The 144,179-nt window shown below is 41.4% G+C and overlaps 3 protein-coding genes and 1 pseudogene across 5 annotated transcripts; 2 read left to right on the forward strand and 2 right to left on the reverse strand.

The window, feature by feature from the left end:
* Positions 1 to 10,296: 10,296 nt before the first annotated feature.
* Positions 10,297 to 24,338, reverse strand: LOC122655160 (protein FAR1-RELATED SEQUENCE 5-like). The gene is made up of 2 exons (XM_043849382.1): positions 24,284 to 24,338; positions 10,297 to 10,871 (listed from the first exon to the last, which is right to left on the reverse strand). The coding sequence occupies exons 1-2, from the start codon at positions 24,336 to 24,338 to the stop codon at positions 10,297 to 10,299; spliced, it is 630 nt and encodes a 209-aa protein (XP_043705317.1).
* Positions 24,339 to 30,365: 6,027 nt separating this feature from the next.
* LOC122655841 lies at positions 30,366 to 52,908 on the forward strand. Its single transcript, XM_043850203.1, has 3 exons — positions 30,366 to 30,545; positions 30,859 to 31,263; positions 52,595 to 52,908. Exons 1-3 carry the CDS (start codon positions 30,367 to 30,369, stop codon positions 52,881 to 52,883), a joined length of 873 nt encoding a protein of 290 aa, XP_043706138.1. The 5' UTR covers position 30,366; the 3' UTR covers positions 52,884 to 52,908.
* Positions 52,909 to 54,715: 1,807 nt separating this feature from the next.
* LOC122655839 (phosphoglucomutase-like) lies at positions 54,716 to 109,268 on the reverse strand. 3 transcript variants are annotated; one of them, XM_043850200.1, is made up of 18 exons: positions 109,232 to 109,268; positions 107,943 to 108,186; positions 107,650 to 107,716; positions 100,460 to 100,643; positions 62,452 to 62,504; positions 62,123 to 62,211; positions 61,623 to 61,859; positions 61,214 to 61,278; positions 58,013 to 58,073; positions 57,801 to 57,918; positions 57,648 to 57,729; positions 57,478 to 57,550; positions 57,335 to 57,396; positions 56,544 to 56,639; positions 56,288 to 56,442; positions 56,114 to 56,210; positions 55,195 to 55,272; positions 54,716 to 55,108 (listed from the first exon to the last, which is right to left on the reverse strand). In XM_043850200.1, exons 2-18 carry the CDS (start codon positions 108,160 to 108,162, stop codon positions 55,001 to 55,003), a joined length of 1,845 nt encoding a protein of 614 aa, XP_043706135.1. In that variant the 5' UTR covers positions 108,163 to 108,186; positions 109,232 to 109,268; the 3' UTR covers positions 54,716 to 55,000. The 3 variants fall into 3 exon arrangements, with proteins under 3 accessions (XP_043706135.1, XP_043706136.1, XP_043706137.1); XM_043850201.1 differs by having other exon boundaries at positions 58,013 to 58,067; positions 61,208 to 61,278; XM_043850202.1 differs by lacking the exon at positions 107,943 to 108,186 and having other exon boundaries at positions 109,232 to 109,253.
* Positions 109,269 to 128,633: 19,365 nt separating this feature from the next.
* On the forward strand, positions 128,634 to 128,868 carry LOC122655161 (annotated as a pseudogene).
* Positions 128,869 to 144,179: the final 15,311 nt, after the last annotated feature.

The following is a 144,179-nucleotide window of genomic DNA, read 5'->3' on the forward strand; positions in this document are numbered from 1 at the left end:
AGATCTGTGCTGAGGAGTTTGAGGGCATCTAGGATTGGTGTGTAGAACCTTGGTAGCACCATTGGAGGTTCAGATCTATTTGCTTGGAGCGCTCATTGGAGGAAGAACCACTGTCTATTGGAGGAGCAACACTTGAGGCTCACCAGATTAGCAGTTCTTTATTAATTCCTTCTATTCATTGATTATTAATATTTATGGGATACGAAAGAAACTCGAATCGATTAATTTCCGCTGCGCATTCGAGTATGGGATGGATCCCTCTGGCCATGTGATGGACTAGAGACGATTTTCTCCGTCCCTATTGTGATAATTAATTTTATGGAATGCAATAGGGAAGGAGAAACCCTAATAGGGATGCACCAGGGTTCCCATGGGTGACCATGGGAAACCCTAAAATTAAAATGGAGCACCCATGGGACACCATGGGCTAACCCAGGGCGTGCAAAACCCTAAAGATAAATATCTTGGTCTCCCTAGGGAACAATGGTTTGATCCCTGGACCGTTGTTTGGCCAACAGTGTGGTATCAGAGCCACCTTTTTCACCCATGAATATTAAATAATTAATGGTTAATATGATTATCATGAGTGGGATGCAAGTTGGCACATGGGTGGTTAGGATATGGTTGTTGTAACAACCTTCCCATGTGCACATGGGTAGTTACAAGGTTGTTAGTGTAACAACCTACCCATGTGATGATGGATTTGGTTTGTTTTGTTTATTCCAATTATTGAAGCATGTATCCAATTAGGTTGTGATTACTAATTTTTATTTTAAAATTTTTTAATCATGTTCTATATGTGGGGGGGGGGGGAGCGCACGCTACCAAGCCTTTGCGCACGCCCTTCCCCATGAACCTACCCTTGTGCGCATCTCCTTGCGGGCTACTGCCTGCGGGCCTGCAGGCTGCTGTCCATGGGCCCTGTGCCTATGGGCTGCGTAGGGAGTGCCTGCAGCCTGCGCAAGTGGGCTGCATGCACCCCCCTTGTTTTCCCTCCAGTTTAACAATAAAAAAAAAAAATAGATTTTTCAAAATAGAATTTTATTATTTTGTTTTGTTTTTGGAGGATGATGATGGGTGAAGAGATTCCCTCTTTACCCACTTGCAATTAAAATGCGATTTTAATTTTATGGGCTCGGATACATGTTATCACATGCGATGTGGTGGTTCAATAATTGAAGGAATCCATGTTTTAATTTTTAGTTCACTGGCTTTAATGCCTATGCATGAAATTATATTATGATGTGATTATGGGAATGGCATTCCAATAAATGGATGGATTGTTTATGTATGTGATACATGGGGTTATGGGTGGATGTGATGCTTCTCTCTCTTTCTCTCTCTCCCCCTTTCTTTTTTATAAACAAATGTACTCCACCCCATGGGTAGCCCAAATGGTGGGTTGGTTTCTCCATGCGGGGTTTCTTTATTATTATGGAAAGGAAAGTGTATAGAATTTTTCTAGGTTTCCATTATAATTTTAGAGGAGTTAGGACTCCCAGGGCATGTAGATGGTGATCCACATGTGGCGCTCAAAGCTTATGGAGATGCAAGTCACCTACTTTGAAGACGTGATCGGGCGGAGAAGATGATCGAGGCGTGGCATCCATGGCATGATAAATGCACCCAAAGTTATTAGTTTTATTTTTATTGGGAGGGTTCTTTAATTGCTTCTGATAAAAATGCCGCCATCCCATAATCACTTTTAATTAATGTTGATTAATTATGTTGTTTAAATTTATCCATGTATGTGAGAGTTAATTAATCCTTCTTTATTCACAATACATGTATGATATGGACTAATCTTAATCGGTAGACATGTCCACGGCCTCCTATTGAAGATAAATGTAGAAAGTGTGTGACATGACCCCGCATAAGCCCACAGGACATTGCCAGGACCTCTGTCACACATTTATCTATATTTACCTCTATCTAGATAAGTTAGGGTATGGATAGTGAGAGGGCGCTACGACAGTGGGCCATCTTTCATGATTCCATGATTCTAACTAATGCAATAGGTAAGTACATGACTTGGGTGTATGTCAGCTGACAGGATCTGGACATGACACCCAGGTGGCCAAAAATATTGGAAGCCCATGAGGCGGACAGCTTAGTCCACACTACCATGGTATGTATAATGACTCCCGACAGGGTAAGTTATGCATGCAAGGGTTGTAGGTATCCAATTCATCTTTTGGGTTATGAGGGAAACCCAAATCATGAAAGACCATTGATGTGTGTGTGCTCAATTTATTATTTTCAATGGTCATTAATTAGCATGTGGTTATTTACTTGTGCATGTGTAAATTAATATACGATGGTTGCTGTTAATTCCAACCTGTTAACACTCATTAGCGAATACAAACTTAATGGTACAAACTATGTCGATTGGTAAGGAACATTAACTTGCTCATCTTGAAGGATCATGACACGATTCTAGATGAACAAGTTCCTCCTTAACCCGACCGAGCAATTTTGAGGCAAATGAAGAGATGCAAGAGTTCCTCATGAGGGATTCCAAGGCATCACTCTATATCCTAGGATCGTTGGAAAAGTCAGTTGTAGACTCAGTCAAGGATATATGCACTACTGGGGTAAAATGGATAAGCTTGCTGAATTGTTCAACAGGCAGTTGACACGCATATTCTGATACGGTGAGTCAAATCCATAACTCCAAGATGTCCCAGGGGACTCCAGTGATGGATCATGTAATGAAAATGATCAATCTATTTGAAAAATTGGAATCCATGGGGACTGATTTCAGCCTACGATACAAGACTGATGTGATCTTAGCGTCACTCACTTTTGCCTACGCACCTTTTAGGATGTCCTACAAGATGTCCGAGAAGGAGATGGAGCTCACCGGGCTTGCTAATGCACTGATAGAGGCTAAAGCGTCCTTGAAAAAGGACAAAGCTGAGGTCAATGCAACTGAGGCAAAGCCTTCTTCAAATGGGAAGAAGAAGAAAAAGGGAAGTAAGGGTAAGACCCTGAAAGCCAAGGGTGGGAAGTCTGGCAATAAAGGCAAAGGCAAGTGCTTCTATTGCAAGAAGGAGGGTCACTAGAAAAGAAACTGTCGTGCTTACCTAACAACTTTGAAAGACAAGAAGCCAGATGAAACAGAGGCTGCTAAAGAAGGTACATGTGATGTTCACGTTCTTTATGAGTCTAATTTATCTTTTGAACCGACCAATTCTTGGTTGGTGGATAGTGGATCCACTGTTCACATTTGCAATGATTTACAGGGGTTCAAGGAGACAAGGAACCTGGAAAGAAATGAAGTGCGTCTTCGGATGGGCACTCGAGCTGAGACCATGGCGTTGGCTATGGGGACTTTTATTTTAAATTTTAGTTTTGCTAGTTTAGTTTTAAAGGATTGCTATTATGTACCCTCTTTCAAGAGGAAGATAATTTCAGTTTCAAAACTTGTTTTGGACGGATATAGTTTTTCCTTTAATTCTAAATTGATTATTCGTTTTAATAATTCCTTTGTGGCATCCGAATTTATGCAAAATGGTTTGTATTTTCTAGATTGCCCTATTAGAACGAATGTTGGTTCAAATGTTGATTTGAAATGGAAAGCAGCTCCAGTGAACTCAACATATCTGTGGCATCTAAGATTGGGTCACATTAATGTAGACCGAATCAGTAGATTGGTGAGGGATGGGCCCTTAGAGAGTCTGAGGGTGGAACCATTCCCCACCTGTGAGTCATGCCTTCAGGGCAAAATGACCAAGAAACCCTTTAGCAATAAAGGTGCTAGAGCCACAGATTTGTTGGAGTTGATACACACTGACGTGTGTGGACCCATAAACATACAAGCAAGATATGGGTATGAGTAATTTATCACGTTCACCGATGATTACTCTAGATATGGATACACATACTTGATGCGTAGGAAATCAGAAGCCTTTGATAAATTCAAAGAATTCCAAGCTGAGGTCGAAAGACAGCTCGATAAACGCGTCAAGTCCTTACGATTAGATCGTGGAGGGGAGTATCTATCGGATGAGTTTAAAGAACATCTCATATCCCAAGGGATAGTTAGTCAGCTAACTAATCTAGGCACACCACAACAAAATGGTGTATCCGAACGACGCAATCGGACCCTATTGGATATGGTCAGGACGATGCTCACTTATAGTGAGCTGCCTCTTTCTTTCTGGGGGTACGCTTTAGAGACAGCGAAATATATCTTAAATAGGGTTCCATCTAAGTCTGTAGCCAAGACACCCTTTGAGTTGTGGAAGGGGTGAAAGCCCAGTATTCAACACCTTAGGGTATGGGGTTGCATAGCACATGTGCGAAAGCAACAGACAGACAAGTTAGAATCCAGGACTTCGAGATGCTATTTCTTAGGCTACCCTAAAGGCACGATAGGCTATTATTTCTATGACCTAGTTGACCAAAAGGTCATTGTAAGTAAACATGTCACATTTTTGGAGGAAGAAATGATGACCCAGAGGTCCGAACCAGTAATCATAAAAGAGCTATCAGATGGCTCAGAAACGTCACTTCCAGAAGTGAGACCAACTGACATACCCGCTGAAATACCAACACCTGAGGAACCTCGATGCAGTGAGAGGACTATTAGACCACCCACCAGGCTAACTCTTCTAACCGAAGAGGAAACAGTGGAAGAGTTCCACATGGTATCGGTTGAATCGGATGATGATCCGATGACATACTCTGAGGCTCTAAAGGATGCTGATGCCACTAGGTGGCTGGAAGCGATGTGCTCTGAAATCGATTTGATGTATTCCAACAAGGTCTGGACTCTAGTCAATCCACCACTTGGCGTCAAGCCAATTGGATGTAAATGGATCTTCAAGAGGAAGAAGGGCGCAGATGGAAAGGTCGAAAGATTCAAAGCGAGACTGGTAGCAAAGGGCTATACCCAGAAAGAGGGTATAGACTATGAGGAAACCTTTTCACCAGTAGCGATGATGAAATCCATCAGGATTTTATTGGCTATCGCAGCACACTTTGATTATGAGATCTGGCAGATGGATGTGCAGATTGCATTTCTAAATGGGTTCCTTCAAGAGAAAATCTACATGGAATAGCCAAAGGGGTTCTCTTCCTTGGAGGAAGAAAGAAAGGTGTGCAAATTGTAGAGGTCCATTTATGGGCTGAAGCAGGCTTCCAGGAGCTGGAACATCAGGTTTGATCAATCAATCAAATCGTTTGGTTTTGATCAAAACATTGATGAACCATGCGTTTACAAGAACATCAGTGGGAGGGCAGTATGTTTTCTTATTTTATACCTAGATGACATATTGTTGATTGGTAACGATGTAGGATTTCTTTCATCAGTAAAACAGTGGTTATCCACAACATTTTTTATGAAAGACCTTGGTGAAGCTAGCTATATCCTTGGGATCAAACTCGTAAGAGATCGCCAGAAAAGGATGCTAGGCTTGTCATAGGCTACCTATATAGACAAAGTCCTGGCCAGATTTAGTATGGAGAACTCCAAGAGGGGAAGTGTTCCCTTCAGACATGGAGTCAGTCTTTCCAGATCTCAATGTTCTCAGTCTCAGATAGACATTGAAGAGATGAAGAGGATTCCCTATGCCTCAGCAGTAGGGAGTCTTATGTACGCCATGTTGTGTACGAGGTCGGATATTTGCTATGCAGTAGGCATGGTAAGTCGTTATCAATCTAACCCTGGACGCGAGCATTGGAGTGCTGTCAAGAATATCCTCAAGTACCTAAGAAGGACTAAGGAATATTTCTTGGTTTTTGGATCTAATCAGTTGTTAGTATTGGGATACACAAATTCAGATTTCCAAACTGACAAGGATGATAGAAAATCCAAGTCCGGGATAGTATATCTAATGGGTGGAGGTGCCATTGTGTGGCGGAGTACGAAACAAAAGTCTACAGCCAATTCTACTATCGAAGGAGATACCTTGCAGCTTGTGATGCAGCAAAAGAAGGTGTTTGGCTGAGGAAATTCCTATCAGATTTGGAGGTAGCCCCTGATCTTGTCAAGGGCCCTATTCCCCTATTATGTGACAACAGAGAGGCCATTGCACAAGCTAAGGAGCCTAGGGCTCATCAGAGGAACAAGCACGTGCAGCGGAAGTATCACCTCATCAGAGAGATTATCCAGCAGGGTCACGTGAGTATCTCCAAAGTGGACACAACTGAAAATGTGTCTGATGCCATGACAAAGGATTTGTCACCAGGAATGTTTGAGAAACACATGGAGGGCATGGGTTTAAAATGTATGAGGAATTGGCTTTGATGTACAAGTGGGAGATTGTTGGACAAGTGTGTGTCCATCAAACCCGGTTCGGTCCGATTCAACCCGGTTCACCTTTGTATTGAACATTTATACATTTTAGTTTAATATTGTCACATGCGATATAAACTTTTTGAGCATTATGTGTCCGTAAGTTATACTTAAAATGGTAGTCACGACTAAGATTTGGGCTGGGCACCCTTATCATATGGTCGTCGCATTGGGTATGCCTAGATATGTGATGTCAGGGTACGAATGCGAGTGGTCACATGCTTGATGTGTGCATTGGCGAAGAATCTACTTTGTCGATTCTCTCATGTATTACTGCCAGATGTAGGAAGGGATAGACATGTGTCATCGACACCCTGTACCTGAGGGAACCCTGTCACTGCAAAGTGTGATCGCATTCTTTGGTTCATCAATGACTGAGACTCAAGCGAGTCAAAGTTAGTGTTCTGGGAATGCGTGAACACTTTGTGAGTGAAGGAGTTATCCAACATGGTCACCACTGCCCGATTGGGGAACACCAAGATAGAGACTGTCTATGCATGGTCGGATCAGAATCTAGATCCAGTACCATTTTGGAAATGGTTTTGCAAATTTTATTTTACATAAAATGATACATTATTTATAGTTATTTCAAATAAAGTGTTTTATCGAGTTTTACGGGACCCGATCGGATGCACAGACACTCTTATATGGACATGTACTATGGATTGGGGTTTGGCAGTACATGTGTACATGCCCTAGATTCCATAATGATGGTGTTGATTAGTGGGGGGGTTGTATATGATAAATTGTTATCATATAGGGAGTTATTTGGAATTTGTTAATTTAATTGGCTCTTTATTTAATTAATGGATTTGGTGCTAATTGTAATTATCCATTAATAATTAAATAAAGAATCTAATTAATATTTTCCCTATTAGATTCTGCTTCTTCACCTATGTAGCACTTTGAGTTTAAACAGAACTGCCAAACTAAGAGAGAGAGAGTCAGACTCTCACTAGGGCTCTATTAAATCTATCTAGGATTTAATTAAACCCTATTATTATAAATAGGGGATCATAAAACGCAGAAGAGGGCAGCTCTCCACGTTTTTGGAGCAGACACTCTCTCTCCTACGTTTTTGGTTTCTCTCTCTCCCTCTTGTGATCTCTCTTCTTCTTCTTGCTTCTCTCACCTGTGTTTGAGAGTTAGGGTTTGTGAAACCCTAGATCTGTGCTGAGGAGTTTGACGGCATCTGGGATTGGCGTGTAGAACCTTGGTAGTACCATTGGAGGTTCAGATCTATTTGCTTGAAGCGCTCATTGGAGGAAGAACCACTGTCTATTGGAGGAGCAACACTTGAGGCTCACCAGGTTAGTAGTTCTTTATTAATTCCTTCTGTTAATTGATTATTAATATTTATGGGATGCGAAAGAAACTCGAATCGATTAATTTTCGCTGCGCATTCGAGTATGGGATGGATCCCTCTAGCCATGTGATGGACTAGAGACGATTTTCTCCGTCCCTATTGTGATAATTAATTTTATGGAATGCAATAGGGAAGGAGAAACCCTAATAGGGATGCACCAGGGTTCCCATGGGTGACCATGGAAAACCCTAAAATTAAAATGGGGCACCCATGAGACACCATGGGTTAACCCAGGGCGTGCAAAACCCTAAAGATAAATATCTTGATCTCCCTAGGGAACCATGGTTTGATCCCTGGACCGTTGTTTGGCCAACATTTTTATCCAGAAGTGATTGAGATGCAAAAGGGGGGGGGCATCACTTGGGCAGCCATGATCCATTAGGTACACTTCTTGGTATAACAGCTTGATTTATACCTGAAGCCATGAATTCTCTAACAACATTGATGGGGTCAGAGTTTTTTAGAGAGAGAGAGAGAATTGATGAATGCTGATCAGAACACTGCTTTGCTTTTACGACTAGATTATCCAGAGTCTTAAGATGATTTATGCATGCAGATTCTTGAATCCAAATGCTTCCCTACCTCTTCTTTTCTTGAGGTTAAAAAACATAGAATTTCATCACGGGTTTGGCGAAGCCTGGAAAGAATCATATCTCTCCTTCCTAATTGGGTTTACTATTAGCTCTAAAATGAGAACTGGTGATTTGCTAGATCATTGGCATAATTTTTGCCAAATTAAAACCATGGGGACATGTGATTTGCTGGATCATTGATTTGTTGATTAAAAGACTCTGATTTATAGAAATTTAATTGAAATGAGAGCTGGTTCAATATCATTTTTTTTTTCTTTTCTTCTCCTGAAATGTACCCTTTGTTCTTGGGAAATTAGTATATGCTTTAGCTTGTATAGACTAAAGGCTGGAAATCTTATATATTCTAATGTTTCTTTAAATAAATCAGATGGCTGGAACTAGTGATCTGGTCCCTACCGTTGTGTGTGATTGTTCAGCCCATTGTTTCATAGCAACGGCAAGAAGCACCAAGAACAATGGGCGGAAGTATTACTAGTGTTCCAATCATGGATTTGTTATGTGGGCGGAACATCTGTGCATTTGTAGTTGTGGTCAAGGACAACTAGACGTGGGAAGTTCATTTCAAAGTGGGGCGGCTGCACACTCAAAGACCGATGCAACGTCCAAGAATTACATCGAAAGATACTTGAGAGCAGCCATTAAAGGTTTGGTAGATAAACAAACTGCATTGACGGAGGTCCTTGAACTAGTAAAAGGGCTCGACATAAAGGAATAGGCTGTTTCTACCCAACAAGTTTTAATTTGTTATTTGGACCTTAATATGTAATTGTTAATATTTAATTTGGTATTTGGTTAAGGGTACAATATTTTAATTTGTTATTTGAACCTTAATATGTAATTGTTAATCTTTAAGGATCATTGTTCTTGAGCCTCAGCTTTGATTTTGTGCTGTGTGCACATGCTATTGAAATGCTCACAAGCATGTAGCACCTAGCTAAAGAAGCTGTTTTTTTGGTGGGTCACTCTTTTTCATTTATGTTTTTTAAATTTGGTTGCTTCAAGAAGTAACAAACCAATTTGGTCCAGTCTGTTTACTCATCTGGAATTTCATATTGTTTCTCTCCATGTTCTGAGCTAAGGGTATGGCTCAGCTTTGTCATTTTTAGTGGCTTTGACTTCTATTTGGAGGGGGGGGGGGATATCATTAGAAAGGCTAGGGCCTTGTCTATTCAAGTCCAATTCTCTTTCTCATGGCGGTTGAGATCTGCTAACTCTACTGTAGATTAGTTGGGTGGGGTAGTAGTGGGTAGATAGGCATTGCACGTGCGCCCTCTTCCTTCACTAAATCCCTTCTGGGTTTTGGCTTCTACCTTTCTTTGATGTTGATGTACTCTAATCCATGTTTCTTAGCAAATTTATCATTAAAGTTTGTTTTGTATAAAACAAATTTGTTTACCTTCAAGTTATTGGAACAGGAACTGCAAACTTCAAATAAATGAAAGGCCATACAGGAACAAAACTCAGGCTGATTGTAAGCAGCTAAGTGCTCAAAAATAAGAACCAGGGACAGAAGAAGTGCAACAATTACAACTACTCATGCACAGAAAATTGGCCAGTCGAGGGAGAAGTTTGACTCAAGCCCTAGGTCAACTGACCCCATTTTCCACAATTGACTTGAGGACTCTACCATCGTGATGAACAAAAACAATGAGCAAAGAATTGTTTTTTCCATGTCATGGGTAAAACATGTTTATTCCACAGATTCCGAACTTCACTTCAGTCAGCAAGTCATGAATCATGAACCATGTAGGATGATTCTCATATGCTTCCTTCTTGAGCATCGGTCACATTGCATTCAATTTGTCTTGAAAATCATCCTTCCCTAAGAAGCTTAAGAACTTCAATCTAACAACACTTGAATCATGAACCCTGAAATATGATCTAACTATGCCCTTTCAACTCCTGATTAAGAATTGCTTGCATTGCCTTCAATATATCTTGCAGCACCAAAATAAGTCATGTACCAAATGAAATTTCAGTTTCCACCAAATGCTAGAAAGTTTGATTCATCCTTGATTAAGTTAACATAAGTCACGTTAACGTTTACTTCGGAAATAATTGTAATGATCTACTGGTATATAACCAAGGTTCTCTCTCCCACCTGTCTGTCTACTCATGTACTCAAATGCGGTCTTAGGTCTAATTCCAGAATCATCAACCAAGTTAATTTCATGCTCATGTATTGCCGAAACTTTCCATTGTGACAGCAGCACGTGAGTGGTAGATGGTCTATGGAGATCATGATTATGATTTTCAACAAAATCATAGCATTGGTATGAACCATTTTCCAAAATCTTTATTCCCATGCGAGCGGGACAATTGGATCTCGTCTCCGCTTGAGGATTCTTTATACCAATATTACGCGTGTCTTCCTTCCGAGCACCTTCTTTATTACATACGAATCTCCTCGAAGTTATTATTGTCTTATCTTTTCTGCTCTTATTTGCAAATTCCTTCCTGACACTAAAACCTAATCTTGCTCCGTAACTATTATAAGAATCAAATGCATCCTTCTCGGAATTAAACTGCATGCCAATCTTAGGCTTATTCTCATCATCTAGACCTATATTAAGAGCACTTGGTGTAGCTATTGAATTATCCGGAAACCCACCTGAACAATAGCAAAAAGTAGAGGCCTAAGTACAAATTACCAATTTTAGATTCAAAATGTAGCACTAACCAACCAAATACACTCAAATTTATAAATGTTTTTGGACATAAAACTTTGCAAGTCAATAACAATAATCAACCAATTAGTTTGTTGATAGAGACATTCAAGATGATTAAAAGGAATATTCAAAAAGCAGCCTTAAACATACAAAGTTCATAGAGTGGGAAGGCTCCTATCTTGAGTGGAAACCAACAAGATTTGCAACTATAATTGCTTCTTTGTGATTAAAAAACAAAGAATCTTTTCATGTATTCTTAAGCAAGGTAAAAATTCCGGCAATAACTCATCTAAATTGAGAATGGTTGTTCTCCCCTGTCTTGAATGATACCTCTAGTATTTCCTCTTGAAGCAACATGGAGAGATAGGTGACTACACTCAAATCACAATGATACCATGAGAGATTCCAAGTTGATGTTGCAGTGTACTGCTAAGAATTCTGTTGCGTCAAGAAATCGTCGAGCGGTCCTGCGAGTGCCGTCACCTGCAAGTGGACCAAAGGGGTCAACAGAGAGAACCGGTGTGGTCCCGGCCTAGGGCTCTCCGATACCAAAGTTAGATCTCCTGGCGCAAATAGATGAATAGTGATTATTCAGTATGAGTTTAGATGTCCCCCATGGGGTTGTGTACCTTGCCTTTTATAGTAGCGTATGGCGGTGTGGAGAGTCCCAGTTTGATGGCGATTGTACCGTTGAGTGGATAGAGGCCCTGGGTAACGGGGCTCTATCCTGATTGGCCATCTCCCAGTGGGAGGGAGTGTCCTGGTGGCATCAGGATCCTTGGTGGATAGATACCCGTGTGTGGTGATAACGTCCTTGGGGCTTGAATCCGTCTGGGTAACGTGACCTCTAAGCGGCGGTCTAGAGTCTTGGTAGTGACATGAGTCTTAGCGATACGATCGGATCGTAGATGGGTAGCCCCCACCTCACGTGCCCACGATGTCGTGCACTGGGTGCAGGCCGCGCCTCGGGTGAGGCCGCGCCGGATGTGTGGCCGCGCCGAGTGGTGGCCGCCTCGGGTGAGGCCGCCCGGATGTGTGGTCGCGCTCGGGTGGCCGTGCCTCGGGTGAGGCCGCGCCCCGGATGTGTGGCCGCGCCCGAGGGGTGGCGTGCCTGGGTGAGGCCGCGCCCGATGTGTGGCCGCGCCTAGGTGAGCCCGCGCCCGAGTGGTGGCCGCGCCTGGGTGAGGCGGCGCCTGGGTGAGGCTGCGCCCAGGTACTGGGACCCCGGTTTGTTCCCCTTGGCTATGGAGTGGGTCGTCTGTGACACGTGGCGGTCGTTGATTGGCCCCGTGAATATTGGATGTATCATTTGCCCCCCACTCTCTTGGGATAGGATGTCCAAGAGAGTAGGTGCCTTTGTATAGTGAGGGGTCCGCTACAAATAGACTTTCCTTGTGGGGTTTGTCTGTAAATCCACTAATGAGGTAGGAGAGGTTGGGGGTTCAAACCTTTCCTCCTACACTTTTTCTTTTTTTTTCTTTTTTGTTTTTTGTAGGTATATGTTCCTTCCTCTCCCTTTCTCTTCTTTCACTTCTCATTTTTCTTTCTTACTTTTTGTCTCCCCTTTTGCTCTTCTTTAATTCCCCCTTTGCATTCCCCTTTTTGTCTTTTGTCCTCTCTTTGGTGCCCACCATGTGCTTGTTTTTGGGTCACCTCCACTAGTATCCACTTTGCTTGATTTTGGGTCCTTGTGTTTGGGTTGTGTTCTCTTGGTGCCTTGGTTTGCTTGGAAGGCTTGAGTGGTGCTTGGCTTGAGTGCCTTGCCTCTTGTGACCTCTATCACTTGATTGTGCCTCGTGGTGTGGCTACGTCATCGCCGTGTGCCTGTCCTTCCACGCGGTCGCCTTTTTTCTGAGGTAAATCGATCCCCTTTCTTTCTTTTTCTCTTTTTTTTTTTATAGGGTGGCTCCTCGGTGAGGCCGCGCCTGCGGGTGTGGCGGCGCCTCGGTGAGGCCATGCCTGCAGGTGTGGCCGCGCCTGCAGGTGTGGCCGCCCCACTTGGCCGTGCTGGGGTGGCCACGCCTAGGGTGGCAGCGCTAGGGCGGTCGTACTTGGGGTGGCCACGCCTGGGTGTGGCCGCACCTTGCCAGTGTGGCTGCCTGGGTGGCCGCGCCTGGGTGTGGCCGCGCCTTGCGGGTATGGCTCGTGCCTTGTCGGTGATGCCACGCCTATAGTGGCCGTGGCGTGGGTGTGATGGACCCTCGCTCTTCTTCCCTGTTCTTCCTCTTGTATGTGATGGATCTGCTGTTTATATTTTGCAGGTGACATTCCTTTCATTTTTCTTGCCAGCTTCGGGGAGATTGCTTTCTCGAGTAAGTAGTTCGTTCCCCTCTTGTCCTTCATGTCATTCCCGGGTGACCTTGGCCCTGCTTCAGTCGGGGTTGGATCTTCAGAGGAGCGTTCCCTCGGATCGCCTTCTTTTGTGGGTACTCCTCCTCTATACCCTCCCCTAGTGATCGATGGAGGAGTGGGACCTTCTAGTGTCTCCGGTCCCGTAGGGATCGTGCACCCTGGGCGGCATCCTCAACCGTCGATCCGCGATAGGTTAGGCCCTGTTGCTAGCATCTTGTCACCTTCGACTTGGTCTCCCTTCGTGAGGAGTTCCATATTCCCGCCGAGGTCATGTTGCATGCTCCGAGCCGGCGAGTATGCCTTCTCTCACCGTGCGGGTGAGATCTGTCTCTACGTTCATTTTTTCTCCAGGGCCTTCGCCTTCCTATCCCTCGCCCGTCGAGTTAGTGTTAGAGCATTGGCACCTCACCCTTGGGGTGTTGCCCAACTCTTGGAGGGCAATCTTGGGTTTCTATGTCTTCTTCGCGCTTGGCGCGCCACTGTTCCCTTTTCTCCCACTTTTATCGTTGAAGGGGAACCATGGATGCTATCACTTTGCTCGCCGCGTGCTCAAGGGGCCCTATGCTCTCGTGGAGCTTCTCACGGGGATCACTAGTCACGTGAAGTATTGGAGGATCGCTTCTTTTGCCACGGTCCCCGATGCCCATTACGGACCATTAGGAAGTTATTGACCTTAAGAGGGTCAATCGGGGCTTGAGGAGTGATTTTGAGGGTGACTCCCTTAGGTGCGGGTCGCGAGAGTTGGACTCGAGGCCTTCTGTCTCTCGAAGCGAGTCTGGTAAGAGCATTGTCTTTTGTACTTGATTGGCATGTTGGTATTTGAATGTATATGTCATCGATTGGTTGGGCGGTCTATGCAGTGGATACGCGTCCGGACTTCAGTTTGCTCCGTGGTAATCTGCGGAGGAAGGCCGCTTCTCAGGGTGGTCCGTCTGCTAGAGGGACCGATGTTAGTGGCGCTTCTGCGCCTATGGTTGTTGGAGCGAAGCGGAAGGGGGGACCAGGACATGCCCGCGTGACGAGCTCTGGTGTGTGTGTCCTCCTTCCCCATACTTCTCCTGATGATGGTGGCATTTCTGGCTCTGTGCCTCTGCCTCCCTCTGTCGTTCCTTTCGGATCTTCTGTATTGCCCCTTTCCAAGGGGAAAGGTGTGAGTTCCTCTGGCGGTACTGCCACTGATCTTCCCACACTGGGTGAGTCCCTGGTGATCACCCTGGGCGTGCCGGAGGGCTCGACCTTGGCCAAAGCCGACGTGTCGCGGGAGTGGGTGGATAGGGGCAGGCTCCCTACCGCGAGGATGGCCTTGCAGAGGCTTAGCGATGCTTGTCTGGCTCAAACCCTCTACCATGATATGGCCTCGGTGAGTTATCCCTTTTTTTTGTCTCATCATGTTCATTGCTCCCTTTATTTTTAGACTGTTTTACCTCCTGCCATGTTGATTGTAGGTCCATCACCGTATTGCTGAGGCGGTGCTTCGATTGGAGGGTCATGCTTCTCGCGAGGTGCAGATACAGAGCACCTTGTGTAACGTGGAGAGGGAGCTCCAAGGACAGATTGATGCCCGTGAGAGAGCCGAGGCCGACGCACAGAGGGTGTCGGGGGAGCTTGCGGTGGCATCCGGGAAGCTCCTGGAGGTGTCTGAGGAGCTGCGTGCGACCTCTGCTGGTGCGGCCGAGAGCTCAGCTAGGGTTCTTGCCTTGGAGGAGGAGCTTCATTCATTGAGGGGAAGGCATGAGGCGGAGCTGGCATCTGCAGGTGAGCGAGCTGTGGCTGAGTTCCTGGCATCCCCTGCGTTCTCGACGCTGTATCAGGCGCAGCTTCAGCCCGCCTATGAGGGAGGGGTCCGGGACTTAGCCGCTTGTGTCCTGGAGGTGACCCCCGATTATGACTTCTCTGTTTTGGGGTTCTCTGAGTTTGCTGTGGCACTTCCGGGTGTAGCTGTGGTGGAGAGCGTCCCGGTATCAGAGGTGGAGGCTGCCTGCCTAAGGGGGTGCTGCTGCGCGTCCTCTTGAGGTGGACATGTTGTCCCCTGCTGGGTCGGAGGTGACCCATCCCTCTGTGATCCCTTGACCCCACGGCTGTACTGATCCTGTAGACGTCTCAACCTTTTTCCTTTTTGGAACTTGAGTTTGTAACTACTATGACTTTTCTATGTGATCACTTTTGATTTTCTTTGACTGCATTGTCTCCTGGTGATTGTTTGCGCGTTGATACTCTCTGACCCTTGGTAGTCATAGGATTTTGTTAGTGGCGTCGTGCCTTGGTGATCCTCGGACCTTGGTTGGTTATCGCCTTAGGCGTAGAACCTCAGTGTTGGCATCTCACCTTAGGCATGAAGCCTTGATGTTGGCATGTTGCCTTAGGCATAAAGCCTTGATGTTGGCATATCGCCTTAGGCATGAAGCCTCAGTGTTGGCATATCGCCTTAGGCATAAAGCCTCGATGTTGGCATGTCGCCTTAGGCATGAAGCCTCAGTGTTGGCATGTCGCCTTAGGCATGAAGCCTCAATGTTGGCATATCGCCTTAGGCATGAAGCCTCAGTGTTGGCATGCCGCCTTAGGCATGAAGCCTCAGTGTTGGCATATCGCCTTAGGCATGAAGCCTCGATGTTGGCATATCGCCTTAGGCATGAAGCCTCGATGTTGGCATGTCGCCTTAGGCATGAAGCCTCAATGTTGGCATGTCGCCTTAGGCATGAAGCCTCAGTGTTGACATATCGCCTTAGGCATGAAGCCTCGATGTTAGTGTATCGCCTTAGGCATGAAGCCTCAGTGTTGGCATCTCGCCTTAGGCATGAAGCCTCGATGTTGGCATGTTGCCTTAGGCATAAAGCCTCAGTGTTGGCATATCGCCTTAGGCATGAAGCCTCAGTGTTGGCATGTCGCCTTAATGTAGTGACCGTGATTCGATTGAGTGGTAGAAGAAGACAAGTATTCTTGCGACATTTATTTATTTTGAATGAAATTCACATTGTCCTTGATGTCGTCTACTGCTACTCCTACTGCTACTGCTTCTGTTATCACTACCACTACTGCTATGCTTCTACTGGTAGTACTTCTTCAAATGTTCTGAGTTCCAGGTACGGTCTACCTTCTTGTCCCCTGGAGTCTTCAAGCGGTAAGTCCCTGGGTGTATCTGCTTGGAGACTATGTAGGGTCCTTCCCAGTTGGGTGACAGCTTCCCCGCCTTCTGTGGCTGTGATGCACTTGCCCTCCGTAGTACTAAATCTCCCTGGTGGAATAGTCTTTCCTTGACCCTGGCGTTATAGTACCTGGCAGTACGTTGCTGGTAGGTGACGTTCCTTAGTAGTGCTCTCTCGCGGACCTCATCTATAAAGTCTAGGTTTGCCCGCAGTCCGTCGACATAGGTACGTTCATTGAAGTGCAGAACCCTATGGGACATGGCACAGACCTCTACCGACGCCAATGCTTCAGTGCCATATGCTAGGTGGAATGGGCTCTCTCCTGTGGGCGTCCGTACTATAGTTTGGTATGCCCACAGGACGCTTGGTAGCTCTTCTACCCACTTGCCTTTGGCTCCTTCTAGCCTTTTCTTGACTCCTTCTAGTAGCGTTCTGTTGGTGACCTCCACCTGACCATTGGCCTATGGGTATGCTACCGACACAGGCCGATAGTCGATGTTGTAGCTGTGACAGAATGCTTGGAATTTAGGGTTGTTGAATTATTTTCCATTGTCTGAGACGAGGATCCGTGGTACCCCAAACTTGTAGATGACGTCGCCGCGGAGGAACTTCTCCATCTCTGTCTCTGTTATCTTGGCCAAGGGTTTAACTTCAACCCACTTGGTGAAATAGTCGATCGCGACGACCAGGTACTTTCTGTTTCCCGGTGCTGCGGTGAAGTTGTCTAAGATGTCTAATCCCCACATGGCAAAAGGTATGGGATTGAGGATTGATGTTAGCTTGGTGGCGGGTAGATGGGGTACTGGGGCGAACAACTGACATTGCTCGCACTTCTTGGCATATTGGATGGCCTCCTCTTGCATTCGTGGCCAGTATAGTCCCTGGCGGAGGATTTTGTAGGCTAGGCCTCGTCCCCCCATGTAGCTTCCACATATCCCCTCATGGACTTCGGCTAGGGCGTACTCTGCCCCCTTGGGTCCTAGGCACCGGAGTAGTGGTGCTGTTGCCCCCCGCTTGTACAGTACCCCATCTAGGACGGTGTACTTTGTAGCTCTCATCCTGATCTTCCTTGCTTCGGCCTTGTCTTCTGGTAAGACATCGTTCTGGAGGTAGTTGAGTAGAGGGTTTATCCAGCTAGGTCCCTCCATGATCTCGTTAACCTGCTTTTCCTTATACGTTGGCTCATGCAGGATCTCAACATAGACTGCGCTGGCCAAATTTTGGAGTTCCTCATTGGCTAGCCTAGATAGGGCATCAGCGGCGGTGTTCTCCTCCTTGGGAACTCGAACCATCTCAAACTTCACGAAACCCTCGATCAATGCTTGAGCACGTGCTAGGTATGATGCTATCCTTTCATCTTTCACCTCATACTCTCCATTCACCTGATTCACCACAAGCTGGGAGTCACTCCGGGTGGATAGGTGTGTGACTTGGATGGCTTTGGCCACCCGGAGTCCAGCTAGCAATGCCTCGTACTTTGCTTCATTATTGGATGCTTGGAAGGTGAATCGGAGAGCATATTGGATACGAAATCCCTCGGGGCTGGTTAATACGAGACCCGTGCCGCTTCCTGCCGCATTGCTCGACCCGTCCACGAACATGTCCCATGATCCGTGATCCTTCTCTTCCGGTTCCCCTGTTTCTGACTCGATCTCAGACAAGGTACACTCTGCAATGAAGTCTGCAAGAGCCTGGCCTTTGATGGTTGTCCTTGGTTGGAACCTGATGTCATGCTCACTTAGCTCCACCGCCCATGCTTTCAATCGCCCGGAGACGTCCAGCTTGTGCAGTATCTTCTTCAGGGGTAGGTCTGTGAGGACTATGACGGTATGGACTTGGAAGTATGGTCATAGCTTCCTAGCTGCCGTTACCAATGCATAGGCTACCTTCTCGATCCTAGTGTACCTGGTCTCTGCATCGATCAGGACATGGCTGACATAATAGATGGGCCTCTGGACTTTGTCTTCTTCCTTCAGCAGTACTGCGCTGACCGCGACAGGGGTAGCGGTCAGGTAAAGCTGCAACTCTTCGTTAGGTTCTGGTCGCCCAAGCAGTGGTGGGCTCTCTAGGTATTCCTTCAATTCTCCGAACGTCTTCTGGCACTCTTCCGTCCATGTGAAATCTTTAGGGCTTCGGAGGTTCTTCAATGTTTTGAAGAATGGTAAGCACTTATCACCTGATCGTGACATGAACCTGGAAAGGGCGGCGACCCTTCCATTCAACCTCTGCACTTCCCTGACCGTTCGAGGAGGTGCCATCTCTTGGATGGCCTTAATCTTGGATGGGTTGGCTTCTATTCCACGGACTGAGACCATGAACCCCAGGAATTTTCCGAACGTTACGCCGAAGGCGCACTTTGCAAGGTTTAGCTTCATTTGGTTCCTCCTCAGTACTGCGAATGCCTCCTCTAGGTCGGTCAGGTGTTGGTTGGCGTGTATGCTTTTCACGAGCATGTCATCCACGTATACCTCCATGTTGCACCCAATCTGCTCCTCGAACATCTTATTGACCATCCTCTGATAGGTGGCCCCTGCATTCTTTAACCCGAACGGCATGACATGCTAGCAGTAGTTCTCTTTGTCCGTCCGGAATGCGGTGTAAGACTCATCATCCTCATACATGAGGATCTGGTTGTATCCGGAGTAGGCATCCATGAAACTCAGCATCTCATGGCCGGCGGTGGCGTCGATCAGTAGGTCGATCCTGGGCAGTGGGTACTCATCTTTTGGGCATGCCTTGTTCAGGTCGGTATAGTCGACACACATCCTCCACTTCCCATTTGGCTTTGGTACCATGACCACGTTGGCGAGCCAGGTTGGGAACTTCTCCTTTCTGATGAACCCTGATCGGCTTAACTTCTCGACCTCCTCCTTGATTGCTACTTGTCGGTCAAGGGTGAAGTTAAACCGCTTTTGTTGAATAGGCTTCCTGGTTGGGTCGACATGTAGTCGGTGTTCCGCTATGGAACGTGGTATTCCCGGCATGTCGGAGGTCGACCATGCGAAGACATCCATGTTCGCTTGGAGGAGGTGTCCAAGCCCTTCTTTCTGTTCCTTGTTTAGCAGCGAGCCAACCTGAACGACCTTGGAGGGGTCTTCCTGGCTGAGGGGCCAGGGGATGAGGTCTTCCACTGGCCTTCCCCTTCTCTCTGTCAGTTCATCTCTCTGGTCACTGATCATGCTCTCTAGGCAAGTGCCATTCCACGGGTGTTGCCATTGTTCTTTTTCATGAAGGTGGCATAGCACTCCCTTGCTTTCTTCTGATCTCCTCGGACTTCGCCTACCCCATTCTCGGTGGGGAACTTCATCTTTAGGTGAAGTGGCGATATGACTCCTCTAAGGGCTGTCAGTGATGGTCGCCCTAAGAGGCCGTTGAAGGACACCACGGACCTGACTACCATAAAATTCACCATGATGGTGACTTGTTGAGGGTGTACCCCGAAGATGACGGGTAGTTCTATGGTACCTCTGATGGAGGCGGTGGCACTTGAGAATCCATGGAGATAAGTGGGCTCTGGTTTGAGCTGGTCATCCCCGAACCCGAACTGTCAATAGGCGTCTAAGGAGAGTACGTCAACAGACGCCCCTGTGTCTATTAGTACCCTGTGTACAGGTCGATTGGCTACCTCCACCTGTACTACCAGGGCATCTTCATGTGGGAAGTTTAGTCCTTCTAGGTCTTCATCCGAGAAGGAGATCACCGCCTCGGTCCTGGCTATCTTGCTGGGCTTCTCTGCCACTCCCACGAACCTGGCATGAGCTTTAGCTTTTCTAGTGGACTCTTGTCCCGGTCCTCCAAGTATGGTGAGGATAGGAGGTCCCTTGGTGCCACTAGGTTCTGTTGCATCTCTCCGCTCTTCTGGGCGGTCTCTCTCTCGATCTGGTCTTCTTTCTTCTCGTCTCGGTTCCACTCTATCTCCGTCGCAACCTCTATATCCTTGGCCTGAGCGGTTGTCACGTCTCCCCTTCACATACTTGTTCAGGCTTCTTGCTCTTACCAGTTGCTCTATCTCTCTCTTCAATTTATAGCACTCCTCTGTGTCGTGCCCATTCTCTTTGTGGAAGAGGCAGTATTTGTTAGGGTTCCGCTTCTCTGGTCCTGCTAGTATGGGTCGTGGCCAATGGAGTAAGTCACGGTCTTGGATCTGCATGAGTATCTGGGACCTGGTGGTGTTTGGTGGTGTGAACTCGGGGGTGCTTGCCCTCTCACTTCTCTCTGGGCGACGGTCTGTCCTCCTAGATGGGCGGTCGCCCTTCTCTTGTCGGCGCTCTGTCCTCGACCTCTTACCCTCTTTGCGGTCATCAGGTGCTGACCTCTTGTTGTCTTGTGGCTTGGCCTCGATTATTTTTGTTCTAGCTTGTAGTACCTCGGCCATATTTGCAAACTCGTTGCACCGCTCCAAGAGCTCTTTCATAGTCCTGGTCTCATGACGTGCTAGGTCATTGATCAGGTCCAGGTCCCTAATACCTCCTGCTAGGGCTGCATGCTGTGTCTGGTCATCCAAGTCTCAAACCTCCAGGGACTCTTTGGTGAACCTGGTAACGTATTCCCTGAGAGATTCCCCAGGATTTTGTACCACGTTCAGTAGATTGACGGTGGTCTTCTTCTGTTTGACGCTGCTTTGAAAGCGGTTGACGAACTGTTCGCATAGCTCTGCGAACGAGCCTATAGATCTCGATCGTAGCCTGGAGAACCATGATGTGGCTGCTCCCTTGAGGGATGCCGGGAATGCCCGACAGGAGACCACGTCCGACCCCCCATATAGCGTCATCATGCCATTAAAGTAGTTGATGTGGTCATTGGGGTCAGTGGTACCACTGTAGAGTTCAAAGGTGGGTAGTCGAAACCTGGAAGGTAGTGTGGCTGACATGATCTCTGCCGAGAAGGGGTGTTGCCCAGGTATGGAATGCGTCTCGCCTTTGGTCTGCTTCTTTAACCCTTCCAGCTTCTCATCCAGGTCGCGGAGTCTTTGATTGAGCTCCTCGTCCCGTGTCTGCCCCCCACGCCTGGCCAGACGTTCGCTGTGACCCTGTTCACGCTCTCTCCTGGATGTCCCCTCCCGCCTTGAGTGTTGGTGGGATGGGGAATGGTCACGCCGTGATGAATCCTGTCGTGAAGGTGAGGGGCTTTCTTCTCTGTAGGTCCGGCTTCGTCGTGGTATGTGACTTTCTTCCTGTCGTCCGTCGAACACAGACCTCCAGACCGATCTCTGCGGGCTAGACACCCTCGCCCTGGGTGTTGGCGTCCTCCCATGTTCTGACCGTGGCGAGAGGTCCCTTGTTCTCCTGGGATGCTGGGAAGGCTCCCTCCGCTGCGGAGTGGGGGTCGTTCGTTGCGCTAGTCTCTCTGATCTCACGCCCCTGGGAGATGATCTCCTAGGGTTCGGCTCTTGTCGAGGTACGGACTCCACCCTTGCTGATGGTGAAGTCCTTCGACGGTGAGACGTTGCACGCTGCGTCAAGTATTCTCGAAAGAGTCGTTGTTCATCGAGGATTTGTCGTTGCAGGTCGTTGATTTGACCCACAGTGGCTGGAGCATTGGGGTCAAGTGTCACCTCCACCATCGCATCGTCGGCCTCGTCATTGTTGGGCTCGGCGATCACGAACTGGTCATTAAGGGGGATCTCTTCCTCCAGAGGGACATGGTCCTGGTCGTTGGCTCTGCAGCGAGAGCACTCTGGGGGTGGTGATCCATTCCTTGCTCCGTTGTTGGTGGTGGTAGTCTTCTTTCGTGCCATTGAATGAGTATGGAGGCGAGCTAGTAGCTGTAATGGCTAGCGTCGTTCCCACAGACGGCGCCAATCTGTTGCATCAAAAAATCGTCCAGCGGTCCTGCGAGTGCCGTCACCTGCAAGTGGACCAGAGGGGTCAACAGAGAGAACCGGTGTGGTCCCGGCCTAGGGCTCTCCGATGCCAAAGTTAGATCTCCTGGCACAAACAGATGAATAGTGATTATTCAGTATGAGTTTAGATGTCCCCCATGGGGTTGTGTACCTTGCCTTTTATAGTAGCGTATGGCGGTGTGGAGAGTCCCAGTTTGATGGCGATTGTGCCATTGAGTGGATAGAGGCCCTGGGTAACGGGGCTCTATCCTGATTGGCCATCTCCCCGTGGGAGGGAGTGTCCTGGTGGCATCAGGATCCTTGGTGGATAGATACCCGCGTGTGGTGATAACGTCCTTCGTGCTTGAATCTGTCTGGGTGACGTGACCTCTAAGCGACGGTCTAGAGTCCTGGTAGTGACATGAGTCTTAGCGATACGATCGGATCGTAGATGGGTAGCCCCCACCTCACGTGCCCACGATGCGTGAGGGTGAAGGCCGCGCTGGTGAGGCGCGCTGGATGTGTGGCCGCACCTAGGTGAGGCCGCGCCCGGATGTGTGGCCACGCCCGAGGGGTGGCCGTGCCTGGGTGAGGCCACGCCTGGGTGAGGCCGTGCCTCGCTGAGGCCGCGCCTGGGTGAGGCCGCGCCCTGATGTGTGGCCGCGCCTAGGTGAGGCCGCGCCCGAGTGGTGGCCGCGCCTGGGTGAGGCCGCGCCCGGGTGCTGGGACCCCGGTTCGTTCCCCTTGGCTATGGAGCGGGTCGTCTGTGACACGTGGCGGTCGTTGATTGGCCCGGTGAATATTGGATGTATCAAATTCAAATCTAGTATATTTTTAAGTATTAGACCATTGGTTCCTCTCTACTTTACACCTTCATTTCTATGATGAAGAATTCATTTATCATGGATTTGATTGGCTTTGAGGATCACTGCTAATATTAGCATATTTGAACCTTAAGCTCTAGGGTTAGACCTAAAGGACTGACTGACTTGCTTTAAGGTCCTTCCAATAATAGAGAAAAAGTATGGGATTTGACAGAACAAATTAGGGTTACTTTCATGGACACCCCCTGTAAGTATCCAATATACTACGGACATGCCAAACTTTGGCAAAATATCACAGACTACCCTTACTTTATGTTTTTATTTCAACTTAGTCCACCCCGTTAGGTCTGTGCAGTTAAGTTGTTGTTAGTTCTTTTATAATGACGAAATTACCCTTACCATAGGGTGAACTTCCCATAATACTCTTAAGGGTAAAACCCAAATTACAAACCATTCTTTTCATCATCTTCAATTCGTTGGGTCTAAGGTAGAAGAAGCAAGAACTGGGAAATTTCAAGATGAACCAGAAAACAAAAAAAGGAGATACTGTATTTGAGGTTTGAACGAGTAAAGTAAAATCTATTTTCTGCCTGGAGATCGTCATCTATATCATATTGTTTTGCACACAAAACAAAAATCCAGATCTGGGCTTGATGGCCTACAGCCAAGAAGTTGCAGATCCTCCAGCTATGCAAATCCTTTTCCATGTCTGCCTAACCGGCTTGATCTTTCTCAAATCTAGGTTGAAGTCTTCTTTGTATTTAAAAAAAAAAAAATTAGTTTTCAATATGGGTGAAATCATAACATTGCAACAACTTCACAGTTTTGAGTGTGATGAAATCTTTCCCAAATTTGGGTAGAAGTCTTCTTTTATCTTAAAAAAAAAATTTAGTTTTCAACCGGCTTGATCTTTCCCACTAGTCTCTGATCACTAATGGCTTTATTATAAATTGATGCAGAGAGGTTTGGAGTTTGATCAAATTACTGAAGTTATTCACTCCCAATCATAAGCAAATTATTTCATATTCAAGACTTTGCATCACCATGTAATCAGCCCAGATCCAGGCATCCAGCCCTCTAAATATTACGCTAACCTCCGTTGCAACAATGATATGTCTGTAGGAACTAGGAACCCTTGCCGCATGGCTGGCCTCGAGAACCCTTGCCGCCTATGGCTGTTTGGCCGTTTGGTCGGCGGCTGTTTTTTCTCTTACCCCTCGCATACCCCATACCAGCAGCCCAACCCATGGTAGCAGCAGTTAAACCCATCGCAACCTACGGCCGAGAGGGCTGCTAGCCTGCGGTTGCTTGACAATCGGCCAAGTGCGATTCAGTTTTTGCTATTTGCGATCGGCGGTGACCTACAAAATCTGAAGTTGATATTTTAAGAATTCAAAAAAAAAGAAGGAAAGTTGAAGAAGATGGGAGGGTGGGATTCCATTCTTTATTTTATTTATTTAAATAACTACTTGGGGGTTAAAATGGACATTTCAACTTTGGATGCTAACTGTGCTTAACGTCAGGGGGAAGGTTGGTATTTTGACATAGTTTGGCATGTCTGTGATATTTCATATATGTTAACAAAACAGGAATTTCGTGAATGGCTTGAATGATCAATGAGATCAGTCAAGCTCTCTATTTATAATAATAATAATAAAAGAGATTACAAAGGGAAACACTGTTCACGATACTATTTATGGCACTGTTCACGTGAACAGTGTCACAACCCAAATTACAATCCTACCCTTGTTCAAAAGTACATAAATAAAGCATAAATAAAAAACCCAAAATACCCTTATAATAGCGGGTAACACATCTCAACACTCCCCCTCAAGTTGGGGCATAGATATCACACACGCCCAACTTGACTAGACTAGGATAAAACAACTTCCCACTCAACCCTTTGGTGAAGACATCAGCTAGTTGATCTCCAGACTTCACAAAAGGAATACAAATCTGCCCACTCTCTAACTTCTCCTTGATGAAGTGTCTATCAATCTCCACATGTTTGGTATGGTCATACTGCACTGGATTGTGGGCAATGCTAATTGCTGCTTTGTTGTCACAGTACAACATCATTGGAAGATGAACAGAACCACGAATATCAAGGAGTAAACTCTGAAGCCATAGTAACTCACATATGCCCTGGGCCATAGCACGGAATTCAGCTTCAGCACTAGATCTTGCCACAACATTTTGCTTGTGGAAGACAATATCCATGGAGACAAAAGTACGACGAGAAGGTGGATGGTAACACTTGTATCCTTTCTGGGTCGCAGAATAGCCCAGAAAAATACACCGAATGCTCCATGGAGCAAATTTCCCATGAGAATGATGATTGCGGACATAGCCAACACAACCAAAAACTTTGGGGGGAACCACAAAGGAGGAGGAACCCTGGAGGAGATCAATGGGGGAACGACCATCAAGGACACGAGTAGGCACACGGTTGATGAGATAAGCAGCGGTAAGAATGGCATCATCCCAGTAGTGAGAAGGAACCTACCGTGCAAACATAATGGCCCGGGCTACCTCAAGGAGATGTCTATTTTTCCTTTCAGCAACCCCATTCTGGGCAGGTGTGTCAACACAGCTGGTCTGATGGACAATACCATATGCAGCCAAATAAAGTTGGAACTGACCCTCCATGTACTCTCTGCCATTATCACTGCGTAAAATGCGCAAGGTGGCATTGAATTGGGTCTGAACCATATGATGAAATAACTGAAAGACCTCACTTTTATGGCTCATCATGTACACCCAAGTGGCACGAGTATAACAATCAATAAACGAGACAAACAATCGATGACCAGAAAGGGAAGTACAACGGGCAGGGCCCCTCACATCAGAATAAACCAAAGCAAAAGGAAACTCACTTCTTTTATTTAATGAAGAATAACTGGAACGAGTCTGTTTGGCCAAAACACGAGCCTCACATAAAAACTCATTCCTATTACAATGCGTAATCAAGCTCGGAAACAAAAGAGACAAAGTACTAAGGGATGGATGACCAAGTCGGCAGTGCCAGAGATGAAGGTCAAGGGACAGGTGGATTGTAAATGATGAGTCGTAGAGGAAGCCGAATGCAAAGTAGAAGGTGACCGGTCAAGTAAGTAGAGACCACCCTGCATCTTACCACCCCCAATCATACGCCCCGTCTCCAGATCCTGTATGACACAATGAGAAGGGAAAAAAGTCAGTTTGCAGTTCAGATCTCTAGTTAGACTACTAATAGAGAGAAGGTTAGTAGAAAAGGACGGAACATGCAAAACAGATTTTAATGAAAGGGTAGGGGAGCAGCGTATGGAACCCTTCCCATTAATAGGAGAAAGGGAACCATTAGCTACTCGAACACTGTCTTTGCCAGAAGATGGAGAATAAAGATGAAATACATGGGAGGAGCCAGTCATGTGGTCAGTGGCATTGGAATCTATAATCCAAGGACTGGATACAGCCGATACACACAGACTACTGATTGAAGTACCTGAGGTAAAATTAGAACCAGGAGGGGCAGCTGGTGTAGATGCCGTAGTGGAGGCAACGGAAGAGGCCTGTAGCATGCGACGAAAAGCTAGGAGCTCATCCTGAGTAAGCCCAATGTCAGGTGAAGGGGCAGTAGCAATAGGAGTAGGAGAATCAGCCATATGAGCCTTGGGCTTAAACTTCCCACGGGCTTTCTTTTCCTCAAAATCAGCAGGCTTCCCTTGGAGCTTCCAGCATTGAGCCTTAGTATGATAGAGCCTGTTGCAGTGTTCACACTTGACAAGACCTTTAGGAACAGCAGTACCACCATCAGTAGTGGTAAGAGAAGGAGTACTGGAAGCAACTTGCAAGGCGGAGCGATCAACAGTAGAGGAATGCAGCATAGCAGCCTAACGAGATTCCCCATTATGAACCAAGGCAAAGGCTTGTTCTAGGGATGGAAAAGGGGACTACCCAAGTACTTGCACCCGAATAGGATCAAACTCCATATTTAGTCCAGCCAAAAAATCATAGACACGTATTTTGTCAACGTGTTTGCGATAGGCAGCGACGCGAGCAGAGAGGGCTGATAGCCTGAGTAATGATCCAATTGCCGCCACATGTTCTTGAGGGCAGCATAGTATTTGGAGACAGAGAGCTCCTGTTGGGTAGTGGCATTAGCCTTCTTTCTAATCTCATAGACCTGTGCATCATTCCCTGAGCGACCATAAGTCTCTTTGGCACCATTCCAGATAGTATGGGCAGTGTCCAATAGAAGAAAATTGTCTGAGATATCCCCTTGCATAGAATGGATCAAGTAGGACATCACCATTGCATCATTCGATAACCACTTGTTGAGCTGAGAACCCACTTCCACTGGTTTAGTTGTTGTCCCAAGAAGATGGCCAGTGAGGCCACGGCCAGCTACTGTCAAATAGGTAGACTGAGACCACTTCAGGTAGTTGGAGCCATCAAGTTTGATTGGGGCAGCAAGGGGAAGAAAATCGGTCCGAGGCTGGCCATCAATGCCAGAAGAGGCCGAAGAAGAATCTGAACCAGTCATTGCAGCAGGTAACCAATCTTCAATGAAGTAGCAAATAGCCAAAAAATATCAAAAAAAATTCTGGAATCGACCCCCAATAGAAAAGGGTTGTATTGGAGCAAAAATCTCGATATGTAGGCTGGGAATGATGTCGAATGAAGGCAAAGAAGGGTGCCAATCGATGCAAGAGAACAGAACCAGCCCAACCCCAAGATCGATTAATGTCGTGGTTTTGAAAAAAACCCTGAGAAGAGAGATCGATAAGGGGCTGGGGTCTTCAACCAATCTGATGAAGTGAATAGGGGCTGAGAACAATATCAAATAAAGATCCCACAATAGAAGATGCAGCCGAAAACAGATGTAGAGGCCGATCTCCAAAAAAATAGGAATCTTCAAATCGCAGACAGTGCTTCACTCCACTCGATCCAAAAAAGAGGCATAAAAAGGAGGTATATTGGGGCAGCGACTAGATCATTACGATCACCTCAGTAGTGCTGCCCTAATGGGAGAAGAAGAACCAAAAGAAAGGAAGAAAGAAGAAGGGAAGAAGCTCGATGGAGGGAAGGAGAAAAAAATCGAAGGGAGGGAGGTGGGTTTTGAAAACCTAGATCAGAGTGTATTTGGCTCTGATGCCATGTTAACAAAACAGGAATTTCGTGAATGGCTTGAATGATCAATGAGATCAGTCAAGCTCTCTATTTATAATAATAATAATAAAAGAGATTACAAAGGAAAACACTGTTCACGATACTATTCACGACTCTGTTCACAATACTGTTCATGTGAATAGTGTCACAGCCCAAATTACAATCCTACCCTTGTTCAAAAGTACATAAATAAAGCATAAATAAAAAAACCCAAAATACCCTTATAATATCGAGTAACACATCTCAACAATATACTTATAGGGGGTGTCTGTGAAATTTTCCCAAAAAATTATTATAGTAACTAACTGAAAAGTTACAAATTTAAGCAAGAAGAGATATTCTATGACTTAAAGAAATTTGATCAGAAGTCTAAAACCTTGATCAAGTGGACATTTTAGGGAACTCTACTTGCCATAAAAATTATGATGAAAATCAGAGAATAGATCAGGATTCGATAGAGAAGTCCTAGTACCACTAAAATTCTTAATCAACAAGCTAGAACTTCAAGTTTCTGAACTATAGAATTCAGAGAATGCTATCTTTAATTTTAGTTTAGACAGAACAATAATTTATGAGATAATAAATATATCAACCAAGAGAGGAACAATCAACAAACATCATTTTTACATAAGCAAGGTTAAAAGTCTGGCAATAACTCATCTAAATTTAAACTCCATACAAAACCCCTAGTTTAAGAACAAATAAAGGAAGAAGAAAAGCTAATTAGGCTGAAATGTTGTATTCACTCCAAACTCTTATGAGCAATCTTCGACTACAATTGAGGAAAGATGAAAAGCAAAAATGAAAGGGAAAAAATAAACAAGGGAAAGGCTACCTTCAGGCAAACCCTAATACCTGCCCTTGCAAAGCACCGACGTAAGAGTGAAACCAAGTAAATATAAAAACCAAAAAATGAAAGGAAAAAAAAAAAACACTAGGGAAAGAGAACGTTTGCTGCAAACCCTAATACTTGCACTTGCAGAGCGCCGGTGTCACCGTCGCTGTCAAGAGGAGTGATGGAAAAGTTCGCAGCAGGGTTCCTAGGCTATCATCACCGTCGTTGTCCCTGAAAACTTCTCAGGTTCATGGCATAGTTTTTCTTCCATGGCAAGAAGAGGACTGGTGGAGAGAGAGGAGAGAGAAGGCCGGAAAGACGAGAGAGAATGTTAGGATTGAGACGAGTAAAATATTAGCATTCAAAACTTGACCGTTGGATCCAAAGAAGTCACGTGTCGGCATATTAGATATGTAATGGAATGCAATGGTAGATCGTGTAATAGAAACGATAAAAATCCATGGAATTGTTACTACAAGTATGCAACTCTTATTTTTAATAAAATTTTCAAGATATTATTGCATATATATCTCCATTTGCCCTTAAACTTAACATTTTGGATCTAGAAGGTGGAGGCAATGTTTTAAGACTAAAGATTGGAAATCAGTCAGATCAGCCTATTCAGATCGGAAATCAACCCAAGCCGATCCCAATCATTGCCAACCTGAATCGATTGATCCATACAAGATTTTTAAGTTTAGGGCACATTGTAGCTTATTCTTGATTAATTCCAATACAGAATTAGGCTAGATATTTTTTTGGTTTAAGAACTAGGATAGATTTGGATCCAAATATTTTAAATTTGGAAATAGGGGTTGAATCGATCCTTACTGATTCCAATTTGGAATTGGTCTTAAATATGATTTGAGGAATTGATATACAGACAATTGATATCGGTATCGCTAACCATCAATCTCAATATCATACCGATGAAATGGTACACATCAGGGGTAAAACAGTCGATGCACCTAATTTTTTAATCAGGGCAAGCTTATCCGATACGTGCCAATCCATGCCAATCCATGCCAATCCATATCAGTATCATATGGGTTTTGAAGATGACTTAAAAAATGGTGCCAAAAACCCTTGGTCTCTTAACAATTCGATCCGAACCGAATCGACCGATCCAATTTCGACTTTTGAAAAAGTGTCTGGAACTCTCTGTACCGGACAGAGTGGCCTTCCCTGTAAAAAGCTGCAGGGGGAAACTTGTTGAAAAGGCCTGAGGGACGTGGAATCTGTTTATTCTTTTCCTCAGCTCCAGTCTCTCTTTCTCTCTCGACGCCTCGGCCATCAGATTTCTCATCAGAAATGAGAACCGTACCATTGGGTATCTCTGCATCTCCATTTCCCACATTAAGAAACTCCAACATAACCAATCTCACCAAAACAACCTCTCCCCACTTCAGGAAGCTGCTTCCTTTCCCAGGAAGCTCTGCGGATGATGGGCCAACCTCTGGATCATCCTGTCTCTGCATTTCCCCTCAATCCCAAGGTATATCTAAATTCTTCGTACGATTTCTCTCTTCTTCTTTTTTTTTCCTCAAATGATGCCACCAATTTACCCTTCCTCTCACGGATCTCCTCGATCATTTTTTCTTCTTCTTCTTCTTCTTATTATTTGTTTCATTTTTATGCTGAAGTTGGGAACTCCTCGAGGTATATGAATCTAAACAATTCGGTATAAAATTTCTGCAAGATTTGAGGAAGAAAAAAAAAAAGGCAATGTCTTATGTGGTCTACCCTACAGCTGCTGCTGTAATCTATATTCCCTCTTGAATGAGTTGACCAACTTGTCGGTGTAGGAGTTTCCAGAGCCAGTCAAGCCGTTGAATTGTTTCCGACGACGGTCTGTCCCGAGATTGTTGTTCGGGAGGCACGATTGGAGGATTGTTGGGAAGTGGCCGAGACTCACTGTAGCTCCTTCTTCCCCGACTACTCCTTCCCTTTAGATTTGGTTCTCAGAGTTGACCGATTGATGGCCATGGTATCGGGGTTCTCTATTCCCACTGATTGTGAAAGGACATGTCTCGTTGCGGTTATTGGTGGCTCCGTTGATGATGATAACTTCTTCTGCGGTACGGAGGACTTCAAAGCTGGAGATTTCAAAGGAAAATTCAGCTTGAATAAGGGATATGTGGCTGGGATATTAACCGTTGACACTGCCGCTGACTTCCTTCCTCGCAGAGGACCACTCCGCCAGAGAAGGTGAGTTATCTTCTTTCTTTTCTTGACTCTCTTTGGAAACATAAACTCACTGTCGTTTATCTTTGACGGAAATCTTACATGTTTGTCTGATCTTACCTTTCTTTATTGGGGCATTCTTGATTCAAAATTATTTTCCTGCTGGTAATCATTTCTGCTCTGTCTCTGTCTTCGGTATGACATGTTTTGTCCAATTTGTGATTGAGCTTTCATGTCCTTCACTCCATCCATCTCTTTACACTGTTAAGACACAGTCTTAAATGGGGCATGGACACGATATCTTTCTGGTTGAGATCTCAAACAATTTATCTATAGCTGAAACTTGGTTGAGTAGAGGCAGATAATAGCTCTATGGTTAAACTGTCAGGAGATGTGGTTATCCATTCTGCACGCAGGCTTTCCTTTTCTCCTTTCTTCTTTCTTTTAAGCTATACTAACTGATACCAATTAACGGAATGGAAGAAATGTCCCTAGTGGATACAAAAAGGTGTACTAGCTGGCCACTTTAAACGCCATCCCACCTCTGAAATTCTCTTTCCTTCCACAGGCCCCGATAAACTGTATCAGGAACCATTTTCCACTAAACTTCCTTTTTAACTAGTAGAACATAAGGCCAAGAGGAAATACTTCTTATGGCTTTAGTGACACATCAAAGACCATAGGAAAGTAGAAATCTGATGCTCCGGTGATCTGGCAACCAAATCTGTTTCATATATAGTGCATCTGTTTGCTAGATTTACTTTTGTCTTTTGAAGTTTTTCAGTTGCCAACTCCATGTTGAGGTAGAACCGTAGAAGCCCTGGGAAACCCTGAACTCTAGGGAGGAACAAGGGTATGTTAAATAAATGTCAAATCTTATTTATCAGTGATGGGACCTCCCCTCTATAGTTGAGCAGTCGGTAGAGAGTCTTCATCAAAATAATTACTTATTTTCTTTATTTCAAACCCGTAAATTATGCCTGCAACTTTCCAAGGGGGATCCACAAATTAAGAGCTCTTCTAAAGTGAGGGTTCTATTCCATTCTATTCTCTACTGGTTAATGTAGTGACTGATAGGTTAATTATTTTCTTGAACAACATGGTATATGTTTTGATAAAAGGTCACCAAGCCTTAGCTTCCACAATAATCATCTTCCCACACCTTGTTATGACAAGCCACCTTAATGTTTGTTCAGAAAATCACATTGTTACAAGACTTCATGGGGACGGAAACACCGTCCTCGGCTCCCAAGACCAATATAGGGTTCCATGTTTCCATTCTATTACTTTCCTCCATACAGTTTCTCATTAAAGAATCGCGCAGGCCTGGATATGGTTGCCGGAAGCAAAGAATATGTGGGCCTTCGAGTTTTAATTTGCACACCTCATTCCAATCCACTAGGTTATACTTTGTTTATCTTTCTTTTTTTTCCCAAAAAAGAAGTCCCTTTGAAGTTTCTATATCCCACCAACATCCTATATACTCTTGCTCCAAGCTATGTTACTTCCTCTTCCTGAAGAAAGCCTTTCAGTCTCTTCTATCTCCTAAGAGAGCTTGACTGAAAACAGTGACATCCATTTTTACGTTCAACATGCTGTAGGCTGTTTTCCAATTGAATGTTCCCAATCAAGGATTCATAATTCATCGGACCAGGTGTTCAATAATTCATATGGTGGATATAATGGATCTCTATCCTTTGCTGAGACAGAAAACTTAAACTATTTTCATGTAATGTCATCCTTTCATGTTCTTTCAATATATATATCAAAGAGATCTCGAAAATGTTTTGGTCTTGTCAAGTCTCAAGACGGTAGGCGATACAGAATAGCATCAATATCTCGGTCAAGATCTCAGTTCGACTTGGTCGACCCAGACCAAACCCAACTATATAAAAGACACACTCTTGGCGAGATTTCGACCTCATCTCGAAATCTCGCCTCTCTCGGTCTGCTGTGAAGGAAAAACACAGAGAAGAAGGGTTTTGGTGCTTTTATTTTTTGGCAAATCTCACTTCAACTGAAGATTAAAGCTTGTAGATTCAAGATTGAAGCTTCAACATCCAGAGAGGGAGCTGCATTACATCTTAAGAATAGTTTTAGGCAAAAAAATACTTCTCAAAAACCATTTTTTTCATAGAAACATGATCTATGCTTGTTTGTTGACTATGTAGTTTTTATATGTGATACTATGTCCACCGATCTATGGATTGACGGAGGCCGAATTATTTTTCTGTAAATAAAACGATTTTCTTGCAAAAAAAAAAAATTTGAAAAAAACATGGTTTATACTAAGTACTCTCAAATGGTAGGACTTGTTACACACTTACACTTGTATTTGTTTAATCTACATCTCTTTCCAAGTTTCTAACAATTATTAACAAACCGTTGAACCATCACCATGTATGATTATGAATATGATGCCTAATGCTTAAATGGTTTATGGTTTGATGTTTTTTAATTCCTAATGCTTAATTAAGTTGTTTTACACCTCTACTCTAATTATGTGTTTTGAATATTGTGTGGAATAGCCTAAAGTAGAGCTCACGTATGCCATAGACTACCAACCTAGGGTCCGAAGTCAAAGTACCATTTTGGGCTTGAATTTGTAAAAACTAATGTTTCTATTTTGTTTAGAAGGCCTAAAATAGGGTGGATGTCATGTTTCAAGACCTATCTTGGTGATATAGCCACCGAAACCCACAACCGAGTCAAGACAAGAAAAAATACACCATCTCGTCATGATCTTGGCAGAGCTCGGTTTCGTGGCCTGGCGAAACCAGGGGCGAAATCAAATCTTAAAACCTTGGGTGCAATGGTTAAGTTGCGCTTATTGCAACCTGTTGGTTGCAGGTTCGAAACTTGGAAACAGCCTCTCTTGCGAGGCAGAGGGTAAGGTGCATACATTTGCCCCTCCCAGACCTTGCACTAGAGGGAGCCTTGTGTATATATATATATATATGTATGTATATGCTTTTTTCGAAATGGAATGATATTATATCCATTCTTTTGGATTTCCCATGCATATTTGCTTGGGTTTAGAGGAATTGACTGATTGATGTGAGTTGTATTGTTGGCTGTGCTGCTGGCAAGGTTCGAAATGGTCGGTTTCGGTCATGCCTGAAACTGAGATATGGCAGGTTTCGGTTATTTTTTCCAGGCCAACTCGAAACCTTGGTTTCGAGGTCTAGAAAGTGGGTTTTTGCCCTGGTTTTTTCTGTGCTGCCTATGTTTGACATTTAAACCTAATCCATGAAATTAGTTTCAGAAAAAGAACACTCAAATGGTACTTGTGGTTGTTACCCAATTTTGCTAGTGTACTTTGAATGATGTTGTACACTACCCTTATTATAAACACTTAGTTTACATATAATTTAGCAACTGAAAATGTAAATAAACTATTAAAACAATCAAAACATACATTAGAATGGAAAAACAAGCATACATGATACAACACTCACAACTCAATTCCATAGGGAGTTTCTTGGCGGGTCCAATCCACGAGTTGCGTACCACTGAAGATGTCGTAGCCGCTCCTCAAAATGCAACACATATGTATCCTATGACGTGTTTTGGGCCCAATTGTTCTGATAGTCCATTACTACCCACTTATAAGCCCCATCATCAACATGTCCGATGTATCCCAACCTTGGGAATGGCTCACCGAGACTAAAAGACGGTGGAGCTAGCGCACATGGTTGGGCTAGATACTTGAAGATCCAGTCGACAAAAAATGACCCAGCACTTATATCACCCTCTTATCCAAATGAAGCAGAAGATCCACCATGGCCACCCCCATACCCAAATGAACCAGTGCTCTCAAAGGATGGTCCACCAGCATATCCACTATATAGTCCGCCCCAGCATGTGATGCTGATCCGACGCTCTTGAAGCCACTATCACCATGATGTGCTGGACTGGGGCTCTCTTCTATGAAGAATGGCGCAAGCCAATGCTCAGATTCTCTACTCGTCCCCAAATTCATGGCTTCCATTGTGCCAGACAAGCTCGATATAAACATGCCCATCCCAGCTGCCTCCTCCTCAGGTTTGAACCGCCTACGTGGACCTTGAGTGTAGCCTCTCCCGATATGTGCACCGTGATCCCCATCTTGTGTGGCATGAGTGAACTGAGTCTCCCTTGTGAATCTCTGTGGCTCTAGCTCCAGATCCTGAATCATCTGGTCCTCCTTCTCTCGTAATGCTGCTAATCTATCACCATCATCATACGCAACACCACCATCATGGCTCTAAATCGGGGAAGGTCTGTGAGTGAACTTTGCCATCTACCGTCATATATTTCTCGATGTCACCACCCATTTGTTAAGCAATCTAGTTGTTGAGCTGGCCCCTAGCCTCATCTAACATAGGCTCACCTCGATCCCTGACCCACTCTTTTTTATCTTTGGTAAGATCCTTGACTCACTCATATAGGGGATTCTCCTCATCTTCTTCCACCTGGAAGATTTTGGCCAACTCGATTGGGCTTGTATCGTTCTTCATGCCAAGGCGTATGTGCTCCTCTCTCAATCTCGTATTATATTGCACATAGACCAAGTCCCCAAGCCGCTTAGCACTCAATCGGTTTTTCCTCTTGGAGTATATGAAGTTGAATGTACTCCAATTACACTCACACCCAGTGGTGGAACATGTCTGGTAAAGCACTTGAACTGCTATCTTGGTCAGATTGGGTGTCTCTTCCTTATTGCAACCACCATTCACTTGCATAAGAGCATTAAAGATTTTGTTAGGTGATGGTAAACGATGATGCATACTTAAATATGAACGAAAAGGCTAACGTTATTGAAACAATCTACCATGTTACTAGAATATTGTACTAAAAAAATTGGATTTAGGAAAAAAAAATACTATTACCTTTAAGCTTCAAGCAGCAAATCCACTGTCTAGCAAGGTTGATTTTGTAGGAGAGTGCGAGAAAAAAGGTGTTAGATGAAGTATTTTGGCCAAAAAGTAAAAATTTGGGCAAAACTCGAAACTTGCGAAATCAGCACCTTTCTGTCGAAACTTGATGAAACTCGAAACATAAAGTTTCAATCTAAATAGGTAACTTTATATAGGTGGTCCAACCAGGTTTGGGTCAAAACCAAGGTTATGACCGAAACCTGGTTGAAACATGTCGAAACCAACCAAAACTTGTTACATTTTCGTATCGGCCTATGGTTTCATACCAGAAACCTGTGATACCGAGATATCTCAGTCAAAGCTGCCTGTTGCGACCGAGATCTTGAACCATGGCTGTTGGATTCCCAATAAGATCAAGCTTCAATTGACAGCATCAGAGAAATGGTTTTGATTTCTAGCTGTTTTTGAATTTTCAACACTTTGAAATCTGATCAATTTTGCTATACATACAAAATACCAAGTGTCTCGAGACATTCCCAAGAGAATTTCAAATTTTAAGGTTTCTTACTATGTAGCGAAATCAGGATCTATAACCAGTACCTGCAAAGTAGAAGAGAGAGAAAAATGGAAGAAGGAGAGTGCAATTGCTGAATCACGATAGATTTAGTCTTTGTCTATCGTAGTATCGTGGTCTGTACCTGTTTATTTATAATTCCAAAACCAATTAGACTGGAATCCTACTACGAGTCGGTGTTTAATTACAAGAGGACAAAACTAAGAATTAGATTCACAATCAACTACTAACTAAACTAATTAAGCCAACCTATACCATGATAGGGATACTCCCCCTATTGTGACTGATTACTAACACCTAATGTGTCATACATAGGTGTGTACAAACCATTCATAAAAGTAAAGCCAAAATAAGCTCTTTTGAAGTTCTGAAAGTTTGCATTTGGTAACTCTAATAATAATAGTATCCAGTTTTTTCCACATGTTCACTGAGGAGGAGGAAAAAGTGAGATGAACTGAAGTCTCTCGTGTCCGACCTTCCTGGGATGGCACCGCCGCCACCCGAGGCCCTCCCAGTTAGATTCTAGGTTTAGGAAATAAGAAGGGAGAAGGAAGAGATTGGAGGAGGAAGAAGATACCAAGAGGAGAGAGAAGAGAGAAGAAAGTGTTTGGGCTGTAATCGATTGTGTTTGGAGAGACTTCTCCATTCACCATATATTCATTAATCACAAGTAATATGGAATTACATCCACCTCCCTAGGGAGGTAAAAGGGAAATAAAGAAATAAAGAAATAAAGAAGAATTACATAATAAGGCAACTAGTGATAGAACGAGTTCCTAAACTACCCCTATTACATGACTTCTAACACTCCCCCTCAAGCTGGAGAATATATATCATGCATTCCTAGCTTGCTTAGGAAGGAACTAAACTGAGGAGAGCTAAGAGCTTTGGTGAAGATATCTGCCAACTGATCACTAGTCTTCACAAAAGGAGTACAAATACAGCCAGATTCTATCTTCTCCTTGATGAAAGGCCTATCAACCTCAATGTGTTTAGTCCGGTCATGTTGCAAAAGGTTATGGGCAATACTGATGGCAGCCTTGTTGTCACAGTACAGTCTCATGGGCCCTTCAGTGTCAAACCCCAGTTCTTGAACAAGTGTTTTCAGCCAGATGAGCTCACACACTCCATGTGCCATAGCTCTAAATTCTGCCTCGGCACTAGATCTGGCCACAACATGCTGTTTCTTGCTCCTCCATGTGACTAAGTTACCTCCCACAAAGGTACGATAGCCGGAGGTAGATCTCCTGTGTGTAATGGAACCAGCCCAATCGGCATCTGTGAAACCTTCCACTCTCAAGTGGTTGTGCCTGGCATACAACAGTCCTTTCCCAGGAGAGGACTTCAAATACCTTAGAATGCGATACACAGCATCCAAATGGCCACTCTTGGGAGCATGCATGAATTGACTAACAACTCCCACTGCATAAGAGATATCTGGCCGAGTCATAGAGAGATAGATAAGTTTCCCCACTAGCCTTTGATACTTCCCTGCATCAACAAGAGAAGGACCACAATCCTCTCTTAGTTTGTGATTCTGCTCAATAGGAGAGCTAGCTGGTTTGCAGCCTAACATCCCTGTCTCTGTCAACAGGTCAAGAATAAACCTCCTCTGACTTATGTTGATCCCTTTCTTGGTCCTTGATACTTCATTCCTAAGAAGTACTTCAAGGGACCCAGATCTTTGATCTCAAATTGCTGTGCCAGGTAGCTCTTCAATTTACCTATCTCCGCTGTATCATCTCCGGTGACCACGATATCATCAACATAGACAATGAGAGCTGTGATAGTACCATTACTCCGCTTGGTAAAGAGAGTATGATCAGCTTGGCTCTGGAAATATCCATTCTTCAGAATGGCCTGTCGGAAGCGCTCAAACCATGCCTTTGGTGACTGTTTGAGACCATATAGAGCCTTCTTAAGGAGACACACTTTCCCTTCAGCCGAGGGCATCGTGAAGCCTGGTGGAGTTTGCATGTATACTTCCTCTTCCAAATCACCATGAAGGAAGGCATTCTTCACATCCAACTGATATAAAGGCCAATCTTTGTTGGCAACTAAGGATAAAGAACTCTTATGGAGTTTGCTTGGCCACAGGGGCAAATGTCTCCTGGTAATCAATTCCATAGACTTGGCTGTACCCCTTGGCCACCAACCTTGCTTTGTATCTCTCAATACTGCCATCGGATTTATACTTGATTGTGTAGACCCATCTGCATCCAACTGGGACACGTCCCTTGGGAAGGTTAACAAGTTGCCAAGTTCCATTCTTCTCAAGTGCCATCATCTCCTCGGACATGGCTTGGCTCCACTTTGGGTCAGAATTAGCATCAATGACATTCTTGGGAATGGAAGCAGTAGAGAGAGCAGTAATAAAGGCAAGGCTTGTAGGAGAAATTGCATCATAGGAAACAAACTGGGATATAGGATTAGTACAAGTTCTTTTCCCTTTCCTAATAGCAATAGGAAGATCCAAATCAGATGGGGGAGAAGAAATGTCACCTGATTGAGGAGGATGAATCTTAGGATGTGGATCTGGATCTAAAGAGGACTCTTGGTAGATCATCTTTCTCGTATTATGCAAGTTTTCACCTTTTTTGTATGTAAGGTGGTAATCCTTCTCCTTACCAGAGCCACTTTCAACAACCAAATATGTATTCCCCCCTAGTTGATCATTAATCTCAACCACATCCACAGTCCTGTGTTTTCCAATGTCAAGCAGAAAAGGAGATGTAGGTAGAGGAGAAAGGAAGAAATCATCAGTAGCCTGTTCACTCCCACAATTCTCCCCCTGAAGAGGATGCTGAGAAGGAACAAAGAAAGGGACAGATTCAAGGAAGGTAACATCCTTGGAAATGAAACTTCGGCGGGAAGAAGGATGATAACACCTGTACCCCTTGGTAGTAGAAGAATACCCAAGAAAGAGATACTTAAGAGCTTTGGGATCAAGTTTAGTGCGAGCAGATTTATTAACATGCACATAACAAACACAACCAAAGACTCTAGGAGGAAGAGAAAAGACAGAGGCCTTAGGAGATAAGATATCCAAGGGAGATTTGTAGTTAAGAAGCTTGGTAGGCATACGGTTGATGAGAAAGGAGGCGGTTAGAAGAGCCGCAGACCAAAAGGTCTTGGGGACATGCATGCCCAGCAAGAGACTACGGGTGACCTCTAGGAGATGGCGATTTTTCCTCTCAGCAACCCCATTTTGTTGGGGCGTGTCAACACACGCTAGCTGATGGATAATGCCATAAGTAGTAAAGAAGGCTTGAAGGCCACCAAACATGTACTCTCCCCTTTTATCAGAACGCAAAAATTTGATGCGGGTCTCAAATTGGGTAAGAATCACTTGGTAAAAATTCTGAAAGGCATCACAAACATCACTCTTATGCTTCAAAAGTACAATCCATGTGGCACGGGAAAAATCATCAATAAATGACACAAAGTAACGATAGCCAAATAAAGAAGTAGTAGGGGAAGGACCCCACACATCAGTATGCACAATATGAAAAGGAGCAACAGTTCTATTACCATGATAAGGATATGAAGACCTACAATGTTTGGCAAACATACAGGTTTCACATTGAAAAACATGAGAAGAGGCAATAGATGAAAATAAGTGAGGCAACTGTTTCCTCATTACAACAAAAGATGGATGGCCAAGACGGCGATGCCATAACATAACAGAATCCACAGAACTACTATCATTTCGGCTACACACATAGGAATGAGCTGTGGGCAAAAACGGATCAAAAAAGTAGAGGCCTTTCTCCTCACGTCCACTACCAATAATCTTCTTCGTCACCAAATCCTGAAAAAGACAGTGAGAAGGAAAAAATGTGACACAGCAGTTGAGAGATTTAGTCAGGTGACTCAAGATAGAAGATTCAGAGTAAGGTTAGGGACATGAAGAACAGAAGAAAGTGAAATAGATGATGTCATAGGGATATTACCCTTACCAGATATGGTGGAAAGGGAGCCATCAGCTACCCTAACCTTGTCCTTACCAGAACAAATGGTATAGGAATCATAATAATGAGACGTACCAGTCATGTGGTCCGTGGCACCCGAGTCAATGACCCAAGACTGGGCTGGGCGGCAGTGGAAGTTGAGGTGGAGACCTGCAAGGTTGAGGATGATGAGGATCCAGCCATACTAGATGTAGAAGATGTGCTCAACTATGACACAACCCTGCGAACCACTGCATCCATAAAGGTGGAGTCATCCTGTGGGGCATCAGCATCAGTTGCCTCTGCGGAATGAGCCCGAGCTCCCCCTCTACGGCCACCACGACCACGCATACCAGGAGGACGACCATGGAGAGACCAACACCTATCCTTGGTGTGTCCAGTGCGACCACAATGATCACATTTAAATCTGTCTCGCCCAACTCCACTGGCACCAACGGTCTCCACAGTACTAGCTTCCTCACGCTTAGGCCCTAGGCCTCTACCACCTCCACGGGTGTCTCGAACAGAACTAGAATTGAGGGCTGACCTCTCAGATGGTGCTGGTGGTGGTGCCATAGTAAGTCGCCTGGTCTCTTCACTCTGTAAGTAACTACAGAGTTCACTAAAAGAGGGAAAGGGAGACCGGCCCAACAGCTGGAGTCTAATTGGCTCATAGTTAGAGTTCAAACCACTAAGCAAAGAGAAGACAGGCTCTTTTTCAAGAGTCAGATACACCTTGGCTTCATCCTCTGGGTTGGTCAAATGAAGGTCTTTGTAATAATCATACTCTTCCACAAGACTAAGGAACGCACTGTAGTACTCAGAAATAGTGCTGTCACCCTGTTTCAATCAGTGGATTCGTTGATAGAGCTGATAGACCTTGGCAGTGTCACCCACTCTGTCAAAGGCCACAGAGACATTGTCCCAAATAGCTTTGGCGGTTTCTTCCTTATAAATCTTCTCCCAATCTCGGGTTTCATGGAGAAGATCAACCAGGTCATAACAGTAGAATTTTCGGTCTCCCATTTATCAAAGGCCGGTGAACCAGCTGTGGGAGCCTTGATAGCACCTGTTATATATCCAAGCTTTCCCTTACTCCTGAGAGAAAGTCTCACAGAGTGTGACCAATCCAGGTAATTAGTACCATCAAGTTTCACAAAAGAAATCTGTTGATGAGTACTCTCATAAGCCAACTGAGGGACAATAGTGGGAGGCTGAGAATCAGCAGTACCAAGCACAGATGTATCCGAATCACCCATGATGGATACCAACAATAAACAATAGCACCAAAGGCAAGTGGGGAGTACACACTCAACCCAAACAAGCAAGAAGTCCTACAAACAGCCTAGGATAGCACCTGCCGAAGCAGTCCTAGCAGCAAATGTCTAAGAGGACTTAAATCAAACACTTCAAGTGCATTAAAACATCAGGCCTCACACTCTTCAAAGAGTAAGAACAGCTTACACAAGCTCCAAGATGTAGTCATAATCACCTCTCAACTAAACAAGAAGCCCAATATATCCTAAATGTAAGAACAAAAGAGATACAGCAGTATCGGGTTTACCTGGGCAGGAAAGAATCACCACAAAACTGAGTACTGCTAAAAGGAAAGTCTCATCCATCAATGGGAAACACAAAGGCCAGAAATAGGACCCCTATACGATCCTAGTGGGCTGCTCCAACAGCCAAACCCATGCTGAAATGGAGCTGAGACATAGTTTAAACCTGCAACTGGCGGAAATCTGGGCAGAATAGCAGTCCAACGAAACTGAGTTATGCTTCAACAGTGCCTTCATCCATCAAGGAAGCACACTTGGAGCATAGAAAGGACCCTTGTACGATCCTATTGAACTATTCCAAGCTCCAAAAAACTGCCGAGAAAGAGAAGGACATGGCTTGCAAGCAGCAGCTGGCGGAAACCTTCAATACAGCTTCAATGGAGCTTCACAGTGGTTCGAAGACCATCTTCAATCACCTAAATAGATTGTAGAAGACCTATTTCATATCTCTTCAGCAAGAGGTTTGCATAGGAACCTCTTCCTTGAGATCCTTTGAGTTCTAGGATCTCAAAGAGAGGGAAAAGAATAAGGAAAGGAAGATGATAGGACTCTCAAACCTAAAGCTCTGGTACCAAGTTAGATTCTAGGTTTAAGAAATAAGAAGGGAGAAGGAAGAGATTGGAGGAGTAAGAAATAGCAAGAGGAGACAGAAGAGAGAAGAAAGTGTTTGGGCTGTAATCGATTGTGTTTGCAGAGACTTCTCCATTCACCATATATTCATTAATCACAAGTAATATGGAATTACATCCACCTCCCTAGGGAGGTAAAAGGGAAATAAAGAAATAAAGAAGAATTACATAATAAGGCAACTAGTGATAGAACTAGTTCCTAAACTACCCCTATTACATGATTTCTAACACTCCCCTCCCCACTCTCCCATCTTCTCCTACCTCCCCCCACGCCTGTGCTGGTCCCCTAACCCCTGGCCTTTCTTGGTCCTCCCTTTTTGGCAACTCAAAGTCTCCTTCTGGAGATGGCCATCGTTTGCACTTTGTTCCCCCCACCTTTCTTGGTTCCACCAAGATTGCCCAGTATGATTCTATCCTCCTGGTCAATGAAGCTCGCAAATGGGAAACATGCCTTGTTAGGCATTTTATTGGTAGCCGTGCTCCCTTCTCCATAGTCAGAAACTCCCTTTCCAAGCAATGGAAACTACTGGGTTTAGTTGAGACTTAGTTGCTTGATAACGGCTTTTTCATCTTCAAATTTTCAGATGAGCTTGACAAATCTCGTGTTCTTGAAGGGGGTCCTTGGAATGTTGGCAGGAAACCAATTTTCCTCAAACAATGGGATCGATACCTTCAGCTCAACAAGCTCAACCTCAGCTCAATCCTTCTCTGGGTCTCTCTGCCAGGGCTACCGCTCCACTTCTGGTGTGAGGATGGCCTCAGTGTGGTGGGTTCTGTCCTTGGGAAGCTTCTATTCTTAGATGGAAGAACAAAGAAGTAGGCTTGCCTTTGCAAGAATATGTGTCGAAGGGGTTTTCTTTCCAACAATCTGTGAGCTTTGATTGGTCTCCCCCCTATTGTGCTCCCTGCAAAGTATTTGGCCATGTGTTGAGCAAATGTGAGTCCCAATCTTCTCCTCCCTTTTTCCTTACTACTAAAACCAATCCCCAACCCTCTCTCGCTCCTCTTGGCCCTATCGCTCATCCAAATCCTCTCACCCCTGCAAACGCCCCTAGTGACGGAGCCATCGTTACCTCCCTTGGTGACGGAGCCCCCTTTTCTCCCCCTTCTCGTGGCCGCCGCGGGCAGTGGTCTCAAAAGCATACCCACCGCCGTGTCTCCGCCTCCTCTTCCCCCTCCAGTCACCAGCCTGTTGCTAGCTCCTGTCCGATGGTCTCTGCTAGCCTAAGGACCGCTGGTCAAAATCGTTTTCTCCCCTTGGGCTCTTCGCCTGACCTCTCTATCGACCCTGCCATCCCTGCTCTTCCTTCTGGTCAAAATCGTTTTCTCCCCTGGCCCCTTGATCCCTCTGACGATCCTTCCATCAATGTTTCCCCCTCCTCCTGTCTTGTGCTTTTGAATATGGGGATTTCCAATTTCCTCAAAAAGCAAAAGAAAGCCTTATTATCCTCTAAACCTTCTTCCCCTTGAGTTTCTTCTCTTGTAGGACCCTCTGTGGCCCCTGCGCTTCTCCCTCTTCCCTCTATGCCTAGGCCCACCTCCCTCCCTTCCTTGGCTATCTCCGCTGGGCCAAATGGGCCTGTAAATTCGTTCCTTTCGGCCCATCATTTTAATCCTCCTCTCCTTGCCATCCCTAGTGTGGCCCATCCTATTGCTCCGCCTCCCCTTCGAGTCTTTCACCGTCGCAACCCCAGCTCCCGTCCCTACCCTAAGAATCGTCCCTACATAGCCTACTCCCTTCCTTGCCCGGAGAAGGTTTTGCCTCTAAGCTCGGATATTTGTGATCATGTTTTTGGCCGTGTGACTTTGGACCCGGGATAGAGTATGATCGCCGAGGCTACCTTGGGTGTCGCTTGCTGTCCATGAGTTTTCCTTTTCTTTAGCGAGTTGGTTTGTTTGTTGGGGGTCTTTGCCCTTCTTTTGCTAGCTCTTGCCTTTTTTGGAAGAGCTTTGTAATTGGTTCGCGCTTGTTTGTATTCTTTCCCCCCCCCCCCCTTTTCTTTCTTTTGGTAATGAATTTTTTATTCACCCAAAAAGAAAATGTGCGGTACATATCTTAACACTTCTCAAGCTGGAGTATATAAATAAAAAGGCTCCAGCTTGAAACAACATGAATAGACATTAAAAGCAACACGAGTCTTGAACATATATAGCAGTCATTGACACCAGTGAGCATGGAGGTAGCAATATCAACTCAAGCACACCAATCATCATCAGCAATAGTAGAGAAAAATCTGTGTCTAATAAATCCAACCAACAACGAACAAAATATGCAGTAGAGAACAGCAATCCACAATCTAAAATATTATATCAGCAACATCGTGAGCCCTTCACAAAGAAGGCAGGTAGTAAGCTTCACAAAAAAGAGAAATAAAAGTGCAAATATCGATGTACTTATGAACCCCGAATAGAGGTCATAGATAAAGTTGCATCATATGTTGCTGCGAACCAGGTAAAAGTGCAGTATAGGTTACTGTGAACCAAGTAACAACATAAGGCTGTTGGAAACTGTTAATGTGCTTTGGGTACTGTTCATGTGAACAGTGTCTTGAACAGTACCGTACACTGTTCACGTGAACAGTAACTAGAAGATGAGAGTTGTTAGTGAGGGGCTGTTTGGGAATTTCTCTTGTATGTTAGCTCTACCCTATTATTAATAATATTGGTAAAGAGGGGAGAACAATTTATCATTCGATAGTTCTCCCCAAAGGATTACAACCACTTCTCTTCTTCTTCATCTTCTTCCTCTCCATCTTCTCCATTAAATCTGGTTTTATTTACATGGTATCAGAGCTAGGATCTTAGGAGTCGATTCTACATCCTAGGACCTACTCGATTACTCTCAAATTGATCAAGACAGTGTTGCGGTTTTGAAGGCTTCACGTTTGAAGGTTTTCGTGACCACAGTTTGAAGGGGCTGTAGCACCCTATGCTGCGTTTTGGTGGAGTTTGCTGAGACTGGTTCATGATTATATAAAGGAACCTAGTCTCGATTTTGTGGTGATTGCTTGATATCAATTCAGGGTTTTGGAAGGTGATTATTTTTCGATTTCAGTTCATTTTTTTGGTGGTTTGAAGGTTCTTTGTAAGGTTTTCCCTGAATCGATCCTTGTTGGATATTGAGATTGCATCGATTTTTTGTTCTAAAATCGATCTCTGAATTTTTCGTTGGCTATTGGCGATTGTGTTTGCTTGCTGGTTCATCACTTTTTCTCAGTTTTTATTAGTTGTTGGTGAATTTCTGCATCGGTCTGCTTGATCGAGATGGGTGACCCAACTGAAGATTCTAAAGGTGTTATCTCTGAGGTTGTTTCGGGCTCTTCCAAATCTATTACAGAGAAGAGATTGGAAGGGGTAAGTAATTTCCAGCAATGGAAGAGAATTGTGTGGGTTGTTTTGACTGGTTGTGGCCAACAAAAACATCTTACAAAGGCCAAACCAGAGGATGATGAAGCGTGGGAAATTGTAGATGCACGCATTTTGGGACAGATATTGAATAGTATGGATTCACCGATTGTTGACTTAGTGACTCACATAGATACTGTAAAGGGGTTATGGGATTACTTACATGTTTTGTATTCTGAACAGAATAATCTATCCCGTATATATGAGCTGTCATAGGAGTTCTATCGTGCTGATAGGAAGGGACGTCCGTTGAGCCAATATTTTGCCGATTATAAACAAATGTTTGAAGTTAAAAGTTAAATGCATTGCTGCCCATTAGTTCGGATGTGAAACAGATGGTTCTGTTAGTAAAATTACTAAAGCCTACAATTGTTCAGTGACCTTTTATCCTGATTCCTGTGTTTTTCAGGATCTTATAACGAAGAAGATGCTTGGTAGGGGACGTGAGCAAGGGGGGTTGTATCATCTTGAAGACTCTCCTTCAGTTGCTTATTCCAGTGTTTTGTCTCCACACCAAGTTCATTGTCGGCTGGGCCATCCGCCTTTGCAGAGTTTACAGAAGTTGGATCCTCGTTTTAGTTCCCTTTCTAGTTTAGAGTGTGAGTCATGTCAGTTTGGAAAGCTCCACCGTGTGAGTTATCCCCCCAGAGTCAATAAACGGTATGCGTACCCTTTTTCTTTAGTGTATTCTGATGTATGGGGGCCTTGCCCTGTTATTTCTAAGATGGGATTTAAATATTTTGTTACTTTTGTCAATGAATATTCTTGAGTCACTTGGATTTATTTAATGAAAAGTCGTTCTGAGCTATTTGCCATTTTTCGTGCATTTGTTACTGAAATTCAGACTCAGTTTAATAAGAATATTTGTGTTTTAAGTAGTGATAATGCCCTTGAATATTTTTCTGCTCCATTTAATTCTTTTATGGCTGACCGTGGCATGTTGCACCAGTCTTCTTGTTCAAATACACCCCAACAAAATTGTGTAGCTGAACGGAAGAATAGACATTTAATGGAAGTGACCCGTTCAATTCTTTTTTAGATGAAAGTACCAAAAATCTTTTGGGCTGATGCTGTCTTGACTGCCTGTTTCCTTATAAATCGTATGCCATCTTATGTGTTATAAGGTGAGATTCCTCATTCTCTTTTATTTCCTACTGAACCTCTCTTTGTTTTACCACCTAGAATTTTTGGGTGTGTTTGCTTTATCCGTGACCATCGTCCAGGTCTGTCCAAATTAGATCCCCGGGCTATTAAATGTATTTTCTTGGGTTATTCACGCACTCAAAAAGGTTATCGGTGTTATTCACCAGTTCTTCGAAAGTACTTTGTCTCTACTAATGTTAACTTTTTTGAGTCCACTGCTTATGATGATACATCTTTTGTTTCCTCGGAATTGCATGAGGATCTTCCTTTATATGTGGTGCAACGTACTATTTCCCATGGTCAACTGGTTGCTGCTCTGTCTCTGCCACCTCCGCCTCCTCCTGTTCAGCCTGCCCGTCCTCTTGTTCGGTTTACATTTGTTCGGCGTCCTCGAGATGATACAGCACCCCCAATCTCTACTGTTCCTCCAACTTCAACTTCGCCTGCGGATCCTACTCCTCAGTTAAGTATTCCTTCTTCTGATTTTGATATTCCCATTACTTTTCGTAAGGGTGTTCGTGGTTGTACTCAACATCCTTTGTCTCATTTTGTTTCTTATACAGGCTTATTTGTTAACTTTACTGCTTGTCTCTCTACTGTTGAGTCTTCTCCTACCCCTAAGTCTGTTTCAGAGACATTATCCCACTCTGGCTCGAGGACAGCTATAAAGGAGCAATTGGCTGCCTTGGCTGAAAATCACACTTGGGACTTGGTACCGTTACCTACTGGCAAGAAGGCTGTTAGTTGTCGGTGGGTATATGTGGTTAAAGTGAACCCTGATGGTTCTTTGGCTCGTTTGAAGGCACGCTTAGTTGCTAAAGGTTATACATAGGTTTATGGAGTTGATTATCTTGATACCTTTTCCCCTGTTGCCAAGCTTGCATCTATTCGTCTTTTGATCTCTCTTGCCGTATTCCATCATTGGCTTCTTTTTCAGTTGGACGTGAAGAATGCTTATCTTCATGGTGATCTCCATGAGGAGGTTTATATGGAGCAACCTCTTGGTTTTGTTGCTCAGGGGGAGTCTGGTTTAGTGTGCAAACTTAAGAAGTCGTTGTATGGTTTAAAACAATCTCCCAGGGCCTGGTTTGGGAGATTTTCAGATGTTATTCTGGAATTTGGGATGACTCGGTGTGGCAGTGATCATTCGGTGTTCTACCGGCATAGCAAGGATGGCAGGGTATTTTTGGTGGTATATGTAGATGATATAGTCATCACTGGTGATAATGTTGAAGGCATTAAGCAACTTAAGTTACATTTGCGGTGTAAATTTCAGACCAAGGATCTTGGTAAGTTGAAGTACTTTCTTGGAGTTGAGGTAGCTCAGTCTAGTAAAGGTATTTCTCTCTCCCAGAGGAAATATGTTCTTGACTTGCTTTCCGAAACAGGTATGCTTGGGTCTAAACCTTTGGATACTCTAATGGACCCAAATTTGAAGTTGACAACTGATAGTGGTGATGCTCTTGATGATCCGGAAAAATATAGAAGACTTGTTGAAAAATTAAATTGTCTCACTGTGACTCGACCGGATATTGCATTTCCGGTTAGTGTAGTAAGTCAATTTCTGTCCTCTCCTAGGACGTCACATTGGGATGTTGTGATTTGAATTCTGAGATACCTCAAGAAAGCTCTAGGTCATGGTCTACTCTACACTGATCATGGTCATGGACGTGTTGAGGGATTTTGTGATGCTGATTGGGCTGGTTCTCCTGTGGATAGGAGGTCTACCACTGGATATTGTGTCTTTGTGGGGGGGAAATTTGGTGTCCTGGAAGAGCAAGAAACAGCCAGTAGTAGCAAGATCTAGTGCAGAGGCAGAGTATCGGGCTATGACACAAGTTACTTGCGAGCTGATGTGGATGAAGCAGTTGTTGACTGAGTTGAAATTTACGAAGGAGTTACCTATACAGCTGTGGTGTGATAATCAAGCGGCTATCCATATAGCTTCCAATCCTGTGTTTCATGAGAGGACAAAGCATATAGAGGTTGATTGCCATTTTGTTCGAGAGAAACTACAAGAAGGTTTTATTGCTCCACAACATGTTCGTACAGGGGAGCAACTTGCTGATATTTTTACCAAGTCCTTGGGAAGTGTGAGAATTGATTATATTTGTAACAAGTTGGGCATGATTAACATCTATGCTCCAGCTTGAGGGGGAGTGTTAATGTGCTTTGGGTACTGTTCACGTGAACAGTGTCGCGAACAGTAACTAGAAAATGAGATTTGTTAGTGAGGGGCAGTTTGGGAATTTCTCTTGTGTGTTAGCTCTACCCTATTATTAATAATATTGGTGAAGAGAGGAGAACAATTTATCATTCGATAGTTCTCCCCAAAGGATTACAGGCTTACAGCCACTTCTCTTCTTCTTCATCTTCTCCATTAAATCTGGTTTTATTTACAGAAACCAAGTAGCAGCATCGAGTTTCTGTGGACCATCAGTGGGGACCAAGTAGCAGCATCAGGTTGCTGAGGACCAAACAACATAAGGCTGTTGTGAACCAGACAGCATAAGGTTGTTGTGGACCACTGATAAATTGCATTGCTGCTGAACACCATAAAGAACTAATCTTCATAGATAAAATTGTTGCCGAGGACATGAGTAGATGACACAAACAAAAAAATAATAATTTTCAGCTGATGACATGAGCAAATAATATAATAATCTTCATTCTCCTCCTCACGTGTACCATTACACGTGGACAGATAATGTAGAGGATGCAATAAAGGATAATCTACCATCACATGGCGGCAATAACCAGCATCACATAAATCCCATAATTAAAAGCAGCCGCTAATAAGATCCCAGATAGGCCAGATATAAACAAATCTGAGCAAATTTTCTCCAATAACAGCAATAACAAGGGTTGGGGGTGGCAACCAAGGCAGAACGACAGAAAGCACTGTATCTTCCTCTGAGATTACCACTATAGTCGCTATTGAAGATACCTCTCTCGGAAGAGGACCTTGTAACCCTAGTTTTTTTGTTACTCGATGTTCCCTGGTGTAAACAGGGAGAGCAAATAAACCCCTGGCTGTTAGAGGAACAAAAACGAGCTTTAACGCTGGAATACCAACAATGACAAAACAAATATGGTTTTCTCCTACGATCAGCAGAAGAAAAGCAGCACATAGTAGCAAACGATACCCAAAAGTTTAAGCAGAGAAGAAGCAACAAATCATTTACCGAAAGGAAAATCAAAGTATTCGTTCACACACTGTATTGTGGTTTTCAGACTCTAGTTCTTCACCTAAAATCGAAGCAGCATGGGAATCAATTTAGGTATGATCTTCATATAAATACAATCTTCATTGAAACCGTAGTTCTTCTTCTCCTATCAACTATGGTTTCACAAATAGAAATGCACAACATAGGTGATTGTACACCACAAACTAGGGAACCTTGTAAGACTCTCAAACTAGATATCATGGATAAGACAAGTACTGGTTACAGCTCTGCTACCATGTAAGAGAACCAGGATCTGTAACCAGTACCTGCAAAGTAGAAGAGAGAGGAGAGAAGAGAACAATGGAAGAAGGAGAGAGTAATTGCTGAACCACAATAGATTCACTCTGTCTATCATGGTCTGTCCCTATTAATTTATTATTACCAAAATTAGACATTGACTTTTAGTAGGATTGACATGTTTACATGATACTCCATTCCTAATGAAAATATATCAAGTGTCTAATGTGATATATATGTTTAAGACTTCTGTCATTTAATGTTCATGCATGTACACATGTTTGCCTGCACAACCAACCCCCCCCCCCCCCCCCCACCAAAAAAAATAATAATAATAATAAAAAAGAAAAAAAAAGTTAAGGCTCTGTTTGATAATGTTTGGGAAAAACTGTTTTCCTGTTTTGAAAAAGCAGAAGAACATTTGTTACACAATACATGTTTGATAATACCTTTATTTTGAAAAACTGTTTTATTTTTGGGAAACAAAAAGGAGCATGTTTTTTCAAATAAAAATTTGTTTTGATCATACTTTTTTTTGGTACGTGCTTACGCTTTAAGTGTTGCGCCCCCCCCCCCCCCCAAAAAAAAAAAAAAAAAAGTCTTTAAGTGATGCACTTTTGCACATGGAAAAATAAAGGGTAGTTATGTTATTTTACTTTAAAACCATCCAACCTTATCTCCGATTCTCTGTCTCTCTCTCTGCCAAACCTCTTATGCCATACAAATTTCTCTCTCTCTCCTAGGCTTTGTGCCTGGCTAAGCCCACATGGATCAAGTTCGGGCTTTTTGAGATCCTAGCCTAAGTTTGGCCCAAGGTGGGCTTCAACTGAGGTTGAAAAATTTTGTGTTGGGTTGGGTTTTCAAACCTTGGAATCAAATTGAAAATTTTACATTTTTATGAAACACGTATTTTTAATATCAACAAAAACAGGCGCAACTTCTCTCCAATCACTTGAAAGTATTGATGAATATCCTGTGCCAACTTTGGATCCCCAATCCGAGTTGGCACATGATGTTCCAATTGATGATCCTAATGGGGACATGGTGACCACTCCACTTAATGCGGATGATAGTGCTTTTGACGTCAATGGCAGGGGAGTTTTTCGATCTAATGGTGGATTTTTGGATCGGGGGAGTCTTTCTTTATCTTCCAAGAATCAAAGTGGAAGTTGGGTGATTCCCCCCATTCCTCCCTATAATCCTCATGGGAAGAAAGTCAACTTTATATACAGGTGATTGGTTGTTTGGGTCTGATTATGTCCTTTGTTCCTCTTTGTGTGGTTTCCCTTCAGCTTGATTAGGCTGTAGGTTAGTTGTTGTTTTGTTGTGGAGCTTTCTCCTTGTATTCTTCCATGTTTTTTCCTTTTTATTTTTTTTTGGGGAAAACATTCGTTGTGCTTCGTTAATATATTTTTCATTTATCCTAAAAAACCAAGTATTGTTGAAACAAAGGTTTTTTTTTTTTTTCTTTTTCTCAAATGGTTTGTTTCATCAGTACTTCCAAGTGACTGGAGAGGATCCGTGATCAACAAAACAACGAACAGTTTTCTGTTCAGGGGGAGAAAAAAAAATGGAACTAAAAACGTTGTCAAATGGAACATGCTTGTATTCCTATTATTAGAGGATTCCAATATTTGGCAGCTGACATGGCAGGAATCCGCCCCCCCAAAACACAAAAAAAAACCAGAATACTTTTCGATCATACAAGTGGCTAAGTCTGTGTTCTTTAACTGGATATCTTTCTCACCTGGGACATTAAACAATTTTCTCAGGACTGGCATTGCATACATCTCAAATGTTGCAGTTCGGGAGAGGGATCGGCGTAGAGGGATAGCAAAGAGGCTTGTAGCAGCAGCAGAGGGACAAGCAGGGAGCTGGGGTTGCCATGCCATGGCACTCCACTGCGATGTGAATAACCCTGCTGCTACACATTTGTATAAAGGCCAGGGATTCAAATGTATAAAGGTGCCAGAACGAGCAAACTGGCCCGAACCCAAGACCTCACCAAATATCCAGTTCAATTTCATGATGAAGCTACTAACCACCCCAACACCGACTTGACTCAATTTTGCAGGAGTTGAAGTATAAAAACAAAAAGATTCTTATGGGTTCCATATATATATAAAAAAAAGAAGAAGATTATTTTGGGTTAGCTTCTGTATATATGTATGTAAACTATTGTCAACGAACTGCTTCTAATGGCTTTATAAACGAATATTGAAAAGATATACTGTAGGTAGGCCTTTTCAGTGTTTTTCTCAGCTTCTTCAAGCCATGATTAACGCATTGATATGATCATTGATATTTCATCGTACGTGGACAAATCTCCTATTTCATTGCTAAAGAAGGTCACCATTCAACACAATATGTGATATCCAAATTATAAAAAGCAGAGATGGTTTTCTGATCATTTTCTATGGTTCAAGACTACTATGATATGGCCCTTTCCCTAAGAAAAATTACTTACAGAAACTTTCCACTTCCTCGAAAGATGATAGGGAATGAGAAAGGAATGATTGTAAATTCTTATTCTTTATTTCATATTATACTGGCATGGGTGAATGGTTCAGTAATTCAGTTAGACCCCCAAAATATAATTCAAAGGGAAAAGAAAAAGAAAAAGAAAAAACTGGGAATTTAACCCGTCCACTAATACATTAAAACAAATACTATGTATTTAACTCTTGATGCCAGCCCAAACATGAGATTGATCAGTTCTGTTTTCTGAAGAATGAGACCTCTGCAAATGGTAAAAGTGAACCTAGGATACAGAACTACAGAGTTCAAGAAAAGAAGGTTGAAGATGTTATCATTGAAAATACAGATGGTTTGGAACTAGAAAACCTTCTTAAAGTTACGAGACTATGATGGTTGGCCATGGAGATAATTTAATCCCATATTTGATGCCTTCTGGTTTATGCACGAGTTAAAAATGTTGTAATGTGCACTACATTTCTAAGGATCTGAACTTCCGATCCCAAACTATGGCTAGAAAAGCAAGATTAGAGTCCCTTAACTTGGTAAACTCTATTGATGTGAACTTGAACTCCCTTTGATTTAATGGTATACTCTTTTCAGTTTCCCTTGCTTGATTTTGATACTTCACAAAGTTATATCTACTTTGAACTCAAACTTAACGCATTAGTAAGAGATTGGAGACTAATTCTTATCAAAATTTTAACCCCGCCTAAACCACTTGACAGATACAGATTTGGTACAACTCTGCTGGTCTTGCACCTGCTCACCTTTATATAAACTCAACAAAACATTAGCCAAACCCTGCCGGTCTGTACAATCCCTAAGGAACCCAGCTAGTTAGTTGCTGTTTTGATTGCCACCCAGTTTTAGGTTACCTTCCAGTCATGGAGGTGTCTTTTCCAGTTGAAGCCAGTTTAATCACAGGGTCCAGACTGGTTTATAGAGCTGTGGTACATACCACGACAAGCTCATCTTCATAAAATTTTATTACTTTCACCAGTACTAAAATTCATGGGTGCTACATTCTAGTGCTGGCCACGTCCATCTCACACTCCAGGTCCTCATCTCCCAATTCCCTTTCTTATTTTTCATTAGATGTTTGCTCTTTTATTTTCTGTTTACAATTTTACGACACCACACTCAGCCACCAGTATGGACAAAACTGTGCTGATTGAATCAAAGAAATCCTGGTAGAAATTGAGCTCCATTAGTAAGCTCAAATTATAGTTTACAGAAATTTTGCAAGTAGGTGTAAAATAGCAATTCTTCTCATTCTTTTCAGCAGTTCTACAATAGGATTCCTTCCATTCTTCCCTGTTAGTTATTCTTATTCCAGTTATCCCCACTCCCTCTCTCAATAAATAAATATATAAAGCACACATACGAGTGTGGACGATGAAAGTTCAAGTAAAATAGGAAGGTAAAATATCACAACAAAGAAAAGTAGCAATATCTTGTGAATCTTCTGCTGAAAGGATGGGGAATTTGTTATTTTCTAGTTGTCTCTTGAACTCTCAGACAGACTAGCTCAAAGTGAAGGCTACTTTGATGTGATCTCATAAGCAAGAGTATCAAATACTAACTGAAATCTCTGAAGCACTTCGACATCACCAATACTAGTCCAAAGGAAACATCCCAGGGGAAGCATGGGAACACAGTAGGGAGCTCACAGGCAACTACACTATTTAAAGCCCTTGGATTTAAACTTGGACAAACTTATCCAGGGCAGATGTGTCCAAAGCTGAGAACTCTTTTACAGCAGCAAGCACAGCAAGTCCAAGCTTCACAGCATCCTCTTTGCTTGGAGTCTGCAATATTTGTCATTCTGTGGCTCAACAGATGTTCTATCATGTAATAGCTGGCAGTCTTTAGATCCCATAAGAGTAGAATTTACCTCGATGTTGAGTGGCAAAACAGGGTCATGAAGAGAGAGTCTAAGAAGGAACCACCCGCCGTAGCCAGAGACCCGAACCTGTTTACACAAAATGTGAGATATAAGTAAGGATGCAATTATGTGATTCTCTTGACCCATAAACAGAATTCTTATAACTGCCCTATCTTGCTTAATGTTTTCCTGGTAGAAAAGCCTATACCAAGTTTTTTTTTTCCTGTAGAATATAAGAAAATATATAATTGTACTTGTTTCATATGTAGAAGATGGAAGGTACATAAGAGTTTTACAGTAGGATCCACTATTTTGTTCAAAATCTGTATAACAATGTAGGAGAAGAAAATATTCACCTACCTTAATTTACTACCAGGCATTTTACATTAAGGAAAAAGAATTCACAGCAATGAACAGAAATTAAAAAGGCACCCTACTGTCATTTAAAATGGAGTTTGAATTCACACATATGTCACATGCACCAGCACTACCTGAACTACATTTATATACTTTTGACTTCCAATCAACTGAGACAATGAATATGTCCAACCACCTCATGATATGTGAGTGTTCATCATACAACCATGTGAATTCCAAGTTTCCAACTGACGTTCTTGAACACCCCACTTACCGGGAGGGCGGTCTCAAGACTACATTAAACCTTCCAGTCACAACTGTACTGAGTTGAGCTCATTCAGCCCATATATGTGTTCAAGCTTAACTGAACTTAATTTCTTTCTGTTTTTTTTTCATTGTCATTTCAAACAGAGATATAAGTAATTATTTTCCCGACATATAGACTATTCGGGAGTTGATAGCTTAACATAGACTCTCAGATCTAAACCCCCAACTACCCCAACCACCCCCAAAGCTTAAAAACAAAAAAGGATTCACAGAAAATGATATTTTGCTCTATGTTGTTGCTTACTCCCTCATAATTAACAGGTGCCTTATGAAGCTCTGGATTTGAACAGGTTGCGTTCTCCAAGTGTTTCAGAACTGCTTCTCCATATTCCCGGAAAGATCTGAAATGAAAAATTTTAAATGAATCCACAATATAAAAGAGCTATCTAGTGTTAAAGAGGGTGATCATCAAGCATACCCTCCTTTGAGATCTGAATGGTTCTGATCTATCTTTAGTCGAAGTTCAACCGCAAAAGCTGCTTCCTCCAAACCCTCTACCAGATCAGTAAGAACTTTGCTGCCATTACCTGTTCCAGAAACTCTGGCTGAAGCAAGTTTATTTAAGAGTTTGATCTGCAATGAAATCCACAGAGAAAATAAAAAGAAAAATAAGGATAATAAGGTTTATAAAATGGGAAAAAACCTTCATGTAGATTGTAAGGATCAGTTCCTACCATAAGGTATGCACCGTCATCAAGCCAAAAGTTCTCCTTGAGGGCTCCATGGCCACTGGTTTCAATAGCCAGATGTGATTCCTCACCAAGAGAGTTCTGTCAACATTGTTTTAGCTTCAGTAAGGGATGGAGAAAAAAAAGGGGGAACTAGACTTCACTCAAGTTCTGTCAACCTGTTCCTACTTTGCTTTTTTGTAGTACCATCAGGCACACCATGACTTCACTCTAAATAATCCCAGAGCACCATTTTCCACTCTCACATCCTTTGATGTGGAATCCTAGTCATGCTTTTAAGTTGTTAAAGCACAGGAAAGCAGGCCCTCCCTCCACCTCAGGAGAAAAAATCCCTATCCAGCAGGTGTCTTCTAACTGGATACCACACCACATATTCTTCATTACCTCTAAGCATCAGGCCACCAAGACCTCCTTGTGTTCTACAACCTATACATACAGGCGTATTTCCACCAAGCCATTCTAGTTTTGAAACACCTTGACCAGCCCCAATCTGTAGACTATTATTCAGGGACTTTTGGTCAAAAAGCAAAGTAGCAAACCTCTATTTTCATCCATTTCTCATATCATTTACAATATAAAAAATTCAAATATTCAGAAGCTTAGAAAAACAGAGTTGAGAAGCAGTCATAAAATACAAGAGAACCATAAATAAAAGACAGAATGAAAAAAGAATAAACCTTCCCAGGAAAATCAAATAAAACATGTTTGCAGTAAGAAGCAGTCTAGAGCTCATGCATGAATTGTAAAATGCAATTGGTGTAATATAAAAATCTCACCAAGCGAATTCCTTCATCGATGACATTTTTGTATCCTCTTTTGAACCGGTGGTGTTTTCCTCCTTCGGAAATTATAATTGATGAGAACAAAAACATAATCCATCACAAAAAAAAAGGAATATTTTTATATTTCAGTTCCTCACCAAGTTTCTTTTCAATAAATGTAGTTAACCCATCTGACGTCACGCTGTCTGTGACAATAGTTGTTCCCGGATGCTACATTTGAACATAATAGAACAAAATATTATTAAACATTCTGACAAGACTTAAATGTCATTGTCACCAAGACACATGCATCAGGGAGAAATCTTACTTCCTCAAGAACAATGGCAGACATCAAAGCTATTAGGCGGTTGCGGTTGAATTCACAGCCTGAAGAATCCACAGCAGCAGATCTAAAGGAAACCGTTTTTCAGTAACACCTTATATGGATTAGATGCAACACATGAGCAGTAGAAACAATCACCTGTCGACATCTGTATCAAAAATGATGCCCAAATCAGCCTTGTTATTAAGAACTGCTTGGGTTATGGCTCTCATTGCTGCTTTATCCTCTGGGTTAGGAATGTGATTTGGAAATAAACCTGATGCCAAAGTCAACTTTTTAGATATGACACATAAAAAAATAAATTAAATAAAAAAATGATGGCTCATCAGAAGTAAAAATTTAGAAATTACCATCTGGCTCTAGAAACTGACTACCAGTAGTAATAGCTCCTAGAGGTTCAAGAACCTTTCCCTGATAAAAGTAAAATAGATGAGTCATAGTTAAATGTATAGCAAAAGGTTCAACATCCATACAATTACAGATATGGTACATGTTAGCCTACCAAGCAGATGATATCCATTCAAAGTTTTTCACGTGGTAGTAAAATAAGAAATTCATGCAGTAGTTTCATGAATGTCTAAAGGGACCACTTATTTATGGAAGTATAAATTCTTCATTTAACTTGGACTGCGATACAAGAAGATATCTGCTTTTTTGGTGAATATTTTAATAGGTTCAATGCAAATATATACAGATTCCAGGTTATACAATAGCCAAACACAGGCTTTCTAAATGCTGACCAAAATCACCAATGAACATTCATAGAACAAAAGAGGCCAACAAGATCCTGATATGCTATGAAAAGGGGAATCAAAACATGTTCCACAAGACAATCACTTCCAAATTGCTATGTATCATATGATCTCATTGAGATTAAACGTGAATCTCAAATAAAGCTTTCACAGTTTTCAACAGGTGCAGGATAGGGAGTAAGGCGTATGGAAGGTTTAAATGCGGGGTATGCATATCCGAAAATTGGATTCAATGTGTTGATGAATTGAAGCAGCACATCCAAGATCCCAGACGAACTTAAACCAAAATGCGTTGGATATGATTCATGACCTTCAAAACTAGGGTCTAGAGGGTAATAAGGTTAGTTGCAAAAGAATTTCAAAAAGAAATAAAAATTAATAATAATAAACAAAGGAATGACACTTATGGGTTTGAAGTATTCACATTTGTTAATAACTCTAAACAACAACTGAGTCGTATCCCAACTAAATGGGTTCGGCTACATGGACTCTTAATCATGTTCCTAGGCCATTCAACTCAAACAACTCCTCATATTCACCAAATCCTCAACTTCAGATCTCAACATGAAACAAGCCCTGAGTCCACCAAAGCTCCGGTCCATTAGCAGTGACAAATAGGCTACCATAATATAGAAGTCCACGAACTAATCCAAACTTTGAGAAGATGCCTTCTGTAACAATATGAGAACCTGAAACCAGTACTTACGAGAGGAAAGGAGGAAAAAAGAGAGAGATTATGGTGGAGAAAAAGGGGGGAATCCTAGAGCCACGATAGGATTCAGAATAGTCCCTACTGTGGCCTAGGTCCACCACTTATATTGCTATTATTAGGAGTCCTACTAAAAGACAATTAAAACCAAAGACAACTGAAGTAAATAACAATGGCTTTACATAAACTATGACCCAACGTAGATTCCCACTCTCAACTTAATACAAACACTCCCCCTCACAGTACAATATTTAACCCTCACGCATATATATATATATATATATATCCCATACCCAGTTTGGAACAGCCACTAAGAAATGTAGGCATAAACGTCTTAATGAACATAACGCCAAGTTGATTGCATGAGTTAACAAACGAAGAAAAGATCAGTTTCTGCATAACAACATTCCTCACAAAATGGCAGTTGACCTCAATATGTTTGGTCCACTTATGGAAAATCGAATTACTTGCAATATAGATTGCAGCTTGATTATCACAACACATCTCCACAGGCTTAGTGACTGAGAATTCCAACTCCTAAATGAGAGATTTCAGCCACATCATTTCAGCTAAAGCATGTGCCGTAACCCGATACTCAGCCTCTGCACTCGACCGAGCCACTGTAGTCTGCTTCTTACTCCTCCAGGTAACAAGATTTCCACCAACAGACGTACAGTATCCAGTAGTAGATATGTGATCACCGTTCAATAATAATCCAACAATAGAGAACTGATAGAACCAGTAAATGGCAACTCTGGCCAGCAAACAACAGCCCAACAAAGATCAAGGTAAACACTCTCTGATGGTTCCCCAAGATTAGAGAGAGCAGGTCATTAGGGGATAAAAACCCCACAATATCACAGTAATCTGACAACAAAATAAAAAACCAGCAGCAAAAATCCAATTCTGAAATCATAAACCCAGAATTTGAGAGATTTCAGACAACAGAAAATCCAGGTGTCAGATTGACACCAAATTCTACCATATTCTGGTCGAAAGTCACTTCTGAAGGGACATATCAGCCCTAAAATATTGGCCAGATCAGATGGACAGATTCCCAGAGAAGGGAATCTCAATCTGGCCAAAAACCCTTGAAAAACAGGGAACCGTAGGGTGCTGTAAATAGGTCTTTAATCAGTAAAACTAAGGTATAAATTAATACCAGTAGAGGGAAAACCTTAGGGTATCACTGCTACAAGTATCCACCACTGTAATATCCTTCATGTAATTGACATATCTGAAGTAGATTCATCTTCCAAGTAGATTTATTCCAAAGTGGAAGAACAAGAACATATATGGAGAGAACCTAGTTTCTCATCATATAGCTACCAACTAAGGTTCCATAGAGCAGATATGGCAGTATAGGTTGCTGCAACCAGAAGGGGAAAACCTTGAGAGAACTTCAAAACAGAGGAGAATAGGGACTGGTTAAGAGAACTCTGATACCATGTAATGATATAAGAACCTGAAACCAGTACTTATGAGAGGAAGGAAGAAGGAGAAAAGGGGGGGGGGGGGGGGGAGGAATCCTAGCACCACAATAGGATTCAGAATAGTCCCTACCATGGCCTAGTCCACCACTTATATTGCTATTATAAGAATTTAAGAGTCCTAAAAGACAAATCACAACCAAAGGCAACTAAAGTAAATAACAATTAACATAAACTATGACTCGATATAGACTTCCACTCTCAACTTAATACACACTCCCACGTTACAATATTTAACACTTTCAGCCTTCCAAAACTGCTTCGCCACAGATGAAATTTTTTAGCCAACTTATAATTTATTGGTGCTCATAGAACTAAAACAATGTAGGCACCTCATGGGGACCTGCAACTAAGTTTTTAGGCCCACGGGGTTGGATAGTAAGAAAAGGTCTTACCAAGAAACTTTTAACGAATATTCAGCACTATGAAATGATTTCATGTAACCGACCTTATTTAGTGGGGATTAGGCTGAGTTGAGGGAGTTATGAAATGATTTCATGTGATTGTGTATGTGTAGACCCATCAGTCTAAGAGTTCATTTTGACTGCTAAGATAAGAAATATTTTATTTGTTTAAGAATAAGATAAGAAATACACTTACGGCAAAAAAACCTCCTGCTCCATTCCCCGCATCAACAACTATATGAAAACCCTCCAATGGCTTATCTGAGCGTAGAAATAAAGAATACTTATGAGCACAATGAAGATAGATCATATAACAGATGATATTAACATACTAAGCGATAAAAACAAGAAGGAAAAGAACTACCATGCAATAATAGATTAATCCAAACCACACAGTTTACTGCCTGGATTGAATGGTTTGACAAAAGACCAGATGATTCAAATGTCTTTCCAGGTTTCTAAACACTTTAGGTTCAATAGCTAAACAGAACCAAAGACATGCTCAGGCAATGGACTGACCCAACTAGGTCGATCCAGGTTAAAAACAACTGCTAATTACTTCAAGTGCTTGAATCGCTTTACTACATCTATCAGGAAAATATTACCGATATTCCCTGCAGCTTTGCGAACTGCCTTTACAAGATCAGAAGTGTAAACGGACATGTAGTCCACCCTTTTTATGGATGCAGAAGCTGACTGTTCAGAGGCTCTCAAACCTTCAGCTGAAAATTTATCATATATACTTGCAGCACGCTCCAAGATATCAGTAATGTCACCTTTCCCCAGTCCTCCAGAGTTTGTGAAAAACTTAAACCCATTTCTGTTGTATGGAAGATGACTAGCTGTTTGCAGAAATAAATCTGAGTTATACAAATCTTGATTGTTCAATCCCACAGTAAAAAAAAAAAAAATCCTTTGAAAAGCCATAGAATGAAGAAATTACAAAAATGGGTAAGCCAAGTGATAACTGATCATTTCATAATAAAGAATTGTCTAATGTAGAGAATCATGATTAGTAGAGAGTTCTGATCAAGAATGCCATATTATTAAGCACGCAATCCTCTTACAATGTGCTACTGAAACCAATAAAGATGCTGCAAGATACCTGTTATCATTATGGATCCATCAACTGGACAGAAAAAGTCATCATCTTCCGTAATTGTGCTGTTAAACATTGCAGGTGTAGATGCTAACCTATAGACAGAAGAAGCAAATACCCAGTGTCCAGTTATAATGAGTAACAGGTAAGAGCAGAAGTATACTTGAAAATGGCATCAATATGTACTAGAGAGAGACAGAGAGAGAGAGACACATGAGAGTCATATCGCTTGTAAATCACTTAGCAATTATACCACTTGTGATCGCTTAAAAAGACATGAAAAATGAATAGTTTATCCAATACAGATAACGAATAATTATGCAATTATCACTTACCCATACTGAATAGCATCCAGGCCAGCACGAGTAATTCCTCGAGAAACTGCATCCTGAAATTGGACCATCAAACTTTTAGAAATCTTAAATTAAAAGTAGTTAATGAGTTAATAAGTTCATAATTAACTCAATTTATTGCATCTAGTCTTATTATCCCTTAGCTCCAAGCCTCCAACCATGAGAACTAGAGAGAGAAACAGCTCTTTCTCAAAATCAAATCAATTTATATTTCCCAATGTCATAAATTGTATCATTTGCATGTATGTATACTACTTTCCTACTTATAGGAAAACAAAAAACTTAGAAACTAACAACTAAAAAGACACACATACTTCTGCTATTCTGGCCAACTAAAACCCAAACTTAGAAATTAAATACATAACCTTCAACTATATAGACCCAAAAAAAAAGGCCCTAAACCGATCGGTATTCGGTTATACTCATATTAGCATTAAGGGATAACTACAACAAGGAGAAAGCTTTAAATTGAGTTGCTTTAATTAGTTTATGGGTTGATCTTCATCTATTTGAGGAACTAAAAATTTTTTTCTCAGTTAATGCAGCTCAGTCAACCACAATACCTGAAATGAAATCTATGCCATATCTGTAGAAGGTGTCCCTTTCTTTCTCGTTTTCTTCCAGTCAGAGCAAATCCCTTCACTTTACGTGAGGTGAAGTGAGGTGAGCCCAACAAAAAGGCTGAACAGCCGTTAGCAAAAAGAGCAGAAAGAAGGGAGAAGAAAAGCATAGGGAGTAGCAACGTGACGTAAGATGACAATAGAGCGGTTTAAAGCCAATTCATGATCTTTCCAATTTAGTTTCATTTATGTGCATTCACTTCCCAACCACCCACCTTCCCCCTCTCTTCATTTACTAACCTTTCCTTCTGGATTAAGTGAGCTTTTACACTGTTGAGACAGGTCCGGATGAGGGTTTATGCCATGGCTGTTTGGAACTTCACTTTCCAATACCTGTGTTTCTACTTTGTTTACTGTTCTCTTTTCTCTGATTGTTTCCTCTTGAACTCGCTGCACCGCTCTGCCTTGGCTGGATGAGTGGTTCCTCACATTTGGGGGCACTCTTCTTGCTTTTTGTGGTGCTTTCTTATTCGGTTTGATCCCCCTGGTGGGGTCTTGCCTGTGTTGCGCTTTTACTGTGTTATTCTCTTTCCCATCTTAGTCATCCACTTTGGTTTGATCCCCATGGTGGGGTCTTGCCATTTCCTTGTTTTTTTCCCTTTCTTTGCTGCTGTGGTGTTGTTGTTGCCCATTTGGGTTTCCACTTTCATCTCGGCTACTTCATGGCTTCCCGTGGTCCCCCCCTAAGGTCTACTGGCACTGGTTTTCGAAGACCACATCACAATCGTCGCCGTTTTGACCTGGGATATGGCTGGACTGAGGCCCCTTCTTGACCACGGCTTGCTACTGCTGCTGGTAGTGATGATGTTCTATCTGTGCCTTCAGAGTTGTTGAATTTAGGTATGAATGGGAGAAACCTAAGCAGCTTTTACAACAAGGATCACCCAGTTCTCTTCGGGTTCACTGTTGGATTCCCAAAGCCTTCAAAGGATATCTTTTGTAACCATTTCTCTGTCATCTGGGAACCACTTGGTGTGCTCTCTATTACATCAAGTGCTCTCTATTACATGGATTGCTGAAGGAATGTTCATTGTTGAAACTATCTCTATGGCTGCTCGTGATAAGCTACTGTCATTATGTCCTTGGTGGTGTGGAAAAGTCCTCATCAATCTTGTGCCTCATGCTTTGGATGATATTCTGTTTGCTTCTGAAAGGGAAGCTGTACCTATTTGGGTTCAGGTGAGTCCAGTGCCCATCGAAGCCTTCTCTTTTGACACAATTAAACAAGCTGTGTCATGTGTAGGAAAAGTTATAGATATCTATCCTAAAAATGATCTGGGACTGCCTCTTAATGTTGCAAGAGTGAAGCTTCTTATAAAATGGTGAAGGCCAATCTGTGTCCTTTCTAAGATCCGTAATAATCGTGGGGATCTCCTACCTGTTGTACTCAAGTATGAGGCTTTCAAGATTTGTGGACGTTGTGGAAGACTGTGTCATGAACTTAGCTCATGCCCTACCCTGGCGGAGGCCGCAAGCTCAAGTTCTAGTGGTTTTGATCCATGTTCTGGTCTTTTCGAGCAGGCCTTGACCTACCCTCTACAAATCAACTTTACTGGCTTTACCACTGACAACCAGTTTGAACCGGGTGATAATGCTGCTCTCCCTTCTGATCCACCTGCTCCTATTATTACAGAAATTCTCGAGGAGCATGAGACTATTGATGTTTTGACGCCACATGTGGGAGTTCAGGCTTCTCCAAGTGTTGCGGCTGTAGATATGGATTGGGAAATCTCACTCTTGAATGATTCACCTGACTGGGGGGTGGGTCTCAACTCCGGCTGCTTTGCAGCTGAATTAGTCACCGCTGACCCATTGGCTTCCTCCCTACCCGGCATGGACTCCCTCCCTATCATTGGTGAATCCCTCTCTGAAGACTTTGTTTCATCCTTGCTGGATGAACCTACCATTGAGTTATCTATGGATGCCGTGCATGATATGACCAAGGTGCATTCCAGTCAGGTTTGCGTTGGTGGTACTGCTCCAACAGCCGCGGTGTACTCTCCATCTCCATTGGATATTGACCCTTCGGTTGGGGTTGCTACTAGTTCGGTTGACACGAACCCTGCTGCTATTCGGGCTCAGACCTACTTGGGGGATCATCTTGGGGGGCCTTCTCTCAAGAAAAGGAAGCTGTCTAACCCTCCTATTCCCCCTTCCCTTGCTGTTGAATTTTCTAATTTCAAACCACATCTGGAACAGAGTATTGCAACCTCCAATGACCCGAATTTCTTCATCTCTATGGTTAAGGACTGGATTAATGAAATCAGCTATGACTCTTTTCGGAGTTCCTGGACCTCAACTCTGATGATGGCATAACCCTCAGCTCGGATCCTGGAATAACAGTGGAACCAAGCTCACTTAATCCGGTATTTTTCTTTACCCATTTCCAGAATTTTTTTAACTATTTCTCTGTCTTTTTCATTTTAATGCTGAGTCTTGCACTTTGCACCTGGGATCTGAATCGAAGAGCTTTGCTTAGATCTTTCTCTCCCCGCCGTGGATATCATTTTTGTATGTTTACTATCACTCTGCATTTTCTTACCATTCTTATATTCTCTTGGAATACCCGCGGCTTTAATAATAATTTTACTCAGAAATGTCTCTCCTTTCATATATCTAAATTTATGCCTGATATTATATTTCTGTGTGAGACTAAATGTTCAGATCATGAATGTATTAGGCTTAAGCACCCTCTTTCATCTTACTACTCTGTCTGCTATTCTAATAGCTTGGGTTCTCATGGAAAGAAAGGAGGGCTTTGGATTTTAACCAACCCAACCTCGAACATTTTGGATCATCACATTACGGAAAATTTTATTGGCATTAAAATTAAGGATGGAGGTTTACATATCTCTTGGTTAATTTGTCTGTATACACCACCCCATTTAACTCAGCGAACTTTGATTTGGAAATAATTATTGGTTTTCTTACAAACTCTGTAGGAGGCATTCTGCATTATTGGGGATTTCAGTGAAATTCTCAACTGCCACGAAAAGCTTGGTGGTGCTACCTTTCAACCTACCACGGCTACTTTCCTATTGAAAGATATTATCCATTCTTTCTCTTTGGAAGATGTGAAACTCTGTGGTTCTAGGTTTACCTGGTCTAATAAACAAAAACCACCCAAACTCATTAAGGAATGTCTTGACCGCGCCATGGCATCCCTGGCTTGGTTTTCCACCTACCATCATGCCTCTCTATCCAAACTTTCTCCTTTAGGGTCGGACCATAATCCCATACTCCTTTGAACTTCTAGATCCCGACCAAGTTACAAGTGCTATTTCCTTTTCAAGAAGCCTGGATACATTACCCTGAGTTCCATGCATGTTGTACTTCCTCTTGGAATTCAAATCCCCGGTACACTATTGTCTCCAAACTTTCTTCTCTTTCCAATATGTTAAAAAAATGGAACAAAGATACTTTTGGTCATGTCAATAACCTGAAGAACCATCTGTTTAATAGCTTTCTATCTTGCTCTGATGGTCATGCTCCTGATCAAGACTTACTTCTTTCGATTAACAGAAAAATTGGTTGGATTTTTTATGCAGAGGAAGCTTTCTGGTTTCAAAAATCAAGACATACTAACATCAGAGATGGAGACAGAAACACCAGGTATTACCATTCGGTTGCAAAAACAAACCTGAGAAAGAGAAGAATTGACTTTTTCTGGAATGATGAGGGGCTTAAAATAGAAGATCCTAAATTAATGGCTCATGTCTTTGCTAAACACCTTAACACAGTGTTCACCATCTCTAACCCATTAGAAGCCAGTTTTGTCGAATGTTTATTCCCTTCTATACTCCCTCCTCAGGAACTTCCATCCCTCTGTGATTCCCCAACTGTTGATGAACTTAAAAAAGTTGTGTTTTCCTTTGGCCCCTTGAAAGCACCAGGATTTTTCGGATATCAAGCTTGTTTTGTTCAAAAGTTTTGGATTCTAATCTACCAGGACTTGATGTCTTTAGCTTTGAATTTCTTTGGGACTGGCTTTATACCCCGTGGGCTTAATCATACTTTGATTTGCTTAATACCAAAAACCGAGAATGCTTCTAAAGTTGGGGACTTTAGGCCTATTAGTCTGTGTAATGTGACTTACAAAGTTTTATCTAAACTCGTTTCTAACAGGCTTAAAGGTACGTTGCATTCCTTTATCTCTCCATTTTAGGCAGCTTTTATCCCTGGTCGGCAAATCACTGATAATATCATTATTGCGCAGGAGATCTTTCATTTTCTTAATCATACAAGGGAAAAAATGGGATATGTTGCTATCAAAATCGATATGTCAACAGCCTATGACAGGATTGAGTTGAACTTAATCACCTCTATCTTCAACTTTTTGGGATTTGGTGAAAAATGGGGTAATTTGATTTATTCTCTTATCTCATCCACTTCCTTCTCAATTAAGATGGAGGCAGCCCTTTTGATTTCTTTCATGCATCCAGGGGTATCCGACAAGGATGCCCCCTAAGTCCATACCTCTTTATTGCGGCGATGGAGGTCTCATCCAGATTTTTTTCTGCTTATCGAGACTTGAATCTATTCCAGGGAATTAAAATCTCCAGGTCAGCCCCTGAAATATCTCATCTTCTTTTTGAGGATGATTTTGTCATATTTTGTCGTGCTACTCCAAATGATATTTTGACCATTAAGGCTATTCTTGATCTATTCTCTGACCTCTCAGGACAAGAGATTAATTTGTATAAAAGTGGCATTCATTTCAGCAGAAATGTTCCTGCAATAGATAGGAATTCCCTCTGTTCCCTCATTGGTATAAAGGAAATGTCAAAAGATTCAATTTACCTGGGAACTAACCTGTTTCATTGCAAATCGAAAGTTAAGGAACTCGAAGGAGTTGTGGCACGAATGCAAAGAAAACTCTCGTGGAAATCCAAATTTTTATCCTATGCTGGTCGTAACGTCCTAATCCAATCAGTGCTAGCTTCCACCCCAGCTTATCTAATGAATTGCTTTCTGTTTCCTCTCAAAGTGTGTAGAACTATCGATTCTATCTACCTTAACTTTTGGTTGGGTAATGTGGAGGGAAACCGAAAGAAAACTTCCCTTATTTCGTGGGATAGAATGTGTTTACCTAAGTCAACAGGGGGTCTGGGTTTTCGTAAGGCTGAAAATCATAATAAAGCCTTACTAATGAAATTGGGATGGAGACTACTCACTGAGTCTTCTTCTCTCTGGGCAAGAGTTTTAAAAGCTAATTACTTCCCTAAATTGTCCTTCTTTGATCCAACTACTCGTGTTAAAAAAGGCTCTTGGACTTGGAATAGTATTTCACATATTATACCTTCCTTGGAGAAACTGCTACTAAGGAAAGTTGGAAATGGAAAATCCACTTTTTTCTGGTCTGATAAATGGATTCCATGTCTCTCAGGTAATCTCTTAACCTTCACTCACCTCTATTGACCCTATTGATCGTATGGCCAAAGTTGATAAATTTTTTTTTTTTTTGGTGAATAAAAAATTATATTACCAAAGCCCAAGGGTGTCGAAAAGGAGAAGAGAACCGAAAAGGGGGGGGGGGGAGAGCGGGTTCCAGTCCCAATTAAGAGGGGGAGAGGGATTTTAAGAGAGCACTATCTAAACCCCAGGACACAACAATATGCCTATTCCTTGGGGAGTCCAAAACAGCCTTGGTAGGAAGAAAAGTAAGCTTAGTGGAGACATCTCAGAAGATGGCTTTCCAAATCAAGTCAAAAGAGCGAGATTTGGAGGTCCATCTCCTAAGGTTCCTCTCCATCCAAATGTGGTAAAGAGTAGCACAAAACACAAGCTTGCCAATAGCGTCACAGATCGAGCAACCATGATAAGTCATGACCAACCAAAGCCACTCTTGAGTGAAAGGGAGATGTCTCCTCCTACTAGGCCAGATAAACGAAAGGGCTTTTTTCCAAATCGTAGAGGTAAAGGGGCATGCAAAAAAAGGGTGGTCAATGTCTTTTGAACCATTCCAACAGAAAATGCAAGATGGGGGGACAAGGATTCTGCGGTGGGAGAGGAAGGCTTGAGTAGGGGGGCAAAGGTTAAGGGTTCTCCAAGTAAGGAAGCTATGTCGAGGGATGTGGCCTTTGAACCAGACTAACTTATGCCATAGGATAGTAGGGGCTTGGGTTTTGACTAGGTTCTAGGCAGAGCTAAAGCTGAAAAGACCATTAGTAGAGGGGAGCCAAATAACCTTGTCCGCGTGAGCATGGGCGGAGGGAGGAAGGGTAGGGAGGGAATTCCAGATCAAGGAGAGGGGGAGGAGGGTAGGGGAGGGGGGGGGGGACCAGGAACCCTGAAAGATGATGGAGGAGAGGGGAGCAGACTTCGGAATGCCAGAGGAATAGATTGTTCTGGCTCCAAAGAAGTTGCAGAGGACACCAAAGGGATGCCAGAGGGAGGTGGAGGATCCATCCATGATGGAGGAGGAAATGGCTCTAAGGGCCAGGGGGCGGAGAAGAAGGATCTTACAGTCCAAATGGAGTCATTCTTGAGGAGGTGGGAGTAGACCCAATGGACCCAAATGGAGTCATGCTTAGAGGAGATTTTCCAAATAAGCTTCAAAATACCCGCGGTAATGGAATCCCGGATTCGGCGGATGCCAAGACCTCCTTCGGATTTTGGGAGGCAGATGGATTTCCAGCTGAGAGGGTGGAGGAATCTGTGGGATTCTTTCCCTTTCCAAAGGAAAGCACAGAAGAGGGCTTCCATAGCTTTGATGGTGGCTTTGGGAAGGGCAAAGATGCCGCACCAATAGATGTAAGATGATTGAAGCACCGATTTGATGCATTCAAGCCTATCCGCATAGGATAGGAGTCTACCCTTCCAGAGCTGAAAACGCTTGCGAATATTGTCAAGCATAGGAGTGCAATGATGACTAGAAAGCCTAGTAGGGATAAGGGGAAGACCCAGGTATTTCACTGGAAAAGAGCCAAGAGAAAAACCAGTGAGACGGAGGAGGTAGTCTTGGTCAAGGGTCGAGACACCAGAGAGGAAGAGTTTGGATTTAAGGAGGTTAATGCAGAGGCCAGAGAGACTCTCGAAGAGGTTAAGGGAAGCTATGATCTCGAAGATGGAAGAGGGGGAAGCTTTGGAGAAGATCATAAGGTCGTCAGCAAAGGCCAGATGGGTGAGGTTCAGATGTTTGCATTTGGGAATTGGGGAGATGAGGTGGACATCGGTTTTGGCTTGGATGCTCCTAGAAAGGACTTCCAGGGCCAGAGAGAAGAGAAAAGGAGAGAGGGGACATCCCTAACGAATTCCAACTTTGGATTTGAAAAAACCCGCAGGGGAGCCATTCACAATAACCGAGAAAGAGGGGGTGGATAAGCAGGCATGGACCCAGCGAATGAAAGCGAGGGGGAATCCCATCTGGAAGAGCACATCACCGATGAAGTCCCATCTGAGGGAATCAAAAGCTTTGTGAAGGTCAATCTTCATAAGGGCAGCAGGAGAGTGGGATTTTTTGTCAAATCCACACACAGTCTCAGAGCAAAGAATAATATTATCCGCAATGCTTCTACCCTCGATGAAGGCAGATTGGTTGGGGCTGACCAAGGCAGGGATGACAAGCTTGATCCTATTTGCCAGGATTTTGGCAATGAACTTAAAGAGAAGATTACAAAGAGAAATAGGTCTGAAGTCGGAAAGAGAGGAGGCTCCATCACATTTAGGGATAGAGGTAAAGGAAGGTTTGGTTGACCTGAGCAAGCTGGCTGGGGTTGAAGAAGAAATTGCGGATGGCTTTGATGAGATCGTCCTTAAGATGGTCCCAACAGCTAAGAAAGAAAACCATGCTGAAGCCATCAGGACCGGGGGCCTTATTGGATTTATGGGACAAGATAGCCTTATTAATCTCATCATCAGAAGGGATGGCAAGAAGAGAGTTAGCCAAGGAGGAAGGGACAAATTTGTTAATGAGACCAGGGGGGAGGGGGGAGGTGGGGGTTGAAGAGAGAGGAGAAAAAGGAAGCGGCCTCGGTCTTGATATCAAGGACAGAAGAAAGGGAGAATCCATCACGGGAAATGAGCAGGGTGATGGAGTTGTAGCTTTGCCTGGCTTTCAACGAGTGGTGGAAGAAAGCCAAATTGGAATCCCCAAGCTCCAGCCATTTGGTACGGGATTTCTAGCGGAGAAAGCTTTCTTCTAGGGAGGAAAGGGAAAAGAGCTCATCAGAAAGCTTTCTCTCCTCCTCAGCCAGCAGAGGGCAAAGCAGATTCACTTGCAGACGAGATTGCACGGAGGCAAGGTCGGAACGGCAAGAAGAGACCCGGGAGGGGAGATTCCCAAAGGTGGCAGAACTCCAGAGTTTGAGCTCAGCTTTGGTGAGCCGGAGCTTCCACCTTTGGGATGGTAGGGAGGGAGGGGCAGTGGACGGGGGAGCTCCAAGCTTTGAGGATGGTAGGGAGATAGAGCTGATGGGAAGTCCACAAGTCGAAGAATTTGAAGGGCTTGGGGCCAAAGGAGGAATACTGCTGGATGAGGAAATGACAAGGATTGCGGTCGGAGAGACCTTGGAGACGGAAATTGGCATGGGAGTGAAGGAAGATGGTGAGCCAGGCATCATTGGTGAGGAAGCAATCTAGCTTGCAAGCAATTCTGTCGATTCCTCCTCGACGATTGTGCCAGATAAGGGGGGAGCCCGACCAACGGAGATCATCAATACCAATATCCTCAATGCAGTCATTAAAAGGCTTGACATTTTGGAACTCAATTGGGCAACCACCAATTTTCTCAGATTGGAATCTGACAGTGTTGAAGTCACCTCCCACTCCCCAAGGGAGAGGACCAATCCCAACTTTAATGAGAGCCAAGTCATCCCAGAGAGAAACGCGGTCAACAACCCTGTTGAAGGCATAGACAAAAATGATATAGAAGGAGATGGGGGAATTAGGGAGGGAGAGGAGAAGGTGAATGAGCTGGGGGGAGGAGTGAGAGAAGGAGATGTGATTTTTGGAGGGGTCCCACAGGATCCAAATCCTTCCATTTGGAGAATGGTTGTAATTGGAGATGAAGGACCAAGAGGGGGCAATAGAAGCTGCAATGCGAGAGGCATTCTCTTGCAGGACACGAGTTTCCAAGAGGGCGCAGAAGGAGGAGTGAGAAGATTTAATGAGGGCTCTAATGTCATGGTGCTTGGCCAGGGAATTGAGGCCCCTGGTATTCCAAAAGAAACCGACAGACATGGGAAACTAGAGGGGGAAGGGCAAAGTTGATAAATTTACTGTGGGATCCAATTAGAACTCGGGGTTGTTAGATAATTACTTACCTTTGACTATATCTTCCCGTGCTCAATTGCTTAATATTTCTCTTCTGGATGACAGCTGATGGTGTACTAAGGCCAAAAATGGTATCCTAACTACTAAACTTGCTGCTAGAGAGCTTAACTCTAATTCTGTTGTTAGCAATCTTTTTCTCAAATCTTGGTGAAATTTCTTTTGGAAACTCACAATCCACCCAAAGTTTAAATTATTCTTCTGGCGTTTGCTAAATGCAGGACTCCCACTCAAGGTTACTCTTTCAAAATGGCTTCAGATTGACCCTTCTTGTGCTCTATTTGGAAATTGTGTCGAATCCTCCTGGCATATGTTTTTATCTTGCGAGTGGGTTAAACATATTTGGGCGGCTGGACCTCTAGGGCTGAGGAAGGAATACTTGACCTATGCAAGTCTGAAAGATTTACGCTTGGCTTTCTATTTCAAACACAATCTGGATAAACAGTCTTTAGTTTGGTTCTTTAGTGTATTCATTATTACCTGTTATTTTGTCTGGGCCTTAAGAAACAAAGTTGTTGCAGGGCTAGCTAAACCCAACCCTATTTGGTTATTGGATAATATTAATAGGTGGCTAATAGACTCAAAATTATCACCCCCTCAATTTCAGCCCTTGATGTAAGTTATAGTCATAAGGAGGCTTTCCTAGCCCTCTCCGCCTGTGTCTTACCTATTCTCAACTTTCTTAATTTAATCTGTGCAGGACACAATATTCCTGGACTAAGTATGGCAGGCTGGTCCTATATCTTTTTGCTAGGAGGCAGATTTGGTTTTTTTGCTGCAGGATATATATATGCCACCACTTGTATGGAACCCGACCTCTTTAGTATCCGGACAGGTCTTGACCATGCTACGAGTATGGGGTTGAAGATTCAAGAAGTATGGTGTTCAAATCATCAGGTCACTGATGTTCTTCCATCTCCAACCAAAATCCCGTGGCCTTGGGACCTCATCAAAGACTTGAACTATATTTCTGATAAAGCAGCAGAGATATGTTTTTGCTCTAAAGAAGACTCTTTTTGTATAGCCCTAGCTAGGAATCTTGCTAAGTATGGCCAACTTAAGAATACTGTACATGCTTCAAACTTCTAATCTTATAATTTATCTTTTAACCATAAAAAAAAAAAATAAAGCCCTACACCTTTAGCTCTATGGAGATTGGAGAATCAAACTCCCCTAACATCCCAAGCTGTTCCACATCCACAACTGATGTACCTTGGAGACTCAAGGTCGAGTATACATGGAAAGAGATCTCTGTCGAAACCAATTGAAACCACCAAGATATTTCGGTTCGCAAGAAACCAAGACGAGTTAAAGTGGGAGTTTGAAAAGTACAAGGTTTCGGTTGGTTTTGACTGGTTTCGACTTGTTTCGATCATATTTCGCTAGTTTCGACCTGAATACCTATATAAGTGTCACTTATCCCCATAGAAACTTGAAGAAACCTGGTTGGAAACCAGGACAGACACTTATTTATGCCAAATATCAATTATGTAAATGGATTTTATATTTTGTTATTTCATTTACTTAAGATATTATTTATAAATAAGCAAATACCCACCTATTTGAATCCAATAAAAATAGTTAAAAAATAAAATTCCAAAAAGATAAAAAGTCAACCCCCCCATTTCAAGAACAAAAACTGGATTTTCGGCGGTAAGTGAAATTTTCAACTTGCTAATGCTGGGGTTTTTCTCAAATCTAAAAATTTAATAAATCTTAATATGGTAAAACATTGCTAAAAACCAAAAGTGCAGTTAAATATTCATTTGTTTTGATGTCTAAAAAAATATTTTCATTCAGAGCGATTTTAAACAGCATTCACGCACACCAAATTAAGTTGACCGGAACATAACTCCTTCAATATAAAGACAATTCTACCCTTGCACCCATTTACAACGCTCCCCTCAAGTTGATGCATAGATATCACACATGCCCAACTTGGAAACAATAGAATGAAAAATCCTACCACTAAGTCCCTTAGTAAATACATCAGCCAACTGATCATGAGAAGGGACAAAGGGAACACAAATGAAACCAGACTCCAACTTCTCCTTGATGAAGTGAAGGTCAATCTCTATGTGTTTAATCCTATCATGCTGAAGTGGATTATGGGCAATGTTGACGGCGGATTTGCTATCACAGTAGAGCATCATAGGAAAAGAGAACAAGAACAGCAAAACCAAGCAAAAGCCCACAGAGCCATAAAAGCTCACAAATGCCATGTACCATAGCACGAAACTCCACTTCAATACTAGAATGAGCCACAACAGCCTGCTTCTTACTTCTCCAAGTAACCAGATTACCACCCTCAAAGGTGTCATAACCTGTGGTAGACTGACGATCATCAAGAGAGCCAGCCCAATCAGCATCAGTAAAAGCCTTTTGAAGATGATGATAAGCAAAAGAATCCCATAGCCTGGAGTAGACTTCAGGTAACGGAGAATACGATGAACCATAGTTGTTAAGGCACCGCCTAGGCATCCAGGCGGATTTCTAGGTGCCTAGGCAGCTGCCGCCTTATTGTAGGGTGCCTTGCACTGGTTTAATTGGTATTGAACTAGGTTAGTATATTCTGACACTTATTTATGCCAAACATCATTTAAGTAAATGATTTCATTTAGTTAAGATATTATTCATAAATAAGCAAATACCCCCTATTTGAATCAAATAAAAATAGTTAAAAAATCAAATTCCAAAAGGATAAAAAGTCAACCCCCCGTTCAAAAACAAAAATTGGATTTTTTGTAGTAGGTGAAAATTTCAACTTTCTAATGCTGGGCTTTTTTTCAAATCTCTCCAAAAATCTTAATATGGTAAAAGATTGCTAAAAACCAAAAGCACGGTAAAATATTCATTTGTTTTGATATCTAAAAAAATATTTTCATAAAGGCGATTTTGATAGCATTTGCGCACACCAAATAAGGTTTGACTAGAACATAACTCCTTCAGTATAAATCAGATTTAAGCAATCTTGGATTTGTTGGAAAGCCGGTTTTGTGCTCTATCTAATACAAAAAGTCTCATGTAAAAATAAAATCATTTGATGAATCAAATTTCTTAGAAAATAAGAACATTTCCTCTGAATCGAGAGCAGGTTAAATACTTATTGATAAGATCATATATTCTAAGAACCATATAAACCAAATGTGAGACTAGGTATACCTGAAAATAACCAATTCCAAGAACATATAAACCAAATGTATGTTTTGATTGTTTCAAACTTCCAATAGCTTGCTTCTTCAGTTCTACTGTCTTCTATTTCTGTGTTGATTTTTGATGACTTGATGTGGCTTAATGTTGATTTTTTATGATATAAGGTACATATTGTAGCTTACTAAATAATATTCGAAAAGAGGGGAAATAAAAAATAACACTTGGGCGCCTTGGTCGCCTAGGCAACAGGCACCCCTCCACCGCCTTGGGTCGCCTTGCCGCCTTGACAACTACGCGATGAACTACATATACTGACTAACTAAGTTGATCGCATAAGTAATGTCTGGACGGGTATGAGCAAGATAAATCAACCGACCAACCAAACGCTGATATCTTCCATTATCTACAGGCTCACCTTCTTTGCTCAAGAGATGAACATTTGCATCAATAGAAGTATCAGTCGGTTTGCAGCCTAAAAGTCCTGTCTCGGATAGGAGATCAGGAGTGTACATCCCCTAAGACAAGAAGATACCACGGGCAGATCTTGCCACCTCAAAGGCAAGAAAATAATGAAGCTGTCCCTAGTTTTTTATTGCAAATTCAGTACCCAAGTAACTCTTGAGGCAAGCAATCTCATCAACATCATCACCGGTGACAACAATATCATCGACATAAACAATCAAAACAACAATCTTACCAACAGATCGCTTGATGAACAGTGTGTGCAAGGTTTAAAGTATCGGTATCGGGTATCGAATCGGTCGGGTGATTTTAAGAGACGTATCGTATCGTATCGTTTTGGAGATACATATCGAACAATACAGATACGCATAAAAATGATCAAAATACACATGGAAATACATTTTTGGAACAAAAAACAATATAAATAAGCATTATATAATAAGTGCCATGCATAAAACCTAAAATGGTGAATAATGTATAACCAAACAAGTGCAGTAAATTGAAATTGTTATAAAAGATGAGGTTTCTTATATGTTGTAATCGTCTATAGCTATGAAGAGTATTGGATGATGCAAAGGATGATGTTGTAGCACTCTTTGATTCATTTTTTTAGTTTAAAAGTGTGACAAATCAAGATTAAATGCAAGATTTTAGACTTTTGGTTGAGAGTTTTCCTTCATTTTTCCGTTAGATTAGGAGTTGTATCGAGTCTGTTAGTGAAAATGGCTTTTTATGGAATGTATCGGTACGTATGTATCGGTATGTATCGATGCATATCGGTATGTATCGGTATGTATCAAGCCGTATCGATACATATCGATACATATTAAACCACCCACAGAACCCTTTACTGGACGTATCGATGGTATCGATAAGTATCGGTCGTATCGATCGATACATTTTGATACAATTCGAGATAGTTCATTTAAAAAAAAAAAAGGAGATGCATCGGTATTGATCCGTATCGTATCGGTCGATACTTTAAACCATTAGTGTGTGGTCAACATTACTTTGAGTGTAACCAACAGACACCATAGCCCTATGAAACCTCCAAACCAAGCCCGAGGTGATTGCTTCAATCCATATAAGGCACATTTCAGCTTGCACACCTTTCCCTGAGTCTTAGGAGAATCAAAACCTGGGGAGGCATCCATACATACCTCCTCTTGAATTTCCCCCATAAAGAAAGGCATTTTTAACATCCAATTGTTGTAGGTCCCACCCCATATTCACAACTATGGATATAAGAACACGGATAGTATTAAGCTTAGCCACTGGAGCAAAGGTCTCCTTGTAATCTATCCCATATGTCTATGTGAAGACCTTGGCAACAAGTCTTGCTTTATACCAGTCAACCGTACCATCAACCTTCTGCTTCATTGTGAAGACCCACTTACAACCAACATTCTTCTTATGAGGAGGAGGAATAACAAGATCCCACGTATCATTTTTCTTCAGAGTCTGCATCTCTTCCATTCCACCATAGCTGCCTTCCACTCTGACTCCTTAAAAGCATCATGCCAGTTCTTGGGAATAGAAACAGATGAAAGGGAAGACACAAAACTGAAGTAGGAAGGAGAAACAACTTAAGCAATAGGATGAATAGTGCAAGACCGAGTACCTTTGCGGACAACAATAGGTAAATCAAGTGTGGGATCAACCAAAGAGTCAACAACAGGAGAGGGAGAAGAATTACCTTCCAAAGTAAGACCCATGTCAGGATTGAGGGGCGGCAATTGACTAGGTAGGGTAGGTACAATGGGCTGTTTCTACTGCTTTCGAACATAGACACGCATCTCTGGTCTAGGTCGAGTAGTGTCCTGAGCAATCTCCCCTTAGGTGGAATGATTTGGAGGATCTGGAACTAACAGTGGCAGCAAAGGCGACTCATCTTCCAAAGAAATAGAAGGCTCCCCCTGAAGAGGAGTCGTAGAGTAGTAGGTCATAGTCTTATGAAATATCACATCCATGGTCACAAACCAACAACGAGTAGGAGGATGGTAACATTTGTGGCCCTTTTGGGTGGCTAGTACCCGAAAAAAAATGTAGCGGAGACCACGGGGATCAAGTTTCCCATGGGGATGATGATTATGAGCATAGCAGATGCAACCGAGGACCTTAGCAAGTACGGGAAATGTAGAGGCCTCTTGTAGGACATCAAGAGGAGAACTAAAATCAAGCACACGAAATGGCATCTGTGTGAAAACCACTGTAAATTTAAACTTTGGAACTTGTGTGATTTCAGGTTCCAATTCTGTGTCCATGGTTGCTTCAATGCTGTGGGCTGCATCTATCAAGGACATAGATCAATCCCTCAACACACCTATGGAGGATTCCAGGAAATCTTCCCAACTTGCTCTTCTGGAGTCAGAAGACCCTAATGGAACCCCGCACAAAAGCTATCTGTGTCGGATCTGCTGGCTGAACAACATGCAAAACCTCTCTATCAATTAAACCTATTGTAAGTACTATTTAATTGTATTTTATATTGGATTATATTGATCAATTAGAGTTATAGGGGTAGATTAGTAATTTATCTTTGTGGGACCCGCATCCCCAGTGGGGAATCAAGTTCCCAGTAGTTACCTGTGCTTGGATTACCCCTGATGTCATATGACATCAATTTATAATTAGAAGAAGATAATTAACAACTAATTCTAATTAAAAATCAGTTTTAAGAAGTAGATTATAAAAACAGATTTTTGTTTAACTAAGCAAACATATCCTAACTAAACCACTATAAATATAAACCTATTTTCACTATTTACAAATCCTAAGACATAAGAAACCGATTCAAGCTTAGAGAAGAAATAGAAAAGGAGAAAAGAGAAGAAGAAGAAGGGAAGAGATGGACTGCATGTTGGGACTGTGCTTCTCTAACTAAATTGGAGCTTTTGGACATTCTTTGGAGTCCTTGCTGCACAAGACTAAGGCTGCCTTCATCCCTTCTCACTGCTGAACTTAGGTAAGCTGAAATTTCTGCTGTTCCCATCTTCTTCTCCTAATTTCTCTATCTCTAATTGACTTTTATAACAAATTCTGCTATTAAACCTCAACAAGTACAAGTTTATTAGACCAAGATCTACCCTCTGACCCTTGAATTGGACCTAATGGTGGTTCAGACATTAAATTAGGCTGTGAATTATATGCTGTTCTTCAAATTACAGCTGAACTTTTTAGTTTATTAAACCCTAAATGGGTAATTGTAATTAATTAACTAAAAAACCCCAAATTAATTGTGGTTTTTTAAATTAAATCATAAATTTGTATTGACCCACCTTAGATTAGGGTAAGGACATGAAATTGGATGCCTGCATGTCAAGATCCATGCATCTGGGGCAAAAACCCCAAATCTGACTTGGCTGCCAGATAGAGTTGCGAGCCTAGGGCCAGTCGTCCAGTCCTCTGGCAGTCTGAATCCAGCTGCCCATTTTGGTGTGTTCGTCAAGCTGGACTCTTAGGGTTTGACCTAGAACTCTTTTAAAACCTGATATTTGTTGTTTGTTTGATAATCAAGGCTGTATACCCTGTTCTTTGTTTGTTTTGCCTGGATCATTGGAGGGTTATTGGCTTAGGCAAGTCTGCCGTACCAGGTAAGGGAATTTGACTTAATTTCTGGCATGTTTATTGACTTAATTACTTCATGTTCAGTATGTCATGTCATGCATCATAATTATAACTCAGTTCATGTAGTTTTATAGCTTTATATTCTTTGCATTAGACTGCATGTGAATCAGGATGCATTATCATGTTGCATTGCATTGATATTTACTTCAAATTGTATAAATGATGATAATGGTGCATTGGTTACTTTACAATTGTTCTATAATACATGTGCCATCATGACAGACTGCATTGGGTTAGGATTTCTCATTACCCAGTACTACACCCCTCACCAGCAGGGGAAGAGGTGTTGGATAACCCGTGGTAGGTCCGAAGGGTAAATTCCGGAATGCCATTCACTGTCCAATGTTAGCGTGTATACTCCGCTATGGGAATAAACAGTAGGGTTAGTCACTGGGGGTTCGTTAGCGTCAGATGTATGATGCCTGAGCTGCCGGGTCTCCACCGTAGTAGAATGCTTTCGCTCGGGTGACCAACGTCTGGTTATGTGTTTCCGAGACCGAGGCTAGTATTCTATTACAGTAGTACTTATACCTCATGTGACTTAGTATACATGCTAGGAGCATACTTGTTTAGGACATTCATCATGGATTGTTGTATGTGTTTGCCTGCATTTCCTTACTGGGCTCAGTGGAGCTCACCCCCTTGGACGTCCCTATTTTTCAGATGATGTTACTACTGCTGTTTCTGGTGTTCTGTGGGAGTTTCTTTTGCTCAAGACACTCCTTCAGCTTATGGAGTTGACACTCCTCTGGTAGTGGAGCACGATGCTTCGTGCTCGTGCGACGACTGCACTTTCTCCTGAGTTGTTTGCTAGATCAGACTTCCTCCATCTTTTTGTTATACACTTTTGTACTCGACTTGTGTAGATATGTCTTTTTGTTTCTACTACTGTGGTGTGGCGTTGTAACTCACTTTCTCTTCACTTATATATATATATGACAGTTTATCATTAGTTTTTCCTTATTTACTACCCTAATTCCATATTTAATTGCTTCCGTTGCATTTAAATTCTGTATTTGTGAATATGATTGCGAATAGAGTACAGCACTTACGATCCTGGTAGGTTGGTTGGATGTCAGAGACATCCAGTCACACTTGGCCCTTATAAACCGGGCCGGGGTATAAATTAATTATAAATTATATATATTTTATTTTACATGATTGTTGCTAGTATGTAATTATATTTAGTACTACTGTTTATGCATAAAGTATTAAATGTTATTTAAATACTTATACATGTATATTGTATTATTATTATATTATATTATATTATGTTGTATAATTTGCGTGTTTCTTTTTAGGAACTCGGATGTTGGCTTAACATAAAACACCAACTCAAGATCAGTTATGTGTTAAGGCCAATAGAGGAGTACAATTATAATCCCGAGAATATCGATGAGTTGAATCGAAAGCTCGAACTACTCACCAATGATCGATTGTATCTTCAGTCTATTCTATGGAATGACGGCAAGTCCTTGATGACCAGGGACTTCTACATTATAGATCGAAGGGTGGAATACCTTCAATTTCACACCACACGCATCGAGAGTATCCTCCACAGATGGGCGGACAAACTTCAAGGCCTTCCTTGAATTCTGTCAAGTATGATGAAGCATACTTTACCATTGTTTACTGTGTTATTACTGCTGTGTACTTCATTATATCAAACTAATGCGTATGTTAATAGTTTGATGTCTTACTTTCTTATCTCAGCTGATCATTATGGACGGACAGTGTCCTAACACCTATAGGAGGCATAATGCAAGAGGGCGTGCAAATGCAGCCTCTTCCTCCAACCCTGCTCATAATGATCCTCCAGCTGAGAGTGCACAGGAAAACCCTCCAGACATGCCCATGCATGATGTGGCTGGTCTTGTTGACACCATCATGGAAAGGCAGCAACAGCAGATGCAACAATTAATGACTACCATGGGTGACCAATTCCAAGCAGTCATTAGGACTCTACAGACTCCACAGGCAACCCCTGCAGCCCCTGCTGTCCCTACCCCTCCTACACAGCATAATGATGCAGAAGGTTGCTTGATGGAGAGGTTTTTGAAGATCCAGCCTCTTACCTTTGCTGGAATCAGTAGAGATACATTGCAGCCCGTGAAGTGGGTTAAGGAGATGGAGAAAGCTTTCAAGTTTCTGGGCTGTACTGACGAGCAGAAACTCACTTGTGCTGGATACAAACTCCAGTATGAAGCAGAGGCTTGGTGGGAGACAACTAGGCCTATCTTAGAGGCTGCTCACCCTGTTTTGACATGGAAGATCTTCAAACAAGCATTCTTCGCGAACTACTTCCCTACTAGTGTGCGAAAGAAGAAGGAAATTAAATTAGCTGCGTTGACTTAGGGGCCAAAGTCAGTACTGGAGTATCAGCAGAAGTTTGAGGAGTTGTTTTTCTTTGCTCCCCCACATCTTAATAATGATGAAGCCAAAGCACAAAAGTTTGAGGATGGTTTGAGGCCGCAGATTGCCTCCATTATGACTACCAGAGTGAATCAGGGATATTCTGAGATAGTTCAACTAGCCAAGAGAGTTGAGGATAAGCAGAGAGATGCTTGTCATATGAGTCAGGCATCTGGCAAGAGAGCAGCACCTTTCTTTGATAGAGGATTCAGCAAGTTTACTAGATCTTCTGGTCCTAGCACAGCTCCAGCCTTGCCACGGAGAAGCGAGTCCGAGTCATCAGTGTCCAGGCCCGTGTCTGCTAACCCTAGTACCAAGGCGACAGATGCAGTAGCTCCAGCAAGCACTACACACTTTAAATGCTACACCTGTGGTCAGATGGGTCATACATCCAGGACATGCTTCCACAGGAGACCTGTACTTCCTGCTCGCCAGCCAGCCAGTAAGCCTCAGGGCCGGGTCTATTCTGTAACTGCTAGTAAGGCTGAGGCTAACCAGGCTGTGGTCACTTGTATCATTCTAAACTTATACCTCATTGTATTTTAATGATTGATATCATGCATGTATAATCATCAAGTCATGGCATATAGGTACCATTCTTATCTGTTCCACACCAGCATACACCTTGTTTTATACGGGAGCGACACATTCCTTTGTGTCTCCGTCATTTGCTAAGAGGACAGGTGTATCACCTAAGTGTTTGACAAAGGGTCTAGCAGTTAGTACACCTACTGGGGCAAGGATAGACCTGAATACATTGTATGAGCCGTGTGCTGTAAGGATTGCTGGCAGAGACATGAATGCCCATCTGATTCAGCTCGATATGACTGACTTTGATGTCATATTAGGGATGGATTGGTTGGCAGCATACAAGGCTAACGTGCTGTGTGCTGACATAGTACTATATCTCGCGATATATCGGTATCTCGGGCCTACCGAGATATCCGAAATATCCGAGATATCGCGAAATATGCCCGAGATATTGCATTTTTTCTGCAATATTTCGGGGGTCCATCTCGGGGGGTATTTGGCCATATCTAGGCCTGAAACTTCATGGACAGCCTTATTTAAGCTTAATAAACACATTTAAACCATAAAATTGTAAAAATGTGAATTCAAATTGGTGTTTTGGGCTTGCACCCTTAATTGACATACGGTCGCTGACCCTAATGTATAAATAGTTAAATACACATGGATTAATGAAATCACAACTTAAGTTACAAATTACAAGTGCTAAACTGCTAATAGTAGTTATTGTGCCTCCCTGGATCAATCCCACTCATGCCTCGCTGGAGTCGACATCCATTGCTCTCTGTTTGAAGGATATATGTGGACCACGGTATAGAATCGGAGAAGAAACGAGTGTAGTCATCCACAAGTGTTGAGTAAATGGAATCATCAACATACTGTAGGTAACCTATCCTAGGATATAAACTAGGGTTACCAATCGATCTAGTCCGTGAAGAAGATGATCCACTATGATATGATGTTGGCGCCGGCGCAAGAGGCGATGGCATTGGCTGCATGTATGGCTGGTGAGGTTGGTAGCTAGGTCCGCTAGGGTATGCAAAGATGTTATCTACAAAAGATGATCCAAGATGTCCCTGGACTGGACGTAGTCATAGTCCCCTACCCCACTAAATCGCCCATATGATGATGATCCATATCCATATCCACCGTAAGGTTGTGATGCACCATAATCCGATGCCAATGGAGTGGGTATGCGTGCCAAAAGATGGGGCACGCCAATGTCCAGTCGGTCCTCCCTCCCTATCACCCATACTCAAACCACCAACAGAGCTAGATAGGTTATCAATGTCCAGGTGATCAGGTTGCAACTATGTTTGTCGACCCCTACGCTTCCTATTGTATATATGTAGGGGGCCTCTCGAGGGTGGGGGTGCGGGGGCACGTGCTCCGTGGTCCGTATCTTGTGTGACATGATCAAACGTGTCTCTCCAGGTGAATCGGAGTGGCTCTACAGTGCCGTATCCTCGGGCCTCGCCCACCACATAACGCCTCGCATGCCGTCAAATTCTTCACCAAAGATCACCACCACCAACATCACCACCACCAAGATTACCACCACCAAGATCACCATCACCACCACCAAGATCACCATCATCACCATCATCATCATCATCATTCGAGGACTTAGACCAGTCTTCATCATCGCAACATTGCCACCAGTGGGCTGGAATGGTATGGGTGAGGCTTCCTCGCATGTATCCGACCCTCGTCACCATATACTCGCCCACATCGCACCAATCTCGGAAGCTATCATGGGGTCGGGCCTACCTCCCTCCTCATCCAACACGGCTCACCTCTATCCTCACCCAATCCACAATAGGGTCCTCATCGCCCGAGTCAACTGAAAGATGTCGCTAGATCAATGGTACCCCTTCGTCCCACATGTCCCATGCGTATGTTTGCGCTTTCAGCCTCAAGTTGAGCACATACACCATGTCGATAAACGTTGAGACCCCAACTGCTGCGCCTCTTGGAGTGGATGAGTGCAAAGGTACTCCAGCCTCTCACAACCGGATGCGTAACATGTTTGGGCAAGGACTTTAATTGCTATTCTTCTTAAGTTTTCACCGATTCCCCATACAACACCCACCATTCAATGCATTACAAGTTTACAACAAAAAGACGTGTCAAATGTCTGTTCAACTTTCAACTTTCAAATTTCAATACATATGTAATTTAAAACTTAAAAGAATTACCAACATCACCACGTGCTCGCCTCAGATCGCAGCCTCGGCCCAAAACTTCCCAATGCATCCCTAAATACCTTGATCTATACCCATGTGGAAAATTAGTAAGTACTTCTTCACTACTTATTTGAAAGCATGAATAAATTAAGTTTCCAAATGAACTCACTTCATTGTTGCAAATTGCTTCAGGCACCATTTGGCTCCAACTTCTTCACTACTTGTTTCACAAAGATCAATAAGTCGAGTTTCCAACCCAAGCCTATTGTTATATCGATACTTAGGGTTCAAATAGTATGCTGAAATATGACATATAGAATAGAGGTATTTCAAATGCATAGGTAATTAGTAAATAATAATACTATGAATTAGTAAACATAAAACAAATTTACTCACCAAATTTTTATGCAATGGATGCATAAGTTGATTCTCCCAATGAGCATTTATGATATCTAAGAAGTGTTTACATCGCGAGGAACCACACTATAGACACTATCTTTCATCAAGTCTATCAAAGATATAGGACTGGCATGGTTGGGCCCTTCGAGCGAGAGTCAAGAACGTGTAGAACTTTAACTACCGGCTCTAAAACTTTCACCACTTTGCTTAGTTTGGTCCGTAAGTCCTCGAGATGACATCGTTGTTTGGCTTCCCTCCCATTTGCAGTCTTGGAACCCTTCCATTCAAACCACTCCTCAGAAGCAAACATGCTTCTCAACCCGGCCTTCTTTGTCTCGATGCTTTTGAGAGCAATGTAGTTGGTGGCAAATCTTGTGATGTCAGGCCTAACCAAGTCACCCCCACATTTTTCCCTCAATAGATTGAGTGCATAGGAGTGGTTGTATACAAAGTTGGTGACTTGTCTTGCACTTTCAACCACAGTCTTCACCAACTTTAACTTTCCCATATCTTTTAGCATTAAGTCAATGCAATGGGCTGCACAAGGAGTCCGTAAGAGCCGGTACTTACTATTGTTCATCATCTTCTCACCGGCCAGCTTGAAGTTACTTCCATCAGTCTATAACTGACAACATTCTCAATACCCACATCTTTTTCCACTACTTCCTTTAACAATCAGAAATATATTTTGCATCCTTTATCTCTTTCGATGCATCCACAGATTTGAGGAACACTGTCCTCCCATCACAATAAACCATGAAATTGATGATGGACTTTCTTGTAGGCCTAGTCCATCCATCTGCCATTATAGTCACCCCATATGTCTCCCACATATTACTCATCTCACTAATGTACTCATCAATCTCACTCTTTTGTTGAGGTAGATAAACATTCATTACCTCATATGGGGTGGGGCCCTTGAATCCTGGGCTAGCCTCTGCAATGGTATCTATCATTGTATCATAATGGGGGCCTTGTGCAGTGTTTGCTGGGATGGTATGGTATAGCATCCACTTAGCTATTGATTCTTTAACCAATCCCTTCATCCCCTTCCACGCCTTTGATTCTGGTCGATCGCTTCCTTTCTTCTTATGCAATTTAGGATCGATGTTGATGGTGGTACTGCATCGGTAGAGGTGTTGGGTTGCCTCACACTTTGTGATCTTTTAAAAGGATTCAAAGTTCTAGGACCTCTAGAACTCGCCACCTCCTCCACTACCCCCTACTCTTTGTCTCTCACGATCATCTTGAAAACTTACTCGCTCCTCGAAACAGTCCGCCTAAAATCCCTAGCCTCCTCTCCTTTTCAGATGTCATCAGTGCATCGCAATGTCATCATCATCGGAGGAGTCATCATCATCATCATCATCATCATCATCATCATCATCATTGTATCGTCTTCCTCCTCCCATCGAACTCCTCACTGTATCCTCAAGTTGTTCTCTTATCCTTTGCTTGTCAGCCTTCCTCTTCTTTCTTTCCTCAAACTATCACCAATCTCCCTAGCTACTTCAAGAGGGGACCATATGACAACCTACAACATCTTTAGATCCTCCAAATGATGTTGTTTAAGTCACTGGACCCACCTCCCATAAATTACATGTGACAATAGTTACATATAGATTTTCTCTTATCCCCATCAATGGGAGTACCATGTAACCATGCAATGTCACCCTATCTTGGCTGGCTGGTCTCTCTTGTCCCCTCTGTTCTCTTTGTTCCCTCCGCCCCTTTTGTTGACTACTTTCCCCCACCTTTTGCTTGCCCTTCGCACGTTGTCTATCACGATCCGCCATAATGATACTTGTTTACTGCAATGTAAGTAACACAAATAATTAAAAAACTTAATGTAGATGCACTTCAATTGACACTTTTAGATTACTAATACACTTGTATAGTTATTTAATATTTTTCCCCTAACCCTTATATTTTTCACATAATTAAAACCAATTTTTTATATATAATGTTAATATAAGTATTGACCTAACACAACAAAACCAAAAATTAGTAAACATAATATACATGTAATGCATCTCAAAACATATAGAAATAACTTTCATATTTTTTCATTATTTTTTAAACTTAAAACTCATATTTTTCCTTATTTATTTCTGTTTTTTTTATTTTTTATATATTTTTCTTAATTTTCAAAAATTAAAAGAATTATTTAAGAGCAGAAAAATAAATCCGACACTGTGAAGCCGTAGATCGGCCATTGGTGCCTAACATATATTTAATTCATTACCATCTAAGTCATATTACCCCTAATTATTTCCTATTTTAGTTGTAGGAAAATGAATTTTTAAAACCAAAAAAAAAATAAAAAAAAATACATATGGGAAAAAAATTTCGACACCGTGAGGTCTAGATCGGCCTCCGGTGTCTAACATATATTAATATCATCAACATCCAACAACATTTGTACAAAATTTTTTTAAAAAACATAGTTTTAGAGAAATAGAATTTACCTTAAATAATGAAAATAGGCTTGGATGATGAGCTTAGATGACCCTACGACGTCTTCCCGGCGACAAGGAGCTTCAACAATGCTTGGATGAGGCTTGGAAGGGAGAAAGAAGAGAGAAAATTTGAATTTCAGCAGCTCTCGGTCGAAATATCGACCAAGAGCTGCGAAATATGGAATTATAAGGCTCTTAATGTGACACTATTTGTCACTTTTACAATATCTCGCGATATATCGTGAGATCTCGCGATATATCGTGAGATCTACGATATATCGTCGATATATCACGATATATCAACGAGATATTGTATTTTTATGTTTCGGAAGTGTTTCGTATCTCGGACATATCGAGATTCACGAAATATGGCGATATATCGCCAATATTTCGCGAGATTTTATACCATGTGTGCTGAAAGGAAGATTGAATTCTAGCCAAGAGGCGAGAAGGGATTCATCTTTGTGGGTGATAAGAAGAAAAGACCCAGAAAGATGGTGATTTCAGCCTTGAAGACGAAGAAGATGTTAGACAAGGGATGCCAGGGATACCTTGTGTCGGTTAAGGATACCAGAACACAGGTTAGGCCTATATCAGAGATCCCTATTGTTTGGGAATTTCCTGATGTGTTCCCTGATGATTTGACAAGTCCACCTCCACCAAGGGAGCATGAGTTTGTGATTGATCTAGTACCTGGAGCGGCGCCGGTATCTAAAGCACCTTACAGAATGGCGCCCAGTGAATTGAAAGAATTATAGGCTCAGCTGCAAGACTTGTTGAAGAAGGGGTTTATAAGACCGAGTATCTCACCTTGGGGCGCTCCAGTGTTATTTGTGAAGAAGGATGGCTCCATGTGGATGTGCATAGATTACAGGGAGCTGAATAAGTTGACAACAAAGAATAAATATCCCTTGCCAAGGATTGATGATTTTTTTGATCAACTTCAGGGTGCCCAAGTCTTTTCGAAGATAGATCTCAGATCAGGGTACCATCAGCTTCGAATCAAGGAAGCCGATGTTAGTAAGACGGCTTTCAGGACTCGATATGGACATTATGAGTTCCTGGTGATGTCTTTTGGCCTTACAAATGCTCCAGCAGCCTTTATGGCCTTAATGAATAGAGTGTTCCATGATGTCTTGGACAAATTTGTGATAGTCTTTATTGATGACATCTTGGTTTACTCCAAGAATGAGGAAGAGTATGCCCAGCACTTGAGATTTGTTCTGCAAAGACTGAGAAAAAAGCAACTTTATGCAAAATTCAGCAAGTGTGAATTTTGGTTGCCTCAGGTTGGGTTTTTAGGCCATGTAATTTCAGCCAGAGGGATTGAAGTAGACCCAGGGAAGGTTGAAGCTATGGTGAATTGGGAGAGTCCCAAAACTGTGACAAAAATAAGAAGTTTTCTGGGGTTAGCTGGATACTATAGAAGGTTCATAGAGAACTTCTCAAAGATAGCTATGCCCATGACACAGCTCACTAAAAAGGGTGCCAAGTTTGAGTGGAATGAAGACTGTGAAAACAGTTCTCAAGAGTTAAAGCAGAGATTGGTGACAGCCCCAGTTCTTGTTCTTCTTGAAGGAACTGAGGGGATGGTAGTGTATACAGATGCCTCCAAGACAAGGCTAGGATGTGTGTTGATGCAGAATGGGAAGGTAATTGCCTATGGTTCTCGACAGTTAAAGGACCATGAAAAGAACTATCCTACACATGACCTAGAACTGGCAGCAGTTGTGTTTACATTGAAGATGTGGATGCATTACCTGTATGGTGAGAAGATTGAGATCTTCACAGACCACAAGAGCTTGAAATACTTCTTCACTCAGAAGGAGTTAAACATGAGGCAAAGAAGATGGCTTGAACTCATTAATGATTATGAGTTTGATATCTTATATCACCCAGGGAAAGCCAATGTTGTGGCAGATGCACTCAGCAGAAAGTCCTCTGATTGGGCAACAGGCAGAATAGTGATTAATGATGAAATTCTGAAGGACTTACATGCATTGAATGTGGAACTTATATTTGGGGAGACTGAAGAATTACTTTCAGTATTGATGGTGCAGCCATCACTGCGAGCCCAGATCTTTGCAGCCCAGTCTTCTGATGAAGAGTTCTAGAACATTGTAAGTAGTATTCATGCTGGGACACAGAAGGATATAAATTTCATAGTGACAACTGATGGAGTTCTGATGTTCAGAGACAGACTATGTGTACCTGCTAATAGTCACTTAAAGAATCTGGTCTTGCAAGAGGCCCATCAATCTCCTTACTCTGTGCATTCAGGTGGTACAAATATGTACCGAGATCTGAAACAGTACTTGTGGTGGCGTGGAATGAAGTATGATGTGGCAACCTATGTCTCTAAATGTTCAACTTGTCAGTAAGGTAAGGCTGTCAGACACTGACCACAGGGACTTCTGCAACCCCTAGCCATACCAGAGTGGAAATGGGAGAACATAACCATGGACTTTGTCACTGGTCTTCCTCGCACTAAGAAGGGAATGGATACCATCTGGGTTATTGTGGACAGATTGACCAAGACAGCCCATTTCATTCCAATGAAGATTACCTACTCCATGGATCAACTGGCTAAGTTGTATGTAGATAATATTATCATATTACATGGAGTACCAGTGAACATTGTGTCTGACAAAGACCCCAGGTTTACTTCTAGGTTCTGGAAGAGTCTATAGAAGGCTATGGGTACAGAGTTGAGCCATAGTTCAACACATCATCCTGAGACGGATGGACAGTCATAGAGGACAATCCAGACTTTAGAAGACATGCTCAGGGCATGTGTACTTGAGATGAGTGGCAGTTGGGATGAACATCTATCCCTGATAGAGTTTGCTTATAATAACAGCTATCATGCATCTATTGAGATGACTCCCTTCAAAGCACTGTATGGTAAGACATGTCGTACTCCACTATACTAGGATGAAGTTGGAGAGCGACGTATATTGGGCCCTAAGCTGATCCAAAAGACCTGTGAGAAGGTAGACCTGATAAGAGAAAAGATCAAGGCTGCACAGTCCAGACAGAAGAGCTATGTATTATAGCCAGAGTTGGTGCAGTGGCCTATCAGCTTGCACTGCCCCCATCACTTGCCCGTGTACATGATGTATTTCATGTCTCTATGTTGAGACAATACATTCCTGATTCGACAAATCTATTACCTCAGCAACCAACTGAACTCATAGCTGATTTGACTTATGAAGAGGTGCCTGAGGAGATTATTGATAGAAAGGAACACAACCTGAGGAATCGAACCATCTCTTTTGTTAAAGTCAGGTGGAGTAACCACTCCGCAGCTGAAGCATCTTGGGAAAGGGAAGACTTGATGAAAGAGAGATACCCTTACCTCTTCGACCTCCCAGGTACGTCAATTTCGAGGACGAAATTCTAATAAGGAGGGGGGAGTGTGAAAACCACTGTAAATTTAAACTTTGGAACTTGTGTGATTTCAGGTTCCAATTCTGTGTCCATGGTTGCTTCGATGCTGTAGGCTGCATCTGTCGAGGACATAGATCAATCCCTCGACACACCTATGGAGGATTCCAAGGAATCTTCCCAACTTGCTCTTCTGGAGTCAGAGGACCCTGATGGAACCCCGCATAAAAGCTATCTGTATCGGATCTGCTAGCTGGACAACATGCAAAACCTCTCTATCAATTAAACCTATTGTAAGTACTATTTACTTGTATTTTATATTGGATTATATTGATCAATTAGAGTTATAGGGGTAGATTAGTAATTTACCTCTGTGGGACCCACATCCCCAATGGGGAATCCAGTTCCCAGTAGTTACCCATGCTTGGATTACCCCTGATGTCATATGGCATCATTTTATAATTAAAAGAAGATAATTAACAACTAATTATAATTAAAAATCTGTTTTAAGAAGTAGATTATAAAAACAGATTTTTGTTTAACTAAGCAAGCATATCCTAACTAAACCACTATAAATATAAACCTATTTTCACTATTTACAAATCCCAAGACATAAGAAACCGATTCAACTTTAGGGAAGCTTAGAGAAGACATAGAAAAGAAGGAGAAAAGAGAAGAAGAAGAAGGGAAGAGATGGACTGCATGTTGGGACTGTGCTTCTCTAACTAAATTGGAGCTTTTGGACATTCTTTGGAGTCCTTGCTGCACAAGACTAAGGCTGCCTTCATCCCTTCTCACTGCTGAACTTAGGTAAGCTGAAATTTCTGCTGTTCCCATCTTCTTCTCCTAATTTCTCTATCTCTAATTGACTTTTATAACAAATTCTGCTATTAAACCTCAACAATTATAAGTTTATTAGACCAAGACCTACCCTCTGACCCTTGAATTGGATCTAATGATGGTTTAGACATTAAATTAGGCTGTGAATTATATGTTGTTCTATAAATTACAGCTGAACTTTTTAGTTTATTAAACCCTAAATGGGTAATTGTAATTCATTAATTAAAAACCCCCCAAATTAATTGTGGTTTTTTAAATTAAACCATAAATTTGTATTGACCCACCTTAGAATAGGGTAAGAACATGAAATTGGATGCCTGCATGTCAAGATCCATGCATCTGGGGCAAAAACCCCAAATCTGACTTGGCAGCGGGATGGAGTTGAAGGCCTAGGGCCGGTCGTCCGGCCCTCTAGCAGTTTGAATCCGGCTGCCCATTTTGGTGTGTTCGTCGAGCTAGACTCTTAGGGTTTGACCTAGAACTCTTTCAAAACCTGATATTTGTTGTTTGTTTGATAATCAGGGTTGTAAACCCTATTCTTTGTCTATTTTGCCTGGATCATTGGAGGGTTATTGGCTTAGGCTAGTCTGCCGTACCAGGTAAGGGAATTTGACTTAATTTCTGGCGTGTTTATTGACTTAATTACTTCTTGTTCAGTATGTCATGTCATGCATCATAATTATAACTCAGGATGCATTATCATGTTGCATTGCATTGATATTTACTTCAAATTGTATAAATGATGATAATGGTGCATTGGTTACTTTACAATTGTTCTATAATACATGTGCCATCATGATAGACTGCATTGGGTTAGGATTTCTCATTACCCAGTACTACATCCCTTACCAGTAAGGGAAGAGGTGTTGGATAACCCGTGGTAGGTCCGAAGGGTAAATTCTGGAATGCCATTCACTGTCCCATGTTAGCGTGTATACTCCACTGTGGGAATAAACAGTAGGGGTGGTCACTGGGGGTTCATTAGCGTCAGATGTATGATGCCTGAGCTACCAGGTCTCCACCGTAGTAGAATGCTTTCACTCGGGTGACCGGCGTCTGGTTATGTGTTTTCGGGACCGAGGCTAGTATTCTATTACAGTAGTACTTATACCTCATTTGACTTGGTATACACGCTAGGAGCATACTTGTTTAGGACATTCATCATGGATTGTTGTATGTGTTTGCATGCATTTCCTTACTGGGCTCAGTGGAGCTCACCCCCTTGGACGTCCCTATTTTTCAGATGATGTTACTACTGCTGTTTCTGGTGCTTCTGTGGGAGTTTCTTCTGCTCAAGACACTCCTTCAGCTTATGGAGTTGACACTCCTCTGGTAGTGGAGCAAGATGCTTCGTGCGACGACTGTGCTTTCTCCTGAGTTGTTTGCTAGATCAGACTTCCTCCATCTTTTTATTATACACTTTTGTACTCGACTTGTGTAGATATGTCTTTTTGTTTCTACTACTGTGGTGTGGCGTTGTAACTCACTTTCTCTTCACTTATATATATATGACAGTTTATCATTAGTTGTTCCTTATTTACTGCCTTAATTCTATATTTAATTGCTTCCGCTGCATTTAAATTCTGTATTTGTGAATATGATTGCGAATAGAGTACAACACTTACGATCCTGGTGGGTTGGTTGGATGTCAGAGACATCCAGTCACACTTGGCCTTTATAAACCGGGCCGGGGTGTGACAATCTGATTAATGAGGAAGGCTATTATCATCACTCCAAAATTGAGTAGGGACATGCATTTCGAACATAAGAGAGCGAGCAACCTTGCAATTTATTAAAAAGTTTGACCAAACAGAAGATGGGAAAGTTGCCAAAACAACCCTTCTGACCTATGTCTCTAACCCAGAGAAGGTCTTGGTCGAATTCATGAAGCTCTTAAAATCTGAGTTTTGTGGTTACCATCACCCTGACAAGCTTGCAGAAGATGTCAGTTTCAACCTCACCTCGGAGAAGACAAGAATGTCGTCTATATACGCCACACAAAAAGAAAGAGAACCGAAGATGGAGTCAATCCATCGTTGGAAAACTTGAGGGGCAGTACATAATCCGAAGGGCATAACCGTCCATTGGAAATGGCGATTAAAAGGAGTAGAGAAAGCTGTGAGAGGTTTGGAATCCTCAGTAAGCTTAATTTGCCAGAAGCCAGATTTTAAGTCAAACTTACTGTAAATCTTAGCCTGTTTGGCACGGTGGATAAGAACGTCTTTGCGAGGGATGAAATATCCGTCGAAGACAATATTCTGGTTTAAACGTTTATAGTTTATAACCATACGGGCTTTGCCACGTTTTATTTCCGCATGATTGCGTACCATAAAAGCAGGGCAAGAGTGAGGACTTGTTGAAGGTTCAATAAGTCGGAGAGCCAATAATTCGAAATCTGTTTATCGAATTCGTCGATATCGGCTTTGATGTAGAGGATGGGTTTTACCCGAATAATCGTGTTAGGATTAGTTAGTTGGATAGAACACCAACGAGGGCTTTTGTCCCAATGAAGGAGGGGTTGGTCAGTAAAGTGAGAAGTGAGTTTGTCAAGGAGCCAATGGGAGATGGCGGTGTTGACAGACTGTGACCAATCAACAGAGGTAGCCTGTTGTAAGACGGAAGAAGAACTCTCCATGTATTCTCAACTATTGTCACGGAGCAGTATCTTAATTGTGGCAGTAAACTAGGTCTGAACCATACAATGGAAGTGTTGGAAGCAAGAAAAAACTTCGCCCTTGATCCGCATTAAATAAAATCTAAGTAGTTCTAGAATGACATTCAACAAAAGTGACAAACCAACGGAAGCCTGTAATAGAAGTACAACGAGAAGGGCCCCAAATATTAGAGTGTATTAAAGAAAAAATAGTATTACTTTTTTATTTGAACTACAAAAAACTGATCGAGTTTGTTTGGCCAAAACACAAGCCTCACAGAAAAAATCACTCAATTTACAATGCGAGCTAATGTTCCTAAAGGGGGATGACCAAACACCTATGGCATTGAAGTAGGTCCGAATGGGTAGGAGACACCATCTAAAGAGCCTGACTAGAGACCGGAGACGAGTCTTCATCAAGTAGATACAGACTATTCTGCACCCTACCAGAGCCAATCGTTGCCCCTGTCACCAGATCCTGAAAAACACAATGAGAAGGATAAAAGGTGACTTTGCAATTGAGATTGACTACTAATGGACAAAAGGTTAGTAGAAAAATTAGGAACATGTAAAATAGAGGAAAGAGATAAAGAGGGAGAACACTAGATGGAACCCTTTCCAGAGATAGGGGAGAGGGACCCATCAACCACTTGAACCTTGTCTTTACCAGAACATGGAGAATATTGGAAAAATAGGTTAGACGAACCAATCATGTGATCAGACAGAGTGTTCAACGAACATACCAAGACCGACAAAATGAATACCTAAACTGGCACTGTGAGGAGCAGCAAGGGCAGCAATGGAAGCAGATGCTGGCTGATCCATACGAGAGAAGACGCCTGAAGATAGTAAGCTCATCTGGAGACAAAGAGGAACCGGGTGCAGCAGTAGCAAGTGTAGGGAGAGCAGGTCTGGCTGTCTCGGTCTGATTGATCTAGGTTGAGTTGAAGCAACCACGACCACGGCCAGAACCATCTGCAAGCCGACCATAATATTCCTTGGTGAGACGCTCCTTGCCACAGTATTCACACTTCACCAGAGCCTTCTCAGATGAGGAACTACTAGTCTGTGAGGGCTCACCACGAGGCTGGTTACTAGAAAAAAGAGCTGATCGCTCTGGAGTTGTCGATGTAGGCTGTGGAAGCATAACAGAACGGAGGCTATCCTCCAATTGGATCATAGAATAAGCTTGTTCTACAATAGGAAAAGGATCACGACTAAGCACCGGTGCATGAATCTGATCATACTCAATATTAAGGCCTGCCAAGAAGTCATAAACTCGAAGTTTGTCCTCATGTTTCTTGAAATTGGTTGCGTCTACTGTTGCGGCAGCTTGAAACTCTTCATAAAAATCTAAGTCCTGCCACAGGCTTCGTAACTTAGCATAGTATGGTGATAGAGTAAGTTCTTTTGTTTCAATTCATGGACTTTCTTGTGGAGTTCATAGCCCTGGGCATCGTTCCCAACTTGGGAGTATGAATCTTGGGCAGCTTTCCAAATCTTGGCAGCCGAATCAAGAAGAAGATAGCCCCGGGCAATTTGTGGTTGCATGGAATTGATAAGAAAAGCCATAACAGAGGAATTCTCACATTCACATTTATCAAGGGTTGCACCAACAGAAACAGGCTTCGCGGCATCTCTAGTAAGATACCCATAAAATCCATGAGAGAGAATAGAAATAAAGCATGAACATGACCACATCAAATAATTTGTGCCATTCAATTTAACAGAACACATTGGAAAGGAAAAATAATTTTTTGAGGAGAAACATTCATCCTAGTAAGATGTAGAAGAGATCTCAGATGTCCCTGGCATAATAAAGCGTGTGGCTTTTAATCATAAGGGAGACAAAAAATGGTAGGAGTCTCCAAAATAAAAATCGAACAAGCAAGGATTTGCCCTGAAAAGTTTATGAAACTTATGAAGAAAAGCAAGGATTACCCTGAGAAATCGCCATAAGAGGATGAAGAATCAATTCACGAACCAATCCCACGAAGAACAACCAAAAAAATCGGAGCAGCTCGTTTACAGCAGAGCTGATCGAACCAAGGAGGGAAAAAAAAAAGAGGTGCCCTCGGTGGCTCTGGCTTAAAAGAGAGCCACCGAGGGTGGTGGTGACGGCGGTGCTACCTCTCGCCGACTCTCGGTGACGCTAGAGGAGGAGAGAGAGCCGCCGGGAGAACTCGGGAGGGAAGCAGGTGGTGATTGGTGGCGGAAAGGCTAGATGGAGTAGTGCTCGATGGTGGCGATAATGGGAAAAAATGAAAAAGAGAGAGAAACCAATAAACCGATTGGGGTTGGAAGATCCCACTCTGATAACATGTTCAAGATTGGGAAAATTATGACTTGTGTCTAATGTGATAAAGGCCCACTTTATTTATAATATGGAGGAGAATATTTTAGAATGAATACAAGACCAAATTTTCTCTATAAGACAATAAGACAATTCTTCTCTTGTACCCATTTACAACACGATTTAATTGATAAACCAGCACTAACAACACAGAGAGATAAAATTCCAGCAATAGGAGAAAACATATAGAATCAAATCAAATAATCAGATCAGGCTATAAACCTGATCGAATTCTCTTTTTAGAGGGTCTGAACCTTGCTGAAAATCTCAGCTTGATCCAATGGCTGGATCAGAAATTATGGACGATTCCTAGAGACACTAGGACAGTCAAATCTGTAAAACTACAATTCAGATGAATGATCAGATTACAGAATGCCAATTAAAATTTGATGTATGATATTAAAATCAAATGAAACCGATCAATGTATGAGGGGAATCAACTTCAGCATTCAAACCAGCAAACCCAATCCCACTCAAAGTAGGACTACACCAAACAGCAATAGAATCAGGGTCTGGAAACAGCAACATCGATTGAAGATTTCTGAAATCAGAGTTTACTCGAAGGTAGGAATCGCAGGAGCTAACTGGACAGAATTGCAGAAATTATATGGACAGAATAGTACCTTAATGAATGACAAATAAAGAACAATGGCACCTGGGCTTCTTACCACAGTTGTCAAGGTGTTGCCTAGGCGCCGCCTTGGCGTCCAACTGGGAATCCATGTGATAAGCGATGGTACGCTTTATGAGAGTCACGAAAGGCGGGAGCCTTGACCAACTAGGCGTCGCCAAGGCAGTTAAAGCGACGCCTTGGGGCGCCATGTGGTCAAGTTGGCCGCCACTCTTGTGTGGGTTTTTTTTTTTTTTTTTTTTTTTTTTTTCATGCATTATTCCTTTATTCTGTTTCTTTACTTTTTATTTGTTGATGTACAAGCAATTCGTGTAATGCTGCTACATGGGATCATACAAAACTGAAAAAAAGCTAAAAACCTAAAACTTCTCAAAAAGTAAAAAACCCTCGACCAATTTTTCTCTCTGCGAAGTCTAAGACTCTGAGCAAACGAAGGCGGCAAAGCTTCTTCCTAGTTCCTCTTTCCGGCACTGCTATTCTGGCAACTAGACTCAGACGAAGTCACAAAGCCGCAAAGCTTCTTCCTAGTTCCTACCTTTCCGTCTCCGGCAAGGTAAGTAGTTAGTAGCCCCTACTCCATAGTCGTCTTCTTCTTCTACTCTGTTTTTTTTTCTTTTTTTTGGTATCGCCTGCTGCTGCTTCTCTTTTTTCCTTTTTGTTTGGATAGCTGCTCTGCTTCTTCTGCTTCTTCTTCTCTTTAACGCACTAACCTGCTGCTGCTTTTCTGGTTTTTTTTTTTTTTTTTTGGCTTGAATGCTTGGTTAACTGCTCTTCTTCTTCTCTGTAGTTTGTAACGCATGCTGCTGCTGCCTGCTAACTTCTCTTTTTCTTTTTTGCTTGGATAGCTGCTCTGCTTCTTCTTCTCTTTAATGCTTTAACCTGCTGCTGCTTCTCTGTTTTTTTTTGCTTGCATGCTTGATTTACTGCTGCCTGCTTCTTCTCTGTTTTTTTTTTAATTGCTGCTTCTTCTCTGTTCTTTTTTTTTTTTTTTTTTTTGCTTGGTTAATGACTTAATGCTGCCTGCTTCTTCTCTGTAATGCACTAAACTGCTGCTTCTTCTCTATTTGTTTTTTTTTTTTTTTAACTTCTTCTTCTTCTTCTTCTTTGCCTGCTGCTGCTGCTGCTTCTTCTCTGTTTTATTTGTAATGGAATAATGGTGAATCACTGAATTATGATCACTAATGGGATTATACATCTACATCTGTAATCTTTTTTTTTTTTTTTTTGGGTAATGAAATTCTTTATAGTTTATTAGTTTCTATACATTATGATGTCTGATTATTCTGAATTTTTATGTATCATGTATGATTTTTCATTTTAATAACTTGAGGTGGCTTAAATTTAATTTTTAATGATAGAAGGTATGATACTATGATGCATCATGCCATCATGTATTGAGTGTTTTTTTTTTTTTTTTTTTTTTTGGGGGGGGGGGGGGGAGGGGGAAAACTAACACTAGATCACTTAAGCTCCGCCCCTTAGGCAGCCGCTTTACAGCCTAAGCGCTTAGACAGGCCTCCACCGCCTTGGACTGCCATGCCGCTGTGACAACTATGCTTCTTACTGCAAGTTTTTGACTTGATTCACACCAATCAAACCTTGATTCACACAAGGAAAAAGCACTCCATGCAGGCAACGCAACAGGTTTTACTAAAACATCAAATCTTGGGCTATGGGAGCACCCTTGTCTTTATTTATAAAAGCTATAAAGCAGTGTATGAATCTAGCTAGGAAACCCCCAAGCCAATTCCTATTACAACTCACCATTCCTTTTTAAAGTCTAAATAGTCTAAGTAGTCTTTAAAAAAAGGAAGTGGACCCAACTTAAAACACTTAAAAGACAATAAACAAAATATCTAACTTAAACTGAACCGATTAAACCACCGGTTCAACAGGGAGAGACTTAAAACAACTTAAAACAAAGTGGACCTGAGCCTTTAAAGTAGGCTGGGCCATGCTAAGCCTGCCATTTCTTGGAAAAAATGGTAGAAGGATAGTTTTCAACTTATAATAAATATGATCACTTTGCGGCATATCTTGAGCATTAATAATAACCACTCCATATAATCTATGTTAGTTTGACATCATGATTCCCAACTTAACATTTACTCAACTGCTCAAGTCTCACCAACCAAATCCATATCACCAGCAAACAGCATACACCGCAGGACATCATACTTCATATGTCCAATAGTGTATTACATTCACTGATGATATAGTTTTGGTTGATGATTCTATGGAAGGTTAGTTTCCAACTTAGAAATTAATAATTAAGACAATGGACATATAGAAATGCCTTCCTTTATTTCAAAGAACCTAAAAATGTCAGGGTTTTGGACTGGAACCCTAGAGGTTAGTTTTGAACTTGAAAGAACCATAGTTCATAAGGCCACCTTTGCCAGCTAGAGGCAGCAAATGGGCAGTTGCAAATGGGCAATTCGAGCTCAGATGAAAACTATTCCCTCCTTGCAAGCCTAAGTTCGACAACTTAAACAGCTCTCATTCCTTGCACATATACAAATACAGAAGAAATATCTCCAATTTGCAGCCAAATGGAACATTAGGCAAAAGGTTAGCAGTTGGGAATAGTAACACGATCCAGTAGAGACAGCATCATATGCAACTTGTTTCCTTTTAAGAACCAATAAAATATTAACCTACAAGAGTATCTTCAACCCGAAGGTGAATTTCATCTAAAAATGAAACATTAGAGGAAATTTTTGGCATTGAAATGTCCACGCAACTAATTAGCCCTTCACTGATATTTTTTGTTTTTCATTAAGCCCCTGTTAAAGGTGGAAACAGTGATGACCCTTCCGTTTCAGAAACACTACAACTAATACAAGCGGGGTAAGGAGGCAACTCAGGAAAAACAAAAAAGTGAAAGGAAGGATAGACCATGTGAAGCATTGCATGGATTACCTGGAGTATGAACATCAAAAACTACCAAATCAAATGATCCCAATATATCATCTCAATTTTTATATTCATTACATAAGTACAAAACTACCTGTAGTTTTTGTGCAGAAATCCGTGAATCATGGCCAATTGAGACTTTCAAACGCCTAGATGTATCTGCTCTCTTTTTGTCTAATAACCACGCAGAAAAGGCAGCAGCTATTGCTTCTGTAACTGCCTCGGTGATGTTAACAGGTTCTCCTTCAACACCAGCAACAGCAACACCTCGAATATCGCTTCATGGAAGAATATTAGTTGTCAAAATCAATGAAATGCTCATTCCAATAAATTATGAGTCTTATTAAACTAAATCAGCACTCATCAATGACCCAAATATCAGTATTTTTGGCTCTACACAGAACTACCACACAACCTTAAAGTGGTGACTTACAAATAAAATATGCACTGCAACAACTAGTAGTAGAAAAGATCAATAGTTCATGGCCATATAACACACTTCTTGTCATCAACATGTTATTTTCATCAATGGCAATACCACAGTCTGATGCATGAACGACAACCACGTCATTTCTAACACAACCCCCCCCCCCCCCCACACACACACACACATACACAAAATAAAAACCAACAACCACAAAAAATGATGCCCCATTGAATGGTAATGCCCTTTGTTTAAACTTCTTTTTTAATCATCACCCATTTCCTTTGAAACGAGGCATGCCAAAGAGCAACAGAAACAACAAAAGCAAGAAAACATAAACTCTGATGCAATGAATCCACTAAAGCTTCCCTCAGTACCAAAAGTATACGACTGAACCAATGTTGTCATAGATATTTTCATTCCTATCCATTATACAATATAACTACTAACAGCATAATGTAGTCCTAGGTAGGAGTAATCCCACTAGGAACCAGGGTAATAGGATCTCTTAACAAGGCTGGCCGATTGGGACAGCTTAGGCTAATTAGCGCAGAATTAGGGTTATGGTTAGGGTTTCGACTTAGGGTTTTATTTGGTAATGATGTGCAGAATTTTATGAGTCTAATGGTATAAGTTGGATCAAATTTGGTTGAGGTTGGAATTCTAGGGTTTTGGGTAGGATGCCTTATGAAAATGGACTGTTTGTAAGATCTAGGGTTTAGGGGCAGATTTTAGGAAAGAGGTTTATAGGGTATTAATGGGCAGGTCTAGGGGGTTATTTTGGTATAAAGAAGTTAGGATTTGGGAAGGTTTTAAAATTCTGCAATTTAGGGCATAATTGGATTTAGGGTTTTAATGGAGGTTAGGGTTTGATGGATGGAGGGGAGTTTGGACTAGGTCTAATGAAGGGGAATGGCTGGACAGATTAGAAGAAGAAGGTTTGAAATCAAATCTCAGATTGAAACTTACTGGATTTGCAGAGATCTTCAATGGTAGCAACTTTGAAGATGAACAATGGGGTCTCCCGATCTACAAGATGCAAGGAAATAAGTAGCAGACCTCCCGATCTTCACAATGCAAGGAGTCGATTGGAGATCCACCAATCCCTTCACCTTGATATTCCTGAGTTTTTATTAATCAAATTCGTCTTCAATATATGGCCCCTTTAGAACCTTATATAAAAGACTCAAAATTAGACTTAGACACTAAAAAGGAATGGCCTAACCCAATCCTTAACCTATTAGCTAACTTAAACTGACTAGGAAACTGAAATAGACTCAAAATAGAGTCCTAATGACTTAAAAACAACTTAAACTAGCCCTAATGACTTAAAAACACTTAAAATAAAGAAGATTCCCTAGTAGCCAATAGGATATAAGAACCTCTTAGCCAATAGGATCACTTCACTTAAATTAGACCAATTGAACCAATTGGATGCAACCAATTTAAACCGGTTCAATTAAAAACACACAATAAAAACTAAGTATTGGGCTAATCCCGTATGCAACCTATGTACCCCTATTTTAGGCCCAGAAAAGTGGCCTATTACATTAGAAACTCATGGGATCAAAGGCCCAACAGGTATGTAACCCAACCCTAGACTTATTTCTAATGAAACAAGCCCTATTTGGTGATGAATCTGCATCAACTCTCCCCAACTTGAAAAAATTCGTCCTCGAATTTTGTAGTGATGAGGGGGAATCAACATGTGATCAACAGCTTTGACCATCCCCAAACAGAATTCCGGTGAAGCAAGAACATTAGGAATATAGTCTTCAAGGCATGGAGCTTTCTCTTCGAAGAACCATGGTGGCATAACAAACTCTATGTGCTCTACCTCTGAATCAGCACCAACTGTGAATGCCCTATCCATAGAGTCTTTAGTGTTAGCAACCTTCTCATCTAATACTTGAGATACAAGCTCCACCTCTTCAAGAACAACATCTTGAATATCATTGATCTCCTGTGGAATATTCTCAACCACCTCTTCATCTTCTGCTGTTTCAGCTTTGTCTACTTTGACTTCTTCAAGGTAGACCTCTTCAGTAGAATCTTCCGCATGTTGACTTTCCATCTTTGAAGCTCCAGGCATTGTCTCTTTCTTTTCATCACAATTCATTGTGATCACTTCAGCTTTGTCTTCAACTTGTGCTCTCTCAATTTCCGTTGGCAATGTACATTTGTATTCAGCCGCTGATTTAACACTGGTGATGTCAGATTTCCAACACTCTTCAACTTGCAAACGGAATCTCATTGATGGAGGCTTCAAGTTGTCTTTAGATTTGAAGGCTTTTTGGTGGTAATGTTGTCGATGGGAATTTAAGTTACCTTGTTGTAGAGCTCTAAACGTCCGTGGGAAATATTTCTTACTCAGATCTTCTTTCATCTCTGCCCATGTAACAGGTTCTCTACCACGGTAGTCAGGATAATCCATCTGGGTTCTCCACCAATTATGTGCTGGTCCCACTAGCTTGGTATGTGCTAGTCTCATTTTCCTATGCTCAAGCAAATCATACCAATTAAAATAATCATCTAAAGCAGCTAACCAGTCACAAAATACCTGTGGATCTGGTCTGCCATCATAGTCTCTCAACTCATACGAATCTGGAGGTCTATGGCGTCTCCTGTAATCTCTGTATCCTCTGTTCCTATCTTCACTATGATCTCTGTCATGCCTACGTCGATCCCTGTAATCTCTGTCTTCTCTGTATTGATCTGTCCTTGGGGCTCTTTTTGCTACTGAATTGACTTGATATTTGTCCTTTTCTAGGGGAATGTTGTTGCTCCTTACTGGAGTAGTTTGGTGTTGCTCAATTCGCTGCAATGTTTCACTTAGAGCCCTTTGACCAGCATGAAACTGCTGAAGCTTCTCCAGAATTCTGTTCAAAGAGTCGATGGAGACAGAGGTAATGGGCTGGCCATGCTCACCCATGGCTCTGATACCAATTTAATGTAGTCCTAGGTAGGAGTAATCCCACTAGGAACCAGGGTAATAGGATCTCTTAACAAGGCTGGCCGATTGGGACAGCTTAGGCTAATTAGGGCAGAATTAGGGTTATGGTTAGGGTTTCGACTTAGGGTTTTATTTGGTAATGATGTGCAGAATTTTATGAGTCTAACGGTATAAGTTGGATCAAATTTGGTTGAGGTTGGAATTCTAGGGTTTTGGGTAGGATGCCTTATGAAAATGGACTGTTTGTAAGATCTAGGGTTTAGGGGCAGATTTTAGGAAAGAGGTTTATAGGGTATTAATGGGCAGGTCTAAGGGGTTATTTTGGTATAAGGAAGTTAGGGTTTGGGAAGGTTTTAAAATTCTGCAACTTAGGGCATAATTGGATTTAGGGTTTTAATGGAGGTTAGGGTTTGATGGATGGAGGGGAGTTTGGACTAGGTCTAATGAAGGGGAATGGCTGGACAGATTAGAAGAAGAAGGTTTGAAATCAAATCTCATATTGAAACTTACTGGATTTGCAGAGATCTTCAATGGTAGCAACTTTGAAGATGAACGATGGGGTCTCCCGATCTACAAGATGTAAGGAAATAAGTAGCAGACCTCCCGATCTTCACAATGCAAGGAGTCGATTGGAGATCCACCAATCCCTTCACCTTGATATTACTCACAAGGCACACTCACGATGGAGCAAAGGCAGCAAGCATAAAGCTGAGTTTTTATTAATCAAATTCGTCTTCAATATATGGCCCCCTTAGAACCTTATATAAAAGACTCAAAATTAGACTTAGACACTAAAAAGGAATGGCCTAACCCAATCCTTAACCTATTAGCTAACTTAAACAGACTAGGAAACTGAAATAGACTCAAAATAGAGTCCTAATGACTTAAAAACAACTTAAACTACTTAAAATAAAGAAGATTCCCTAGTAGCCAATAGGATATAAGAACCTCTTAGCCAATAGGATCACTTCACTTAAATTAGACCAATTGAACCAATTGGATGCAACCAATTTAAACCGGTTCAATTAAAAACACACAATAAAAACTAAGTATTGGGCTAATCCCGTATGCAACCTATGTACCCCTATTTTAGGCCCAGAAAAGTGGCCTATTACATTAGAAACTCATGGGATCAAAGGCCCAACAAGTATGTAACCCAACCCTAGACTCATTTCTAATGAAACAAGCCCTATTTGGTGATGAATCTGCATCACAGCATTAGTACTTTCATCAATTAATGCTGTTGCAGTACCTATTATATCCTTTGTTTTACCACTAATGTAAAATTTGATTGGCATCTAGAATATCTTTTCTCTTTAGATATTAATTATTACAACAGGTTTAATCATAAAACTTGAAAAAGAGATTGTAATTAATACACAAAAAAGAAAAAGAAAATTGAAAACAGTATTAAGATCACGAGAAAAATTAATAGACCTAAATGAACAGAGGGAAGAAACATGTATAACATTTATATTTTGATAACAAGAAGACCTATGGGTGTTATAACTGAGAATGGTAAAAGTAGCCCCCAAGAAATAGCAGATAAATTTCTCTATAAACATAATTTTTTTTTTTTGGGAGGCAGCATCAACATTGAGATCAACTGCTAGAAATTGACTTGTTAAGTATGGATGAGAACTAAATGAACAGAGGGAAGAAACATGTATAACATTTATATTTTGATAACAACAAGACCTATGGTTGTTATAACTGAGAATGGTAAAAGTAGCCCCCAAGAAATTGCAGATAAAATTCTCCGTAAACATAATTTTTTTTTTTGGGAGGCAGCATCAAAATCGAGAACAACTGCTAGAAATTGACTTGTTAAGTATGGATGAGAATATAGAAGTTTCTTCTTCTTCATGAATCTGAGTAATCTATGACCAAACAACTAGTAAGACAATGTAAGACAATCACCAAGCACCCAAAATGTAGAATGGTGGCCTCAAATCCCCAAGCGAAAAAAAAGGAAAAATAAATTAATTATTGCATAGCATGAGAATATTTTAATCAATCATGTTTTCAACTGACCTGGATAAGACAAGTCTAGGGGCTCAAAAACCAACCAATGGTACCCGTTTATAAAAAAAAAATGCATCCTTCAGGGACAGGAATAACTATGGCTGCCAACTAAGCATTATATTAACAGATATGCATACAATTCCTCCCTGTTATGATACATACTTAGAAGTTTTGGGCTAAATCCAGCCCAAGGTGACTTAGGTTTTCGTTCATTCTATTAAGTTCATGATTATGCAGACCTAAGTACCAGACCTAAAAGCAGGGAACCTAAAAAAGCTGGCTAAGCTCAACATACCTAAGTTTGCCAACAGCTCTCTGAGTACTTAGTGAGTGATATTTAACGTATGATAAATAACAAATTCACCCATTAACCTGCTCTCCCATCTCCCCAATCAAAATGCGAAGATGACATAGATGACATGTTCACAGGCATCACTACACATCGAAGGTATGAAAAACACTAGAGTCGTCTATTGAATAGGTTTACTAGAAATTCAAATGAATACTGGCAATCAAATTATAATTTAAAAAAAAAGGGGAGAGTTGGGCACTCCGCTCACTTTCCTGGAGCTAGCAGCTGTGCCCAATGGAGAGGGTGAGAATGGGAGGGCAGAGGGGTCATTTCCATAGGGGATGGGAGAGAGACAGACTCAGGCTGGGCACAGCGCTGGAGTATCCAGCTAATGTAGTCCTGGATAGGTAGGAGACCTACTAGGAGCCAAACAACAGGATCAAATAACAAAAGGGGCTGTTGGTTCGAATGGACAGCACTAGGATTTAGGTCAATTCCTCGGGTTTGGGTTGGATATTTGGCAAGGGGTTTATAGGGTATTAATGGGCAGGTCTAGGGGGTCAATATGGTATAAAAAGGTTAAGATTTGGATGAGTTTTGAAATTCTGTAATTTTGGACAGAATTGTGTTGCAGGTTTTGGGTTTTAATGGAGTGAAGGAATGGAGGGGATTAAGTGGAGACTAAGGGCTAGGGTCAAGGTCGAGTGTAGGGAGAGGTGTGGGGGATATAGGCTGGAAGTAGGGTTCGAAATTGATGGCCAGATCTGTAGTTATAAGGGAGTCCTAGTTGAAGTAGGAGTTGCAGGTTTAATGGAGATTAAGATTTGATGGATGGAGGGGATTGTAGATTAGGTCTAAGTAGAAGAAGGTTTAAAATAAAAACAGATTCAAACTCACTGTATTGCTGGAACAATGGCAGCAGCTTGATGACTTGAGAGAACCTCCCAATCTTCACAATGCAAGGAGTCGCAGGAGTCCACCCACCCTATCCACCTTGAGATCCACAAGGATATATACTCACAAAGAGCAGCAACAATGGCAGTAAGCATAAAGCTAATTTTTATTAATCAAATTCGTATTCAATGCTGGCCTCCCTTACAAACTTATATAAAAGACTCAAAAATAGACTTAGACACTAAAAAGGAATGGCCTAACCCAATCCTTAACCTATTAGCTAACTTAAACTGACTAGGAAACTGAAATAGACTCAAAATAGAGTCCTAATCCAGCCCAACTAAACAACTAAAACAAAAACTAATAAAATCACTTAAATTGAACAATTGGTTGAACCGGTTCAATTTAAAACACCAAATAAAAAGCTAAGTATGAAAATAAAATTAAGTATGGGAGCTAATCCCGTATGCAATCTATTTACCCATATTTTAGGCCCATAAAAGTAGCCTATTACATTAGAAACCCATGGGATCAAAGGCCCAACATATATGTAACCCAACCCTAGACTTATTTCTAATAAAAGAAGCCCAGTTTGGTGATAAATCTGCATCACCAGCCTTTACTCTTTAAAAAAAAAAAGAAGATAAAAGTAACAAGCTGCACTCAACCAAATGCATAAAAGGCGTAAGCCTGTACCTTCCATTCTGAAGTTTTCGGAAATCAACCTTTTCAAATGACGGTATTGTGCTGGTAGATGAAACAGCTGCAACATAAAATCCCAATTAGAGAAAGAAATAAGCTGGCTTGTGAACAACTGCATGATACAGGTTAAAATGATTGCTACTTCTCCCTGACCAAAATTGCTTTGAAAACATAACCAAAGAGACACTAGTGAGAGCAACAGAATGGGAAAATAGTCCATATTGCAGTTGCCAGGAACTGCATAATTTCAAGGGTTAACAGAATTAAACCACACACTAGAGATCAACCTCGGAGTCTAGAACAGACCGTTGCAATAGACACTTCTTCAGTTCTCAGGACCATTCCGGTATTTTGCCAAGGAGTGCAACTGCATGGGCAACAGGCCAGCCCATGCCAATTTCCCTCCTTGAAAGGAAGGTGAATAACACTTTTTTGGGGTGAAACAGTCCCTGCGATATTGGGAGTCCAACTGCCTATTCCTTCGGTAACATTGTGCCAGAAAAACATTTTGGGCAACCTTCCCTGATATTGCTGCTTACAAATTTGCAAACTATCAGCTCTATAGTTCATGTGAGCTTAATGAAAGTTTGAAATGAAACTCAGTGATTGCTTTTCAATGGTTTGTGTTTTCCCTTAATGTATTAAAAGAAAAAAACAATTTACATCATGTTACAATAAGTAGAACTGAACATCCATGAGATTTAATAGTATTTATGTGAAAATATAGTAGTAGTGGTAATATATTTAATCCAATCCTACATCAGCTGCATAAGGGAAGAGTTTGATCAACTTGGAACCATATACTGTGACTGCATCCTCAGTACTTATTGTTGATGGACATATTTTTGTCAAGCAAATGTCAAAAGATGACACTTCGACTACTGTATTACTTTTTTTCTCCCCATTGTGCTAATGCGTTTTTACCCCTCTCCCCTTTTGGTTTGCTCTTAATTCCACTGTGTATGTAAACATATAACTGTTCCAAAGAAAACCCTATGAAGTCAGCACTCTATCATCAAGTATATGTAAGACAAACAAACCGAAATTTCTTAAGTTGCCATTTAGTTTATAAGAATAACTTAGCATATAGAACAGGTGAAATTACCTCTCATGGAATTGAAACCAATACATCAAGACCCAGTGTACTGAAAATGGAAGATGGGAAAATGGGAGCAGCAATTGTGATGATAGAGAACAAATCTATCTAGAACCATAAATAGATAGTATTACAAATATCTCCAGCGGGCTTAAGGCGCTTTGAACAGCTTCAAGTATTTCAGAACTCCAGAGGGAAGCATCTTTAAGGTCTAATCAACCTCTTGTCCCACTCAGATCGAGTACAAATTATCAAGGTTTTCATGATCATTCAATAAAATTGGAACGAAACATCCAATACAGCTAGTACCCAATAATGAAATTTCCTTGATGCATCATCTAAACGAAAATATATGTAACAAATAGATCGAAGGAATGGCAAATCATAATAATAAGTTCAAAACTATATAAAACGGCACGGCAAGATCAAATAAGCGAGAAGGCTTTTTTTTTTTTTGGTGAAGAGCGAGAAGGCTTTTACCTGCCATTTGAATAATGGAAATTTGATAACACGGGATTTGAGACTGCGTGCACAGGCGAATCGAGTACAAGGGAGCAGAAATGGATGAGCAGAATTTCGATTAAAGCACGATGATTTAATCGTGTGTGCTGTGTGTGTGTGTTGTACACTGGCACCTACGTGGAGTTGAGATCCGTACATACGCTTCGTGTGGCAACACAGTACCCTTTTGCTTCCATAATTACCCCTCTTCTCCCGGCTATTCTCACGGCTAGACCTCATTTACCCGCTCCATCATGTTTTGCGACCATCGAGTTTTTTTTATTTTTTCGGTAGAACAAAAATTTATTGGAAAGGATGTGTTACAGCCTAGGCTTCCAAATCACAGATGGTTTGAAGCCAGGGAATGGAATGAGGCCAAATTATCTCATACGTATAAGACAAGGTTCTCCGAGCGAGGGAGTGAGCAATGTTGTTAGTCTCTCGAAAGATATGACTGAAAGAACATGTCACAAAATGAGAAGCCAGGTGTCTAATATCTTGAACAATCGGGGACACCTCTAAGGGGCAGGGTAAAAGAGGGTCAGAGACGAGGTGGCATAATTGAAGGTTATCCGTTTCCACCATAATGCTGTCTAAGCAATCACCCACTGCGTGAAGGAGAGCCGTTCTCCAAGCTAGGGTTTCACCCATGGTTTAAAGTATCGATCGAAACGATACAATACGGACCAATACGTATCGGTATCGATCGATACGTCCAGTAAAGGGTTCAATGGGTGGTTTAATACGTATCGATGTGTATCAGCCGATACGGCTCGATATATACCGATACATCACCGATACATACCGATACTATCGATATATTCCATAAAAACGCCATTTTCACTCACGGACTCGATACAATTCCTAATCTAACGAAAAAATGAAGGAAAACTCTCAACCAAGAGTCTAAAATCTTGCATTTAATCTTGGTTTTTCACACTTTTAAACTAAAAAACGAATCAAGGAGTGCTACAACATCATCCTTTTGCATCATCCAATAATCTTCAGGGCTATAGACAATTACAACATGTGAGAAACTTCATCTTTTATAAAAATTTCAATTTAATGCACTTGTTTGGTTATACATTATTCACTATTTTAGGTTTTATGCATGACACTTATTATACATTGCTTATTTATATTGTTTTTTGTTCCAAAAGTGTATTTCCATGTGTATCTTGACCATTTCTATGTGTATTTGTATTGTTCGATACGTATCTCTGAAACGATACGATACGATACGATACGTCTCTTAAAATCACTCGACCGATACGATACCCGATACCGATACTTGAAACCTTGGTTTCACCCGTAAGAATTGACTGGAAATGAGCAGGTTGGGATAGCGCAAGATGAATTCGGCCCATGTAATCTTTAAAGATGAAATAGAGGCCACCAGACGATGACTCTGAAGCAAGCGAAGCATCACAGTTAATCTTAATCATACCCTGTGGGGGAGGGGACCAGCCTTCAAACTGTCTACCAACATGGAGGGATGCATCCTCTAGAAGCGAAGGGGTAGTAGAGGTAGCTTCTAAGAATTCAGAATGAGCACGTTGAGCGGTCTCCATAACTTCAATTGGATTCCAACTCTTGCGGTTGAAAACAAAATTGTTTCTGGCCAGCCAAAGATGCCAAGCTATAAAGGAGACCAGACTTTATGCAAATCTGAGGTTGGCCTTGTTCCCATCATTTAGGATTTCCCAACTTTGAATCCAAAGATGAAACTTTGCATTTGTAGATTGGGGAATAATGTAGGACATAGGGCTCCCAAACCACACAGCTTGAGCAAAAGGACATTGAAGCAAAATGTGATCAGTGGACACTGAGGGAGCACCGCATCTACGGCAAGAGTAATCAATAGGGACGTTTCGGTGATGCAAGGCTGCACCCGAAGCCAAGCCATTTACACAAGCACGCCACATGAAGTTTCTTATCTTGGGAAGAGTTGGACATGCCCAGATACGATTCCAAACTGTGTCATGGACCTGGTTCCAGAGCGGAATAGTAGAAGAGGAAGCTCTATCTCTCATCTTATCAGCAACCACATTCTAGAGAAGATGATAGGTAGATCGAACTGAGAACATCCCATTGTTAGCAACTCCCCAAACCAGTGTGTCGACATGAGGGAAAAGAAGAAGCTAAATCTGAAAAAACGTGCTTAAAAGCTCCCTATTCCAGGACCTCTCCTCTTGATTGAAAATATCAGAGACCAAGGTAAGGTTGCAATTCTCTGGTCTTGGATACTGGGGAATCGAGTTTTGACCGTTAGTTAAAACTTGGAATTTGGATCTAGATCAGGTCTAGCCGATCTCAATCCAAGGTTAAGAATTAGCCAAAATCAGTTATAATTTGCCCTAACCCTAAAATCAATGCATGGATGGAATGACCAATACAAATCGTCTAGAATCGGGATCTCCATCAGCCAATTTTGATCCCGATTTTTGAATCCTTGGTTTTGATTCAACAATGTTCAAGAATGTGCAAGTTGTGAACCGTATTAGCTTCACAAGTTATACTTGTAAGAACTTTTAACATTGATAATCCTATATACATGATCTAGCCAATACATAAATGAATCATTGTCACACCCCGCCCCCAAATACCTTGAGTAGTGTGACTGGGATGCTTACCGGCATTCTATTGAACCTACAGAATCACAGATACAGTACATTAACCTCAAAGTCCAAATTAATAATAAAAAATCAGAGCAGTGAAAGATAGAAATATACCGGTAAAATCTGATATTCAAAATCTACATTGTGATATCATATAATAACTGTGTGTCGTTTTGTTCTCCATGCACAACCAATGATTTCAACGAAACATAAATATTATATTTATATCAACAAAATATACATCGAAGGAAAAATGTCGGGTCACGCCCACCAATACATCAAAATGTAATGTAACAAGAAGATTAATGAAAATCACATCCTCGATCATTGTGCCCGGTGGGCACACTCATCACAGCTATAAACAGCTCTATGTCCCTCGGGCTCTGGAGTCCACCAGTCATCACCATAGTAGACAACAACGAAAGTATCATCTAAGCCCATCGGCACGCTAAGACCTGCATCACAATCTAAAAGGGGGTATCCACATGGAATTAGCTTCACTAAGCCTAATGAGGAGTCAGAACATGCAAGCGTACATACATAGTCCATGATGCAATGCGTTAATTTATTTTATTAATATCCGCCTAACAATAGATGCCTAAGTAATTGGTATTCATGCTACTGCAACACAGGCGGTACCCTTGGGCTCGGAAAGTGCCTCGTCTCCCAATGGTAACTCTGGTTGCGAAGGAATTTTGTCGATTCCGGAATCATTCATTGATCACCCAGTAAACCCCCATGATAACCCTAGCCCTCACCCAGTAAACCCCCATGATAACCCTAGCCCTCACCCAGTCCCAGAATCATCCATCGATCACTCGGGTTCGGGAATGACATCCCAGAATAATGCATCGGTCACTACCATTGGTTATCCAACACCTTACCCCTTGTTGGCAAGGGGCGTAGCACGAGGTTAATTATCCTAACCACCATTCAATCTACATGACAATGCATCATGACAGTGGTGCATGCATATGATATACCAGAGGCCGAGATCACAGTACCAGAATCCCCATCGGCCACACTATCCTCCTGTTTCCTCTGGTATACTCACACATACAAACAATACTGCGAATAAGATACCGGAATCCTCCATTAGCCACACTGCAACCCGTTTCTAAGTCCTAATGCAACAAGTATTTCTAACACAAATGATATGAACAGTCTAATCATAGCAAGGCAACCTCGGTACCAAAATCCCCCCTTGGCCACACTAGATCCCATCATATATAATCAACTCAGACAATGGATAAGAATATGTTCGACAACATAGGCAACAACATGATATTTAAGTTGACAGCATAATTAACATTATAACAATGATTTCTACATAAGCATTTCATAATATGACAAGCATTGTAATTAGGTGCACATGCATGCATCATACAACAGGTTATTTAATCTAGAAACACTCTGTAAAATAAGTTTAAAATCCAACCCACTCACCTTGTTCGTTGACTTGGTGAAAATCCTCAATAGAATGTCCCAACACACCGTGATTCGATCTCACTGATGTCTTGTTTCTATCTATTCCAAGTGTGAAAATACAGCATTAATATTCCCAAAATACCCCTCAAAGATACCCTTCAAAAGTTCCCCAAAGGGTCCCACAGTAGCCCCTTGGTACTGTCCCAGACTAGGCCAAACTGGTATGGCCAATAGGTCAGTTGGTCTGTCAGCCGGTACGTCAGGCAGACTCAGGGTTTTTGGCCAAAACTACTAGGCGACACATCACCTGGTCTCATGGTGATCTGCCTTTGATGTGCCACCTCCTCCCAAAGTGTTGTTTCCAGCCCTCTAATGGCTCCAGCTCAACCCAAGGTTGATTCCTTGGATGGGACATGTAATTTAACATGCAAGTGGCTCAATAAATCCATTCACACTCGCAGGGAATCATTCAACATAAAACCAAATCTATATCATTGATTAAAAGCCATAAATCGGGTTCTAAATTGGGGAAAACAACAAATCAATGGGGGATTGAGCAATACACAACAACATTAGCTAGGAGGTACATGCAATCTCATAACTAAACCCTAATGAAGGATTATATAGGGAGATTAGCACGTTTCTACCATCCTATAACAAAAGAGAAGGATTCTAAATAAAAGAGTGAGGGAAGAGGTGAGGAGCTCACTCAAACTTTGAATCTTGCAAAAAAATTCTGAATAATGGAGATCTTCCACCTTCTAAGCTCTCCTTCTTCCCATCTTCAGCTCCTCTAGCTCTTTTTCCCCAAATTTGGCAAGAAATAGCTGAGAAAAGAGTTCACTTCCTATTTATAGACCTAGCCACTTAAGGTCTGTTTGGCAATGGACTTCTCCAACTTAGATTTGCATTAAACCCAAATTAGGTCCTTGTGGGTCCACCATTTAAATTCCATTTTGGGCATGGTTATAGCCCCTAGCATGTGAGGTCAAAAGGTGGGCAACCAAATCCACACACACTGGGCCCCATAGCCAAAACTCATTTCTACCCTACTGTCAGAGCCAGACAGCACATCATAGTCGGTCTCTTGATGTGCTGGCTGCTTGCTGTAGCACAGAATAGTTGGGTTTCTTCCCCAGTTTCTTCACCCATCTTCTAGGGTCTGAGCCCAACGGTTAAGCAATTGATTGTATAATATTAAACATATAAAGTTGGGTGTCTAAACACCAAGATAGATGTGCTTACCATCAGTCTACTGGAGTCATTAATTGTTGTTCCAAATCACCATAATTGTCATCTGTAGGGACCGTACCTACATACAAGCCCATAGTTAGGTTAGGTTGGAGCATGGATGTAACAGTCACCTTAATAAAAGAGGAGATCAACAACATACCATTCATTGCTAACATTGTTCCTCCAACAGAACTTGATCCATCCATCTACACACACGTTTGCAAGACAACGAACACCAATGAACAATGACAAGAATCAATAATGGAGGACTAGAGTTTCTCCCGTTAGTGTATTTTTTTTTTTTTTTCTCTATGCACTTCTCAAATGGGCTAAGATTAGTACATGTGTATACAAGAGGGGACCTAGTCTCCTTTTAGTAATATAATGTCTACCTCCCATTAAGGTAGACCAATCAATTAGAGGATAAACCTTCCCTATTTGCAGCAAACAATTATGGTGGGAACCCTTAATATAATCTAAGATTTTACCAATCAAATCAAATATTTGGTTTCCATAATGAAACTCAATCAATGATCAATTGGGACAAATTAGGAATAAAAATCCTACAATACTCACCATGGTCAATTGAGACAAATTAATACGTGTGTATACAAGGGGGGACCTAGTCTCCTTTTAATAATATACTGTTTATCTCCCATTAAAGTAGGCTAATCAATTAAAGGATAAACCTTTCCTATTTGCAACCAAACAATTATGGTGGGAACCTTAATAAAATCAAATATTTGGTTTTCATAATGAAACCCAATCAATGGTCAATTGGGACAAATTAGGAATAAAAATCCTACAATACTCACCATAGTCCCAAAACCCACCACCATCGCAAACCCTCCCCCCCCCCCCCCCCTTAAAAAAATAAATAAAAAGAAACACCAAAATGACCCATCTTGAATGATTTAAGTACACTTAATTATGACATATGGAACGGTAATGTGGTAACTTTGAATGTTGGATAGATAAGACATGATTTTGATGGCGCACACTCATTTTTTTTTTCCGTAAACGTGATCAATTTGATTTGAGTTTAAGTTGACACGTAAATAGGAGATTATAATTAAGCCCAAGTTGTCCAAACCATTTGGGCCCAATTGATGTGCCATATGACAGATAATAGCATCCATGCAGGAAAAAAGACCTTCATATGTGAGTTATATAAGAAACTGGAGTCATTCGTAATAGCGATTGATTGCCATATCATGATTAATAGTGTTCATGAGCTGTGAAAACTATCCATGTTGCATGGCCTCCCAAGAGCCTCTAATTGAACCCTCCCCCCCCCCCCCCTTTTGTAACAATTGGGTTTGATGGGTATTGAAGTTTAAAGTTCGTGGCTAATTGTTGGAGACTTTAATGAATTATTAAATGGTGTATAAAAAATAAGGTGGGAACCTAAAATCAAAGTGACAATTCTCCGCTTTTCGTGAATTTGTGATGATTGTGCTCTTATGTACATGTGTTCTAGTGGTCCCTTCTACAAAGATGGAAAAATGGGTTGATTCAAGAATGTCTTGATAGGTTTCTATGTTTAACTAATTGGAGGTTCAAATTTACAGGTGCAGGGGTGACCTTTGAGTCGATGTACAAATCCAACCATTGCCCCTTGATTATAACATTTAAAGGCCCATAACCTAGAGGAAATAGGTTGTTCCACTTTGAGGCAAGGTGGGGATCACTACTAGGCTGTGAAAACATAGTTAAAAGAAGTTGGGACTTAGAGTTTTTGGGGCTCTACTATGGTTAAGGTGCAAAAGAAAATCTCCTTTGCTCGATCATGCCTTGCTAAGTGGAAAAACTCTTGTGTTCCCAAAATGGATGATGCAATGACTGTTACCATAAATGGATTAAAAAACATCCAAAACATGGTTTAGCACTCAGATTTGGATGATTTTTAGGTCTCAACACAAAAGATCTAGAGTGACTCCTCTCTCAACATGAGCTCCATTGGAAACAAAAAGCTAGGATCCAATGACTTCAGTGTGTTGATAAAAATACAATTTTTTTTCCCCACTCGACTACCTTACAAAGAAGAAGTAGAAATAAAATCATACATCTCAAATACCTAAATGGAAGGTATCTAGTGAAGGAAGATGATGTTGACTTGGAGATCTTCATTTCTATCTATACTTTGGAAAAACCATCTAACATGGAACAAGCCTTACAATTTATCTCCTCAAATTTACGGTGGAAATGAATAAAGATTTGTGCTTACCAATAACTAATGATGCATTAAGGTATGCGGTCTTTAGCATGAAATTCCTAAAGGTTGCGGGTTCTGATGGCATGCTACCGGTCTTCTTCCAATCTTATTGGAATACTGTGGGAGCAGATATTTGCCTAACAATGAGATCATTTTGAGTCAGAATTCCTTCTATGGGACGTTAACTACACTCACTTGCTTTTCATCCCTAAAGTAAAAGAAGCAATGTTTGTAGACTAGTTTAGACCCATTATCGTATGTAATATTCTATATAGATGTTTTGCAAGGATCCTGTCAAAAAGGCTTAAAAATTTTCTTGACCTTATTGTAGCACAGAAGCAAAGTGCCTTTGTGGAAGGGAGGAGCATTTTAGATAATGTTTTAATATCCTACAAAGTCTTCAATCACATGAGGAACAGGGCAAAGACTACCTTGAAGATTTTAAACTTTATATGAAAAAACCTATGACCGTGTAGAATGGAGCTTACTGTCCTCAATACTGGTGAAATTAGGGTTATGTGAAAAGTGGGTTTGTCTTCTACTGCAATGTATTACCACAGTCTTTTATTCACTTTTATTAATGAAATTCATAAAGGTACAATTAAGCCTACATGTGGTCTTTGTCGAGGGATTTACTATCCACATTCTTATTCATACTTTGCATTGTGTGTCTTATATCCTTGTTTGTTGGTGCTATCTCTTATGTGAGCCTTCAAGTTATTAAGATGCGAAGAAACAATCCACATATTACCTACTCCTTTACAGATGATTGTATATCTTCCTCCAAGACAAACATATCCCTCTTAGATGCCTTAGATACACTGTGATCTTATATTGGGATACATTTGGATAAGCAATTAACTGTTATTATATGTCTTCTACTTCTTTTAGCCCAAATACCCTATTTAGACGTTATCATATCTTTGCAAAAGTTGTCAGAGTGTGGGGTCTGTCTAGTTCTAGGAAGATTGTAGAATTGAAAAATAGTTTGTTATCTCTAGCTGGGAGAGAAGGATTGTTGAAGGTAGTGACAATTACGATACTCATATACACTAAGACACCTTTTAAAATCCTAGATGGAATTCTTGAGGAGTTGAACAAAGCAGGATGCTGGTTTTTGTGGGGCCAAAAGCATGATGAAAGGAAAAAAAAAATCAATTGACTCGTTTGGAGTTGTTTCTATAAGCCCAAACTTAAAGGTGTAATGGGACCTAGAGACCTTATTATTTACAATGTGGACATGCTTACCAAGCTCTTGTAGAATTTGATTCCAATCCAAACTCTTTATGGGTAATGCTTTTTCGTAGCATCTATTTTCCATGAGTTTTTTATTCAGGCACAGCTAGGGGTTAAACCTTCATGGGTTTGGAGGAGTATTTTGAAAAGGAGAGACCTTCTCCAATAGGGTCCTCCATGAATAATTAGTAATTGCAAATCTATTCACATATGGGAAAACCCTTGGAGTTCACTTCTAGATTATTATAAGATAAATTCCCTAGGTCTCGTGATTGTAATGTAGTAGTGGATTTTAGAGCTTACTACCTTATTAGCTTAGTGGAATGTCTCCAAGTTAAGAGAACTTTTTGTATAGATTGAGAGAATTCTTCTTAGCTGAAAGGATCTTAGAATAGGATATATTGGGGGTCCTCACTCTAAGGGATGATTCTCAGTGAAGTCTAGGCTTGGTTTGCTTCCTCCCAATCCCACTCAGTGGCCAGAAATTCTAATATATACCTAAAGTGATTTGGATGGTTTTGTGGAATTCTAAGATTCCCATTGAAGATATAAGTGTTTTTTTGGAAAGCTTGTCCTAGTTCTATTAGTGTCACGGTTAATCTAAAACACTAAAAGATTGTTCAGTCTATCATCTGTCCTAGCTATGGATATGCCCTTGAGACTATGGAACATGCACTTCTTGAGTGCTCCTAGTCTAATAGGCTTGGTTGCCTCATCTGTGTCCATGAGATCCTCCTCTGAATCAAATGTATCATTTTGTGCATGGATTTTTAAGTTGGGGAAAACCTTAAGATTATCAAAGAAAGAGCAATAAAGGTGCTTATCATCACATGCAATCATTGTTTGAGAGATTTAAAAGCAACAAAATATGAAAGTGTTCTGTGTAACCTTGCCTCCTTTTGGGTCTTGGATTTTTATGGTTAAACCATTCAGTGGAGGAGGTCATGTCATTTATTCTAGGGTTGTCAAGCTCTCTGTAAATACCAAATGTCACATTGAAAAAGGTCTGACAATAATGGAAGGAGTCATGCAGAATCTTATTGGAAATCTCTGTCACTACTAGTTTTCAAAAAATTACGGTTTCATCGATAAAATTACCAAAACACTCTTGTATTGACTTAGTTACCAAACTTGCTCAAATTTGGCCAAAATTCCTTGGGGTAGGTTTATTTTATGATTCCAAACTCAAATCCAAAGTTTCATGTGAAGACGACACCGTTTGGCCATTATTTCATGTGAATTATTTTTTTGTCGCCACAAAACCATTGAAATTTTGTAAGTGCTACTTTGACCTTCAAACCTGATCCGAATGATCCTAAGTTTTGCATACCAGTGTGTTTTATCATTTTAGACCATATACTTGTTTGGTGCAAAATTGGTTTGATTCAGCTAGTGTATAACCTGATTTACTCCTATAAACACCTCAAACCTTGGGCTCATATTTGAATATGCAATCAGCTAAATATGAACCCGATTCTTGCATCATCATTTATTTAATCTCAATACATTTCAAATGATACATGAATCATGAAATAAGACCACTAGATCATGAGATATTGCGATTGGAAGTTCAACACACAAAATAATTAAAACCCCATAATCCCAACCAATGGACAGTGCAAATTCGGTACCACAAGAGGTTGGTCCCTAAGATACCATAGGTTACTTTTTTGGGGGGGTCTATAAATAACCCCTTTGTCTTCATTGTGAAGAGGCCCATGCCCCTACAGTCAGGCCTTGCCTCTGTGCTTATAGACCTCCTCTTTCATCTTCTCTTCCGACATAGCCGAATCCCTATAGAATTGCTACCAGAATTTCTGCAACAAAGAGAGAAAAATTCATATATAGAGTGTTACACCCCCATCCCTCAACCTAGGGAAATGTGACGAGAATACCCTTGTATTCCACACTGAAATACAAGATCGATGCTTTGCTGTGTCATGTACACTACCCGGGTTCTTGTTCAAAATATGATAACAGAAATCAAAGTTACAGCAGAATATATATGTAATAGTCAATTCGAATATGATAGGAATTTCTAAATGATAATTTCATTGTATAGACAACGGTTTCAATTTTCAACTCAACAGTTTAATACCACATATAACAGATAATAATATCCAAGGAAAAGAAATAAAATCCCAAGGTTATCGGTTACAGTAATCCCAAAAAATCAACCAATAAGAAGAAGTAAAGTTCCAATCGAAAGGCCCCTAGCCCGAACTACGGTGCTTCATGAGCACATTCATCACACAGGTAGTCAGACGCATGCTCCATCTCTGGCTGACCACCCCGAGCCTCATAATCCTCACCATCCAGATAGGCTGGGTCAATCTCCACCAGATCTGCAGTCCCTGCATCCATATCTAAAAACAAAGTTCTCGACGGATGAGCTTACACAAGCCCAGCGAGCGATCAAATCAATCACAACCACACAATAATAGGTACACCATCAATGCATGCTAAAGTATGCACATCACATACGATGCATGAATGCTTTTGTCCAATTTTTCCCCTAGCAATAAGACTCTAAGTCGGGTAAAAAACTACAATAACACAAGCAACATTGTTGGCAAATGGTACTATAGATGGATGACAAACAATGGTGCTATAGAAACGGATGGTATTCCGACCATGTCGACCCTATGTTACCAAGGAAACCTGCGAGACTGGACTCACTCACCGAGTTATTTGCGAGCCCCCAAAATAAACCCCGTCCTGGCGTCTACAGAAATACGATCGGTGACTTCTCGGTGGGCTACCTCAAAATACGGTCAGGACCCATGGGTTTGCCCAACACCTATGTCGGAAGGGCCATAGTACTGGGTATGGTGCAGGTGTATCCTGGAGGTCGATTCCATAGTGCCTTAGTCAGGAGGCCAACTAGCCTCTCGTCTCTCCAGCTTACACCCACACAAAGTATCAATACGACGGATGTGATACCGAAATAACGGTCGATCGGTCACCACCCAAATCAAATCCATCAATCAATCATTATAAAGAATTTCATATGTTAAGTATCCTACACTATCCACATCTCATTCCCATAGATAGTATCATGCGTAACTGATCATATCCATCATGTTTAATATCCAATCCTATTAATAGTCAAGATAAAGTTGAATCAATATACACAACACTCATACAAATCAGTATGCACAACTACCTTGATGCCTAATGATAAACATGCCATCGAATAGTTCAAACATTCGATCCACTCACAAAGTCAAAGTATAGGTATCCTTAGCTCCTGCACAGTGCATGCTCCTCCCGTACGTGTACATTAGCCTAACGTGTCAATATACAGGTGTACAACAGATGAGAAGGGGTCTGGTCAAAGGTCTGGAGCCCAAACTCCAAATTAGCACAATTTGCACTAGGCGGCTCATGCATCAGCCGCCTGCTGCATTAGCTGCCAGAGCCCGAGAATATAGGGGTTGGCTTGGTTTGCTCCCAAACTTTGACCAATGGTCAAGGGGCCTTCAAGATCAATGTGAGGGGTATCAATGGCCTCCAGTGTAGCCTTTAAAGCAAAGAGTTTGATCCCAAATAGGGTCTAATAGGTTAGGATTTGATTCTTAAACCCAAAATCTCCATGATTGAAGGTCTACAATGGGTTTCATGGCATCCAAGCCAAAGGGCTGGGGATGGTCTGTCCTAGGGTTTTAATTGATGCTCTAGGCTCCCAATTAAATAGATAAATCATTTAGAAGGAAAAACCCTAAGGTTTGGTGTAAGATTGGATGGATTCCAATCCATTCCAAGTAGGAATAAGCTTAGAAATCACATAGACTTAAGAGCTTACCAAAGGATTAGCTAGGACAGCCAAGGGAAGGTCTTCTATGGTTGAAATGGAGCTCTAATCAGCTATTCGCATGAGCTCCAAGGTCCAGGAATGGAGGCAGCCAGCTAGGAGAGTAAGGTGAGCTCAAATGAGCCTTCAATGGGGGTGGAACCTCCCTTCTTCACTCTCTCCTCTATCTTCTTGCCCCTTCTCCCTTCCTTTCTTGGTCTCTACATTTTCCCCCCTCCTTAGTGTTGTGAAATGAGAGAAATGAAGTGAGGGTAGGGTTTTGGTTGGGTATAGCTAAGTGTCTTAGGTCATGTTTGGTTGGGAAGCTTACTTAAGGTCCAAAATGGGGTTGAGTCAAGGTGGAACCCAAATAAACCATAGGTTCATGGACTTAGGGTTTAGATAAGTCATTTGGGTCCCAAATAGCCTAAAATAGGCAATGGCTAAGCCCTAGGCTAAGGCATGGTCGATCCAAGTTGGTCTTAGCTTCATAGAGAAGCATTTTGACATCTGGCGGCTCATGCATCATTCGCCAGGTATTTTGTTGTAAGAGCTGCCAGCCCCAAATGACAGCTTTGAATGTCCTACAGGGTTAGGGGCTCTTGAGTGGGTCCAAACAAGCGAGGTGGGTAATAATAGACATCAAACAAGAGGGTTGGCACACCCAATTTCCCAAGGGCATAATTGGAAATATAATATTGTAAAATGAGCATACCTTCATTCCTCTAAGGAGGGTAGTTCCGGGGGAAGGTTGACATGTGTGGAGTCGTTGATGAACCTTCCTTGAATCCTATCGAGGAACTTCTCCTCAACAGGTTCGCCATCCGACATATTGAAGATCCTATAGGTCGGTTTCATGGTGATGTTCCAGAGGTCCCCAACATAATAGAGCTCCGCCCCTACACACAAGTTTAAATTAGTATAGGTTTGGTTACGGATGTAACAAATTGCCAAGAAAGAGTGGGGAGAAACTTAGTGAAGGTCTCCTTAGTTCTTATTCACTTCTTTCATCTACAATAAAAAGAGTGAAAGCTATACGCCCTAAAGGTTTGGCAAGAAACTTAGTGAGGTTTTTCTTCAAATCTTCTTTTCCCCTAAGACAGAGTATTTAAGATTCCCATTGACTCCATAACTGTGTTGATAGGCGCCTGTGTAGCTCAAGCATTGCCTAAAGGCCCCTACACTTTTGAGTCATCCCCTTTTCCAAGCTTACAACAAGCAAAAGGGTATGCACATTTTTTGTTTCTTTTTCACTTTCTTTTGATTTATTTGTACATATTGTACGTAATATGTATATGTACATATCTTTAATCCCACATGTATAGCATCTCATTATTACGAGGGTGTTGTCCAAATATAGTAGGAGGATGTATTATCACAATCTTAGCACATTCGAGTGATAAGACGATGACTAGCATTTTTAGGATCCCTTACATTATGCCTTGCATCTCATCATAATCTTAGCTAAAACCAGGTATGGTAAGTCGTTGACTATATAGCATACACTTTGCATCTCCCTCCCCCTCTTTGTTTTCTCCCTTATTGATCTGACACTTGTTGAGTCAAAAGTTAAATAAGTTATAAATGTATATGTTTTGGACTAACGATCCGATCAGACGTATTGAGGAGTCGATAATGTACAATCCAATATTGTTGTTGATTTACTTTTTTATAGATTGCATGAGTTGGGTTTTTACGTACTAACAATTCGATTTGGTCATTTCTAGATCGTTACATTCCTGTAGAGTGTGTGCATGGTGATTTAATTCCTCTACAGTGATGGGTGCATTGTGTCTTTTATTTTCTTTTCATCATAGCCTTGGCATGCTCGTGTATGTAACTCGACCTCTGCTGCAATCGAGGTATGTTCTAGTATAGTAAGATGATGACTAAATTCTTGTAGTGTGAGTTGGCGATTACTCTATTTCTAAAAATGACAATCTGGTCATTCTATATAGAATTTATGCACATTATCATCGGCACTCTCTGGTCCTTTCTAAAACATATTATTATTCATTAAAATGCATCATTATGTTACCCGATTAAGTATTATCCTTTTAATGCGCCGCTATACTAAGCATTTTTCTAAAATTAATTTTAAAATAACTATTCTTTTAAGATGATTTCAAAACCCTAATTACGAAATTTAGGGATTTTTGTAGCAATCACTTACTTTATTATACATATTTGGGCATCTTTATGAATTTTAGAATCATAAGGTCTAAGAAGACCAACCTCGACTGGGGACTGGGTGCCGAATCCCTTCCCCACGCCTATAACTTGAAACTTACCAACCTCTAGGTGACCAGTGCTTATCCATGTGAGTCATTTCTCCCCCTGGAAAGAAGGAATATTTACGAGTCCTATACCCTCATCTAGGTGGCAACTCCTTAAATCAAAAGGACGTTATCTCTCTCTCTCTCTCTCAACTGGAGAAAGTCAGCAAAGAGGAGAGTACAAGAGGTATACCCAAATACACTTGAGGGATCCATCCTATATACCTTACACTCTCAGAATCTTATTCCCTCACAACATAGATCTTCTCATACTCCTGTAATATCCTATCTCATCTACTCAAATGCTGCCTTGTCTGATAGGTCGATAGCCATGAGGCTTGATTGTTTTGTTCTAGATGCTTATGGGAAGCTTATCTTGGTTTCTGATGTCCTTGGGCATCCCGATGGCGTCCAGGTGTGGGTGTTGTGGGAACCCTTGTATGGAGTCAATGGATCACTATCTTGTAGATGGGGTGGTGGCTTTGAAGGTTTGGACTCATTTTTCTATGGTATTTGATGTTGTTGCTGTGGAGGCTCAGGATGCAAGGAGTAGGATTTGCTTATGGCAAGGATTGGCTAGTTTGAGCAATCTCTGTGGCTTTATCATGGGTCTTCTCCCTTCTCTAAATGTATGGGAGCTTTGGCGCGAAAGAAATAATCGCAGGCACGGTGAGGGTGTAAGAACTGCAGGGACTATTATACGGATAATAAAAAGATGGGTGAATAGTTTTTGCTACCCTGCAAAATTCAACCATTCGGGGTGTGCTAGGGAAGCGCTTATCCTAGAATCTTTTGGACTTAGAAGTACGACTGCAGGGGCTAAATTGCCACGGCCTGTCTATTGGTATCCCCCCTTTGTTTCGGTCAAACTCAATGTTGACGGTGCCTACAAAGGTAATCTTGGGCCTGTTGGTGGGGGGGGGGATCCTTAGGGATAAGGAGGGAAGAATGATAATGGTGTTTTCTAATTTTTGTGGTGAATGCACGAACTCTTTGGCTGAGCTGAGGGCATTGCATGATGGGCTGAAGTGGTGTGTGGAGTTGGGATTATCAGATGTTGTGGTTAACTTCAATTCGGCTATGATGGCCTAAATGGTCACCAAAAAAAGTTGCACTTTGTGGAAGGGTTGGTACCTGTTTCATGATATCCTTAATTGTTGTACGCTGACCAGGGCGAACATTGTTTTTGCATTTAGGGAAAGCAACCAAGCAGCGGATCATCTAGCCAATCGGGCTTGTGAGGCTCGTTCTAATACTGTGTTCCACGATGAGGGTGCTCTCCCCCGGGATCTTAGTAGGATTCTTTGGGAAGATAGATTGGGTTTCCCAATCCTTAGGTGTTAATGGTTTTGAGGCTTGTGTTTAGTAGGTTTTTTTTTCTTCTGGTGTCTTTGTATGGGTGGGAGTTAAGTGAGATTTGTTGAGAGATTTTGTACCCTTGGGCTGGGGTAAGGCGGCTGTGTCCCTCCCGTTGTTTTATCTTTTTAGCTCTCTTTCTTAATAAAATTTAGGGGCCTCCCTCGGGTCCCAGATAATATTCGGGGTAAAAAAAAAAAAAAAAAACTTATCTTGGTTTCCAATGATCAGTTGTTCCCTAGTTCATTCTTGGTTGGTGATGCCCATGCCCTCAAATTGAGTCTTCAGTCTACTGTCAGAGTTGGCTTGGGTCGTGTTACTCTCAACTTTGATTGCCAGGTTCTAATCCGATGCCTCTCTGATCTTGCAATCCGACCATCGTCAGAGATTTTCACCATTGTATCGAATATATAGATTCTTCAGACTTGCTTTGACTTTTGCTCTTTTATTCATGTAAGTGGGTATGTGAATGTTGTTGCCCATACTTTTAAATAAGCATTTTCTTATCCTCGTTAGGATCTTTGGGAGTCCTCATTTTACAAGGAGCTGTTAAAGATTATAATTTAGTTTTGCCCGATGAGACCTAATAACTTTGGATACGGTTCCTCTACTTCCAAGGCTTGTACTTCCATTCTACTTCCAAGGCATCTCACTGTGCCACCTGGCATTACAGCTATCCAATGTTCGGGAATTGAAAAAATTTAAAAGTTTTTGAAAATCATGTGAGACCTTTTGAACCAAGATAAACCCGAAAACAAATATGAACTGACCGGTTCAAACTCACTCAAACCGAACCCGTCAACGCTCAAACCAACTAATAGTCTAACTAGGTTTTAAATTAATTAGGAAACCAAAAATCCCCAAATCTGAGAGTTGAACTTCTCCATCGAATAATCCTCCTTCTCTACTTCATCCAAACAGCCGAATGTACACCGGAAATCGTAGGGAGAAGGCCCTTAATCAGTTATTGATTGAAGATTTCCCTTCTTCTTAATTCCCATTCTTCTATGGAATGTGATGACTTGATTTTTCCACCAGGAGATAGCAGATTTTTCTTAGATAAAGAACTAAAGAAAAGGAAAGTTTTCTGGATAATTTTGTCGCTGGTTCGAGTGCTACCCACTTCGTGGAAATCACATGAGAGTTTGAAATCACCTTAGACCCTAAAAACCCAGAAATCTTTTTTGGATTTTGCTCTTAGTTTAGGAGATTAGTTTCTTATTCTTTTTTCGGTGACTTTACAAAGGAAACTGTAGCTTTGGTTGGGATTCATTGAAGGGGAACTATATGAGGCTTACTTTTATCTTAGATTCCTTCATATACTTGAGCACTTACCATGAATGGTATTTACACTTTATAATTTTTCGGCCATTTTAGTAATACAACTTAAGGTTTCCTAAACCACAAATGAGTATCTTTTAACATTGCTAGCCCCACCTTCCCCAAAAGAACTAGACATCAGTAAAGTTTACATGTCGAAGCTTGCTCTTACCTCGTGAGCTTTGCTTTCACTAAAGCAGGGAATCACCCGGGGCAAAGCTTTGTCTCCTATTAAAAATTGCAAAAAAAGGAAAAAACAGAACAGCTTCACTTGCCAAATCATGTACATATGATCCCAAGAGGGTCAGTTTGGAAGCCCCTTCATCGAGATCTGCGGCTTTCTACAGGATCGGTGTAAGAGCCTTCTCCCTACGATTTTTGGTGTACCGTCGGCAGTTTGGATGAAGCAGAGAAGGAGTATTCGATGGACAGGTTCAGCTCTTAGATTTGGGGATTTTTGGTTTCCTAATCGATTTGAAAACTAGTAAGGATATTCAATTGTTTGAGTGTTGATAGATTCAGTTTGAGTGAGTTTGAACCGGTCGGTTCATAATTGTTTTGGGGTTTAGTTTGGTTCAAAAGGTCTCACATGCTTTTCAAAAACTTTTGAATTTTTTCAATTCCCAGCCGCTGGATGGCTATAATGCCAAGTGGCGCAGTGAGAGGCCTTGGAAGCAGGATGAAAGTACAAGCCTTGGAAGTAGAGGAGCCGGATGCAATAAATTTACCCTTATTTGGGGGGGTTGTTTGCACAAAAAAAAAGTTCTCATCCATTTTTAAAGGGATTTTCTTACCAACACCCTTTAATGTATCAATTAATTTGTAAACTTATTTTTTTTGTCCTTTAAATATAACACATTTTTTCAATGAGGGTAATTCATGTCGTTTCACATGTGTACTAGAATAATGCGCAACACAATAACAAGTCACTTTCAAATTATTATGGAAATCCTTTTTTACCCTGAACTCAAATAACTTATAGTACTAAGACAAGTGGCAATATTCACCCAAAAAAAAAGAAAGACAAGGGGCAATCAAACTAAGGTGTCAAGTTCTACATACACCTATTGAAGTGTCATTTAGCTAGTCACAATTATATATGAGGATTCAAACATGTTATAGTTTTCCTTACTTGGGCCATGATTTTGTAACAACAATTTATAACACTCCCATTTTATATCACAATTTAGGATTTGTATTTTATGGTTCTTTCATCTAGTATGAATTTGTATACTTGTTTTTTTTTTTTCTAAACCATTCTCTTATTTATTTCTCTAGCAAAATTTTCAAGAAAAAAAATGTTCTAACTTATGCATGAAATATAAGTTTCCAATTTAACATAAGCCTTATTAAAATATGGAAAAAGATCACTGCTCGGCTGCATGGTGCCTGTGCCCAAGCACCAATGGGGTGAAATGACGGTTCCACTCTTGTGAAATGTGAAATTCCCACCCTTGATACACTTGTGCATGCTCTCATTAGCCCCTACGTTGGTATAGGGACCACACAACCAGGCAAAAACCCCCAATCCTTAAAATATATACAAGAATTATAGGAAGAATAACTTAATCGATAGATTTATCATAAAAAAACTAATCGGTAGTTTTAGAACCACTCAATAAATTATTGGATGGACCGTTCTAATTCTGGTCCAAAATTGACATCCTTAGGCCATAAATTAGCCATGGTGCCTGGTGAATTGTGTAGGATTCATTACCAGTTGTGAACATTATAGATCCCAATCGTGGATGTTCACATTTTCTGCCATTAGGACTCGATTTTGTAGCGAAGCTCGTATGCGGGAAGTAATGGAGGATAATTCCTTCAAGAGCTTTGGTGGTGCGCGGGTGACACTGAAGGGGTTTAGGGTTCAATTTTCGTAGCCGATTACACAATCAAATCAAGGATGAAGCTGGAGAAGAAGACGTTGGAAGTGGTTTTGAGTGATCGGTTGGGGAAGAAGGTGAGGGTGAAATGCAACGACACAATCGGTGATGTCAGGAAGCTCGTTGCAACACAGACAGGTACCAGAGCCTAAGAGATCTGATTCCAGAAGTGATACACCATCTACAAGGATCACATCATTATTGATGGACTACGAGATCCACAACGTCATGGTTCTCGAACTCTACTATAGCTAGGTCTGTGGTCTATATCACATCCAATCATTCCCCCCCTCCTTACCTGGTATAGGGAATCTATATAAGTAGATTTATAAATGCAAAGTTGTTTTTCACGTACTTGTACTTTCATGCTGGACCTCTATTTGTGAACCTTACTGAGGATTCCATGAGAATCGAATTATGGGCTATGATGTTAGTTTTTCAGAATAATATCATAAACAATAATTGTGAAAATTTCATAGTTCGCAAGCCAACTAAGCTGAGTCAATGAAGCACAAAATCTAGCTCTCTTGAGAATAGTTGAAGCCTTTATTGAGAATTCTGCCCAAGGGCTGAGGGGTATAGTCGATCTTGGTTGCTTTTGTTGTGATCCAACCAAGCTCAGACCCTAATTCGTGTGTCTATTGATTTGTGCTTCTGCATAGATTATGTGATTCCTCATTTTAGAATGGTTAAACAACTAGCCCATATTTCCATGGTTCAATGAAGTTCTTGTGCAGCTCATTCAAAAGTTTCTTGTGTGCATGCACAAGATGTTGGGGTGGGTGCCTTTCAAACTCTAACCAAATTATAAGGTGGGTTTCTTTGTATATGCTATCTATTATCTCTTTCATTCTTAACCCCCTCCCTCTTGTTTCTAACTGGGCTTGCTGAACTGTACAACTAACTTCTCCAGTTTAACCCAATCCAATCCCTTCATTACTTTATTTCCATGTCCTATTACATTGTAACCTAAACCCAGTTTTTGTTCCTACATGTCCAATTAGTTGGGGCCATTAACTTCAGTTTTTTTTTTTTTTTTTAAAATATTTCCAGAGTTTCCTTTCTTTAGTTTGTGTTAGTGCATTTGTGCTCAATGATGTCTTGAATCTGTTTGTCTGGTTTACCAACCTTTTCAACATCCTCCTAATCTCTCAACCTCAGTATTTGACATCAAGTTTTCATTGTTTCATAACCAGACCCCATAGCCAATAGCCTTACCAGCACCAAAAACCACGGTCTGTTCCAATATTCAATTTAGATATTAGAAAAGTCTGTTAAACCTTCACTCCTAGAAGCTTAACTGGATGGAACCATCCAATATCATGATCGTGGTGCATCAAATTTAGAAGTTTATCAAGATATCAACTTGTACTAGGAGAAGGACCTGAACGACGTAGTCAATATCGTTCTTTAATCATAGTAGCAATTGGCATGCCATATTTTTGCCTTCTATATGAAACTAACCCAATATAAAGATGGTCAGATTCTAAGCCAAAGCTTTAAAGCATAACTCATCGCACAATTCAAGACTAACTTTTCCTTGTCTTTGATACCAAAGTAGTGATGCACTGATGTAAAGGCCATGGAGCCATTGAGTACTATAGTATTAAAGTTACATTGTTGAAGAGATTAGATGTGGGAAACAGTTTTATGATTAGGGAAAGAAGGAAGAAAATGGTTGGCAATGTTGTAAAAGGTTTCTATGAACTATAGCTTAGGCTTGCATACCTAGTCACTACTGTCCCTTCCCAAACATGTTGTACATTTTAATGTAGAAACACACATAAAATGCATGTATGTGTGTACTTAAGCATGCATGTGGTATCCACTTAAAGTTTTGACATGTTTGAGAATTGGATTTGGCACAGTGAATAACACAAGTATATAATATGTGTTCCCCTAATGTCATTTTCACCGAAAAACCAATCCTGGTTAGAATCGATGAGAGTTAGAATATTCTGATTAGACTGCTTAAATTATTCATTCATCTATAATTTCATTAGTTCAGGCTTATTCATTTATGCTTGTACTGTTAACTATTTAACAATGTTTAAGAGGGCTTTCATGTAATTTGGGTTTTAAAATTGTTTAGCTTATGAATAAGGGAAAAACTACACTCCACTATGCCCATTGATGTGTTTCGCATCACTATCTGCCACATGGGCAGTACATGGGTGGGGCCATGGTGGGGGTCGATAGTATGAACCCTAGGTTCAGAATTATACCAACAAAACCAAACCCAAAACAGGGCCACCGCTAGGTTTTTTGGTGGTTCCTTTTGTCGGAACTCAAGTGCTTCTAGTAACAGTAGTGAATCAACAATAGCAGTAGCATATAATCCAGAAATCTTAATATCAAATATTCCTCCATCAAGCTTTAAAGTAACAACAAGAAACAATACTTACTTGAAGGAAAAATAGAGTAGAAGATAAAACGACTAATGACTTCCCACCAATTACTTGGACCAAAATCCCATTGATCCCAAGAATTTCCCACCCTTGATTGAGTCTCACAATAGCTTCATCAAAGAAGACAAAGAAATTCTTTATTGATAAAATCGTGGGGATCTTTGGCTATTACAAATCTTTAACTAAAACTAATTGGTCGCGAAAGGACTTGAGTTCGGAGCTAAACATGGCAAGTTTTGATTTCTCGGATTTGCTGAGATTCGGTAATGAAATTGCCCGGGTCGACATCAAAGTGGGGTAAGTTCAACATCGAGTTGTGGTCGATGAACAGTACTCAACATTGAGGGTCAGTGTTTGACTGTCGAAATTTGAATTCTGAATGTCGAAGCAAGTTAGACAGTAGAGATGTTTTGCACAACAGTAAAAGGGCATGACTCGATGTCGATGGAAGGTGGGTTCGGTGTCGACTCGGGACCTTTGAGTGTCGCTGATGAGCACATTTATGTGTGAAATTTTAGGGCATAAATTATACATTTTACCACATTGGACAGAGTTACTCGGTGCTTTCTTGTGCTTTTCAGGGTTTAGGTGAATTCTTGTGAAAATGAAGGAGATGATTCTAAGGAGATGTTTTTAAGTTTTTTAGAAGTGTAAATGGATGCCTAGCCCATCGAGTCAGCTTCGCAATGGTTCAAACGGTACTTAATTCCGAGTTGAAACGAAGAAGTTATAGCTGTTTTCGTAACGACGAGTGAAAATGGTCTGCAGGGGTTTATTTATAATTATTGACAGTCGGATGGGGATAAAGTGAAGCGGAAGTTCGGATTTTAGGGGCCTTAATGCAATTATCAGAAGTTACTTTACTGTACCCAAAAGATTCCATTTGGAAAGCTCTGGACAGTCCAACTTCAACTTGAGATATCTTGGGCTCCCCAACTCCGAATTGGATGAAATTTGGGTCTATTTTGTGTGATTTTTCGCAAGGAACACAATGGTGAGACCTATATAAGCACCCCATGCTCCACGTTTTCTGAAGGACAGAATGGGTATTTTATTTATTCTTGAAGGAATCCTAGTCATCACCCTTACTCTCTCTCTCCTCCAACTTCTCAAGGGAACTTCTGGAATTCTACTTGGGATAGATTTATATTTTCTCATCTATGGAAGGTTGAAAAATCAAAGATGCTTTGATTTTATTGCTTGGAGAAGATATCTACAAAGAAAAGGAAGCACTTGTTAGAATTGAAAGTTTATTTTTCTAGAAATAGAAGGTCTATGTAAACAATCTTCTCTTCTTCTTCTTTCTATTTTTTTCTTTTTTCTTAGGATTCAAGGCATTGTAAAAGAGGAAAGAGAAGAGAATATTCTCTTTTCTTAGGGAATATTTCTCCTACACTTCCATCTTCTCTCTTCTCCTCTCTTCCACCTATAAATACCCCCTACCTCTCTTGTAAAAATTTGCTCATTCACTTAGTGAAATTTCTTCTCTTCTTCTCCTTTTAATTTGTGATTTTTGGCTTTTCTAAGTTCTAGTTTGCTTTTATAATTTTTAGTTAATGGTTATAATAGGTTTAGTTTATGCTTTAATTTCAATTTAAGTCTTCAATTGGATTGTAATTTCTTAATTCTAGTTTAGGTTTTAAGCCTTCTAGTCTAAGTTCTTAAGTTGATGACAAGACTTGAAGATTTAGAAGAGGTAGCCATGGTAAGTTTATGCAAGTATTCAAGCTTTTCATTTACATTCATGCAAGCACATCCAAGTTTTACTATCTAAACTCTCAATCTCATTCTCCATCTCCTCTATCTCTCTCTATCTTCTTCTTCTTCCCCCTCTATTTCTTTTATTTTAATTTTATATGGTTGTGGTTTATAGATGCATTTTTATTCCCTTATTTCTTTTTATGTGGTTAGTATGTGTGGCTGCATTTTTATTCCTTTCAATTAGCTTTAGTTTGATAGGTTAGATGCTCATGTGTTAGGATGCCGATTTAATCCCTTAATTTTGTTAGATGCTTATGAGTTAGGATGCATTGATTTTCGTTAATTTAATTAGTTTAATTTAACACTTTAATTTGGTTCACTTTGCATTACTTTTAAGTTAGTTAAATAGAGTGGCGTATATCTCCTCGTGTTCGACCCGTAGCTACGATTGACCCGTACGCTTGCGGTATTATTTTAACTCAAACAAGTTTTTGGCGCTGTTGCCGGGGAGATTATTGTCCATTTTATTTATCTGATTTTTAAGTAGTTCAAAGTGTTTTAGTTTATTATTTTCTCTTCTTTTTTTTTTTTTTTTTTGAAAAAAAAAAAAAAAAAAAAAATCAGTTTTTGAAAACCTCTTCTTGTTTCTCTTCTGTTTCAAATAGTGTGCGCCCAATCTAAAGTCCTTCATATGCTTCAACCCTCCATCTTTTGGTGTCCCTCATAGGATTAAGTTACCTATGACGCTACATCTTGACTTGGTTGGGTGGATTGACATGTGACTTATCTTTGGAGGTGACCACTCTTGATAACAGGAAAGCGACATAGTGAGAGTGTTGGAAACATAAACGTATAGTAGACCTCCATTCTACATCAGAATCCATATTGGAGTCGCACGTAGGTGGCTATAGAAGACTATACGGGTTCTCTTCTTTGTCAACCTATATGGCATCCTTTGACTTTTGAACCATTGTTTCGATTTTTGAGGGATAGAGATGCACTATCTACCTTGGGGTCCCTCTTGTTTCTAGTTTTTTTTTTTTTTAAGTGTTTTATTTTTCTTTAATTTTTCTAAAGGAGACCTCATATCTATTTAAGTGGCTAAGGTGTGGACTCGTGATTCAAGTAATAGTCTTATTAGAAGACCACCTTCTCTACCACCTCCACCTTTGACCATGGGTGACCAACAACCCAAGACTCTTAAGGATAGGTTTTACCCCACCAGGGCTGCACAGTCCTCATGCATTAGTCTGCCTGTTGTTGCAGGGAATAACTATGAATTCAAGACCAACTTCATCAGCATGCTACCCCATTTCCATGGGATGGCTAATGAGGATGCATATCTCTTCCTTAGGGAATTTGAGGAGGTCTGTGTTCTAATTAAGGTCCAGAATTTGACGGATGATGCAGTTAGGCTTAGGTTTATACCCTTTGCCCTGAAAGACCAGGCCAAGAAGTGGCTCTATGGATTGCCAACAAACTCCATTAATACATGGGATGAGTTCACCATTGTCTTTTTGAGAAAATTCTTCCCTCTTCACAAGACCAATAAGCTTAAAAGTGACATCCTCCAGTTCAGGCAGAAACCACATGAGTCCTTTTCTAAATTCATGGAAAGATTCAAGGACCTCCTCTTAGAATGCCCCCACCATGGTTTTGACTTGAGGCAGCTATGCCAAATTATTTATGAGGGTATTGATTATCAGACCAAGCAACTTGTAGAGTCTATGTGTCCAGCAGGCTTTACTTCTTTTTCTGAGGAGAATGATGCATGGACATTCTTAACTAACTTGGCTGATAAGACTAGGGAATGGGAATCTTCCTAAGAGGCTGAAAGGACCACTAAGGGGTATCTCATTGAGGGTATGCCAACCAAGGAGGCCAAACTTGATAGCCTCAAAAAACGGTTGGAATCCATAGTTCTTAAAGAGTCTATACCAGTTAATCCGGTCAACCAGGTCAACCATGTGTCGGTATGCAGTTGGTGCCAAACCCCTGGACACCTTTCTGAGGAATGCCCCAACACCTTGGTGGGCAATTCCAGCACTGAGAATGTAAGTGCTCTCTACCAAAATAACCCATATAGTAATACTTACAATCCAGGATAGAGAAATCACCCCAATTTCTCATGGAATCAAGGGAACCAAGCAGGCCCATCCAACTTTAACCATCAAGGCCAGGTTGGTGCCCAAAGGACCAACTAAGGACCAACTATGCACCACAAAGCCAAGGAATGTCTCCTAACCCCTTTCCCCCTCGTCCTCATCCAGGACCTTCTATTAATTCTGTTAGGCCTCCTCTCCTTGCACCTTATCAGCAATCCCCAGGGTTTACCAATATAGGAGAAGCAACAAGATTGAATGAGATGGACAACAAGATAGCTCTTCTCATGACAAGCCACAATAACATGGAAAAGCAACTCACCCAGCTTGTCACAATCCTGCATGAGAGGGAAACAGGGAAGTTACCTAGCCAGCCTAAGCCAAATCCTAGGCATCAGGTTCATATTCAGCAAGGTACCCAAGTTCCTCCAACCAATGTTGCACAAGGTCAACAGCACCAAGGGCCCTCCAGACAGGTAAATATTGTTTATGCTTTAAGGAGTGGCCGTGAGTATCAACAGGCTAGTGCACCTCAGTCTTTATCATCTCATACTCCTGTTGACTCTCCCCCTTCTGAAGAGGCCATTGAAGTGCCTACTGTTTTAGGTTCGTCTGATGAACCTAAAGATATACCAAATGATTTGGTTGAGGAAACCAAAGAGGATTCTGTTAAGGAAGTTAAAAAGACCAACCCTGAAAGAATTTATACCCCACCTACCCCTTTCCCAAATAGGTTGGTTAGCAAGAAGTCTCCTTTTGTGGAGAAGATATTGGATGTGTTCAAACAGGTTCAGGTGAATATCCCCTTGTTGGATGCTATTGCCCAGATCCCCGCTTATGCTAAAGTCCTCAAAGACTTATGCACCCAAAAGCGGACCACCAATGTGCCCAAAAAGGCATTCTTGGCTGCTAACATTAGTTCTCTAATCTCACAGCCAGTAGCAGCCAAGCATAAGGATCCGGGAAGCCCCACCATCTCTTGCACTATAGGCCATACTACTATTGATCATGCCTTATTAGACCTTGGTGCAAGTGTGAACCTCTTACCTTTTCATGTCTACCAACAACTGGGATTGGGAGAACTGAAACCGATCAAAATCACTCTTCAACTTGCAGATCGGTCGGTTAAAGTTCCTAAGGGAATGATTGAGGATGTCCTGTTGAAGGTTGGAGAATTTATTTTTCCTGTAGATTTTATTGTTTTAGATACCCAACCCACTGCCAACTTCAAGGATTAAATCCCAATCATATTGGGTAGACCATTCCTAGCTACCAGTAATGCTTTAATCAATTGCAGGAATGGTCTCATGAAATTATCTTTTGGCAATACTTCTGTTGACTTCAATGTATTTAGGCTGGGCAAGCAGCCTGACATGGATGAAGAGGTGCATATGCTTCAAGGATTTTTCGATGATATTGATACGTTCTTTGAGATTGATTTTGATTCAGGATTTCAAGAATGTATGCAAGAATTGGAGGGTGTTGATGATACTCCCTTTTTTGAGGTCTGAAGCATCCAACCACCTTTGGAGTCCCTTGGACCCCTATCCACGTCCATTCCCAAATCCTCTATTATTGAGCCCCCTACATTAGAGTTGAAGGCATTGCCCTCCAACCTCAAGTATGTCTTCTTAGGACATGATCATACTCTTCCTGTTATTATTGCTTCTGATTTGACTTCTATTCAGGAAGAAGAGTTGATTAAGCTTCTAAAGGACAATAAGGAAGCCATAGGTTGGACCATGTCTGACATCAAAGGTATTAGCCCCTCCATTGTTCAACATTATATACATCTGATGGAGAGTTCCAAACCTTCTAGGGAACCCCAAAGGAGGGCTAATCCTGTGATGAAAGAGGCAATCAAGAAAGAGATCCTAAAATGCTTGGATCATGGCATCATTTATCCTATTTCTGATAGCCAATGGGTGAGTCCTGTGCAGGTCGTGCCTAAGAAAGGAGGAGTCACTGTAGTTGAGAATGCTAATAATGAGTTGATTCCAACCCGTATCCAAACGGGATGGAGAGTGTGCATTGACTATAGAAAATTGAATGCGGCAACTTGGAAAGACCACTTTCCCTTACCTTTTATTGATCAGATGTTAGAGAGACTAGCTGACCATGAATATTATTGTTTTCTTGATGGTTATGTAGGCTATAACCAAATTCCTATTGCTCTAGAGGACCAACACAAGACCACTTTCACATGCCCTTATGGAACCTTTGCTTACCGGCGTATGCCTTTTGGGCTTTGCAATGCCCCTGCTACATTCCAAAGGTGCATGATGAGTATCTTTTCTGATATGGTAGAGCACTTCCTAGAGGTGTTTATGGATGATTTTTCTATTCACGGCTCTACTTTTTCTAATTGCTTGCATCATCTCTCTTTGGTTCTTAAAAGATGCATAGAAAAGAACTTGGTCCTGAATTGGGAGAAGTGCCACTTCATGGTAAAGCAAGGTATAGTTCTTGGTCACATTGTGTCCAAAGAAGGGATCAAGGTTGATAGATCTAAGGTGGACCTTATTGCCAATTTACAACCACCCAAGAGTGTGAAGGACATTAGATCTTTTCTTGGCCATGCAGGTTTTTACAGGAGATTCATCAAGGACTTTAGCCAGATAGCTAGACCTCTCACCTCTCTTTTAGCAAAGGACTGCCCATTTGATTTCTCTTCTGAGTGTCATGATAGTTTTGAGCAATTGAAAAGAGCGTTGACTTCAGCCCCCATTATTCAAGCTCCAATTTGGACAGTTTCATTTGAACTTATGTGTGATGCCTCTGATTTTGCTATAGGGGCTGTTCTTGGGCAAAGAATCAATAAATTGTCCCATGTGATTTATTATGCAAGTAGGACTCTTAATGATGCACAGCTTAATTATACCACCACTGAGAAAGAATTTTTAGCTGTTGTGTTTGCTTTAGAGAAGTTTATGCCCTACTTGGTTGGATCACATGTGATTGTTTATACTGACCATGCAGCTATCAAATATCTTGTGCAGAAGAAAGATGCCAAGGCTCGCCTCATTAGGTGGGTCATTTTGTTACAAGAATTTGATCTTGAATTTAGGGATAAGAAAGGGTGTAAAAATTTGGTTGTAGACCATCTATCCCGGCTGCCTAATTCCTTGACTGTTGATTCTCCAGTCAACGAGAATTTTTCTGATGAGTATTTGATGGCAGTGTCTAGTGAACCTTGGTTTGCTGACATTGTTAATTATCTGGTTACGGGTGTGACACCTGCACATTGGTCCACCCAAGATAAGAATCGTTTCTTTTCACAAGTTAAGTATTTCTTTTGGGATGATCCTTATCTTTTTAAGACCTGCCCGGATCAAGTAATCCGGAGATGTGTCCCTGATCATGAGCAACAATCTGTCTTATCTTTTTGCCATGATCAGGCTTGTGGAGGCTATTTTGGGCCTAATAAGACTGCGGCCAAAGTTTAACAGTGTGGATTTTATTGGCCTAGTCTATTTAAAGACGCTTTTACTTATTGCAGGGCATGTTCTTCATGCCAATCCTTAGGGCATCTTACTAAGAGAAATATGATGCCCCTCAACCCAATTCTGGTGGTTGAGGTGTTTGATGTATGGGGTATTGATTTCATGGGGCCTTTCCCTAACTCTTTTGGTAACCTGTACATATTACTTGCTGTGGACTATGTGTCCAAATGGATTGAGGCAGTTGCTTGTAAGACCAATGACCACAAGGTGGTTGTGAAATTTCTGAAGGAGAACATCTTCTCCCGTTTTGGTACTCCCCGGGCTCTCATTAGTGATCGGGGCAAGCATTTTTGTAATCGGCCTTTTGAGGCCCTCATAAAAAAGTATGGTGTCGTCCATAAGTTGGCCACACCCTACCATCCCCAGACCAGTGGCCAGGTTGAGGTTTCAAATAGGCAGATCAAGCAAATTCTTGAGAAAACCATCAACCCGAACCGCAAGGATTGGTCTAACCGATTGGTAGATACGTTGTGGGCCCATAGGACAGCCTTCAAGACCGATCTTGGTCAATCTCCGTACCGTCTGGTGTATGGAAAGGCATGTCACTTACCTATAGAGATTGAGCACAAGGCCTTTTGGGCTATCAAGTAGCTTAACTTTGACCTACGCACTGCAGGTGCCCATAGGAAACTCCAACAATCTAAGTTGGAAGAGCTTACGAATGAGGCATATGAGAATGCCCGAATTTACAAGGAAAAAACCAAGGCTTTCCATGATAGGCACATTTTGAGAAAATCTTTTGAGGTAGGCCAGACTATTTTGTTGTACAATTCTCGTTTGCATATCTTTCCAGGTAAGCTGCGTTCTAGATGGGATGGCCCCTATATTGTTCAAAAAGTTTAGCCTCATGGGGCTGTTGAAGTCCTCAATCCAAGTACAGGAGCTACTTTCAAGGTCAGTGGCCAAAGATTAAAGCCGTACATAGAGATGCCTACTCCAGTTGACGAAGAGGTTATGAATCTCCATGAGCCTCTTTACCCTTGACCCCTGATATCCTGGTATGTATCCCCTCCCTTGTCCTTATTCTTTCTTTTCTGCATGCATTGAGGACATTGCATGAATTAAGTGTGGGGGGGTGTGTTGGACTTTAATTGTGAATTTTGTGAATTTTGAATTTTATGAATTTTGATTGTGGCGATAGTTTTTGGGTATGTGCATAAGTCTCTTCGATTTGCAAAGCGAGAGTAAGAGGGAATTAGGTGCCTTCCTAGCATTCGAAATAATAAAAAAATCCCTTTTCAAGGATGGTAGTTGGTTTGTATCCGGTGATGGGGATTGAGTTTGAAAATATGAGTGCTACTTCATGTGATGGTTAGATTCCTCTATGTGTTTATGGACCCCTTTGATCTTTTGGCTAGTAGTTGAGATCAATTTGTTTGTGGCAAGGCAAGGCATGAAAGTGGAAGTGAATGAAAAAAAAAGAAAAAGAAAAAAAACAAGGAACAGAAAAGAAAGTGGAATTCCTTAGGACTAGACAGGGCACTGTGCCTCATGAAGCAGGGTGACTTGATCGAAATTCCTTGGAAGGAAACTCAAAAAAAAAAACTCTTGCATCAATGTCTCAATGTCTTATGGATATATGCAAAAAGTGAAGCTACCAAGTATTTGGAATCGTGTATGCTCCACCATGTCATTCGGAGAACAGAGTGGAGTAGAAATAGAGTTTGTGGTTGAGAAAGAAAAAAAAACTTTTGCCTTAATGCCCGAAAAAAAAAAAAAAAAAGTATGGTCAACAATATTCAATGCCTAAGTCTTTGGTTCCATCGATGCTATGGGGGGTTTACTTGAAGGTGAGTAGTGTTCAGAAAATATGAGGAGATCCCTTGAACTTGATGCATGCTTGTTACTTGAATTGATGTGGGGTGATAAAATTCAAGTGTGGGGGAACCTTTGGCTCCTTGATCATTAGTTGAACACTTTTTGGGATTATGTGCACTGTCCTACTTATGCCATGATTAAAATTTACAGCATTTCTTTACAATTGAATTTTGGGTGTATATTCATTGCAAACACCCACGAGACATAACTCGTCCACTAGGGGTAACCTAGGGGTTTAAAGGCTTGTTGCACATGCTAAGTGCAGCCGTGATTCCTACGAAAGTGAGTTAGGATTTTCTGCATTCTAGGTTAGTTTTTGTTTTTGCTTTACTTGAGGACAAGTAACATTCAAGTGTGGGGGAATCTGATGAGCACATTTATGTGAGAAATTTTAGGGCATAAATTATACATTTTACCACATTGGACAGAGTTACTCGGTGCTTTCTTGTGCATTTCAGGGTTTAGGTGAATTCTTGTGAAAATGAAGGAGATGATGTTAAGGAGATGTTTTTAAGCTTTTTAGAAGTGTAAATGGATGCATAGCCCATCGAGTCAGCTTCGCAATGGTTCAAACGGCACTTAATTCCGAGTTGAAACGAAGAAGTTATGGCCATTTCCGTAACGACGCGTGAAAATGGTCTATAGGGGTTTATTTATAATTATTGACAGTCGGATGGGGACAAAGTGAAGCGGAAGTTCTGATTTTAGGGGCCTTAATGCAATTATCAAAAGTTACATTACTGTACCCGAAAGATTCCATTTGGAAGGCTCTGGACAGTCCAACTTCAACTGGAGATATCTTGGGCTCCCCAACTCCGAATTGGATGAAATTTGGGTCTATTTGGTATGATTTTTTGCAAGGAACACAATGGTGAGACCTATATAAGCACCCCATGCTCCACGTTTTCTGAAGGACAGAATGGGTATTTTATTTATTCTTGAAGGAATCCTAGTCATCACCCTTACTCTCTCTCTCCTCCAACTTCTCAAGGGCACTTCTGGAATTCTACTTGGGATAGATTTATATTTTCTCATCTATGGAAGGTTGAAAAATCAAAGATGCTTTGATTTTATTGCTTGGAGAAGATATCTACAAAGAAAAGGAAAGACTTGTTAGAATTGGAAGTTTATTTTTCTAGAAATAGAAGGTCTATGTAAACAATCTTCTTCTTCTTCTTCTTTCTATTTTTTTCTTTTTCTTAGGATTCAAGGCATTGTAAAAGAGGAAAGAGAAGAGAATATTCTCTTTTCTTAGGGAATATTTCTCCTACACTTCCATCTTCTCTCTTCTCCTCTCTTCCACCTATAAATACCCCCTACCTCTCTTGTAAAAATTTGCTCATTCACTTAGTGAAATTTCTTCTCTTCTTCTCCTTCTAATTTGTGATTTTTGGCTTTTCTAAGTTCTAGTTTGCTTTTATAATTTTTAGTTAATGGTTATAATAGGTTTAGTTTATGCTTTAATTTCAATTTAAGTCTTCAATTGGGTTGTAATTTCTTAATTCTAGTTTAGGTTTTAAGCCTTCTAGTCTAAGTTCTTAAGTTGATGACAAGACTTGAAGATTTAGAAGAGGAGGCCATGGTAAGTTTATGCAAGTATTCAAGCTTTTCATTTACATTCATACAAGCACATCCAGGTTTTACTATCTAAACTCTCAATCTCATTCTCCATCTCCTCTATCTCTCTCTATCTTCTTCTTCTTCCCCCTCTATTTCTTTTATTTTAATTTTATATGGTTGTGATTTATAGATGCATTTTTATTCCCTTATTTCTTTTTATGTGGTTAGTATGTGTGGCTGCATTTTTATTCCTTTCAATTCTCTTTAGTTTGATAGGTTAGATGCTCATGTGTTAGGATGCCGATTTAATCCCTTAATTTTGTTAGATGCTTATGAGTTAGGATGCATTGATTTTCATTAATTTAATTAGTTTAATTTAATACTTTAATTTGGTTCACTTTGCATTACTTTTAAGTTAGTTAAATAGAGTGGCGTATATCTCCTCGTGTTCGACCTGTAGCTACGATTGACCCGTACGCTTGCGGTATTATTTTAACTCAAACAGTCGCCACAGGTTTTAGTGTCGACAGGGATGGAATGGCCTGCTTAGGCCAGGGTCTGTGCTGGGCCAGGCTGTTTTCAAGGGGTCTGGGTCAGGGCTAGCCTTTCCAGGGGTTCTTGGAGGGCTTGGAGGCTCTGGTTTGGGCTCCGGTGAGGGGAACAGAGATCGGTAAATGGATTCGGGTAGTGCACACTGATGCTACATCCATAGATACACCGGCTCTAGGCCTTGGAGAGTGTTCATCATCATTATGGGAAACCTCCAGGGGAAAGACAAAATGAGGAACCCATCCATGTAAATCAGCTTTATTTTTTGAGCGTTTATGAGCTTCTGCGGCTTTCCTTCCTTGTCCAAGCCCCATTTGTGTTTTCAATAATTTTAATCCTTCCTGTATTAAACTGAATTGGAAGGAAGGATACTTGCAACTCATCTATCCCCCTCAAATTTTTCTCTGGAATCATTTAGGTTTTTCTACTTTTCTCTAGAATCATTTAGGTTTAGGGCAGTTTCAAACCCTAAACGATTTAGAGAAGATGAGGCCAATTTGGTCACTTTACTCTTTAATTTTGGTGGGTTTTTATCATAAGGGAATTTTGGTCATTTGATTCCCTAAAACTAACGTCTAACGTTCTAGACTAATGGACTAGAATGTTACAAAGTTTGAAAAGTAGGGGTGCATTTGTACGTTTCGACAATTTGAGGGGGCATTTGAAAAAAACCCCAAAGATAAAAGTGGAAACAAATCTCCACCTAACTAGTACTTACCTAAATCAAACTTAGAAACAAATTACTGACAAAATAGAAACTAGATCTATTCCCCATGACCTGGCTTTGAGTGAGCCAGAAACACCCACCTGCAAGGCTAGTTGGCCTGATGGCCCATGTAATGTAGTACTGAATTTGAAGGATCAAAACAATAGCCAAATAAGACCTTTCCATAAACCAGTAGTAGCAGCAATAACAACAATAAACTCAACCTTATCCCAACTTAATGGGCTCGGTTACATGGATCCAAACAAAATAAAGGAAAACTGAGTTCAAACCAAAAAGGGAAGGAAAAGATGGAAACAATGGGGTAGGGGAAGAGAAGAGAAATGAAAATGGAACACAAAATGAAAAAGGAAATAGATAGTAAGAGGGAAGAGACAACCCAACACGTCAGGGGAATTAGCTAAATAGGATCTGGTACATGTATTCTTGCCCTCCAATAGGCTCTATTTGAGGTCATACTTGGTACATGACCTAGACTATGCATCGCTTTTCTCACCACTTCTCCTATGGTCATTTTGGGCCTGCCCCTAGTTCTTTTAGCTCCTTCAATTGGAATCATATCACTCCTCCTTACTGGGGCATCTCTAGGCCTCTGTTGAATATGACCATACCACCTTAGCCGACTCTCTCGGAGCTTGTCACTGATCGAGGTGACTCCCAGGTCCACTCTAATATGGTCATTTCGTACTTTATCCTTCATTGTTTTTCCACACATCCACCTTAACATCCTCATCCCTGCTGCACAAAGTTTATCAATATGACATTTCTCAACTACCCAACATTCTACCCCGTACATCATAGTCGGTCGTACAACGGTCCTATAAAACTTTCCTTTGAGCTTTAAGGGACTACGTCGATCACACAACACTCCGGATGCACCTCTCCACTTCATCCAACCCACTTTAATTCTTTGTGAAACATCATCCTCTATGTCACCTTCTTTACTTATAACTGACCCCAGATATCTAAAATAGTCACTTTATGGTAGCTCTCTTTCCTCAATTTGCACCATATCAGTATCCCTCATAATTTGACTAAAGTTATACAATATATACTCCATCTTTGTCCTACTAATCTTATAGCCTCTTGTTTCCAAGGTTGACCTCCAAAGCTCTAACTTAGAGTTAATCCCTTCTCTTGTTTCATCCACCAAGACAATATCATCAGCAAAGAGCATATACCACAAGACCTCGTCTTAGAT

This window comes from Telopea speciosissima, chromosome 3 (genome assembly GCF_018873765.1).
Source record: "Telopea speciosissima isolate NSW1024214 ecotype Mountain lineage chromosome 3, Tspe_v1, whole genome shotgun sequence".
In the NCBI taxonomy this organism is placed as follows: Eukaryota; Viridiplantae; Streptophyta; class Magnoliopsida; order Proteales; family Proteaceae; genus Telopea; species Telopea speciosissima.

Bases quoted from the DNA above. Each gene is read 5' to 3' on its own strand.
- LOC122655160 (XM_043849382.1), bottom strand. From the start codon at position 24,338: ATGGGTTTAACTGCTGCTACCATGGGTTGGGCTGCTGGTATGGGGTAT. The intron at 10,872-24,283 runs GTAAGAGAAAAA...GCTATTGTTCAG, and splicing joins TGGTATGGGGTATGCGAGGG to GTGGGTTTCCGGATAATTCA.
- LOC122655839 (XM_043850200.1), bottom strand. From the start codon at position 108,162: ATGTTTTTCTGGCACAATGTTACCGAAGGAATAGGCAGTTGGACTCCC. The intron at 58,074-61,213 runs GTAAGTGTATTT...TACTTTTATCAG, and splicing joins GAGCAGGAGGTTTTTTTGCC to GGAAAGGTTCTTGAACCTCT. The intron at 57,551-57,647 runs GTAAGATTTCTC...GTTCAAATGTAG, and splicing joins CTGCCATTGTTCTTGAGGAA to CATCCGGGAACAACTATTGT.
- LOC122655841 (XM_043850203.1), top strand. From the start codon at position 30,367: ATGAGAACCGTACCATTGGGTATCTCTGCATCTCCATTTCCCACATTA. The intron at 30,546-30,858 runs CCAAGGTATATC...ACTTGTCGGTGT, and splicing joins CTCTGCATTTCCCCTCAATC to AGGAGTTTCCAGAGCCAGTC. The intron at 31,264-52,594 runs GTGAGTTATCTT...CAATTTTCTCAG, and splicing joins GGACCACTCCGCCAGAGAAG to GACTGGCATTGCATACATCT.